Source organism: Micropterus salmoides, unplaced genomic scaffold, assembly GCF_014851395.1.
Source record: "Micropterus salmoides isolate LMB-PRFRI ecotype aquatic unplaced genomic scaffold, ASM1485139v1 Ms_hic_scaffold_1, whole genome shotgun sequence".
Classification (NCBI taxonomy): domain Eukaryota; kingdom Metazoa; phylum Chordata; class Actinopteri; order Centrarchiformes; family Centrarchidae; genus Micropterus; species Micropterus salmoides.
Window position 1 is genome coordinate 8919952 of NW_024040040.1, and position 132259 is coordinate 9052210.

The following is a 132259-nucleotide window of genomic DNA, read 5'->3' on the forward strand; positions in this document are numbered from 1 at the left end:
TGTTGTGAAGAAGATGCACATGGGAAGATCGAAAGTTGAGATGATTCCAATGAATATTTCAGGAACAAAGACTGTGGGGGATATCTTGAATGATCTATCCTCGACCAAAGGTCAGCCAGTGTTTTCCTCAGTTGCAACAGATGCCCTAAAACAAGAGAAATAGAAAAATGTTTCCAGTATGAATGAGAGATTTCTCTGTCTGATGGAGTGCAGTGCAAATTACTCATGACTTCTGAAGACAGTGATGAAACTACACACGACAAACGTCAAGCTCCCATAAACTGTCTGGAAAAGCCCAAACTGGATACTGGACAGATCACATCTTATGCAGCAGATAAGGCCAATGTCAGCTTTGGAAAACACCACTCCGTTTACCAGTTACTGAGCAGTGCCAACAATCGCATTTGGACACCTGCAAGCACACCAGCGATCATCTATCAGTAGAAACTGAGTTAGTGGTTTTAAAGATCTACAGACACTTCTCAGTATCTGTATCTACAATTTGGTGTGCAATTCTGCGTCAAGAAAAAACTGGAGCTGCTGAGATTCTAAAAAAAGCTGAAGGAAACAAAGCCCTGCAAACATAGATGTTTACGAGGAATCCCAGAAGTTCAAAATGAAGACGCTTGTGGAAACGGGACAGCTTTTATGGATACCAAGCATAAAGGTCGAAGCAGCAACGGGACTTTGTGAAGTTCTATAAAATCGTTATGTGAGGAGCTAGCTATGAGGAGCTAACCAGGGGCCTGTACCACGAAGCGAGCTCAACATACCCAGCGTTTCCCAATCCAGCCATGAACGCGTTCACATAAGAGGGGTGCAGGCATGAACAAGTCTACTGGCATCAGAGTGTCATATTTCACAAACGAAGAGCAAACTGTAACAATACAGAAATACGACATGGTGTAACACAGCTGCAGCGGACAATGCCTAAATGAACAGGCGTGGTCTATAATAATGCGTTGATTTGATGTGTTCTTTTGGCGTATAAGGAAATTTTAGCCTTATTCGTTCAGCTCAGCTGTGTGTCGGCGTTTCCACATTAAAAGACTCGGGCACTGAATAAGTGGTTGTTCCACCTCACTTTAAAGAACTTCTCGTCACTTCAAACATGAGATGAATTCTTTTAACACACTCAAGTGTTTCAAACATTGTTCGAAATTAACTTCATAAAGCAACAAAACCAAAAAGCCATTGTAAAATGTGCTCAAATAGTGGTTAAAAGACTGAATCTCAACATTTAGGCTACTAAAAACTCACCTCAAAAGGTGGGGCGGAACATGTGATAGCCTGTAGGAAAGCTACTAACCTAAAATAAACGGCCTACGTTCATCTTAAAATTTATTTAAATATCCCTACCAAGCTGCTCCATAATATTCAGCCTCAAAAAAGAAAAATGAAAAAGTTTCTCCGCATCACCACAGCAAACATGTAAACAGCCTATAAAACAGTCTGCCACCGTCATGATACTGAAAACCCAGGGTTAATTGTTGAAGTTATCTGGATAAGCTCAAATCCTGCTTCGTGGTACTGGCCCCTGGAGCAGGTGGTGGCTTCCCTCACAACGGCAGAGAAAGTCATTATGTACAAACTCTATGAAGAGTTTTGTGCTAGCAAAGAAGAGGGTGTTGCTGTAAAGGTTTACTCACATTACATAATAAAATAGTTTTAGTAGAGCTAAATGGAATATACAATATCTTTGCCTTTCCATTCCATCCAACAAGAACATGAATATACTGTGCACTGTATATTTACACAACACCATACACACAGCGCCGTCGCACTGTCTACTGAACAAAAGGTGGTGCTTTTTGCCCCTTATTTGGAAGTGCTATCCCTACCATAAAATGCTCTCTGTGTTTAGCTACCAGTTTCTTCAGGAAAGCTAGCCAGTCAAATAACTCTAGTCTGAAAATAGGGTATACATAAATTATTAAAGTTTTGTTAATACAAAAAAAGGAACTCTGGGAATAAAATACAAGTCTGAAATAATTAGAGTAAATTATTTTTATCAACTACTGGAGTTGAAGGGAAAGAGCATTTTTACCCGCCGATTGGAGGTTGAGAGAAAAGTATAAAGCTTTACTATTCTCTTTTGTTTTTTATTCCATTTAATAATGTAATTGATTGAAATATTAACAAATGGATTCAGTTATGTTTGACTTTGTTGGCTTCAAGAATCCACAGTTTTTAATGACGCCCTGCCATTAAAATGTTTAGTTACTGGTGCAATAGCAATCAAATTTCACAATGCAGTAAACAACCAGATTCATTATCCTTTTCAAAATGTCCATGTTTGCTTATTGTTTGCTTCTGACTTTGATTTCCCAACAGAATGAATACAATGGGATTTGGCAGTCAGCTGTCAAATATTAGATGTTGATGTGTCCTTGAACACACCGCTAGTTAGTTGAGTTTTAAATTAGCCCCTGCTTCTAAAAGAAAATTGGCCCTGCCTGCACACTCACGGTCCAACCACACAGGTGTTTTCACTTATTTGGCTGATTAGAAGGACTCTGTGAATTGTGTGGATGTGGAGGCTGTTAAGATGGGAAATATTCCACCTCAATTAGCCTTTTTAGTCCATAGAGTCCAAACACCTCAGGTAAGCACTAATTAGCTGAACTGAAAACACCTGTGAGGTGGGCCTTTTTAAAATGCTTAAAATATTAATAAAGATACATAATGTATCTAAAAATAACTGCTGATGGTAAACTGATTTGTACAACAAATCTTGTTGGATTTTAAAATCCTTGGTATATAAACCAATATCCACACCTGCAGAATGTGTGTCATGACTTTTCAGTAGATGCCCATGTTAAGAAACAAACATGTGGCAGTTTATCAGAGCTCACTGATAAATGAGGTCACACACTTTGATGGTTTCATTTGATTTTATTATTTCCACATAAAACGTAAAAAACTGGACCATCTGTACAGCATTACAGTCACGATCAGATGACAGTGACAACCAAACACACATTCTGGAGCTGGCTGGGAGGAGGAATACAATTGATGAAGCAATTAAACAGAATTATTTAGAAACACAGTCTTATGTAAGACACAATTTCATTTTGAATGGTTTCTGTCTAATAAAAATGGGAAGGAAAAGAAATTTGACATTTGGGGGAAATGTACTTATATGCTTTCTTGCTGAGGATTAGATGAGTATGTAACTTAGCTTAAAGACTGGAGGCAGGGGCAAACAGTTGGGCGGGGTCCATCCAACTTCTCACTTGGTTGAGAAAGTTGTGGTTTTACTGGAGTCATGTGCTATAGCGTGTTAAATGGTGAGCTTTAAAGGTGCTAGAAGGCAAAATTCTTTCTTCTTTGGACAAAGCCAGGCTAGCTGGTATGTGTATTATTCGTATCCCTCTCGGCAAGGAGAACAGTGACCACCATCTGTGGAGTCTTTGCCACAACTGCGTTGTGTGTGGGCATGAATAATATTAATGATAATCAGGGTGAATCCATCATGGTATGACATTCAACTCCTTCATGTCTGTTGATTTATTTTTGGTCGTCAAACCAGCTTATAGGCACGTTGCCACTAACCAAAGGAAAGTGGTGAATTGTGGGATGCACTTAGCTCTGCATCAAGTGTGGGTTATGTGTACTCTTTTTGGCAACATTTCCCTGCCACCTGGTGCTTAAGAATGCAAGTGTGGGTACAGGAACAGACCCAGTGTCCAAGAGATAAAAAGTTGTATAAACATAACAGAAAGACAATGCTACCTTAAAATACCATAGAAAACCCTTCTCTACATGACAGGATCCCTAACTAGCAGGTGTAAACTTTGTGATTGAAAGTACAGCATACTTCAGTCCCAGCCTCTCTCGGCATATGGCAGTCAACCCTCCTTACAATCGGTTCTCTTGGCTGCCTTGCTAATTGGCTGCCGTTTCCCTGAGCAGTTAGCTGATTGGTGCTCCTGTGGTAACCAGCTTGTAGTAGGCTCCCTTCAGGGCCATGAGCTGGTTGTGCGTTCCTTTCTCAACCAAAAAGCCCCTGGACATGACAGCGATAATGTCAGACTTCTGAATGGTAGACAGGCGATGGGCGATAACGATGCAGGTCCGGCCCTCTCTGGCTTTGTCCAGGGCCTCTTGCACAGTCTGTCACGGGCATGAAAACACACACGTGAGGCACAGATTCATACACAGGCAGAACCAATCAGCAGGTCTCCCACACAGCAGACACACACGTTGTATAATTATAGCAATTTCACAATCATGCATTGATTACTATCATTAGAATGTTCCAGTGCATCAGTGCACCGCAGAGGCCTCTTTGCTCCTCAGCGTGGTTCAGCCTTTTGAGTTGGGCAAGCTTTTGCATAGGCACGCAGACCATATTAATCTCAAGGAGGATCTACTGGAGGGTTGATATGAACTGTGAGCTGCTAGTGATAATAATAGAGATGATGAATGATAATGATGTTAATGATAATAATAATTAACTGCTTGCTCTTCTTGCTCTCTGCGCCCGAAGAATATCAAGCAGCTGCACTGTACTGGGATATATGGAGTGTGTGGACTCAGCAAACGATGGCGGTGCTGTTCAGAGTTCATCGAAGCGTACCTTCTCGCTCTCAGTGTCCAGGGCAGAGGTGGCCTCGTCCAGGAGCAGGATCTTGGGGTCACGTAGGATCGCCCTGGCGATGGCGATGCGCTGCTTCTGACCGCGAGACAACTGAGAACCCTGGGCACCGACATTCGTGTCGTATTTCTGAGACAGGAAGCAAGAACATTTATATTAAATGAAGACTCAAATCCCCATTTGGACATTATTTGTTTTGAAGCTAAAAATCATGAGTTCTCTCTCAGCCTCAGACCTCTCTCACTTCCCCAGGGCCCTTTCTTAATGGAACTTTTCATAACTTGCCCTCAGACTTTCTGGCCTTTCACCATCACCTGGGACTGTATGCACAACACATCCTAAGGCTAAACATAGTTCCTACCAGGCCAAGTCTCTCCTAAAAATAAAGGTCTGTTAGACCTAACTTTTGTCTGAGATAAGTTGAAGGCAGTCTAGAGGACTCCTAAGTACTGTAGACCTAGACCGACAAATCGACCAAGCTGATATATCATCCCAGCATCAGGTGCTTATTCAAAGGCTACGTTCTGACTGTAGGCCAATGCGACCCATATATGTTTTTTTGCTCATATGTGACTCAGATCTGATCTTTTTATAACGATGTGAACAGGACAAGTCACAATCTGATCTTTTCCTGTTCGGATTTGGGCCACTTTCATATGTGGTGCACAGTGGACAGAGAGAGAGTCGGAGGGAGAGACTTGTGGGGCTGTTGTGTTGTCCAGTGCCAGGAACCGTGATCAAGCGAACAGAAAGTTGTTTACTATAATTAATAAAATAATTTGAGAGAAATGTGACCCGTGAGAGGACAATGAAATACGGGAGTCTCCTGTGAAAATTGTGAGAGATAGCAAATAGGAGCTAACATCTGTGGATCCTTGTACTTCTGTACGACAGTGTGCTGCATGTGACGTCATGATGTTGTTCTGCGCATGCGGGTCATTTTCAGGCCGCGGACAGTACACACTGGAATCTCATTTGGGCCACATTTAAGCAATAATGTGAACTGTCAAACAAAAAAATCAAATCTGGGAACATTGAGCATTAAGGCCTGCAGTCTGAACATAGCCAAAGTTGCTCTCAGCTTTGTGAATAGCTGTTCTTAGCTCTGAAATAGTCTTAGCTAGGAAATTCTTTGCTGGAACAATTAGGAGGGCTCCTTATTACACCTGCTCCTCATTTACACATCAAGCAACGCCTGTGTCCCTCATCAACCTCAGTGCGTGAATATATACCAGCCTCTCTCCCCTCTGCAATTCTCCAAACCATCTATTATGCCCTTGTTCTGTTTATGATCTCTGCCCCTGTTTACCTGTTCCCCTTTCACATTTTGTGAACACGGACAAAGTAAACCCAATTTTAAGTCCACCCCTCACTCACCACAAACATTACACACAATATGTCCACAGTACCTCAGGAAGCGATATGACAAAGTCGTGAAGTTGTGCTTTCTTGGCGGCGGAGATGACCTCATTCATGCCAATTTCCCGTGAGTTGTCCCCGTACTTGATGTTCTCTGCGATGCTGCAGTCAAACAAGATAGGCTCCTGGGACACGATGCCAATCTTGGAGCGCAGGAAGGGTACATTGACACGAGTCGAGTCATGGCCATCAATCAGCTGCAGGAAACGATGGATTTTACCATTAGCAGAAAGCAATAAAATAATCAAAGACAGGAAATACAATCCATTTAATGAGCTATCATAATACCATCTCTATTGTAATTTGTCTTTTAGCTATGCAGAGGCGATACTGTCCTCTTTTAATCTCAGACAGAGAATCAGGAATACAGGTTTGCAGACCACTTCCAACTCAATTAAGGCCATTTGAATCTTGGCAGGAATCCCTTACTGGCACAAAGGCAGACCTCCATCCTGGGTAGAGTGACCCCTCCCTTTTATATTTTAAATAAAGCACAGTCAGCATAAATGTCTGATTGATAAATGAAATGAAGTCATAGAAGAGTCAGAAATACTTCAATCACCAAGTACATTCAATGTCCAGCAATTAGTCTTTGACTTTGAAAAATTACAGTTTTTAACTTTATACAGTGACACTCGAGGTACAACTGAGCCGCACTGTTTATCCTGACATGACTTGATTTTTTTGGCCTAAACACAAAACTGACATATCTTTACCTTTTTATAAAGTTAATATGGCTAACGTGTTAGCAAAGCCATTTGTTTCAGAGTTTTTGTTGTTAAACAGCTCCCTGCTCGGAATGTAAATGATGACACGCTTTTGGGGAGTCCAAAACAATTACTTAAAAGATGCTAAAAGGCTCTGTAGAGGTGAACTGCAGTGTCTGCTGATCATTCTCCTCTGGGTTTATCGTTACCTTTCACATACAAGTACAGCAGTCATGTGTATTCACATAAAAATACTATTTACAGTTGTTTTAAGCAAAAGTTGAAATAACTTGTACTCTGTTTAAAGTAATAGTTCACACCTTGAAGCAGTACTCCAGATTTTAAGTAATGACTTGTGAGAGACGCACAAGAAAAATGTTCAAAACTGAAACAGCACAGGTCGATTTTCTGACTTTTAGCCCTTTAGTATGAGCTTTAGTATAAGTCTTAACTCGAAGCTGAAGACATCAGGGTTAATTTTAGAAAGTATCTTCCAGAACACACAGAAGACTGCACAACTCTCTTTACAGGCTTCATAGTGCTGAATAAATAAAAATAAATAAACTTAATGTGTGAAATCGGTGGAATGCCACTTTAAGTAAAAGTATGCAAGTATTAGTAGAAAACATTACTTAAAGGTCCAATAAAATAAAAGCCCCAAGTTGCTTGTTGTTGTTATTGTATATTATGATATTGGAATAGTTTTTACTAATGCATTCAAATATAAGCCCTAGCTGTACTGTTGGGCAGTTAAATCTATAAAAATAAATTTATCACATATTTTGAATGTATGTAAAATCTTAATTTGACAGGTAACAAGTAACTATAAGCAAAATGTAGTGGAGTAAAAAGTATAAACTCTGCTGTGAAGTACTGTAGAAGGACAACTCATAATAATACTGAAAATTGTACCATTTACAGGATGTCCTGTGAAACTATTCATAATAGACTTTACATCCAATGTACATAGGCAGTATTTTGCTGTGTGTCCTACTCACCACTCTGCCGTGGTCAGGATCATAAAACCTCTCCAGCAGCTGCACGCTGGTGCTCTTCCCGCAGCCGCTGCTGCCCACAAAGGCCAGCGTCTGGCCGGGCTTCACAGACACATTCAGCCCATTCAGGACCTGGATGTCTGGCCTGGTGGGGTAGGTGAACTTACAGTCAATAAATTCAATGTTCCCTTGGAAGTTATCCTGAAAATTAAGTGGAGTGAGGGAGGGAGAATAAACAACAAAAAAGCACAAAGGTTAGTGTAGGTTTTTAGTGTGTTAGGCTGCCACCCGATGTGCGAAAAGCCAGGTTAGACTCTCCTATAAACACAGGTAGTTAAGAGTCTCATTTAATTTAATCTTTAACAGTTGTCTTATGAGGGTTTTTAATTCTTCAAAAAGTCTTCTGAAGGCCTCTGCGTACTGGTATTTTCAGGAAATTGCTATTTTCTTTTGGATGTACAATATCTGATAAAAGGACTAACAATTCTTCCTTGTCTCCTCCTTCCATCTACACATCTTTCTTTCATGACTGATGTAAAATTAATAGGCAAAACAATAAAGGAATAAGAAATCAGATGTTTCATCTGGATTCCCTCCTGAATCTATCATGGCGGCAGCACTAATTTTTTTATACACTCTACATGCAATGTGGCTGCATAGCACATAACATATAGCATAACATTTGCCCTCCTACCCATTTCTCTCCCTTTTCGCTGTAGACGCTGATCTGAGGCACACGGTCCAGCAGCTGGAAGAAACGCGCTGCTGAAATCTTGGCTTTGGCGTAGTCTGGGGTGTAAGAGGAAGCTCTGCCGAGGGCTGTGCCACTGGTGACTATGGCAGAGATGACCCTGCCAAAGAAATCAACATGAAGTAATTTATCAGTCAATACCTTTTTACCTCCAGTGGCTCACCACAGGGTTGTGTTCTCCTTCTCCTGGTAAAATGGATTTATTTTTTAATTAAGTTTCTGATACCATTTATGGACTAGCTTTTTTAGCAATTAGCTGTTGAATTTAGAGCCCGACCGATATGGGTTTTTGGGGGCCGATGCTGATATTAAAGTGAAAAAGAGCCGATTTATGAGCCGATATTTAGATTTAGAGAATGATTTGGATAGTAGAGCCCTTTACTGTATAAACTACACTTAGAACAGGCTGATATTGAAAGCTGGTATGTATGTGGGCTATAAAACATTTCTTAAATGGATTATGTTAATAAAATAGATTACCGTCTCAAAAAGTGAACATGTTGCGCATCAATAAATATTTGTCGCTGGAATGTGCAACTTTTTCAGCCATCTGTAAACAGAGAGAGAATAAGCATGCTATTTCACTTTACACATAATCTGCCATAATTCCAATGTTGCATATTCACATGTAGTTTATCCCTTTACCAGCACGCTTCTGACCAAAGCTACGAGAAACCATTTCTCATCATCTGTCTAAATCATGCCGTCTATGATACAGTGAGCTGCTGTTGAATGCATCTAATACAACATGGCTCTCTACAAGGAGGACTTGTAACTTTGAGATTTCATTTAACTAAGTTATAACTATAACCAGAGCCGTTACGGCTCGGACAGCGTTTCACACATAGACTGTATATATAAAAAGGTTTCACATATACAATGTCACAAAAATAGCCTGAGCTACAGGAAGCAGCTCACGTTTATTTACCCAGCATGGGCTAGCTCAAATAGTGGCATCGGCAGCTACCAGTGGCATTTCCAGTGGCAGCTTGAGATGCCACCATAGACTGTATATGCCACAGATTTTTCCTGAGTTGTCATGGCACCTTTCACCATTTATGTGGTATTTCTGGTAACCCTGAAATGCCAGATTCACCCAGGCACCTGCCGTTGTTTGTGTTGGATTTCTGGTTGCAATCTAATGTTACGATACCATGGCATCAACGTTAGGTCACCACTGATTTACCGTGAGATGCCATGGCATCTGCCGCTGAATCAATCAATAAATAAACCTGGACCGAGAGAAATATGTTAGCAACAGTAGTTTATTATGCAGTGTATATAATATTGTGCATTTCTTCATGTAAACAGCAAGAGTCACGCTTAATGTACGCATTGTTTGGTGCAATACAGTTGGTTAACCTAGGTAATTATTGTGTGTGCAGAGTTGATACTGTTAGCACTATATTTTTAATATTAAATTCATATTTAATGTGGTTTTCATAGTAATAGATCTGTTTTGCCTTTCTACCAGCAGGTGGCAGTATTTAAGTGAATGTCCGGTTTGTGTCTTTGTGTTTTAAATCCAGGTTACTGATACAGATGTATTTATTATTCTTCATTTCATTTGTTTTTTATTATTAGGATTTATTTGTAATCAGTTACCATCTTCATTCACCCACAGCTCAGCGTTAAACCTGCATGCCCTTCTGTTCTAACTTCTTCAGTTCTGACTTAAGAAGTCCTTTGGATGAGGGATGAAACGTCTTCCAGTATCTTCAGCCAAGTCCAGTTGTCCTTGACTTTAACCTTTGTTGGGTAACTATGACCTGGATGACTGAGAATCTTCACAGACATCTCTAAAGAGTCTGGTCTCCACCAATCCGCAGTCAGACTGTGTACAAATGGAGGAACTTGAAGACCACTGCTACCCTGCATAGGAAGGTCACGGAGGAACCCAGACTTGCTTCTAAGCAACAAAATACCTCTCTAACATTAGTTAATGTCAATGTTTAGTAAGTCCAACTTCAGGAGAATACTGAACAATGGTGTGCTTGACAGGGCTGCAAGGAGAAAGCCACTCCTTTCCTAAAGAAACATTCGTGCCTATCTGCAGTTTGCTCAAGATTATGTTTGGCAAAAGGAAAACATTCCAGCGTAATAACCTTATTCCATCTGTGAAACATTGTGATGGTGGTCATGATCTGGACTTGTTGTGTTACATGTGGGCCAGGAGGGCTAGCCATTGTTGATGGAACAATAAATTCTGAATTTTAATACCAAATTCTCAATGAAAAGTTCAGGACATCTGTCCATGAACTGAATAAGAGAACGTGGGTCATACAGCAAGACAACTACCCTTAGCACACAAGTTGCTCTACCAAAAAAGGGTTAAAGAAGAATAAACGTGACTCTTATAATACTGCCACCTGCTGGTAGAAAGGCAAAACAGATCTATTACTATGAAAACCACATTAAATATGAATTTAATATTAAAAATATATTGCAGTAACAACTCTGCACACACAATAATTACCTAGGTTAACCAACTGTATTGCACCAAACAATGCGTACATTAAGCGTGACTCTTGCTGTTTACATGAAGAAATGCACAATATTATATACACTGCATAATAAACTACTGTTGCTAACATATTTCTCTCGGTCCAGGTTTATTTATTGATTGATTCAGCGGCAGATGCCATGGCATCTCACGGTAAATCAGTGGCGACCTAACGTACACAAACAGCGGCAGATGCCGTGGTATCGTAACATTAGATTGCAACCAGAAATCCAACACAAACAACGGCAGGTGCCTGGGTGAATCTGTGGCAATCTGTGGGTGAAAGGTGCCGTGGCACCTCAGGGAAAACCTGTGGCATTTTTAGATTGCCACCGGAAATACCACATAAACAGCGAAAGGTGCCGTGGCATATCAGGAAAAATCTGAGGCATATACGGTCTATGGTGGCATCTCAAGCTGCCACCGGAAATGCCACTGGTAGCTGCCGATGTCACTATTTGAGCTAGCTGTCTCTCTATTCACATGTCCACTCTGGTTTAATAATTTCAGACACACTGACTAACTGCAGACAGGCGGCTCGCAGGTATATTTAGAATAAATAATAACCAGAAACTATAGTTTAACGCTCCTCCACTGATAAACATGGCATTAGCTTTGTGGCTAATTCAGAAACGGACAGCGTTAGCTGCAGTAACGTTCCGTGATTTTAGAAGTGATAACCTAGAGACAAATGTGAACTGCCACACTGTTTGGTTTCTATATTCTGTAGTAAGCTCAGGTAAACTCCAGTCAGCTGATTTTTTTTTTCTTCTGTGGTTTTTGCGGTGAGACAGTGTTGTTAACAGGGGAGCTGCAGCTGGTCGCCCTCTGGTGGGCAACCTATGCAACACCCATGACATCAGTGAAGGATCTGACTGTTTCTTTTTTAATTGTCATATATCTGCCGTTATAAACGGACGATGCCGATTAAACGCAATTAGCTCATATCGGCCGATAATATCAGCCGGCCGATAAATCGGTCGGGCTCTAGTTAAATTATTGTCATTCTGTAATTACATCTCTATATAGTAGTTTTTATTGGTTTTTACATAAGATTCTACACATGTGAGTGATTGACAGCTAACAATGCAGAATGTAATGCAGCATTTCTGTTTGTAATTTGATCTCATTGATATCAGCCTCACTGTTCAGTCTCCAACAGCTGTATTAACCCTGTGTTAAGTTACTGCTAATGCTAGCCCATACTGCTGCTGCTTCACATTCAAGGCATTCAACTGGTGAAACACATGGTGGCGTCTTTGTAAAGCAGTCACAGGAAACACAATGTATTTGTCAGTGAGCTTAGCGTTGACAGACTGTTCAGCAAAAACGCATCTACAAAACAATACACTTTTGACAGCAGATCAGTTAAATATTTTGTGTGCGAAATTCATTTTATTGTGGTTAGTTTGTATGCAAAACCTCTTGCCTGAAAGACCTTGGTCAGATTGCCAGTTTTTTTTGGCATACAGATTGATTTTAGAAAGTGTGGACTAGGGCTGCAGCTAACGATGATTTTAGTATTCGAAGCTTTGATAGATTATTTCAACGATTCATCGATGCGTCGTTTAAGAAGTATTTTTGCTTGGCGGCGTCAGCCTTCAACTCAACAATCAATCATGATTTCAGTTAAATGCTAAAGTTGCTGTTGTCTGCCATTTTTGAATTACAGTAGTTTTCTAATCTTCTCTCATAGGTGAGACAAGTTGGTACACCAGTTCACCATACCCTGGTCAGCTGTGTAGCTGTCATCATCTGGTTGTACAGTTTAAGTTCAGTTCATAATGTCAATTAATGTAAGAATAATTTCTGTTTAAAAACCAAATTTTTATTTGGTAAGTTGAATATAATTAAGAAACATGTAACGCATATTATAGCGGAACAAATATTCTTGTGTGAGAACGCCTGACCGATCCGACTGAGGATGATGGCTATAGCTCTGTTGCTGTTTAGAGATGTGTAGTGATTTTATTAAGTAAGAAGATCAAGCTGGACGGTTCCTTTTTACTCCCCTTAAGTTAATGTGGCCAACGAGGTATGTAGGGTTCTTTGTATAGTTTTACGTTGGGTTTATATTGGTGGATAGGCTAACTACAGCTAATATATTAGCAGAGTTTCACGTGATAATAACGTGATAGCATCATCTGAAGTAAGCTAATTATCTGCAAGCTTAACAGCTTCTAGCCTGCAAAGGGATGGGTTTGTAAGCTATTTTGTGTTTGTGAAAGATTTATTTAATGATTATTCTCTATGAGAATGCTTTGTATTTTATTTGACTCATTTTATGATTTGTGTATTTTATTTTGTCTAGTTCTCACGGCGTGCTTGACGATGTGAATGTCGGAATAATTGCCTGTAACCAAAGGAACGCCTTATGTTCGTGATTTAAACTGGAGGGGAGCTACAAGCTGTCTCTTTGAAAAACGGTTGTTTATTGCTGTCAAATCTGGAATATCCACATTGATGTTAGACTTCCAGGTAAAGTTAAATGATGTGAGAATGAAAAGGAAGCTGACATAACCACCTGAAGTAGTTCCCATTAACCTGCATTGATTTTAAGTGTGAAATCTATTGAGTAACATGCACATGCAGAGGGGGGTGCAATGGGTGCTTGAGTACCTGCCCTTTTGCACTTTGATGCCCAAAGTGCCCTTTTGTCAATGACAAATTTAATTAATTAATTTTTAAATTTGTAAAGGTCCTTTTGTGAAGGCCTGCAGAACACCGGCTGCTTTCTGATAAGGCGCCGTCTTGCTGTTGCCGAGTTTCGTTTTACGGTGGACGGACAGAAACATTACAGAGTTGTTGTTTCTTTAGCTTGAAATAATCCCATACTTTGGACACTTTCTTCTTTGTCGCTCACTATTTTCTCTCTCTTCCTCCATTTAGCAAACAGCACCATCATAATCACGTCGTGTTCACAGCGTAAGCGCGATGTGCGACAGTAATAAATGTCCGTCGTTTCAGCCCTCGTCTGGACAGAAAAAAAACACACAAAATTTTTCCAAATTGGATCCAAGTCACATATAGAGTCTGTTTTAAATGTGATTCCAATGGGATTTCTACAGATGCGTCTTAGTCCAGACGTATTTCAGTGCTTTTTTGCATCACTGACAATGCAACACACAACTACGGTGTCAAATCCAGAGTTACTGAAGTGCATCAGAGCAGAATCCATGCTGCATGCTGTCAAGTCACAGAACTCCTCCGTTGCTGAGTTTTGTCTGGTGCGACGGAGGAGTACGGCACCACAACTTGACAGCTCTATTGTTTGGATGATGCATCTTCATTTCTCATGCTTCTGCGATGGAGAGCCACCTCACCAGCTTACCTCGTTATCGATACCTATATGTCGTTACCACAGCATCCCATACAGATAGGTTGGTCATGTCTGGACACACAAATCTGATTTGATCACTTGCAAATAACAGGAATGTCTGTCTTAAAGATTTGATTTGAGGAACAAATCTGATTTGCCTGCAGTCTGAACAAAGACATATAGCCCCTTGCGGGCCACACAAAGTCTTCTGACTCAAAGTTTAATTGAATACATTTAAAGGTGATTTTCAGCCAGGAGCGCTGGGCAAAAAAAATCACTAAAACAAGACTGATTGAAAGCAGTGTATCGTGGAATGACTTGCGGACTTAAAAAGCAGTAATGACAGGGAAACGCACAGGTATTAGTTGTGACAGCTTTCTCCTCTTACCTGAACACCAAGCTGAAATGGAGCCCCTCATGTCGCACCAAGTAACCTCCAAACCTATAGGAGGCGGAGTTAGTCAAGAAGACGACGCACTGGGCGAAACCATAGCAGGCCCCGTACACATTTGCTTTCTTCAGGGCCGCTTGGTACGGAGCATCTAGCTGAGCCTCGAACACTTCCACAAAAATCCTCTCTTTCCCCAGGCCTGCGATGGTGCGGATGTTGTTTAGTGCCTCGCCAGAAATCTGCAGAATAAAGACTCTGGTTAAAATTCTGAGATCAGATTTAATGGCACAGTAGGAAACTGTGGGGAAAAAAGGCCGATAGTTGAATAGAAGCTGTTCCTAATTCTTATGTGTTTTAATGTGTGAAGGAGAATACGATATAGATAAAGCCTTTGCTCTGTTCTTATCTATATCCTATTTTATGCTGCTGCAGTAAGCCAATTTCCCCCCACAGGGATCATTAAACTTTCATCTAATCCACTTTATTTGGATGGGTGGCGTTTACTGTATCAGGATAATTAAGATAGCGTAAAGGAAGTTCACAGTAAATTGACTTTTTGAATTCTTTGATTGTGAACTTTCTGGCTCTCACTGTATTGGCATGAGGTTTTATCCACTGTGTCTTTCAGTACTATGACTGCATTTTAAGCGTGGGTGGCCCCAGTAGGAATTGAGCCTGACAGTGTACTCTCCATTCCTAACTTGTCAAATTACAGGAGCACCTAATAAAATGCTTATTATACCAAGATCTGAGTTCAGCTGCGGGCTGTAGAGCTTTCCTTCAGTGATGAGGAAAAGCTAAAATAGACACTGCCATTAAGTTCTCTCTTATATGCTGTCGGTAGATAAGTCAGCTGAAGTCATCCTCTAAATTTAGCAGGATTATTAAGACTGAAGGCTGATCAATAACACAAGAGACAGGTAAATATAGATTTTGTGATAGTTGTACAGTATAAACAACAATATCTGACCCGTCCGGCAGCCTCCATGGCCTGCTTGTCCTGTTTTGCAAAGCCTGTTAGCATCTTAGCCTGGAAGCCACCTGACAGAGCGATGAACGGCAGGAAGCACAGGATGAGCAGCGTGAGCTTCCAGCTGAAGCAGAAGGACATGATGATGGCCACGCCGATGTTGGTCAGAGAGTTGACGATCATGCCGATCTGCGAGCCGGTGGCCTTAGGAGATGACAAGTGGAGAAGAAGGGTCCCGTTATTTGATTCAAGATGTCACACAATGTGTTGTCTCTCGTCTTGGATTAAACTCGACCATCCAAGCAGGATTTGATGAGTCAGGATACCAAGAAAAATAAATTAAGTCACCTTTTCAAATACTTCTCATGGTTTATTCTCTAGGTAGGTGGGGTTAATCTCAATACATATTAAGGCCAGAAATTTCATCCAATTACAGTTGCCCTACGAAGGCAAACTGCAGCAACAACATATATGGACCTGAATCTGATATTTGGATATCGGTTTGATCGGTTAAAATACCCTTCCAAAACTAACAAAAATATCTGATATCTGAAAACTCACAGTGCCTCTTATTAGGCAGTGTAGTAAGTGACCCTGCAGGTTGTGAGCGCTGCCTATTATAAAATAATAAAGAATAATTTAAAATTTAAGACATTTGATTTCAAAAAAGTAATAAGGCCATTAATTTTCTTTTTACACTGAGGCAGGAACTCACTCCTTGAACTTGTGAGGCATCAGTCGCCAGACGTGTGGTCAGAGCTCCGGGGCTGTTTCTGTGATCATCAAACCAGCCAATCTCTTGGCCCAGTATGGCCTGAAAGCCAAGTCGCCGTAACCTGCGTGTCAGCAACTCCCCAGACTTGGAGAAGGCATAACCCTGGAGACACACACAAGTATTTCTAACTCCAAAATACCATCGCAATGATCTTCAGTATAGTGTAATATATTGGTAATCTGATAAAATCGTGTCTTCCCTCTCCATCGGAGGAACAAAACTCACAGATCAATTACAGAACAGGATGTAGGAAACTAATTTTTATCCAAAGAAAATATGAATTTGCTAAAATAAAGGAGATCTCTTGTGACTTTTTCCCAGCCTTGAACAGAAACAGGGCAGTAGCACTAAAGCAATCAGTCTTGCTAAAACAGACTGCTACTCTACCTGCAGCATCTGGGTGAAGAAAGAGGCCACGCCGACCATGACAAAGAACAGGCAGATATTATCAATCTCTGTTCTCTGAGCCACAGGATCTGTTATTGAGAATGTCTACACAAACACACAGACATACATACAAAAACATGTTAACATAGACCATAATGCAAATATATATACACAGCATATATTTACACACAGCAGGATGCAGTGTCTGAATATCAAAATATGTATGATAATAATTATCAAACATATATACATAGATGTATAATTCACTTCTTTCATAGGACTACTGGTACTGATAAAGAGTAGAAGTTTTTTTAGAGTTGGTAAGATTAAACAGTATATCTGAGATTTATGTAAATATCATCTTTTTTAGATTATCTGATTATTTTTCTTAATTTGTGTTTGTAAGAAAATTATACATACTATAAAAACGGGTTCGGTTTAAAAAAGCATTTAAAACAGAGACATTTCAGACCAAAGTCAGTTCATTTCAAAGGAATCACTGTAATCGTGGGTCAAAATAAATCCACGCAGTTCAATGTTGGTGAACCTCAAACCACAAACTCACACTATAGACCAACACAAAACCCTTTTGACAGAACTGTGGATGAAGTGAGAGCCAAAGAGTCCAAAATGCAGGAAGCTATCGTAGCTTATTAGCTATGTTGCACCGCTGACTTTTATTTAACCCCATCTGCTGGAGAACAGACTGCCCAACAAAACAAATCCTTAAGACAGTTATGAGACAGACGTCAATCATACAAATACTTCTTTTGATTAAACTGTGTGAACTCATAGTCTGAACCATCCGAGCTAACAAGCTTGCTAGCCAGAAGTTAGTTAGCTAAGTAGCTAAGAGAGTTATAGTGGTTGACCAGAACAAGCTTGTTCGCATCAGCTTGTTTTGGTCCACAATGTCCGCAGCAATAGGAATAACATGAACAACTCCAATTATCTGACTTCGGTGTCTTGTCACACATTATTCTAAGAGGGTTACCTCCCCAGCTTGACACCTTTTCACAAGGCGCATGGTCGAACTTCACTGTGCCACTTTTTGGTGTAACTGGGCCTTACCTGTTATTTTGTAGTGTCCCCAGGTCAGAACAACATAGTGGCTTTGAGATTTTTGAGATTTAGTCTGATTTGTGTTTCTATTTCAGACCATCTGATTTCAACTTGAACCTCACCGCCAAGATTTGACTGAACAGTAGAGAGTAGACGGGGTTGACCCCTCCATTTATGGCAGCCCCAAAGGATCCAAAAAGCATATAAGGCCACTCAGGTATGTTGTACTTCAGGATCCTGGCAACTGGAGCTGGCTCCACAAGTTCGTCGTCGTCCTCCTCTGGGACGGCATTCTGAGCATTCACACAGAAATCAGCAGACATATACAGTAAAAGCTATTAACTGGGCTTACTATCTGAGGATTGATGTAGATAAAACAAATACATTTCCAGGACAATTTCAAACAAGTGGTTTTACTCTCCAACGTTATGTAATCATTGTTGACCTGCTTCAACCACCTACACATAATGTTGGATGCGCGCACACACACCTGGAATTTGTCTGCCTGTGACACAGCGTAGGCTCTGGGGCCAAGCTCTCCAACGATAGGAACAGAAGACTCTGGGATCAGATTGGACAGCTGAGATCGGGACCGCTGGCGGATTGAGGCTCTGCAAAAATAGAAAATGGTTTCTGAACTGCTGTATATGCATGACTTCATGCAGATTAATATTCTAAGGACACAGGAATATATTGTGGCTGTTCGACTGTGTTGTTCTTCTTGCACTCATTACAGGGTGCTTGTAATGGTGGTGATAGAGGACCTCAAGCCTGCTCTGCTGTTGTACCATTTGTAAGTGGCTCTGGGTGATAGTGTCAGCTAAATGCACCAAATGTCGAAGTAAATGTAAGAGGGTAATTACGTAAATGAAGGTACCAGTTTCAGCCATGACACAACTCAATTTCAGCCACTAAATTACTACTGTAATAATCCTATTTAGATGCATAGTCAGGACTGGATATTATACACAAGTGAGCAAATGAGCAAGTGATGAAGGGTGGAGGGTGATTGGGAATGTGTTTGTGTAATACCTCAAACTGGCGCGGTAGCTGCCTGCCCTGTATAGACTCAGCCTGTCTGACTCTTCTTCCTTGTCGGCCACTAATGCAAGAGATCCAATAAAGGGGGGTGATCACAATCAGTAGACCCTTATAGTTTCTATATGTGGATTAATATATTTCTGAGAACAAGGTGGAGTAAAAAACTTGAGATCATGAAAACATCATCCCCCAAAGTGAGGCCTACTTTGTCGAGCCTTCTCATTCAGAGCCTTGTCTCCTTGGCTCTGTAGGGTGACGAGAGTGAAGTAGACTCCTTTCCTCTCTAGCAGTTCATCGTGTTTGCCCCTCTCCACAGCTCTGCCGTGCTCAAAGCCAACAATCACATCAGCGTTCTTTATGGTGGACAGCCGGTGAGCGATAGAGATGGTGGTGCGACCCATGCGTACCTTTGACAAAATCAAACTTAGGCTGGTGCGCATCCTGATTTTTGATTTGGGTTCATCTGATTTTGAATAAACAACACAACTGAGATCTAACTCATCTCTTTACACCCTAAAACAAATTAAGTTTGATCTCAACATTTAGCACTCTTTTCGGGTTTTAAGCTTTTATCTTATTTTACAGTCTTTCCCTTAGCCACTGGTCCTGTTTTAAATGTTTCTCATCCAATTATACGAAATCAAAATGATAATGTATCAAAAGAAAAAAGAGAACGTGACGGCTTATAGACTTGCTGGTGTGATCAGCACATCTGTATCTGTGCTTAGTCATCTTCTCGTTTAAAAAAAAAAAAGAAGTAAAATGTGTCCTACTTGTGCTGAAGAAAGCTTAGCAGGATTTTCACTGTCTTGCCACGGGCTACACAATGAAACCATAAATGATCAAAACCTGACATAAAAAACAGAAGCTAAATCAGCACATAGACCAGTCAGACTTACTTTATCCAAAGCTTCTTGAACTACAGCCTCGCTCTCATTGTCAAGAGCAGAGGTTGCCATGTCCAGCAGCAGGATACGAGGATTCCTGACCAGCGCTCGAGCAATGGCAATACGCTGCTTCTGACCGCCACTCATCTGACCTCCACCCTCCCCCACCAATGTGTCGAATTTCTGACAGATTTTAAATGACATCGTAAGTTATCAGGAGTGTTGGTTGTTAAAACGACTCGGAATCTGTGCGTCTACTTTTTTGGCACATGAGCACTTATCAGTCCTGAAACATCACCTGTGGCAGATCCATGATGAAATTGTAGGCGTTGGCCTCCTTTGCTGCAGTGATGATTTCTTCCATGGAGACACCGGGTCTACCATAGCGTATATTCTCAGCAACGGTGGTGGCAAACAGCACAGGCTCCTGCTCTACAATGCCAATCAGCGAACGCAGCCATTGGATGTTCAGCCCTCTGATGTCATGACCATCCAGGGTCACCTGAAATGAAGGGCACAGAGAGCAGCGGGTTTTGGTAAAATTGATGGATGATACTATTAAGGTGCTTTGCTGCTATAATGTGGTTTTTTTGCAACAATGCTAGTTTCAAATAGTAAGGTCGTTAGTCTTGTGCATAACCTTCATTGTGCTATAAGAAGCTATTTCCTTCTCTAGAAGCTGAAATGAATAAGAAAGTAAGGTGTGCAAAGACCTCTAATTCCAGTAAAAGTGAAAAATGAGGCTGTGAGGACCCATTGGCTGAATAATGAAACAGATTATCATGTACTTCTATTACCCTCGGGGATGGTTATTTTTGAAACGAACAGAATAAAGCTTAAAAGGAAGGAGGCGGCAGCTACAGTGAGTCGAAGGAATCTTCAATCTCAGGAAAAGGGACCACTAATAAATGAATCACAGTACATTATGTGAGTGTTGCATGTTCATTTTGACTTGACACACCTACCATGCCCTCTTTAGGGTCATAGAAGCGCTGGATGAGCTGAATAGCAGTACTCTTCCCAGCTCCACTTGGACCAACAAAGGCTGTGGTCTCCCCGGACTTCACTGCAACACTGAGCTGGTCCAGGATCTGAGTAGAGACACCGTGGCAAAGGTGACACTGAAACTTTTCTGCAACTTTCAATCAAATTCTACCCTCAGTATATACAGTGAGGAAAATAAGTATTTGAACACCCTGCTATTTTGCAAGTTCTCCCACTTAGAAATCATGGAGGGGTCTGAAATTGTCATCGTAGGTGCATGTCCACTGTGAGAGACATAATCAAAAAAAATAATCCAGAAATCACAATGTATGATTTTTTAACTATTTATTTGTATGATACAGCTGCAAATAAGTATTTGAACACCTGTCTATCAGCTAGAATTCTGACTCTCAAAGACCTGTTAGTCTGCCTTCAAAATGTCCACCTCCACTCCATTTATTATCCTAAATTAGATGCACCTGTTTGAGGTTGTTAGCTGCATAAAGACACCTGTCCACCCCATACAATCAGTAAGAATCCAACTACTAACATGGCCAAGACCAAAGAGCTGTCCAAAGACACTAGAGACAAAATTGTACACCTCCGCAAGGCTGGAAAGGGCTACGGGGAAATTGCCAAGCAGCTTGGTGAAAAAAGGTCCACTGTTGGAGCAATCATTAGAAAATGGAAGAAGCTAAACATGACTGTCAATCTCCCTCGGACTGGGGCTCCATGCAAGATCTCACCTCGTGGGGTCTCAATGATCCTAAGAAAGGTGAGAAATCAGCCCAGAACTACACGGGAGGAGCCGGTCAATGACCTGAAAAGAGCTGGGACCACCGTTTCCAAGGTTACTGTTGGTAATACACTAAGACGTCATGGTTTGAAATTACGCATGGCACGGAAGGTTCCCCTGCTTAAACCAGCACATGTCAAGGCCCGTCTTCAGTTTGCCAATGACCATTTGGATGATCCAAAGGAGTCATGGGAGAAAGTCATGTGGTCAGATGAGACCAAAATAGAACTTTTTGTTCATAATTCCACTAACCGTGTTTGGAGGAAGAAGAATGATGAGTACCATCCCAAGAACACCATCCCTACTGTGAAGCATGGGGGTGGTAGCATCATGCTTTGGGGGTGTTTTTCTGCACATGGGACAGGGCGACTGCACTGTATTAAGGAGAGGATGACCGGGGCCATGTATTGCGAGATTTTGGGGAACAACCTCCTTCCCTCAGTTAGAGCATTGAAGATGGGTCGAGGCCGGGTCTTCCAACATGACAATGACCCGAAGCACACAGCCAGGATAACCAAGGAGTGGCTCTGTAAGAAGCATATCAAGGTTCTGGCGTGGCCTAGCCAGTCTCCAGACCTACACCTAATAGAGAATCTTTGGAGGGAGCTCGAACTCCGTGTTTCTCAGCGACAGCCCAGAAACCTGACTGATCTAGAGAAGATCTGTGTGGAGGAGTGGGCCAAAATCCCTCCTGCAGTGTGTGCGAACCTGGTGAAAAACTACGGGAAACGTTTGACCTATGTAATTGCAAACAAAGGCTACTGTACCAAATATTAACATTGATTTTCTCAGGTGTTCAAATACTTATTTGCAGCTGTATCATACAAATAAATAGTTAAAAAATCATACATTGTGATTTCTGGATTTTTTTTCTTTAGATTATGTCTCTCACAGTGGACATGCACCTAGATGACAATTTCAGACCCCTCCATGATTTGTAAGTGGGAGAGCTTGCAAAATAGCAGGGTGTTCAAATACTTATTTTCCTCACTGTATATGTGTATATATGTGTAATATTGAATGTAGAATCCTGCAAGTACCTTGACTTCAGGTCTGGAGGGGTAGTAGAAGGTGACATTGTGAAACTCAATATCTCCTTTGACCCTGTCGAGCTTATATCCAGCCTCAGATAAACAGTCAATCTCTGGCTCCTGACGGTGACATATTTAAGCAATGAGACTTATTTCCTGTGAAAATGCAGTACAATGTAAAGATCAAAATCTTCCAAATTATAACATCAAGCATTCTCACTCTGTCAATAGTCTCAAAGATGAGGGTAGCAGCTCCACGGCCTGCAGCAAATGCCTCCAGACATGGGGAGGCCTGCCCCAAATTCATGGCTCCTACCAAGACACCAAAGAATACCTGGAATGAAGAGATCAGTACATTATAGATGCAAAAAAACACATACATGATCATGTTCATGTTTTGTCTATATGGTAAATGCGATACCTGCAGTAGTGTTCCTGGTGTGTACTCCTCTGTGTCCAACACTAGACTAGAGCCATACCAGAAAGCCAATGCATAGCACAGAAAGATGACCATCCACATAAATCCAGTGAAAAACCCCATAACAAGACCCTTCCTGATGCCCCAGCGCTGCGCTGAGATTAAGTTATTGTCGTACCTGTAGAGGAGGAGAGGAGCTCACATAGGCTGCGTTTATATTGGGGGGGAAAGTCAATCTACAAGTTTAATCTGGCAGATTTTACCTTTTCACCTCTTTTTTCTCACCACCAAAAGCAGCCACAGTCCTAATGGAGGAGAGGACCTCGTCAGCTACAGCTCCAGCTTTGGCGTAGGCCTGCAGTTCCATTCCTGTTAGCTTAGCAACAAACTAGAGGACACAGTGATGCAAAGTTGATAGAGACGAGGCAACAAGTAAAGACAAGTCAAGTAACGAGAAGCTGAGTTAAGAGTCATGTCAGAGAGGTCAGAAGTCCAAAGTCAACAAGTCAGGTCAAGAGAAGTCAGGACATCAAGTCAGGTCTAGAGAAGTCAGGACATCAAGTCAGGTCAGGACATCAAGTCAGGTCAAGAGAAATCAGGACATCAAGTCAGGTCAAGAGAAGTCAGGACAACAAGTCAGGTCAAGAGAAATCAGGACATCAAGTCAGGTCAAGAGAAGTCAGGACAACAAGTCAGGTCAAGAGAAATCAGGACATCAAGTCAGGTCAAGAGAAGTCAGGACATCAAGTCAGGTCAAGAGAAATCAGGACATCAAGTCAGGTCAAGAGAAGTCAGGACAACAAGTCAGGTCAAGAGAAATCAGGACATCAAGTCAGGTCAAGAGAAGTCAGGACATCAAGTCAGGTCAAGAGAAGTCAGGACAACAAGTCAGGTCAAGAGAAATCAGGACAACAAGTCAGGTCAAGAGAAGTCAGGACAACAAGTCAGGTCAAGAGAAGTCAGGACAACAAGTCAGGTCAAGAGAAGTCAGGACATCAAGTCAGGTCAAGAGAAGTCAGGACAACAAGTCAGGTCAAGAGAAGTCAGGACAACAAGTCAGGTCAAGAGAAGTCAGGACAACAAGTCAGGTCAAGAGAAGTCAGGACATCAAGTCAGGTCAAGAGAAGTCAGGACAACAAGTCAGGTCAAGAGAAATCAGGACATCAAGTCAGGTCAAGAGAAGTCAGGACAACAAGTCAGGTCAAGAGAAGTCGAATTAAGAGAAGCCAAGTAAAGAGGTCAGGTCAAAAAATCAAGTCAAGAAAAGTCGAATTGAAATAAGTCAGGGAAAGTTAAGTCATCGTATCAGATCAAGAGAAGTCAAATCAACAAGTCAAGAGAAGCCAAGTCTCACCAGAGCCATAAGACCAGCTCCAATCCCAATCAGTGGACTTGCTGAGACAATGACAAGTGTTAACTTCCATCCTTTGATAAAGCCAATGCAGAAACCACCCACAAAGGTGGTGAAGCGCTGCAAAAAAATGGCAACTTGATCCGCAATGGCATCATTGATCTTGTTGATATCACTGTAATACAGAAATAACTACTGTAACACACACAATACTCCACAATAGTCCATGAGACAGAAATCAAGTCATCATTGTCCCACTCACTCTGACATGCGAGTATTAAGCTCCCCTATAGAGGTGCAGTCGAACCAGCCGATCTCCATCCTCATCACTTTGCTGAAGTACAATTTCCTGATGAGCAGAATCTGCCTTGCAGCTGCCGTCACCCACAGGGAAATCTATCAGTCGTAAAAGAGACGTTATGCTCTCGACTCTTCTCAACTATAAAAGCAAGCAGGGCAGCAGGAAGGTATCAAGACCTCTGAAGAGAAGTTTCACATGTCAAATGTTTATAGAGTGTTTGACATGATGAAGTTTGGCTTATTTGACAACTTACTCACTCAGAAAACAATTGTATATTTTCTTCTGTGGCTCTAAATAGCCCTTGTGTGATAGTGATAGCACCAGGTTTCTGGTTTGGTTGGAGTCTTTTTCAAACCATGTGGATTTTAAAAAATGTGCGCATTTGTGAGGAGAGGTGGGTCTAATCAGGAAACGCTGCTGAGTTGCATTATGGGAAATGTAGGATCCAGTTTTGGAGATTGACACAAACTTGGGACTAAAAGTCAGGATATCTCCGCCTCTCATGCTTTTGATCATTCTTTTTTTAATCTCTCTTGCAAGCCTCCAAACTTAATGAACACGTATTATTAAATCTCTAAACCATTTAGATTTAACTGATTCATAGTAGGTTTGAAATGGGCCTATAGTTCATCATCAGTGAGGTGGCTAGATTGTTAAGAAAGACAGAATAATAGTAGTAGTATAATAACAGTTTTTAGGGGCTGTGTGAGAAATACCCTGAGAGAAGGGAAGAGTAGACTATTTGCAGAAGATCTGATGTCATGCAACATTTGTTTTAAAGCTGGTAATCAAAAGATAAAGGCATCAGGAGGGGGGTTTCAAATGCAGCACAATTTCCTCCATGATTTCATTGTTGAAAGGATCAAATTGTGTCTAATTACATAGTCTCTTTGTATGAAAAAACAATCACAGTTTAAGACCAACCTGAAAGTATCCCAGGATGAATACTGCTGCTCCAATTCCAACATAATAGTAAGCAAAATTGGTCATTTCATATTCAATGTCAAGAAGCCTGAAAGACAGCACAAATACAGTAAATACATCATGAAGACTACAAAACCACATAGGCGCTTTAACACAGATCTAAAACTTTTAATATCACATCTTATATATATTTTTGATGTTGGAAAAAGACCACCTCATGCATTTCTCACAACCCACTTACCCACACGACCTGCCCTTCAGCGGTGTGAGCATTTCCCATGTTGAATTGTTCATGAAGCTCCAGTCTGACTGGTTCAGCTTTGTGATCAGGCTGTTCCCTGCAGTGTAGTTCCTCTTCCACTGGATAGTGTTGTTCACACACTCCTTCCTGTCGTCCCTTAGCTCGTTGAGCTCGATGTCATACTCGACGAAGGTGTCGGTGAGCAAGCCAAACACCAGCAGCACGAGGGGCTGGGCCGAGCCGTGCAGCACTGCACACACGCTACCCATCACCATCATCAGCAAGTCGTTGCATGTGGAAAAACGGAACTGGAAAACACACACTTGCATTGTGTGGACAAATCTCAAGAAGACATGAGGGCAGAGGGCAAGTGTTACACAGTGAAGAATGGAAACTGGAAACGTGTTTTACCAGCTGAAAGAAGCCAACCCTTATCGCTGGTTGCTCTGCCTTTCCTGGACCTCTGTTTGGAATAGAAGGCCAGTCAGTTTTATTATGAGGTGAATGTGACAAAATATCCACAGTCTGATTTTGCTCTCTTCTACTCACTTCTCATTGTCCTTGGAAGTTGTCATGGTCCTGCATGGAAGGAAACAGAACACACTGTGAACTGCTCACACATCCTCTGGGTAACACTTTATAGTAAGATACAAAAGACACGTAAGAAATGCATGAATGTATGAGATGAATTCCTGCTGCTCAGGATTAATCACTATGAATATGTGTCATAATGCTTAATGGATCATTAAAGGGGTGTTGTTACTTAAAAAATACATTATATACTTTTAACTACATTGATGCTTGGGAGCTCAACACACTGCAACTTAGAAAACACATGCAAGTAGAGAGAAGCAGATGAAGAAAACATCCTAAACAATTTGACAACACATGCGCAGCATTTTCAATAAAGAAAACACTGCACGCTCCAAATATAAAAAACCAAAACACAACCAAATACAGAAATGCTGTATTTGGTTGTGTTTTGTGGTGTGTTGAGCTCTCAGGACTACCATAAATAATTAAGCATTAATTTGTCAGATTAATTTATAGGGACTTGATCCAACCCATACATTAGTAAGGCATTACTTAAGCTTATGTTTTGTAGCCTTATTATAAAGGGTACTCTAATGTAGCAGTGCTGCTGAAGACTGCATAGAACTGGAAATTTGTCTTTTGTCTCACTTAAGACATAGCAAACACATTTAAATAGGTCTGCCTGCATACACACCTATATGTAGTAGGGAAGAGCGGGGTGAGTTGAGCCACGTTTTACTTGAGGCATCTTTAAAGTGAGAACATAGCAGTAATGTCTTTGACTAAAATATGTAAATATATTTCAGGCCCATCTCTAGGAATAATCACGTTGGATCTAATATAAACAGTTTTCAAATATGACTTTCCAAAAACCAAGTGGTCTCTTGGCCCCCAGTGGGGGGTAAGTTGAGCGACATGGGAGCCAGAGACATCACTTACCATAGTTCCAACTCAAATACCAATTCAAAACATTTCATTGCACTTAGATAGTGTTGCAGCTACATTTCTGATACGTCTCCTACTTGTTTCATATAATGTATCACTTCAACGTCATCCTGTTGACCTTCATGTCCCGCGCCACGAGACAAATGTGCTTTCCATTCTGTCATTCTCCCACTACTCTGTCCAAATCTGCAAGAGGAGTTGAAGCCCTGTCTTTCTCTGTCTCGCTCTTAGAGAAGCATGGCATGATGGTTTCTGGTCTAAAATTCATGTCATATCACTTCTGTGATAAAATGTAAGAATGCAATGTAGAATTACAGTAAAATCTCTGGCTCAACTTTCCACAGGTTGTTTGGTTCAAATTACCCCATCTAGCAGTTTAGCCTCATATTGTTCACTGATTCTTGAGATAAGGGACAAAACAAGTTTTAGGTCTACTTTTTTTTTTTTTTAATACTACATTAATTTGAAATTTAAATATTTATTTCAGCTAACAAACCATGAAAAACTTTTTCCTGAAAATTGAAATTTATTCACTTCATAACTTAATTTGTGTCAACTCCATCAGACACACCAAAAATCATGTTATTTTAATTTGATTATTTCAATAAGGGTGTAAAGTCCTAAAGTATATAATAATGGGTTTTGGTAACATGGTTGAGTAATAAAATGCATTATTTATATTTCAGATTTCACAATATTTTGAAAAATCAGATTTTGAAATTCCTTAATTTTGTACATTCCTTTTTAATATTGGGCATATTTAATCAATGTTCTTAGGCAAAGAAGACATGCTTGCATGTAGTTCAGCTGGAATTTTAATATATATACACAATAAATTGAACAATTTATTTGTAAATTTCTTTGTAAAAAGAAAAAACCTCCTGTAACAGTGCTGACAATTACTGACGGTGTTGACAAACAATTGATGGAGATAGTGTTTAACTAACAACTGGTTGTGATAACAACAGATTGATTAATGATATTTCATTGTAACTGTGTAATTGTAACTCTAACTGTGTCCAGACTTGGTCTTCCTTCCTCCTTCCAATTGCTCACTGGAAAATCAAAGAAAACTGTCAGAGACTAATAATACATCAATGTCTCAGTAAAGTTTCTAGTTTAAAATCTTCTTTGCAGAAACTTGGAAGGTAATTTCATTTTCATTTTCCCCTGAGAAATAACTTTTCATACTCTCCTTCACATAACATGGGGTAGTTGTGGGATAGTGGACAGTTAGTAGGATGGCTGCCCGGTAACCAAAAGGTTGTCAGTTCAAATCCCACCTGGGAACATCACCACTAGTGTGCCCTCAAGGAAGGCACTTAAACATAAATTACTCTGGGGTTTTCACATCCCTTTCCCTGTTTCATTGAAAGCAGTGCTAGTGTCAGTGATTTGAATAAATGTCAGTAATTGCTGATAAACTTACATATTTGATTAGAAGTCAAAGATCAGTAATACATAGGAATAGGATAGGTTTAGATCTAGAACTTGCAAGGTTGGTTATTCTGCAGTGTAATAAATCCAACTATGTTTTTCCACATGGCTTCAGACAGATAAGTACTAGGATTCACTTAAATTTCTCTCTAAAGGTAAGTTGAATAGGTAAGTATTTTGTCTGCTTTGGAATACATACTTTCTGAACAGGTAAGTGTTGCAGGCACAATAAGTATACTGATATTTGTCTGACATGCATGACTTAGGCATTGGGAAACGGGCGTCGGGCATGCTTGCGCTCGCTGGAGTCCATTACATCAGGGGCTATGCTGTACAGCTCTCTTGTACGGCTTGATTGGAGCGGCGATGCCTTCCCGATTAGTTTAAGGAGAATGTCTTTGACTGGACAGAAACAGACATCGTGTTTTGGGTGAGCATTTGCTGTTGGACCATGAGGGTGCAGAAACTCCACTTTCACATCTTGGTGATCAGTGTCTACATCAATGGCCTTTTCCAGCCACCGGTGGTCATCATACCATACCTTACCACTGCTAACCAGTCTCCATCCTCAATGCTATCAACAGTTATTTTTTGACTATAGTGCCCTCAGGACCTTTCAGCGGATCCTCTTCCATTTCCTCTCCCATAAACTCTTCTATTTGCTCCCTCTCCTCCTCCATCTCCTCGATCAACATAGCCAAAGGACCTTTCTTCCTTGCACTTACATCATTTTGCTGTGCCTCTGTGCAGCTATGTAAACAAAAAGTAGCTGGGGTAAAGTATTGGCAATTCAATGGCTCACTGCAAAACGTTGATAGCTGCGTGTGGCGGACACTATTTAGATGTGGGATGACCTGGTGTATTTTTCTTGTTGCTGGAACCTGTTTGAGTTGTTGCTTGAGAAGTGTGTCATAGTTTTCCATGTCTTCTTCTCCAGTTGGATACAGCTGAACACCATGCAGACGGAGATTCAAAGAACTGCCTTTTCACCCTTGGTGTAATACATTCTAGTATGAAGATTCAACTGTGTCAAATTCTGGCTGAAATGGAAGGCTTGAACTTCAGAGGCATACCTACACTTCCACAACATGTATGATCACTGTGTTCTCACTGCAGGTCTCAATTGAATTTCTGTGTGCTTTTTCTTGATTATGAACCAAGCACACATGTGTTGTGGTCTCACTTCTAAGTTTCTCCTCGTATAGATGGAGCAGACTCCCGCTGTGCAACAAAAGTTTCACGCTGAAGTAGATCACACTAGGTGTTTCTTCTTGAACTCGCTCCCACTGCCTCCATTCAACAATGATTTCACCTTGCTCTGGGGACAGAACTGTGTGTTTGTTTGAGCACCTTAAACAGGTGTGAAGAAGACAGGTTTCACTTGCTGGAGAGCAACAAACTAATTGAGAGTTGTCCTCTAGTTTGTCCGACTTCAAACTGGTTGAACACCTGATGACTTTAGAACCTGAAGCATTAAGCGTGCATTTTCATGATACTTCCTGTCAGATGCCTTTGGTGCTGTAACATAGAAGGGCCGCAGACCACAGAAGGAAGAGTAGCTGAGCTTTGCTGTTGAGAAACTCACTGTGGAGGTTGATCGTGGAGTCAGACAGAATCATTCACTGGCGCTTAAGCTTGTTCCTTGTGATGGTGTCATTTTTATCTGTTGTTATGCGAGAAGAGTACACGAAGAACTCCTGAACAGTCTGTCTGATACCCTGATACTTTGTTTCTTCTCACTGACTAACTCGTAAGTCAAACCAAACTGGCGGATCTTATGAAGAAGGTGACAGTTTTTCAGAGTCTTGCCTGATAATGTCAGTTTGTGACCAGCTGGTTTGTCAGTTTCCCGTCTCTGTGACAAAGGAGTTCGTTTGTTCATGTTAATTCTCGGCAGAGAACATTGTGGAAGATAAGAGCTCTCTTGATGTTAGGATTCCTAAACTGGCTTCCTGAAATCATCCTCTTCGTTTCTGTCTGTGGAGAGTCTATTATTTCTTTCTTGTTTGGGATTGGATTTGTAAATTATTAGAGCCTTCTTTTTGCAGTCAGTTTCACTGTTTCATTATCATCTTAATTTTCTATTTCAAAACTTTCCTTTGAATGCCCTTTTCTAGTTTTTCCTCTCACTTGCATGATTACATCTGCTCGTAGATGGCTCTTCAGTAGTCTGGTCTGGTGGACTTTCTGGGGGGGGGGGGTCTGCTTGCTGCACTGCATTCTGCCACGCCCTGCCCTTTCTAAACCTTTTCTGAGCACCCTTCCAATACCTTCTCTGATGTCTCTCCACAATCTCCTATTTGTCTCACTTTTTCAATCCTCTTCTTCCACCTTTGTCTTTCATTCCTCTCTTCTGCTGTCTGTGCCACTGTTTGCTTTCTCTCTTCTCTTTCTTTGATACTCCCTGTTTCTCTTTCTCTGCTCTTCCACTGACAGTTTCTGTCTAGCCATGCTTGCCAACAAAACAGATCAACGTTTTACATATGAGTTTGTCTTTAGTGTCAGTATCATAAAATTGAAAACTTACCAGACCAATTGTCCTACAGCTGCATCCAACTAGAGCAGGAAGTGGAAAAGGTGTCCTCAGGGTTATAGTTGCGAATGACAAATCCTGATTTTTTTGAAGGATGATAAAAAATCTGACGGAGTTCACGAAAAGTGAGGACGCAACTTTGATGGCCAGTTTTTTATGGAAAACATACTTTAAAGTTAATTTCATTTGATACATGTTTATGCATTTGTAGCATTTTGTAGCAACATTTTTTTGGCAGTTTTGACAACTTGCTGAGGACAGGTTACCTTACATGTACTTTCCAAGTATAGAGCCTGCTTTTTAACAAATTTCAGTTAAATTATTTTTAATAAATGAAATTAATTGAATGAGTGTACACGTGTCCTTTAAATTTAACTTTTGATGTATTTTTATTATTATTAATTTCTTGATTTTTAACACAAATTAGACTTTGATGTAGGACATGTTTTTTTTTCAAACTTGACTGTAATTGTTCAGACACAAGAATCATGACCCCTTAAACATAAAAAGTAACTTTGAACAAGCAAAAAAACAGTTGTAATGTATGACTCTTCAAAAATGTGTGGTCGCATGAACAATTCTGTCTATGGTTAGAGAGAAACGAGGGGTGGCTCAACTTCACCACAGGCTCAAATCACCCCACTCACCCCTACGTACACACAAGTACACATGGCCAAGGTCATTGACCTCTCTCTTTTGAGGAAACACTCATTTTCTACAAATATATTTCTTGAAAAGCCTTTCATTTATAGATCTTAAAACAACATCCAAGATTGTCTTCCAAAAACAAATTGTGAAACATAATATACTCCAAAGAACACTATACTTACATGTAGGAGCCAGCTGGTTCTGCAACCCAAACATAGAATAGGTATTTAACTAAATTTACATCTCAAGCTGAAACTCATAATCATAATTTATTATTCAAATAAAATACACATCCATATTATTTGATTATATGTGGAGAATTTTTATTTAATAAATCTTTACTGTCTAGTGCATTACCTTCATCTGAAAACTCATAGCTGTGGTTTTCCTGTCCCAGTTTTTTAATGCTTTGCAATTTCACTGATCCAGCTGGCATGTTGACTCATCTAGCAAAAGAAAGCGTATTCAGATGTGTAAAACCAGAATAATTAATTTATGACGGTCATGTCAAAATTTAAATCCCTTAGAGTATATTTTGTTTTTAGCAGTGATTCGCTTTTGAGGAAAAATTTAAAAAAGCTTTTGAGTCATGAGATATTATGAGTATGCTTAAAAATGAGAAACTTACCTGCTCGTTTCCTTTTTAAGAGAAAACTATCTTTCTTATTCTTGATTGAAACGAATCATGGGTTCAAGTCAAAGTAAACCAGAATCAACAGCAGCACTCCAGTCCAGTATCAGATGTTACGTTCCCCAGTGAGTTGTAGTTGTGGCAGATTGTCACTTGCATATAGCACGACACACTATGTACCTTGGCAGAGCTTCACGTGCTCTTATTGAACAGAACTAGGGTAGGGTGGAACTTGGGGTCAGAGTATTTTGTTTGAGGTAAGTGTCCTGTCGGTTTATGCAGCCGAAAAGGCCAGTAACCTTGCCGGGCAAACATTTTACCTGCAGAGGCCCTGCACTGTTTCTGCATCATTACAAGCTGAACGTGACAAACTTGTTCACACAGGTGATGGCTTTCAATGAGCATTAAGTAATCCTTAAGACAATGAGATATTTCAAGATTTTTAAGGTGTGAAATTATTAAGTTTAATGTGCTTCTACAGAACAATTAACACCTTAAGTAAGGCTTCAAACATGAAAATCTTGTTCAATTGTTTGTTTACATGGTGCAGACACCAATAATTTAAATTCCTATAAAAATGTACACTGGATTATTACGCTAGCTTGCCTGTCAGCCAGGCAGATAATACTAATAAACTGGATGCAGCAAAAACCTAACTGTGTCAACATTGAGAGTTGGTTGAAGGAGTGTTTGGGCTGTAGAAAGGGCTTATTTCTCCAAGACTGCATAAGGTCCTGATTAGTGCAGGAGTCAGTAGGATTTAAACAAAGACCAGAAGCTTTAGCAAACAATTCTTCAGTTGTTTAGCTGGTGTAATCTGAGAGCTGTCCTTTAAAAACAAGGTTGTGACAGCATCAGTGGACATTTATTCACATTCATTTACATTTGAGATTATTATACAGTGTTTTTATTGCTTTACAAAAGAAATCTCTAAAGCAAGATCTCCCAAGTGAATGATGATGCTCAATAGTGTCAGAAGCCTGGAAAATGTTTTCTGAAATCCGGTGTGAATTATGAAGGAGAAATCTATGGTCTATTATTATGATAGATGTGTCTACTGGACGTAAACCTTAAGTGAGCATCATCGATTATAAATATAAGTACTGTTTTATTTGTTCTTGCAAGTTTCAGGGCTAACATTTAACATCATTATTTAACGCACATTGGACAACAGTTGTCAAACAAAATCTTTGTTAGTAGTTCCTAAATTACTAACCTCATTAACTGAAAGCAGCATAAACCAAACAACACTGACAGCTGGTTGAAGGACTTTTTGGACTTAATAATCACATCTGACGCTATTAACCTTTTAAAAGAAAAACACATAACACATTTTTCTTCATACAAACGACAAGTTTCATTCTTAATCAATGAAACACTACCTCAAATCAGTACACTTCCTTACACTGTTGCTGCTACAGCTTTACTTGGTCTGTTATGAACATTAGTTTATTGTTTAGTAGTTAATTCTATAAAAACAGACATTGCTGACTTAATGGCTCTTCCCTACTAATTCTACTTATATCCCATAATCAGCACACTGTTCTGCAAAAGTTGCATAGAGGTGCTTTAAAGCTACAACAACAACACAGTTTTACTATACATGTGAGCATGAGCTGAAAGTGTGTGTAGATGTTGCCACAAGTTCAAGACCTTCTGCACTAGAGGTTATTGCTCTCTTTCTGCTTGACTTCCTGGTCAGCTGCAGCTTAACATTTTCATACTGCTAAACAAAATACTGCCAGTTTCAAATACACACACACACACAGAAAGGCAAAGTGAAGGTTGAACACCCTCTAAACCTAATAATTACTTAAAATGTCAGCTGACCTTTTGTTGCAACTTATTAACCTTACATTACCCCCAGCCTAAATATAAAACTAAATCTAATACTGAAGTTTTCTGTTGAAGGTTTGTTTATATCATCAATCATCATCAACAACAGGGCTATATCTTAGATTTTAATTATTTAAACTCACACAAAATGCTTAATTTCATCTTTAAATCAGACCCTTTAATTATGTGTGAGAATCTACTCCTTGTGATTTATATTCATAAATGTATGTTGTAAATTTCTATTATACTAAAACATCAATTACAGGCGTTTGCAGCATTTACATGTGCAAGACTTTGCAATTGCACCTTTATTCTTGTAGAGAGCATTCTTCAAAGAGTGCTTGAAGGCAGCATCTGGACAGCAGGGAATGAATTACCAAACAACACTGCTGCCACCTTGTGGTTAAAATGTATAATGCTTCAGATGACCCTTGGCACACACTGAATGAAAAGGTTGAATGTGGGAACAATTTTGTTGACTGTAAAGAAATATGCTGAGGTGTGGGGCAGTTATTTCACACATATACCGAGAATAATAGCTATATAGCCTTCTGGTAGACACAAGGCCCGTCCTGCGTATGGAATTATTTGGGTTTCACATCCTGTTTAGTTCAACAGAGGTAGGATGTTTAAAGATCGATGTGCATAAGCATAAAAAAGAAGGTTTTTGGTGGGTCTGATATCAAAAGCCTAAACAATGGAGATAGTTAAACCTTGACGCCTTGGATGTATGTTGTTGTTTCACAACACAAGTTTTGTGTGAGAGGGCAGTCACAGCTGACCGTAGACAATCTATTGTCTGAAGATTTTCATTCTTACTTACTTACTACAAATAGCAGCATTAACAAGACAGAAAACAGTTTCACATTGCAAAAGTCACAGCAATATTTATGACATCTATTTAGCAAAACAGGAAACACAACCACCAACCAAAAAAGTAGGAACTAAACAGTCATTCTTTATTGCATCAACAATGTCAGTAGCTAACGCTAGAAAATAGGAAGCCGTTTGTTGTCCCGCTGCCATTAGAACTGCTTTTGCTCATGCTAACTCAGTTCCACCAGCCATCCAGGGATTTCATATTTAAGAGGAGTCAGTCAAAGCTGCTGTCACTAATAGAGGAGGCTCAACTTTAACTCTGAAGCTGTGAAGCACCAAAGGAACTGATAATAATGTCACAGAAAAACAAAAGACAGACCAATGTTAGCGGCTAGCTTCTGGAGAAAGTCAAAGGCCTTTTAAATAGCTGATGGGAGACCAAACAAAAGCTACAGGGTAGGTGAATATTGGACTTAAATTCATTAGGTGAATGAAATGTTGCTCTTATCTGCTGAAAGTGTGAGTTGTCAAGTGTTTGTGAGCACCAAGTTAGCAAAAAACAACCTAAGAAGGTGATATACAAGTTGCTGGTCTAGCTTGTCTTGGAGTTATTCTGCTTCCTAGTGGCTAAAAATTGATAAATGCAGAGTCAAATTCATATATCAAGAACCATTTCATTCCAAAATGAGGACATAAAATGCTTACTGGCATAATTAAAAACACAACAGAGTGATGTTGTCATGTTGTAACAAGTGAAGCCTATTTTGCCATTCATGTGACCCTGAAGTTGCTTTAAAAAACTGTTTTTATGACAGCTCAGGATAAGCTGAGAGTGATTTTGAAACTGTTATAATCCCCTTTTCGTGTTCATTATGTGAAGCCCTAAAAAACCTGGGATTAGTGCAGCATTTTTGCTCAGCACTGAAACATTTTTAATTAACATTTCTTCACCTTCCACCTCAGCCTCAAGGGACAGGTGGACAAGAAGTTTCTGCAAGTTTCTTCAACGTAAATGCAAGAAATGTCATTAAATTTTATTAACTTTTCTGTGAAATAATATTATGTTTTGCACTTAAGGGCCAATATGTTTTTACCCTAGTGTATGTCTTGCATGCAACCCTTCTCAAACAACTAATAATGAATTACACAGGCAAGAGAGGTACAGGCACATTACTTTAATATGCTAATTTTGTGTCAGTGAGAAATATTGTACTTATTACTCCAGTATATGTATCTAAAAGATGTAGTTGCTATTAGGTTGCAAATAAATTTTCACATTGAGCAGAACATAAGTTTGCAAACAATGATTCACAGCTAGTTTTAAAACTATCTGACATTCCTTGAACTAGTCTGAATTGGCTCTACTGGACCAAATAAAATTTTACTGTTTAAACAGTTTAATATACACTACATGTAGTAAGAGAGCATATAGTACAGTTAAATGTATTATTTATTATATCAACTCTCAACTGACCAGCTAATTACAAACAGGAGAGACCATGAAAAAGACATGATATTATACTACGTTACATTACATACAGGTACAGGTGAAATAAATACATAAAGAAATGTGGAAATATATAAATAAATCAATAAATACAAAACAGACACTATTCTTTATTTCTATTGATTATTTTTAGGCAAATTATTATTATTAATGATTTATATTTTTAATTATGCTTGTTTATTTTTTGTCACTTTTGCTGAGGTTTCTAACTGAATACTAGGCTGTAATTCTTGCGTGCAGGCTGCTTCACTATAGTCTTTACCTTTTGTCTCTGTTTTGGCCTGTATTTTAGAAAGAAAAGGGGAAACAAGAAAGTCAGACAGTGGAGTTAGGAGGCTCCTTAAGATGATGAGAACTTTAAAGTGATGTTTTATGCAGCCTATACTGTAGGGAGAGCGGGGTACGTTGTCACACTTTTCACACTGTGTAATATTTACTGGGCACCGTGTATCACAATGGTACAAATGTCATACCAAATTAAAGAAGTAACTCTTGGGCAGATATTTTGTATTCATTACATCTTCATATCTCATTATGAAGACTGTTGAATAGAGAGTGTGCACTTCTGACAATTTGCCCCATTGGCAGGTAAGTTGTCACACTGGATCATCAAACAATTACAACACTTAATTGTGAATATTGGTTTCAATTTCAAATTCAAACCAAAAATAAAAATAAAAACAATCAATCCTAGAAAATTTGGAAAATAAATAATTTAATTCAAAACAAAAATGTTGTCAGAGCACACATTAAGTGGCACAACCTCTTTACTTTGAACGCTCTCTGGCGTGCAAATAGATCTACGGTAATTGAATGTAATGCTGCAGATGACTTGCTTGAATGTGTAACTTCTTAACAAAACAGATGTGGTGTGTCGTGTAAAAAATTCAAGACTTAGGCCAGATAAAAAAGCTTGAACTTTTACCAACATTTTTATTCTCAACAGAAATAGACACCAGTTATGTAGTGGCTATCTTAATTGTTCGTAATTGTAAACTTCAACTAAACTTCCTTCTGTTATCATAACCACATTGTATGAACGACGTAAGACAGTTTTACGCGTTGAGTTGGCCCGGAGAGAACCAACGACGGTAAAACAACCGTGTTGCTCAGCCGTCCACACTCGTTTATTGTTTTTCTTCCTTACCGCTTCCTTCAAAACTTCAAAATAAGAGTTCCAATACAGAAGTTGCACCGAAATACCAAAATAATGTTAAATGTTACAACATAAACAAACTTGCTACTAACAAATGGCGCTTACATTCCGGCCCCTAATTGTTAATTCTGCAACATAACAATTACATCTTTGAAATTAAAGCGTCATTTCTCTCAGAATTAAGGATTCATCACTTACACAAACAAAACTTGTACTTAACCTTCTTAACCATAACAGTATATTTCAAATCTACATTCAATGAACTCAAAATGCACTTATAACATGTATTAACATCTTGCCTTATACAAAGGTATACTTATGGCACATATAACCTAAAAAATGCCTTCACTTAGTTTACTCCTCCATCTCAAGCAACACACATAATTTATGTATTGGCCTTTCCAAAATGCTAGATTTAGTTTTGACAAATACACGTCTCACATGTCCCTTTGAGTCAGAAAGTGTCCGTTCAACCTTTCCCATTAACCAGGAACTTCTTGGTGCACTGTCATCAACTATAAGGACAACATCTCCCGATTTCAGATTTCTCCTTGTTACTGTCCACTTCTGCCTCTCTTGCAACAGTGGCAAGTACTCTTTAGTCCATCGCTTCCAAAAGATGTCAGACAGGTACTGCACCTGTTTCCACCTCCTCTTGCCATACAAGTCCTCTCTGTCAAACAGTCCTGGTGGCAGCACAGGCTGGCCTTTAAGGAGAAGCAAATGGTTAGGTGAGAGTGCCTCCAAATCATTTGGGTCACTTGACACTCGTGTTATAGGTCTGCCATTAACAATCGCCTCGACTTCACACATCAATGTATGAAGACATTCGTCGTCGAGAGGCTGCTGTTTCAGAATATGGTTGAGGATTTTCCTCACAGAACGTATCTGTCTCTCCCAGATGCCACCAAAATGTGAACCTGTTGGCGGGTTGAACATCCAGGTAATGCCCTTCTGCATGAACATTTCTGAGATTTTTGAGTGGTTCCATCTTTGAATTGCCTCACGCATTTCTTTCTCTGCTCCCACTAGATTCGTTCCATTGTCTGATCTCACGACAGATACTTGACCTCTCCTAGCAACAAATCTCCTAAATGCGTTGATGCACGAGTCAGTTTCAAGTGTGTTGGCAACTTCGATGTGAATTGCTCTAACAGTGAGACAGGTGAACAATACACCATACCTTTTTACCGTACTTCGCCCACGTTTCACGTCAAAGGGCCCAAAATAGTCTATGCCCACATTAGTGAAGGGTGGCTTGTCAGGCATTAGGCGATCTTGTGGCAAATTTGCCATCCTCTGTTCTCCAGGTTTTGTTGAAATCCTTTTACATGGTACACACTTTGACAATATTTTTCTAACAGCAGAGTTTGCTTGCGGGATCCAGAATCTCTCTCTCAGCCGGGATAGCATGTAATTTCTCCCACAATGTCCTGTTTCTTTGTGGATATGTCTGAGGATCAACGTGGAGACATGATGATCTTTAGGAAGTATCACAGGATGTTTAACATCTGCTGGCAGTGCAGACCAATGCAGTCTTCCACCAACCCGTAAAATCCCGTCTTGGACAACAGGATCAAGCTTAACAATGTGACTGCTTCCTTTAAGTCTGTCACCTTTCTGAAGAGCTTTAAATTCGTCGCTAAAGCATTGATTTTGGCAAAACTTGATAATCTCAACTTCTGCTGTAACAAAATCCTCAGTGGTGAGCAAAGACCCCTTGACAGTTGACTTGAACTGTTGCATTCTGTGTGTAACCATTTCAGTTTTCTTCTCATGACTTAAATGATGACTTAATTGTGATGTGATAAGCTTGCGGTGTGCGCTCAGATTTTGAAGCAGTTTTTTAACCTTCATCATCCATGAAACTGCCCTTTTTAAACAATGCCACTCTGAATAATAACAAATGAGCTTGTTAAGTGGATTCTCATGCATGTTGATGGCAGTTACGAATACTGCTTCTTTCACTTCAGCATCATCTTTCTTTATGTCTTTCATGTCTGGTGAAACTGGCCAGTGTTTCCTGTCCTTTGTCAAAAACTCTGGCCCACCAATCCAGCTCTGACACATTTTGAATGTTTCTGCAGGCATTCCTCGTGACGCGTGGTCAGCGGGATTCAACTCTGAATTAACATACATCCACTGATTTGGCTCTGTGTTGTCTCTAATGAGTGACACTCGGTTTGCAACAAATGTTTTAAATCTCAGATTTTCACTGGCGATGTACTTTAACACTGTTGTACTGTCACACCAAAACACAGATTCTTCAAGCTGCATGTGCAGCTCCTTTCTCATGAGTCGATCCATTTTTACAGCAACAGCAGCCGCTGTCAGCTCCAGCCTCGGAATTGTTGTTTGTTTCAACGGTGCCACTCTGGACTTGCCGATGATGAACGAACAGTGAACTTCTCCGTCTTTATTTGTCATGCGAAGGTAGGAAACAACTCCGTAACCTTTCTCACTCGCGTCTGCGAAATGATGCAACTGTGCAGATGTCACGGTTCCAAAGCCTGTCGGTTTCAGACATCTATTCACGGTAAAACCATGAAGCCTTGTCAGGTCTGAAAGCCACAACAATATCCTTTGAGCCAGTTCTGCAGGGATGTCTTCATCCCAGGAGACTTTCATGCCACACAGCTCCTGCAAGATCATCTTTGCTGGAAGAATGACAGGTGACAGAAACCCTAAAGGATCATACATCGCACTTACAAATGAGAGGATACCTCGTCTTGTCTGTGATGCTGGTTTTGCATTTATCCTGACCTTAAATACGTCTGACTCACTACACCAGGTCACTCCTAGTACTCGCTCCTCAGGTAATGCATCATGACTAAGATCCAAGTCTTTGACCTCTTTAGCCCTTTCTGTGTCAGGAATGGAAGCAAGAACAGCTCTGCTGTTGCTCATCCACTTCGTTAAGTGAAATCCTCCGCTCTCACACAGTGCTGTCAAGTCCCTGACCATAGCACATGCTTGGATTTCATCTGACACTGACAACAGACAATCGTCTACATAAAAATTGTTCAACACTGCTGCAACTGCAGCAGGAGCCATGTTTTCCTTAGCATCTTCAGCTGTCTTCCTCAGCGCGAAGTTTGCACAGCTGGGGGAGGATGTGGCCCCAAACAAGTGAACCACCATTTTGTATTCTTGCAGAGGTCTCGTTAAGTTTCCCTCCGGCCACCAGAGGAAGCGCAGCAGGTCACTATCCTCAGGTGGTACACGTACTTGGTGGTACATAGCTTCTATATCTGACATTAAACTACATAATCTTGCCTGAATCGTGTTAAAACCCCGATTAGTGAGTTAGTTAAATCTGGACCCTGAAGAAGCTCTCTGTTTAGTGACTTGCCTTGATATGATGCTGCACAGTCAAAAACTACACGGAGCTTTCCCTTTTGGGGGTGGTAAACCCCGTGATGAGGTATATACCAGACCCTCCCATTGTCAGACTGGGTCTCTTCATCTGATACCGGGACAGCATAGCCTTTGCTCAACAGGTCAGACATGAAGCTTTGATATTCACTGTGAAAGTCTTTGTTTTTGACAAGTTTCCTTTTCAGGTTTTCTGCTCTCTGAACAACTACATTGCGGTTGTTAGGCATCTTGATGTATCCGTTTCTCAGGGGAAGTCCTATGGTATGGTGACCATCAACCCTTTTTGCTGTTTCACTAACACAGTCCATAAACTGAACGTCTTCTCTTGACATTTCCTGTTTTTCCTCACTGGCCTTTTCAGGAAAATCATGATTAAACTGCTGTACCAACAGGTTCTCCACACTAGCAATAGAAATGCGATTCACAGAAACACTGGGAATACTCTCAGATGCAGTGTTGCAACTGTCTCTCCTGAGAGGACCATTGATGACCCAACCCAGGATTGTTCGAACTGCATATGGACCGTTATCCTCACTGTGAATTACTTCCCATGGTTCCATAGCCTTGTGCACATCACATCCTATTAAAAGTCCAATGTCTGCATCTATGTGTGGAAGCTGGATTCCTTGCAAATGTGGCCAGTTTTCCAAATCCTCAGGCACTGGAATGTTCTCTTTAGACACAGGAATATCTTTGTGGGTGTAGATCTCAGGTATGTCAATGTAAATGTTCTCTTTCAAACCACACACCTCTAGTCCTTTGATATGGTAGCTTGACTCCAACTTTTCCTGCCCCATCGTGCGAAGCAGGATTTGAGTTCTCTTGCCTTCCATGTTGAGCTGTCTCATCAAGCTCTCTGTGCAGAAAGTGGCTTGACTTCCATTATCCATGAATGCATAAGTCTGAATGATCTTATTGCTCTTCTTTGATTTGACACACACAGGTACAATCGACAACACACAACTGTCTTTTCCGGCCCCAGTAGCTCCACAAATTCCACCTGAAATGTGTGCCACTGCACCAGTCTCTGTGTTTTCAGCAGTGTCTTTCTGCCCGCTTTCTGCAGCTACATCATCCTTTTCTCTTGAGAAGTGGAGCATGCTTGGGTGTTTTTTAGAACAATACTCACATGAAGCTCTTTTCTTACAGTCTTTGCTCAGATGTCCTTGTGTCAAGCATGCAAAACACAAACCCTTTCCTTTAAGAAACTCTATCCTTTCTTTGTATGGCTGGTTTCTGATTTTGTGACATTCTGCAAGTATGTGTTGTTTTTCACAATATACACAAGGCTTCTGGAAGGCACTGATGTTGCAACGAAATGAGTTTTTACCATTGTCTGGTGGCCTTTCAATTGCTGTAGTGCAACACTTGTAGCAAATGCACTCCCCTTTGGCCTGAATGATTTTGTCGCTTTCACATTTACATGATATTTTCCCTTATCTTCAGCATCCTTTATGTCACCGAAAACAGGATCCACAGCTATTTTAGCTTGTCTGTTTATGAACATGACTAAATCTGAAAACTTTGCTCTTGTACCACGTTTTTCTTGAATGTCAAATGCAGAAACTCTCCACAGTTCTCTCATTTTGTACGGTAACTTGGAGACAATGTTTCTGAGGTTAGTGGGACTGTCCATTTCTGTAAGTTGGGTAATGTCTTGCATGGCGTTGTTACATCCAGTGAGGAACAAAGAGTAACTCTGAAGGGCCTTGCCGTCATCTGGTTTTATTTGTGGCCAGCTGAATGCTCTACTCATATAGGCAGTTGCGATTTTTAGTTCATTGCCATAGTGATAAGTTAGCAACTTCCTTGCCTCACTATAACCTTGATAGGGACTCATATGCTGGCAACTTCTGACTAAGTCCCTGGGTTCCCCTCTGGTAAACTGCTCTAGGTAATATAACCTGTCACTGTTACTATCAGCTTTGTCATGAATGGTATGATCAAATGCTCTTGTGAAAGCCTTGAACTCAAGTGGATCACCACTGAAAAGAGGCACATCTCTCTGGGGCAAATGTGACAGTCTTTGCTGTTTGACTAACATCTCAGTGATATCATTTTGTTTCAACATTACTTCACACAGATTTACTGGACTTCTGTTGACATAAGATTGTGTGTCAGTTTCTTGTTTCACTTGAAGATCATCTGCCTTTAATTGACCAATGTGCTCATAATTTACCATAGGCTGTTGGTCATGTTGCTGTGGCATTCCTGGTAAGACAGTCTCAGGATGAATACCTACATCACCTTTGCAGTTGTCATACTCACTGTTTTCCAGCACTTGTATTTTTGCTGTAGAAGCAGCAATAGCTATCTCAAGCTCAAGTTGTTCCTTCTTTGCCTTTAATTTGCATTCTTCGATGTCCAACGCCTGCCTCTGGCTTAGTGATGCTGCACGTGCAAGTAAGGCAGCACGTTCTGCTTGTTCCTTCTGTCGCACCGATGATATAGATGAGACTTTGGATGATCTTGAAGAGCGGCAACTAGCTGAGCTCATTGTGCTTTTGTCTGCAGACTTCCTCCCTGCTGGTGTGGCAGCCACAGACACGCTGTCATCCGGACTCACATCCTCCTGATGTTGTTGCCTTGATGTAGCTATCCATGTTTTAACATCAGTTATGAAAATGCTGAACTGTTCCATTTTTGGCTTGAACCAATACATCTGATCAGCATCGTGTTCATCATCGGGTAACAGCAACAGTACATCATCATTTGAATGAGTAAACTCTTCTAGCAGTTTTGAGGATTCATTTAAATGTTCATCAACAATGTCTGGATTTTCATTATCTTTCATTAGTTTTTCAATCTTGTTTCTTTTTGATGTTAACTGTGACAACTTGGATCGTCTTGCACCTATAAGCCTGCTCACTTGTTCTTCCAGACCCTTTTCGGTGTACCTTGGCGCCCTCTTCTGGCTAATCCGGCTGCAGCAGCTCTGAGCTCTTGACTTTACATCGTGTGAATCGTCCGCCATTATGGCTGTAAACACAACTTCTAGTTCGACAAATGTTCACAAATGATGGTCTATGATATAAGCTCACCAGGCTTTCGTAAAGAATATCATCTTCTGAAGACCAAAACATTCTAGTCGTCTTATTCTCACAAGAAGTTGGGCAGCACCCTCATGTTGGCACGCTTCTGCGGCATAACAGCATTCTTTACTTTTTCACAACTCTTGTCCTCATGTTTTCTTTTGACTTCTTTCCTGCAGTTCTTTGGGCACTTATCTGCAGCTTTACTCTTGTCTTGGGCTGTTCTGTTCTTGGTAAGCCGGTGGTGGCTCTCGCGACGCGTTGTCATCGCCGTCGTCGTCGTCTTGCTGTCGAGCCAAGGTTGTTTTACTTAATGTAGTGGCTATCTTAATTGTTCGTAATTGTAAACTTCAACTAAACTTCCTTCTGTTATCATAACCACATTGTATGAACGACGTAAGACAGTTTTACGCGTTGAGTTGGCCCGGAGAGAACCAACGACGGTAAAACAACCGTGTTGCTCAGCCGTCCACACTCGTTTATTGTTTTTCTTCCTTACCGCTTCCTTCAAAACTTCAAAATAAGAGTTCCAATACAGAAGTTGCACCGAAATACCAAAATAATGTTAAATGTTACAACATAAACAAACTTGCTACTAACAAATGGCGCTTACAAGTTATTTTACAAGAGTTTCAACGGGCCCGGCTACACTGCTCCCCCTCTCTGTGTCCTTGGCATGCTTACTGCTGATCATTATATTTCAACCATAACCTGACTTATATATATGACCTATGCTCACCTCAGATAAGAGTGACATTGACCACATGTGAACAAGAAGTTGAACATAGAACAAGAAGTCATACAAAATGGCTATTTGATTTTTGACATAGAGCCTCTAGTTTTGGAGTTAGGAACAGTGTGACTACTTACACATGTGACAACTTACCCCGCTGTCCCCTATGATGGTTTTATTACAGGTCTCATACAGAATTATCACTGACTGCTTTGGCACTTATCTTTGTTTTCGCAAATGTCTTCTAGTTCACGGTGATCCAGTGGAAGCAGCTGTGTAACAGTCTCAGTCAACAGTAAGACGGCTTCAGTACTGAATGTCAACTTGAGAAAATACTTTTACAAACTCAAAGAGTAGAATGCAAGATTGAAAGAGGATTTTCAGAAATCACACTTCTCATTCTCCATGGTCAAAAACAATGCTGCACACACTCAGAAGTCTCATGCTGAAAGATGTCATACCTATGAAACTACAAGAGGCCTTTAGGTTCAAAGTTTCTGAAAGCACAATATCAAACATTCAGAGATCCTGGTTGCCTGTAGACCTATTGGCAAACATATTGCAATCTATTAAGTGGCCAAGTCAGTCCAAACGTTTTCAGGCAACATTTCAAGATATGCAGGTGGCTAATTGACTGTAGGCTACAGAGATATCCAATGAGAGGCCTGCTAACTTGACTGCTAGAGCTCTAACTGGGTCCACTCACAAGCACAATTAAAGCTGCAGGCAAGTCATGAACAGGCCTCTACAGGAATGAAGATGTCTTAGGGCATCAAACGTGTTTTATATGCTACATATTTGAGCATGTAGGCCTACCATCAAGTTACAACAACTTCCCACTGTTCAAAGAAAACTCACAGCATAAATGTTCATCGCATAGGTCTTTTGACAGGACTACAAATGTATTATTAGGCTCTTGTGCAAAATTGCAGACCTCCGGGGGGGGACGTCAGGACCTGATCCAGTGTGCGTTGAAACGTCCAGCTGGGGCGGGATCTGCCTCCGCTTATCTGGCCGGGAGTCGTTCGCTCTGACAGCTCGGGACACAGTCTGCCGAGTGTTTGCAAGGCTATTTCTGTGAGAGGTGAGAGCAGGTTGCCGATTCCCCCTTGCTTACCCGGCCTGAGTCCCATTTCGTCCATGCCAGACACTGGAGCAGCTGGGTCAGTATGGCTTCTATCCCGACTCTCTCTTATTTCCTCTCCTCCTGGGTGGTGTCTGGTCCGGTGGATCTGGCTTGGGGGATCGTCTCCGCTGCTCTTTAATCTAAATCCTTTTCCGATGTTAGGTAATACGTGTTACAGCAATAAAGAAGAAAAAATAAAACTGTAGCATCTGCGTGCGCAGATAGTCATGCATTTAGATGATGTACAGAAGCCTTCGAGGCATCACGAGAAATCCGATGTCTTGTGATACGACTAAAGTTGTTATTCTTTGGAAGATGTCCAATCAGAGTGTAGCCTACCTCTCTTGGTATTGAATACTTTAAAAGGTTTAGTTTACTGTGTAAGGTAGATATGATCTCCCTATTGTAGCCTAAAACATGGGACTGAAAGACAGGTGGGGCTTAGCCACTGCATCTTTTCTTACTGCATTAGAACAACATTTGGGCCTATGTCAACAACCAGTCAAGAAGCTAATATGTTAACAGGTAAAAAGCAACAGATAGGCGATATTCTCTTCTTGCATTTCTCCTCTGTTGAACAAAAGTTACTGTAATGTTAGCTTTACGACACATAAAGCTGCACGGGGGAATTTACTGTGCTCCCTTTTGAGTTCTTCTGTAGGCTATGACTTAAAGTTAAGTACAATATGTAGGCTATTAGGTAAGTTGCAGGTCCAAAGAATGCTATTTAATTACTCTAATTACTGGTACTGCCCTGTAGGTTGGTTCAATCAGAGTGTGATTTTGCTCTGTACTTTGGCTTGCATACAAACATTCAGAATACTTTATCATCAAAGCTGTTGATAAGGATCCTATTTAAAGTGGCTACTGTCTGAATTTAATAACCTGAAAGCAGAAGGGCTAAAACATTTGGAGTAACGATTCCTATATGTTTGTATGCATGATTGCTATTATTTTATTATATTTTCACGTGTGTATATTTGTGGGTATGAGCTCATGCACATTTATGCAACAGCTACATATTTATTTAATTTATTACAGCCAAATGAATGCAGAAAGTTAGGTTGGTCAGAATATAGCAAATGTAATCATGAAATTATTTAGTTTAGGCTCTGCCTTGGTGCCTACAAATCTGCCAACAAATGCCTGGTTTTAGAAGAAAACAAAACCCCAAACATTTCCTGAGACCAGACTACTGACCACAGAATCAGCTGCCCTGCCAATCTCCCGCTTCTCTCTCTCTCCTAAAATATTTTCCAATATCTATCTAGAATCTTGAAATACTATAGAGATAGATCATAGTAATGGTGTTCACGCCGGATAGACTAGTGTTTTCCACAAACAGCAAGCTTCCGCCGGAAGCCTTCCGGTCCACAATACGAAGAGAATGCGGAAGTCCCTGAAACCTGCCCGACTCTTCTGGTTGCAAAAAGAAGTCCGGCTCCATTAGAAATAATGGGGAAATGACCCTACTTCCCAGCTGAGTAATTAACCCATTAAACAATTTCCTGATAGGTTTATGGTCTCAAGTCTCCTTCAACACAAAATTATGTTGATTTAGTAAATTATGGTCCCATTTATTTTAAAATAGACCCCAAAGCAGATTGTTTCAGGGCGAGATTATCAACGATTGACAAGTCGTTACCATGGCGACCTGTCAATCAGGGTAGAGCCGCCTCGTCACTGTGTAAATTTAACCAGCGCCGCTGATAAAGCTTATTAGGAGTCGACTGTTCACTTTCTCTGGTGAGTACATTTAGTTTTAAGACTGTAGTTCGCTAAACAAAGTTATCAGCCCAGTTAAAATGACAGATAACGTGAGTTACAGTTGCAGCTAGCTCCGCAAACAGCCGTTATCTCCGCCGAATCGTCTTTTCCGGGCACAAACTCGACATATCGGCCAAACTCGGGGCTTCAAAACGGCAGTCGACAAAACCAACGGGTGACGTCACGATGACTACGTCCATTTCTTATATACAGTAAACAACAAATATCCCATCTCTTTTACCAAGTAAATATAGCTAAAATTCAGTAACAGTCACTAAAATCAACTTACAGTTTCACCCTGTGTTACTCCCTACACTGAACCATTGTTCATCTGTGTGTAGTCAGGGTAACGTTGCTCAGCAGAGCAGCGATGAAAGGCAGCCTCCCTCGGCGTCCAAACACAATGTGGATTTAAATTGTGAAGCGGAGTAAACAACCAGAACGATTATTTTAAGCCAGTAAACACAAATTATATTTGTATTATTCTGTCATATTTATCAATATTCTTGTTGTTGACAACAACCAATCATTGTTTTGTGTATTATTTCATTATACTGAGTGCTTGCAGACTATTTCTACCACACCTAATGTCTCCAATGTGAAACTGACAAGAACAATATTGGTTTGGCATTTTTATTTATTAAGTAAAAGTGGTAAATAAATATTAATAATTACTCATAATTAATACTTTATAATGGTCTGAGCTTGTCAATGGCAAAAAGAACCACATGAGAGCCACATTTTATTGCCATATACTGCCTCACTCAGCTCGGTGTGGCTCAGCATCTTCAGTGAGTAGAAATAACAGTTTTCACTCTCTGTTCTGACAGTCATGTACCTGTTCCTCCTGGGGCTGGTGGTTTTCTACTACCTGTACCGCTGGGTCAGGGAGCTACCCAGGGTCCCTGACAAGGGCAGCAAGTATGTGTACATCACAGGCTGCGACAGTGGCTTTGGCAACCTCCTGGCCCGCCATCTGGACAAGCAGGGGTTCAGAGTGATCGCCTCGTGTTTCACAGAGAAGGGAGAAGAGGATCTGAAGAAGTCCTGCTCCAGCAACCTGATCACAACACACCTAGATGTTAGGTCTAAGGACAGTGTTGCCAAAGTTGCAGCGATGATTAAGGACAAAGTCGGGGAGTGTGGTGAGTGTGGAGTATTTACCCTTTTTTTTATTTTGGTCCAGACTGAAGTATCTCAACAACTTGGATAGATTGCCATGAAATTTAGTACAAACATTCCAGCTGATTTTGTTGGTCCCGTGACTTTTCCTATAGCACCACCTTGACTTTGACATTTGTAATGTCTCAACAACTGTTGGTTGGATTTCCATGTAATTTGTTACTCCCATTCATGCCCCCCTCAGGATGAATTCAAATTAATTTATAGGCAGCTGAAGGAATATGATTGAAATCCATGCGCTCTGAGGAGCTCCTTGGCTATCAGTCTCTTCTCTCCTCTTTCTCTGCCTCCTTATCTATAGCTAAAAGCTCTTAATTTCAATTAACTGAAAACTCTCGTTCTCTATCTCTTAGCAGGTCAGCGTATTAGATGAAGTTGATGTACCTGCATGATTCATGCTATTTTGGGGTTGTATCCACAAGGCTAGAATGAGGTAGAGCTTAGAAAATTCAGCACATATTGGCATGCTTTGATTTTTCTCTCCTGTGGTGTTGGATTCGGTTGCAACTCTGCTACTTCTGATGGTGAAATTTAGTCTAAAAATGTAAAAAAAGAAAAAAAGAAAAGTACTTATATTGACTGACTGTCCTCTGTGTGATCCTCTTAGGTCTGTGGGCTGTGGTGAACAATGCAGGTGTATCCATTCCCACTGCCCCGTGTGACTGGCTGACCATTGATGACTACAAGCTCATGCTGGACGTGAACCTGAACGGCGTGATCGCAGTGACTCTGAGCGTCCTGCCGCTAATTAAGAAGGCCAGGGGACGGGTGGTCAATGTAGCCAGTGTGTTTGGGAGGATCAGTGCGACGGGAGGCCCCTACACTGTCTCTAAGCATGGTGTAGAGGCTTTCAATGACAGCCTCAGGTAAAACATTAACTCAAACAATTAGTTATTTGTCTGTATGTCAACACAAGCACTGATAAAATTAAATGTCTTGCTTAGGTTAAATATGCAGCCATTTGGTGTCAAAGTCCTCTGCATCGAGCCAGGCTTCTTCAAAACAAACATGATTGACGTTGGTATCCTGGCCAAAAGTGTCAAGATGTTGTGGGACAGACTGCCCCAGGAGGACAAAGATGACTATGGAGCTGAATATGTGCAGAAGGGTAAGTTTGGATCATATTTTTCTTCATTTGTTTTTTAAAAATTCTTTTAATTTATTTACTCCACTTTCTTCCTCTTCCAGCATTAGCGATGATATCAGACAAAGTTCCCAAGGCCTGTGATGGAGATCTGATGAAGGTGGTCAGCTGTATGGAGCACGCTGTATCCGCTGTCCGGCCCCGCACCCGCTACTCTCCCGGGTGGGACGCCAAGCTTTTCTGGCTGCCGCTGTCATACATGCCAACCTGTGTCAGTGATTACATCATAAAGAAACAAGCCATTCCTATTGCCAAGCAGATACAATAAATTGTGCTCTTTTGTATCAACGTGTGCACATTTTATACCACTCAAACAATATAGACTGGAGATGTAATATTTTTTGTTTGTGACTAAAACCTTATTGAAAGAGAATTGTGATGATATGATAGTGATTTTCGTGCACATCTAACTTTTGTAAAACTGCGCAATAATAATATACAGATTGGGAAGTTTTAAAAAAGACAGAGTGGGGATGTGACCTTGAACAGTGGTTCCCAATTTTTTTGTACTGTGACCCTTTAAAGTAAGACATGCATTCTCTTCATGGGTTGCATTATGTGTGAGTACAAGGAAAACCGTAACCTAAGAGTTCATTTTACTTGAAAATCTTGATATAAAACTGAAATCGACGTAAATGCGAATACATTTTTATTTGTGTTTAACATGAAAAATATTCTGTTACAAGTAAATGTCCTGCATCAAAAAAAGTATGTAAGTTTAATTAGGAAAATGTACTTAATGTATTAAAACTCAATGCTGTCATGGCTTTGGATTTGAGTTGTGCTTCCTGTTTGATAGATAGATAGATAGATAGATGTTTCTATTTCTGTATTGCAGAATACACATTCATTAAAGTCAATGTTAAATCTTAGTTGTAAAATTTCTTTGGATATATATCATTCATTGTTTTAAAATGTACTTCTTTAGGTGGTACAGGGAAACTGAGGTATTCACATCTAATTTTCTTAGAGGTCACAGAGATGTATTTCTGCAATATATATTTTCTTTTTAGAGGAGAAAACATTTCTTGTGTTTAGCAGATGGTTAAGTCTGCTTTCTGAAACATGGCCCTGGACTGCCATCATGTGGTCAGACTGGGTGCGAACAGCCATTTCATGAAATTCCCCATAAGGAACAAGAGCCTCAACTACAGCTATTGGAGTGTTTAATTCCATATTTAATTGGAAACATTAAATACATCTTTCTTTGAAGATGACGATGATAATGATTTAAATTTGGACATATTTTACAAACTAAGTGCTCCTAACCACAGGATGCCTCTCCTTTTTTTCTCTTCTTTCTCTGCCTTCAGAGCGAGTTCCTCGGTGAGGCCGACCATGTGGAAGGCTTGCTCGGGCAGAGCATCATACTCACCCTAGAGGGAAACAGGTACAAAAGGCAGTATTAGTACTACAAATATGCAAAGAAGTTGAGGGGCACCAGCACCACCTAGAAAAATGGGATTTAAAAGTACTTTAAGTCACAATCTATTGTTGAAATTATGTTCCTAACTTTCTTTTTATAACCTAAATAGCATCACTCAAAACACATCTACACATGCTGTTCATATTATACTGCATATATCATATCCCCCACCTCATGTAGGCTACATGAAAATACCTGCACAGAAATATTTATTCCAGCATTCTTTGCACTCTGTTCCAATACACTATTGTCTTGCTGTCTATAAATGTTATTATTTTTGTTTGTTTGTGTGTATCTGTCTGGTTTCATTGGGCTTTTTGTCTTGTTTGATTGTGCTTGTTCTGTGTGTGTACAATGAGTCAAATGCCTCCTATGTGGACACACAACTGACCAATAAAAGTGATTCTTATTGATATACATTTATTGCTGCAACCAACTGCATGACATCCCTCATTGTCATACAGGAGATCGGAATACATACATAAATAAAAGTGTAAATAAGTGAAATAAATTGACACTAGTTTAAATATATAAATAAATCAATAAAGGGAAAAACAATAGTCTTTATTTACATTACATTTACTCATTTGGCAGATGCTTTTATCCAAAGCTACTTACATTTAAGGAACAACAGTAAAGAGAGAGATCTAAGAGTGACAATCGATGCTATTAAGAGCTAATTAACACATACTGCATGAATTTGATAAATACTTAAAGGAAGCAATCAAAATCAATCTTTGGATTGTTTTAAGGCAAACTCTTTTATTTATCTGTATATTTTTCTGAATGCTCAATTGCTTATTTAATTTGTTTGCAATGCCACTTTTGACCCCCCAATCGAAAGCTATTACTTTTCATGCCAACAGGTGGCGCCTGTTGTCCTGTCGGAAGCCGGTCGTGCAGATCATAAAAAGGAAGGCGCGGCTATCCTATTGGGGGACAGGGCTGCTTTCCTTTTCAGGACGATATAAATCACAGGCTACGCTCCTCGACTGGTAGGCGCAAGTTACATAATTAACTGTCCTCTAACCAACTGCGACAGTCCGGGAAGACCTCTGCACACCAGGTATGAGATATGATTTCTGTCATTTTAGCACGATGGGCGAGTTCACCGAAATATCTAGACGAGGAGAAAACTTCAAGGGACATTGTTTAATAATAGGTTTCTTAATTTACACGCTGTTAATACCTAATGTCTCCATTATAGTCAGGAATATGTGCGACATAGAATTGGTTTGGCGTTTTTATTTATCAGACTAATGTTTAAGTTGATTCTTAAGTTTTTATTCAATATTTTATACACTTTTTTTTATTGTTTTGTACACAACTTTTAATCTGTTGCTCGGGTAAAGAAACTCTCGTGAACTGTAGCGCCTGCGAGTTCACCAGCGTTTGTGAAGCCAGTTTATTAACGTTAATGAATACTTCGTGAAATTTAGGATATACTTCTTAGCGGTACTTAAATGTAGGTAAAGCAGAAGAAACCCAGAGTGGGGAACAATTGTCTCAGCTATAGCCTCCTTAATAATACACAGTACTACAGTACTGAATGTAGACCTATTGCTCAACTGTTGGGAGAAATGGCATCATGCGGTAGCTGATTGTAGTGTTCTTCTTCTCATTAGACAAGTGCACCCAAAACGCAAGAGTCGACTAGTAGATGAAGTGCAATTTCAAAAATAGCCTAAATATTTTATCCCCATTTCCCTTTGCAGTTGGGACAATCAAGCCAGCTGTACCCACACGCCATTTGTGGTATGGAGATCAGTTTGTCTTGTTATTTGTGTGAACAGATCGGCTATGACTGACTGTGTGTAAATGTATAATCTGGAACATGTCAAGATGGATGTTAAAATCACCACACAGTCAAAGTCAATCCAGATAATACACAGCAGTTTACATTTAGCTGACGCTTTTATCCAAAGCGACTTACAATTAGGGTTAAGTGTCTTGCTCAGTGACATATTGGTGGATGTGTCACAGTGGGGGATTGAACGCCGGTGTCTCACATCAAAGGTATAGTCTTATCCATTGCGCCATCACCACCTCTGTTCAGTAGATATTCTATTCTTGTAGCACATATCAGTTTGAGCTTGCTGTATTTGTACACAAAGTAAGTGGACGTGCTGAGCTTTTATCGGGCTGGGGAGAGACAGAGGGGCAGGGACTGTATAGGTGACAAATGTGAAGAAGAGGTGAGCGGTGGCAGGTTTGGTCCCAGCAGTGACACAAGCTCTCATCTGGTCAGTGAACGTGAATCTGACTGATCAATGTCCACCAGCTCTCCCCCGTGCGGGCGATGGAGCCGGTTCCAAAGTTGAGCCTTTCTGACATCAGTGCTTAAAGATTCTCCAGAAAAGCTGGGATTTTGCTTTAATGATGTACAGTAAAAATCACCAGAAGACACATAATTAATGACAGGTTATTAAAGATTCACTAAAATGGAAGAGCACCTTACTAAGATCTCACACACAGTGAAAAATCTACTTTATCAAAATACTGTTTTTGCCCCCACTAATAGTCTGGTGCATAATTTTTTCATCATCCTCTTCATGGACAGAAGCAATAACCAAATAATGCAAGTTAAAGCCCAAAGCATTTATTTCCATAAAATATACAAAGAATCTGAAGTAAACTGCACTAGTTTTTTAGTTGTACAAGTGTCGTACATGTACATGTCGTCACACTCAAATCTGGCCTTTGACAGACTTTCCACAGCAAAACCTGGTGTTCAGCCCAAAAAAGCAAACTCAATCTGTCACAGTAACATAATAAGCTGCCTTCCCCAGCTGTTATTATGCATATATTATGAATGATATTGAACTGTAGTAGAGTGGGAGTATAGAATGGCATAACATGGAAATAATAAAGAAAAGTACAAGTACCTCAAAACTGAAGTGTAGTACTTGAGAAATGTACTTAACTGCATTTCACCACTGCTTCATGGTGAGCTACAGCAGGTCAAATGAGAGCCACATTGTATCGTCACATAAACTAGAAACAGTTTTCACTCTGTTCTGACAGTCATGTACCTGTTCCTCCTGGGGCTGGTGGTTTTCTACTACCTGTACCGCTGGGTCAGGGAGCTACCCAGGGTCCCTGACAAGAGTAGCAAGTATGTGTACATCACAGGCTGCGACAGTGGCTTTGGCAACCTCCTGGCCCGCCATCTGGACAAGCAGGGGTTCAGAGTGATCGCCTCGTGTTTCACAGAGAAGGGAGAAGAGGATCTGAAGAAGTCCTGCTCCAGCAACCTGATCACAACACACCTAGATGTTAGGTCTAAGGACAGTGTTGCAAAAGTTGCGGCGATGATTAAGGACAAAGTCGGGGAGTGTGGTGAGTGTGGAGTATTTACCCTTTTTTTTATTTTGGTCCAGACTGAAGTATCTCAACAACTTGGATAGATTGCCATGAAATTTAGTACAAACATTCCAGCTGATTTTGTTGGTCCCGTGACTTTTCCTATAGCACCACCTTGACTTTGACATTTGTAATGTCTCAACAACTGTTGGTTGGATTTCCATGTAATTTGTTACTCCCATTCATGCCCCCCTCAGGATGAATTCAAATTAATTTATAGGCAGCTGAAGGAATATGATTGAAATCCAGGCGCTCTGAGGAGCTCCTTGGCTATCAGTCTCTTCTCTCCTCTTTCTCTGCCTCCTTATCTATAGCTAAAAGCTCTTAATTTCAATTAACTGAAAACTCTCGTTCTCTATCTCTTAGCAGGTCAGCGTATTAGATGAAGTTGATGTACCTTCCATTTTCATGCTATTTTGGGGTTGTATCCACAAGGCTAGAATGAGGTAGAGCTTAGAAAATTCAGCACATATTGGCATGCTTTGATTTTTCTCTCCTGTGGTGTTGGATTCGGTTGCAACTCTGCTACTTCTGATGGTGAAATTTAGTCTAAAAAAAAAAAGTACTTATATTGACTGAATGTCCTCTGTGTGATCCTCTTAGGTCTGTGGGCTGTGGTGAACAATGCAGGTGTATCCATTCCCACTGCCCCGTGTGACTGGCTGACCATTGATGACTACAAGCTCATGCTGGACGTGAACCTGAACGGCGTGATCGCAGTGACTCTGAGCGTCCTGCCGCTAATTAAGAAGGCCAGGGGACGGGTGGTCAATGTAGCCAGTGTGTTTGGGAGGATCAGTGCGACGGGAGGCCCCTACACTGTCTCTAAGCATGGTGTAGAGGCTTTCAATGACAGCCTCAGGTAAAACATTAACTCAAACAATTAGTTATTTGCCAGTATGTCAACACTAGCACGGATAAAATGAAATGTCTTGCTTAGGAAAAATATGCATCCATTCGGTGTCAAAGTCCTCTGCATCGAGCCAGGCTTCTTCAAAACAAACACGATTGACGTTGGTATCCTGTCCAAAAGTGTCAAGATGTTGTGGGACAGACTGCCCCAGGAGGACAAAGATGACTATGGAGCTGAATATGTGCAGAAGGGTAAGTTTGGATCATATTTTTCTTCATTTGTTTTTTAAAAATTCTTTTAATTTATTTACTCCACTTTCTTCCTCTTCCAGCATTAGCGATGATATCAGACAAAGTTCCCAATGCCTGTGATGGAGATCTGATGAAGGTGGTCAGCTGTATGGAGCACGCTGTATCCGCTGTCCGGCCCCGCACCCGCTACTCTCCCGGGTGGGACGCCAAACTTTTCTGGCTGCCGCTGTCATACATGCCAACCTGTGTCAGTGATTACATCATAAAGAAACAAGCCATTCCTATTGCCAAGCAGATACAATAAATTGTGCTCTTTTGTATCAACGTGTGCACATTTTATACCACTCAAACAATATAGACTGGAGGTGTAATATTTTTTGTTTGTGACTAAAACCTTATTGAAAGAGAATTGTGATGATATGATAGTGATTTTCGTGCACATCTAACTTTTGTAAAACTGCGCAATAATAATATACAGATTGGGAAGTTTTAAAAAAGACAGAGCGGGGATGTGACCTTGAACAGTGGTTCCCAATGTTTTTGGTCTGTGACCCTTTAAAGTAAGACATGTATTCTCTTCATGGGTTGCGTTATGTGTGAGTACAAGGAAAACCGTAACCTAAGAGTTCGTTTTACTTGAAAATCTTGATATAAAACTGAAATCGACGTAAATGCGAATACATTTTTATTTGTGTTTAACATGAAAAATATTCTGTTACAAGTAAATGTCCTGCATCAAAAAAAGTATGTAAGTTTAATTAGGAAAATGTACTTAATGTATTAAAACTCAATGCTGTCATGGCTTTGGATTTGAGTTGTGCTTCCTGTTTGATAGATAGATAGATAGATAGATGTTTCTATTTCTGTATTGCAGAATACACATTCATTAAAGTCAATGTTAAATCTTAGTTGTAAAATTTCTTTGGATATATATCATTCATTGTTTTAAAATGTACTTCTTTAGGTGGTACAGGGAAACTGAGGTATTCACATCTAATTTTCTTAGAGGTCACAGAGATGTATTTCTGCAATATATATTTTCTTTTTAGAGGAAAAAACATTTCTTGTGTTTAGCAGATGGTTAAGTCTGCTTTCTGAAACATGGCCCTGGACTGCCATCATGTGGTCAGACTGGGTGCGAACAGCCATTTCATGAAATTCCCCATAAGGAACAAGAGCCTCAACTACAGCTATTGGAGTGTTTAATTCCATATTTAATTGGAAACATTAAATACATCTTTCTTTGAAGATGACGATGATAATGATTTAAATTTGGACATATTTTACAAACTAAGTGCTCTTAACCACAGGATGCCTCTCCTTTTTTTCTCTTCTTTCTCTGCCTTCAGAGCGAGTTCCTCGATGAGGCCGACCATGTGGAAGGCTTGTTCGGGCAGAGCATCATACTCACCTAGAGGGAAACAGGTACAAAAGGCAGTATTAGTACTACAAATATGCAAAGAAGTTGAGGGGCACCAGCACCACCTAGAAAAATGGGATTTAAAAGTACTTTAAGTCACAATCTATTGTTGAAATTATGTTCCTAACTTTCTTTTTATAACCTAAATAGCATCACTCAAAACACATCTACACATGCTGTTCATATTATACTGCATATATCATATCCCCCCATCTCATGTAGGCTACATGAAAATACCTGCACAGAAATATTTATTCCAGCATTCTTTGCACTCTGTTCCAATACACTATTGTCTTGCTGTCTATAAATGTTATTATTTTGGTTTGTTTGTGTGTATCTGTCTGGTTTCATTGGGCTTTTTGTCTTGTTTGATTGTGCTTGTTCTGTGTGTGTACAATGAGTCAAATGCCTCCTATGTGGACACACAACTGACCAATAAAAGTGATTCTTATTGATATACATTTATTGCTGCAACCAACTGCATGACATCCCTCATTGTCATACAGGAGATCGGAATACATACATAAATAAAAGTGTAAATAAGTGAAATAAATTGACACTAGTTTAAATATATAAATAAATCAATAAAGGGAAAAACAATAGTCTTTATTTACATTACATTTACTCATTTGGCAGATGCTTTTATCCAAAGCTACTTACATTTAAGGAACAACAGTAAAGAGAGAGATCTAAGAGTGACAATCGATGCTATTAAGAGCTAATTAACACATACTGCATCAATTTGATAAATACTTAAAGGAAGCAATCAAAATCAATCTTTGGATTGTTTTAAGGCAAACTCTTTTATTTATCTGTATATTTTTCTGAATGCTCAATTGCTTATTTAATTTGTTTGCAATGCCACTTTTGACCCCCCAATCGAAAGCTATTACTTTTCATGCCAACAGGTGGCGCCTGTTGTCCTGTCGGAAGCCGGTCGTGCAGATCATAAAAAGGAAGGCGCGGCTATCCTATTGGGGGACAGGGCTGCTTTCCTTTTCAGGACGATATAAATCACAGGCTACGCTCCTCGACTGGTAGGCGCAAGTTACATAATTAACTGTCCTCTAACCAACTGCGACAGTCCGGGAAGACCTCTGCACACCAGGTATGAGATATGATTTCTGTCATTTTAGCACGATGGGCGAGTTCACCGAAATATCTAGACGAGGAGAAAACTTCAACGGACATTGTTTAATAATAGGTTTCTTAATTTACACGCTGTTAATACCTAATGTCTCCATTAACCCCTGCTTGTCCAGATGGTTTAAGTTGATTCTTAAGTTTTTATTCAATATTTTATACACTTTTTTTTTTGTTTTGTACACAACTTTTAATCTGTTGCTCGGGTAAAGAAACTCTCGTGAACTGTAGCGCCTGCGAGTTCACCAGCGTTTGTGAAGCCAGTTTATTAACGTTAATGAATACTTCGTGAAATTTAGGATATACTTCTTTGCGGTACTTAAATGTAGGTAAAGCAGAAGAAACCCAGAGTGGGGAACAATTGTCTCAGCTATAGCCTCCTTAATAATACACAGTACTACAGTACTGAATGTAGACCTATTGCTCAACTGTTGAGAGAAATGGCATCATGCGGTAGCTGATTGTAGTGTTCTTCTTCTCATTAGACAAGTGCACCCAAAACGCAAGAGTCGACTAGTAGATGAAGTGCAATTTCAAAAATAGCCTAAATATTTTATCCCCATTTCCCTTTGCAGTTGGGACAATCAAGCCAGCTGTACCCACACGCCATTTGTGGTATGGAGATCAGTTTGTCTTGTTATTTGTGTGAACAGATCGGCTATGACTGACTGTGTGTAAATGTATAATCTGGAACATGTCAAGATGGATGTTAAAATCACCACACAGTCAAAGTCAATCCAGATAATACACAGCAGTTTACATTTAGCTGACGCTTTTATCCAAAGCGACTTACAATTAGGGTTAAGTGTCTTGCTCAGTGACATATTGGTGGATGTGTCACAGTGGGGGATTGAACGCCGGTGTCTCACATCAAAGGTATAGTCTTATCCATTGCGCCATCACCACCTCTGTTCAGTAGATATTCTATTCTTGTAGCACATATCAGTTTGAGCTTGCTGTATTTGTACACAAAGTAAGTGGACGTGCTGAGCTTTTATCGGGCTGGGGAGAGACAGAGGGGCAGGGTACTGTATAGGTGACAAATGTGAAGAAGAGGTGAGCGGTGGCAGGTTTGGTCCCAGCAGTGACACAAGCTCTCATCTGGTCAGTGAACGTGAATCTGACTGATCAATGTCCACCAGCTCTCCCCCGTGCGGGCGATGGAGCCGGTTCCAAAGTTGAGCCTTTCTGACATCAGTGCTTAAGATTCTCCAGAAAAGCTGGGATTTTGCTTTAATGATGTACAGTAAAAATCACCAGAAGACACATAATTAATGACAGGTTATTAAAGATTCACTAAAATGGAAGAGCACCTTACTAAGATCTCACACACAGTGAAAAATCTACTTTATCAAAATACTGTTTTTGCCCCCACTAATAGTCTGGTGCATAATTTTTTCATCATCCTCTTCATGGACAGAAGCAATAACCAAATAATGCAAGTTAAAGCCCAAAGCATTTATTTCCATAAAATATACAAAGAATCTGAAGTAAACTGCACTAGTTTTTTAGTTGTACAAGTGTCGTACATGTACATGCTGTCACACTCAATCTGGCCTTTGACAGACTTTCCACAGCAAAACCTGGTGTTCAGCCCAAAAAAGCAAACTCAATCTGTCACAGTAACATAATAAGCTGCCTTCCCCAGCTGTTATTATGCATATATTATGAATGATATTGAACTGTAGTAGAGTGGGAGTATAGAATGGCATAACATGGAAATAATAAAGAAAAGTACAGGTACCTCAAAACTGAAGTGTAGTACTTGAGAAATGTACTTAACTGCATTTCACCACTGCTTCATGGTGAGCTACAGCAGGTCAAATGAGAGCCACATTGTATCGTCACATAAACTAGAAACAGTTTTCACTCTGTTCTGACAGTCATGTACCTGTTCCTCCTGGGGCTGGTGGTTTTCTACTACCTGTACCGCTGGGTCAGGGAGCTACCCAGGGTCCCTGACAAGGGCAGCAAGTATGTGTACATCACAGGCTGCGACAGTGGCTTTGGCAACCTCCTGGCCCGCCATCTGGACAAGCAGGGGTTCAGAGTGATCGCCTCGTGTTTCACAGAGAAGGGAGAAGAGGATCTGAAGAAGTCCTGCTCCAGCAACCTGATCACAACACACCTAGATGTTAGGTCTAAGGACAGTGTTGCCAAAGTTGCGGCGATGATCAAGGACAAAGTCGGGGAGCGTGGTGAGTGTAAACTCTTTTTTTTTTATCCAGAACTCTCTATCTATCTATCTCTTATATTTTATTAATGCAGCACTTGAAGCAGTTCAGCATATTAGATGAAGGTGATGAAGATGTATAGCTGCATGATTCTTGCTATCTTTGAGCTGTGTCCACATGGCTGAAATGCACTTACTGTAAGTCCCTTTGGAAAAAGCCAAATTAACCTTTAAATCAGCCAAATTAATGTAATGTAATGTTGTATCAACAGAATGGCTCTAGACTCCTGCAGTTTCTTAATTCTGTAGTCCTGTTTCCATTTAAGGATGAACCAACCAGCTTACTTTAATCAGCCATTATCATTAATTTTGGCTGAATTATAAGAAGGTAGTGTTTGTTTTTCAGTGTTCTTTGCAAAATCTTGCTGTTTGATATCCACAATCCTGAAATCACAGTGTTAAACATCCAACCAGTCCACCCAGTTTCCACCATGCATCTGCCTGCTTTGATTTTTCTCTCCTGCAGTGTTGGATTCTGTCACAGCTCTACTTTTTTAACTGGATGTCCTCTTTGTGATCCTCTTAGGTCTGTGGGCTGTGGTGAATAATGCAGGCGTGTCCGTTCCCTCTGCTCCCTGTGACTGGCTAACCATTGATGACTACAAGCTCATGCTGGACGTGAACCTGAACGGCGTGATCGCAGTGACTCTGAGCGTCCTGCCACTAATTAAGAAGGCCAGGGGACGGGTGGTCAATGTAGCCAGTGTGTTTGGGAGGATCAGTGCGACGGGAGGCCCCTACACTGTCTCCAAATATGGTGTAGAGGCTTTCAATGACAGCCTCAGGTGAAACATTAACTCAAACAATTAGTTATTTGTCTGTATGTCAACACTAGCACTGATAAAATGAAATGTCTTGCTTAGGAAAAATATGCAGCCATTCGGTGTCAAAGTCCTCTGCATCGAGCCAGGCTTCTTCAAAACAAATGTGACTGATCCTGGTATCCTGTCCAAAAGTGTCAAGATGTTGTGGGACAGACTGCCCCAGGAGGACAAAGATGACTATGGAGTTGAATATGTGCAGAAGGGTAAGTTTGGATCATATTTTTCTTCATTTGTTTTTTAAAAATTCATCTCTTAATTCACTCCACTCTCTTTCTTTTTCAGCGTTAGCGATGATATCAGACAAAGTTGCCAAGATCAGTGATGGAGATCTGATGAAGGTGGTCAGCTGTATGGAGCACGCTGTATCAGCTGTCCGGCCCCGCACCCGCTACTCCCCCGGGTGGGACGCCAAGCTTTTCTGGCTGCCGCTGTCATACATGCCGACCTGTGTCAGTGATTACGTCCTCAACAAAGAAGCCATTCCTATTGCCAAGCAGAAGGAATAAATTGTGCTCTTTTTTGTATCAACGTGGGCACATTTTATACGACTCAAAATGCAATCTGTCATTCCTGACTAAAACTGTATTTCCCATGCTCTTTTGTCTAACCAACTGCTGAATGGAAAGCAAGAATACATTACATCTGTGACATAAAGTTTACAAGTGAAAGAAGCACTTTGTCTGTTTGTAATCCCTTCACTGAATATATTCTGTAGACTTGCTTTTCTCAAAGGCAGATACATTGTGGGCACTGTCAGGTCTGCCTTATCTACACGCAGATAGGGGTTTGTTCAGACCAATGTTCATGGCCTTGATGTGTGAAAGGTGACAGTGCAATAAAACAGCAGTCTGGTTCAGACCTGGTTACAAAGTACATATGGAGCATGTGTACGTCGTTTTGTGGTTCTTTGTGGAAATTCACCTTGAAACACAATTTGGTCGATGTGAAAGTGATTTCCTTCTGTAAAACTGCCCAAATATAATGTACAGATTGAGAAGTTTTACAAGAGCAATAGACCTGTGATGCAACCTACAATGTTTTTGGCTTCTGACCCTTTTAAATTATGAGGGATTTCTTCTCTTATGTTGCATATGTCCACGAGTGCCTAGCAATACAGTAACAAGGGTTTTTGTATTCTATAGTATTTGTATCTATGTTTCATAGTTTTTATAAAAACTGTCTACAGTAGGTTCTTATTCAGAGAGACAATTGACAGTCCAGAGTCTGGGTTGTCCCTCCAACAGGAATTTCTTTCCATACCGAGTAACAATTCTTTTCATGCCTGGTTTTGACTGATACACTAGCTCAAGGTCAATATTAAATTGTGGTTTTGAAGCCTTAAAGTCTCAAATTAAATCTTATGAACCCTGCAAAAAACACTGTAATAAAACAGTCATTTGTGGCCCTTGTTAATCATCCAGTGACCCCTCCTAGTGAGCCAATGACCCTTGTGTTGGAAACCTTTAACCTAGCAAACATCCTTGATCTCATCACCTGCAAGTCTGCTGTTCATCTCACTCCTGGGTTAGTGGCTTTTGTGCTACATTTCTTTACTGTTAATATGCAATTTGGGTATAACGGTTTGCTACAAGTGACAAGTTTGTCACCCTTTTAAAGTTTAGACCAGCACTCAGTTATTTGTCCACGGTTTTATTTGGAATATGTAACCAGCTGCACAACAGTTCAGATAGCTTAACAGGGCCTGAGACTACCATCTAGTGGTCCGAGTGGATGAGAACAGCCATTTCATGAAATTCCCCTTCAGGAACAAGATTCTCATCTACAACTATTACAGCCTTTAGGAAATATACAGTTGACAAGCCGTTTTATGTAAAGACAGTGTTTTATTCCATCTTTCACTGGAAACATTAAATAGAACTTTCTTTCAGGATGACAAGACAGGTACATTTGAATTTTGACATGTTTTACAAACCAAGTGCTCCTAACCACAGGACCCCTCTCCATTTGTTTCTCTTCTCCCCACAACAGATTGTTGAGATTTATGAATGCTCCTCAGCCAGCTTCTCTGCCTTCTGAATGACTTCCTCGATGGGGCCGACCATGTAGAAGGCTTGCTCGGGCAGAGCATCATACTCACCTAGAGGGAAACGGGTACAAAAGGCAGCATTAGTAATGCAAAGAAGTTGGGGGGCACAAGCACCACCTAAAAAAGATGGGATGTACTTTAAGTCACATTAGTGACACTTACCACCAAGGATGCTCTTGAAGCCCTTGATGGTTTCCTTGAGGGGCACCAGCTTGCCCATATGGCCAGTAAACACCTCGGCCACCTGGAAGGGCTGGGACAGGAAACGCTGGATCTTGCGGGCGCGGGCCACAGTCAGTTTGTCCTCCTCAGACAACTCATCCATACCCAGAATGGCAATGATATCCTGCAGGGATTTGTAGTCCTACAGGAGGAAAGTAAACTGGTTAGCCTGATAAATACTTTGTTAGTCCCACCAAAAATCAAAAGTACACGTTTCAAAATAGTAAAATATTAAGTCCCAAACCTGAAGGATTTTCTGCACACCACGGGCGACATCGTAGTGCTCAGCTCCGACGATGTTGGGGTCCATGATACGGGAAGTGGAGTCCAGGGGGTCAACAGCGGGGTAGATACCCAGCTCAGCGATGGCACGGGACAATACAGTGGTGGCGTCCAAGTGAGCGAAGGTGGTGGCGGGGGCAGGGTCAGTCAAATCATCAGCGGGCACATAGATGGCCTGGTGGAGAGAACATCATGCATCATAAAACTTCTACTAGCAATGATACATTCATGCAAGATAATTGATCAACCATCTTTTAAAAGGTTGCTTTAGTAAATACAATGATTGATTAACCTACAGCTTAAGTATTATCCTCCTCGTGTTTACCTGCACAGATGTGATTGAACCCTTCTTGGTGGTGGTGATTCTCTCCTGCATGGTACCCATGTCTGTGGCCAGAGTGGGCTGGTAACCCACAGCAGAGGGGATACGACCCAGCAGAGCAGACACCTGAGAAGCAAGACTACCTCAGTCAGTACCAACCTTTTTAACCGCTATTACAAATCATCTTGGGACATTCAGGGAAAACATTTCCTTGCCCTGTGACTTTGACAGACGTGATTTAAGTTTTACAGACCTCAGAGCCAGCCTGTGTGAAGCGGAAGATGTTGTCGATGAAGAGCAGCACATCCTGACCCTCCTGGTCACGGAAGTACTCTGCTACGGTCAGTCCAGTCAGAGCCACTCTGGCACGGGCACCAGGGGGCTCGTTCATCTGTCCATACACCAGCGCCACCTAGCAGGGACAAGGGTACAGTAAGTGGTTTATGTTTGCTACAATGCCAGTTTTTCCCCCCAAAATGATGCAATTTCACGTTTTATTTTCTTGTGGAGGCTTGCCCTCACCTTGGAGGTGGTGTCCTTCAGGTTGATGACACCAGACTCAATCATTTCATGGTACAAGTCATTTCCCTCACGGGTACGCTCGCCCACGCCGGCAAACACAGAGTAACCACCATGGGCCTTGGCTACATTGTTAATCAGCTCCATGATCAATACAGTCTTGCCTACACCAGCGCCACCGAACAGACCTGGGACCATGACAAATGTAGGTTTAGTTTTGTCATGTTACAGTATACAAGTCAGTGTCTATTGTGCCAGTACAACACCAACTGTGAGCAAACATTTATGTTACTGCACATACCGATCTTTCCTCCCTTGGCGTAGGGGGCCAGCAGGTCGACCACCTTAATGCCAGTCACCAGAATCTCCTGTTCCACACTCATGTCAGTGAATTCAGGGGCCTCAGCATGGATGGGTGCAGTCCTTGGGACAGGGGACATCATTTCCAGTTAATTAACAGAGCAGGACACAACATTTACAAGCGCATCATCTTGCTAGTTATGGCAAGCTCCTTAACACCTGGTGATAATAGCCTCTTGTATTTTTTGTGTTGTCCTTCTGTTATGACTACATAGATTTAAAAACATGTCTAGTTATTTTCAAAGTAAACTCACTGCTTGGTGGAGATGGGACCCCTCTCGTCGATGGGCTCGCCAATGACATTCATAATCCTGCCCAGGGTCTCGGGACCCACAGGGATTCTGATGGGGGCACCAGTGTCCAGAACTTTCTGTCCGCGGACCAGACCTTCGGTACCATCCATAGCAATGGTACGCACTGTGCTCTCCCCTAAACACAGAACATGTTTTTTGATTTTAATTTATTGTCTATTCTGTCTGCTCATGTGTTTACAGGACTGAAGGTTATAAGCCAAGTTGCTCACCAAGATGCTGTGCCACCTCCAGGACTAGCCTGGAGTCACGGCCTGCAACTTCCAGGGCGTTGAGGATGGGAGGAAGGCCTTCATCGAACTGGACGTCGACGACGGCACCGATGACAGCCACAATACGCCCGTGAGCTGTGACGGCAGCGGCGGCAGGTGCGACATAATCTCTGCCTGTGAAGTAATGCAGACAGTGTTTGCAATTAGCTCAGCGCCATACATGTGTGCAACAGTCATGACCTTGCTTTGCCAGTGGTAACGTTATTGCATTCGTCTTTAATATACCACCCTGCAGGCTGAGCGGGCAGACAACTGCGTGTCTGGCCGCTCCGTCTCAATGTCAAGGGATTGTTGTAGGCCAAACTGCGAATCAGCTTTTAAAACACTCCTGAATTAATCGGGTGACGCCCTCTAACAAAACATTGAGCGACCTTGTGAGAAATAAAAGTCTATTTTGATCAGTACAGAGTCCAACAAGTCATTTCCCCAACATCATAACGTTTAGGTAGAAAGGCTGACAGATGAATGAAGTGTACTTCAAGCTAAAGCTGCTAGCGTCACTGCAATAACGACAGACGCAGGACACTCAATGGCAAAAAGGTTTGTAGTTTCTCATAATCTTAATATTTCTTCTGTTGCTGGATGAATGCAATGCGTTCGTTGCAGACGACTGTCTAACCTTGTTAACCTGCGAGACCTTGCTAAATCTCAACTTGTAATGCTAACGTCAAGTTAGCAGCCTCTGCACAGCCTCGCACCGCCTCATGTCATTACACAAAGGTCATTACTGCTAACTCAACAGAAACACAGTCCAGTCATTTTCTGATTTATCATATGTGCCAATAGGAGCATATAAGCACGTGTGTACCGTTTTAGAAAGCCCCAACATATTTCATATTTGACATTTTAGCGTTAAGGCCTGCTACGACACAGCGTGTTGCTAGCGATAGCCATGGTTAGCATTGCCGCTGCTCCTCCCTGACAGGCGCATAAATGCGTCTCTCCTTAGCGCGATTTCGCTCCAAAGCAAAGTACATGACTTACGTGAAAGGACGGCTGGCGATCCAACGAGGGCCTTCAGGGGCTGGACCCCAGGCTTAAGAGCCTGCAGAGCCCCGGTGCAGCAGCGTCCCACAGCTCCCAACATGGTCAAAATGGCTGAAGGTGGAAAGAGACGGAGGAACTTTCGGCTTTATAATGAATGACCGCTGGGGCGAAATGCGCATGCGCGCAACGTATAAAGCCTATGTTGAGCATGCGCAGATGTTAAGCCCAGCCGGCTCAGCTGACATTCTGCCCTCCAGAGCAGCAAACGTGTGCTGAATGACAGTCCAAACTAAAGGTTACACTTAATATGTTAGCTTTTAAATCTATTTTTCAATTAATGTGGAATTGCATGAAAACAAATGGTTCAGGCTTCCAAGTGGTGTCACTGTCTCATTTCTACACATTGTCCCAGGTCAAGAGAGGTAAAGTTTTCTGCTGCCATTTGTTGTTCTTCTTGAGTCCCTATTTTGCTTAGGTCACTAACGGTGCCCTTGTTGTCCCCACTTCTTAGTTAAATGTCCTGTCTAAAAAAACTAAAGGACTCTGCTTGTGCTTATAGAACTTGAATTGACTCATAAATACATTATTATCTTAATATTTACCTCGATTTAAGGTGACTAAACAGCTGGGCTGGTGACAGTGGTGGACGGTATCGAGTTCTGTACAATCTATGCTACATTTCAAAAGGAAATATTGTACTATTTGCTCCTGTAGTTAGTAGTTACTTTGCAGATTAAGATTTTACACAACATATAATCACTTTATAAAACACAGCCCCTTGTAAGAATATAAACTAATCAACACAACAAAACAAAATAAGGTAGTTAAACTGCGCTCCACCTCAACCAGCTACCAGCTTGTTGCCTAATGCAACAATAATATTAATTCAACAATACAATATACTGTATAAAATGAAATAACACTCTTTTAGGGGCTATTCTATTTAGTTTTGATACATGTAAAAGTATATATTTCTTATAATCTAGTTCTATAGTTTTACTCAATTCAACATTTTAATGCAAAACTTCCGCCACTGGATGCAATGTGTACAACAGACCTGCTTTTATCACAGTCATGAACCAGTGCTATCCTGATAAGAGAAGGATACAAAATGTGAGCACACTTGAAACCATTAGCCAAAGTGTGCTGTATTTATTAAAAGTGTTAATTAGGCTAATTACGGACTTTATGATAAAACTCTAATTATTTGGTTTTACCTGCTTACTGTGGTGGAAGTATAAAAATACTCAATTATAATTAATAACCTTCAATTCAAGTTAAACGTAAAAGTATTATCAACTAAAATCATCTGATGAAATAAAGCCCTCCCCCTCCATCATCCCCTGTGGAAATTCTGCCCTTGCTACAGTATGTAAGACAAGCTCAGTTGTAGGTTAACATAAGTTTACAGTTAAAAGCTGTAAATTATAAATTTACTGCACATCATGTATGAAAGATTAGCAAATGTGCTTTTCCGGGCCTCCACATTATTAAATTTGCAGAGAAGACCTATAATCCTGCACACTGAAGACAGGATACTATAATATACAATATACCGAAATGTCTAGATAATCCGCAGCTGTCTCCCAAATACATACTACCGTACATACAATTGTTTTTGAGTCAGTAATGTGTTCAAAGTGACAAAATAAAGTATAATTAAAACAGTCTGCCTGCACACTAGAAAAGCCTTGTTTTTTGTGTGCTATTGATACACACTGTTGTCCCACAAAGTAATGCACAAAGGGAATAGATAGAGAACTGTTCACAGCTGGAAAACCTTAAAACAAACTGTGAATGGTGGTGAAACAGCTTCAAGAACCTAAAAAAAAAAAAAACACACAGGAGAACTTTTTATTGCAGAAGCAAGAAAAGAACAGGAGCGATCAATTGCATTAATGATGGCTGTATTCCATTTAGGTGAGCCAGTTCCAGGGTTTGATATGATACATGCATGGCTCACGGTAGAGGCTTCATGGGGCATGTAATGGAACAGAGATGTTGTTAATGTTAGTAGCTCCACCTGTGTTTTGCCTGCTACGTCAAAATGTCTGCTGTAAAACAGGCTTATCTTTTCCTGCTAGTGCAAACAGTAAAGTTGTTTTCTTGTTTACTAACTGAACAGACTGCTATACTGTGAACATTAATATATTGTACACACTGTCTATAATATTAGTATATCTGGTATAGAATTTCGGACACAGCACATAAGCACTGTAAGTCCACTATATTTACACTAGAGGGTACTGCTGCACCAAAAGAGGCAGATTGTGTGGTAGAAGATAGTTTTTTGCAAGTGTGAGAGCCTTTATGACTCATGTTGTGGGGACGTAAATCTGTTTACACAGTCACATTAACAAGGAAGACATGGTTTATGGTAAGGTTAGGTTAGGGTTAGACAAGTAGTGGTTGAGGTAAGGGTAAATCTCCAGGAAACAAATGTAAGTCTGTGTAATTTACTTTGAAGTGATGGAAACTTGACCGTGTGTGTGTTTGCCAAATGTAATGCTTTTCATTTGAGAAGCCTTAAATCATCCATTTGTCTTGGCCTCACTTTAAAGCATAATGTAAAATCTGTTTCCTGAACAAACAATACTCACCAGTAGAATGATCTGCTAAACCTTTTAAAGACAGTTTCATCTGGCTTATAATACATTTATATTTTTTCAGCACAATATTCTGCACAAAAGTCCCCCAAATTCTCACATTAACTAGTCAAATGAGTTTAAGTTTGGCGCAACATGTCAGATATGGCCTTGGTATTACCTCGTTATAAAGCACACCTCCTGATGTTTTTGATATTACCTGAACAAGGCTGGGCATCTCTCCTCCTGCCCACAGATGATTATCTCACTATCTCCATACATCTCTACTAGTCTGTATTTGTCTGTGAAAACACAGCAAATATTTGAGTTAAGCATCCTGTGAATGCCCCAAAGTAAAGTCTGAGGAGTGATGATTGAGAATACTTTACCATTTAAAAAAATATAGTCAAGGGAGCAATGTTGAGATCACTTGGCTTTCCATTTGTTACTTCTCAGTGTTTATAAAGATTGTGCTTGTGTTGCACTTACTGTAGCCACAGTGATGAGGATGAATGAGTTCACAACAGTGTGAGAGGCCAGGTGATGCAAGAATGGACATGTTCCTCCAAAGCGGCAGATGCCAGTATGGTTACCCGCTGATCTGTCATTAGGAACGTTTGACGACCCATATTATAAAGTGATCTGTGGAATCTTCTCTGTATTTGAATTCACAACAATAACCTTTAATAAATAATAAAACCCTTGAAAATGTTTCCCATCCCAAATACCACACCTATGTCAGGTTTTGCCAAGCCCCCTCGTTCATTATACTTGGGATTGTTTGACAGCAGGCGTCCTTTGACCTTCCACAAACATGTTCAGTACTTGTGAGGAAACCTTTTTTGACCAAAAACCTCAAACGTGACGAGAATGCGCTCATAGTGGTCGAGTGAAACATAGTATCTTACAGTGCCACGCAGGTGATTGTAAATGCTTTTCTTTTTTTCTTGTATTTTTAGCCTTTCTAGCGGCGTGGCTCTAGGCAATGTAGCAATGCCGCCCTGTCAGTCAGTCCATCACTTTGGTCCAGTCTGAGCTATCTCAACAATTATTGGGTGGATTGTCATGAATTGTCGAACAGACGTTCATGGTCCCCAGAGGATAAATCCTGCTGACTTTGTTGATCCCCTGATTTTTCCTCTTGTGCCACCATGAAGTTGACATTTGTGGTTCTGAATGAAAAATCTCAACAACTATTGGATGAATTGCCGGGAAATGTGGTTCACAAATTTATGTCTCCCTCAGGATAAATTGTAAAAACTTTGTTGAACCCATTCATTTTTTTTCTGGTGCCATCGTCAGGCCAACAGTTACATTTATCCAGCACTGCAAAACTGATGGCTTTCCCATCAGCCTCAGCTGTACTTTTGTGTTTAATGCTTATTAGCAAATGATGTGTACACACTAAACCAAGAATACGACTGTGTCCTAAATCACTCCCTCATTCACTCCTCCCTATAGAATTAACACTAATTAGTTTACACTAAAGTAAATAGTCATTTGAGATCTCTGACACCTATTAATCATCATCACTTTGCCTCATTACTGACAGGTGTAGACTTGCACGACTGCTAACTTTTGCGTCTATAAAATGTGGTCCATTGCATTGTTAAGCAGTGTACATACCATGGCACTAGTTTTGTCGTTCCACTGTGAGAATCTTTGAGCGTAGGTCCACAGTACAGAAAATGTAGAATTCAAATTTTTAAATAGCAGTAAACATAGTGCTCTATATTGTAAATAAGAAGTGATTACAGACCCAGCGAAAGACCATAGTTTAAACATTTTACCTGCTAAACATCCGTGTTGGTGTTGCCATTGTTAGCACATTAGCATGCTGGTTTTGGTTTTGAGCAAAATTTTCCTGACAACTATTGGATGGCCATGAAACTTTGTGCAAACGTTCATGTTCCCCTCAGATTGAATTGTAACAACTAAATTTAATTTGTACAATACTTTGAACTGAACATGGTAAACATTAAATCTGCAAAAAACACCAGCATGTTAATATTACCACTGTGAGCATGTTAGCATGCTGACATTAGCCTTCAGCTCAAAGCTCCATCCACCCACTAATAATCAACAGCCACTGATGTCACCCGTGTACTCCTCTGCGCTTTTAACTATATGTTGAAGGAACATGCACAATCTTGTGAAAACAGGGGTTAATCGAAATGTCACAGGAAAGATTTACCTGGAGGGGTAGGGAATATCAAAGAGCTAAGTGGTGGCTTCCGCAGTGTGATAAAAGAAAGACTCACTCTTGTTATGTTTCTCTTCCTCTCCTTGTGCCACACACCTTTTCCTAGGAAATCATTTGCTCATTAAAATTCACTTGTGTGGCATTAAATAAAAAACGCCATGCTCTTCTTTTTATTGATGCCCTTTATTATTGTCTGCATCTGCTAATAGCGTCACTGTGGTCTCTTAGATATGACCATCTTTATTAATTTATTCCCATGTACTCATTGAATGAATGTCACGTAATTGCTGGGTAGTTTAGAGACACTGTGGGGTCTGCTTTTAGAGAACCTTTCAGCAAAGTTAATGCACACTTCAGATGCAGCATAGTGAACATGTAGACTTATTATTTCAGATTTCCCGCAGTGAAAGAAATCAGGAAAGTGAGACCTTAACTTGTCGTAACAAGCATGTAGATTTACAGCTTCCCTAGTTTGGTATATTATAACTGGAAGTTTTGTGGTTTAACATGTGTATAAAGACATTTCATATTGAGTATTATGCAACAAAACAAGTGTCTCTATAAAAGTTTTATTCATTCATGTGAAAATAGTCAAAGCAGTCCCTATTAAAACTGTATGGTCAGACATAAGCAATGACAGCTTCTTCCTATTTCTCACTGCAAAGTAGTTCCCAACAGACATAAATAACGACAAAAATAATCCCCATAAATCCTCACTTTGCTTAATCAGCTCTCCACACGAAGGAAAGGCAGCTGAACCAGATTTAAGGAGGTCCATCTTTCAAGGGGAGCATTCTTGAGTGACAGCTCACCTTTCCTTGCTTTCAGTAATACAGTAGGCAATAAAAACACACGCCGTCATCCCTGTTGCAGAGTTATGTGATCACAGGTCCAGCTTTTATGGTTGCAGATGCAGACTGTCTCATGGGATGTTAAGAATCCTCTGATCCAGGACTTATAATAACATTAAAGAGATGTTTCTTAAAAAGGACATGCACCGGGTTTCAATAATGCTGGACTGATTCTGTGCACTGTTGAGGAGACCTCTGAGTTCTATTGTGAATGTACAAAATCTGACATTGGATGTTGTCTTGGGGTGTATAGGGCGCATAAGAAATGAACAAACAATTTGAAGGAAATCTATTTACCAATGTCAAATCTGACTATAGACAAAAAGACAAACTCGTAGAATAAAATATAAATGTAATTTCTACAATGCTACTTCTTCCTGGTCCGTGTTTAAATTAAATCGTGCCAAGTGAAAGACTAACAAATGACTGCTCTGGGTGTTTTCACAGGTGAATCATGGTACGCTGATCTTGCAAGGTGTGATGCCTTAAGGTATAAATCTCCTATCCAAACTTTCCAGCTTTCTGGATTATTCCAAGGGTGAGGCCTCTGGAGGCACAATTAACATAAATAGAATATATTTTAAAGCAGCTATAATGGATATTTGTAGAACAACAATGTATTAAATGACTATATGTAATGTGAAAAGGGTCACTTTTGGTGATGAACTCAATGAGAATTATAACATAACTCTGCTGTTCCCCCAATTTACAACTTGTTTTAGTGCATTGTTTTCTGCAGCTTTATTGTTTTGGTTCAATTCAATTAAATTTTATTATATAGCACCAAATCACAACAACAGTTATCTCTGAGCGCTTTTCATAAAAGAGCAGGTCTAGACCATACTCTGTGATGATATTTACAGAAACCCAACAGTTCCCACCAAGAGCAAGCACTATGCGACAGAGGCAAGGAAAAACTTCCTTTTAAGAGGCAGAAACCTCGAGCAGAACCATGGCTCAGGGTGGGCGGCCATCTGCCTCGACCGGTTGGGGGTGAAGGAAGGAGAGAGAGAGAGAGAGAAGGGGAGGGAGGCAGCCTACACAATATAAACACAGAGGTACAGACAGTAAAGGTAATGATGCTATAGACTGAATGAATAATGGTACAGATATTTACAGTAGTGTTAATGATAATAATCGTAATGTTAATGATTATAATAACAATAGGACTAGTAACCCAGGTGACCCGCAGCCACAGATCCAGAGCCAGAAACACCTGCAGGAAGTGATAGGAGGAGAGAGGAGAGGGACGAGAAAGCACAAGACTACCAGAAAGGGGAGAAGTTGTGTTAGTAACATGCAATAATGGGATGAGGTTGCATACAGAGGGAGAGAAAGTAGAGGAGAGAGGAGCTCAGTGCATCATGGGAAATCCCCCGGCAGTCTAGGCCTATAGCAGCATAACTAAGGGATGGTTCAGGACTCACCTGAGCCAGCCCTAACTATAAGCTTTATCAAAGAGGAAAGTCTTAAGCCTACTCTTAAATGTGGAGATGGTGTCTGCATCCTGAACCCAAACTTTGAACCTGGTTCCACAGGAGAGGAGCTTGATAGCTGAACGCTCTGGCTCCTATTCTACTTTTGTAGACTCTAGGAACCACAAGTAACCGTGCATTCTGGGAGCGCAGTGCTCTGGTGGGGTAGTAAGGTACTATGAGCTCTTTAAGATAAGATGGTGCCTGACCATTAACAGCTTTGTAGGTAAGAAGAATGATTTTAAATTCTATTCTGGATTTTACTGGAAGCCAATGCAGAGAAGCTAAAACAGAAGAAATATGATCTCTTTTCCTGGTTCCTGTCAGAACACGTGCTGCAGCATTCTGGATCAGCTGAAGAGTCTTAACGGACTTTTTCGACCACCCTGATAATAAGGAATTGCAGTAATCCAGCCTAGAAGTAACAAATGCATGGACTAGTTTTTCTGCATCATTTTTAGACAGGATGTTCCTGATTTTTGCAACATTACGTAGGTGAAAAAAGGCGGTCCTTGAAATTTAATACTTAATGTGAGACTTAAACGACATGTCCTGATCAAAGATAACTCCTCACAGTGGTGCTGGAGGCCAGGGCGATGCCATCAAGGGAAACTACATAGAACTGCGCCATTGTGGCCCCAATTGCAGTATAATGGTAAATACTAAATGCAGTGTTCTAGTGAGAGAAGGCATGATTTCCTTTCCTGTTTTTAGAATGATCACACCGCCTCTTGGGTGAAAACAAGCGCTGTAAGTGCCAGCGCCAAATAGAAAAATCTAGTGGCGCAATGTCTGAAAGCTGCTGCATCACATTTTGCATGTTGAACAACAAAAAAAAATTGTGATTTTCTTTATGTCCCCAAAGACCAAAGAGCAATAAAAGAAGAGATCTGTGGATTCAGGCCATCACCAGAGATGGAGAAAACAGTACAGGACTCAATACGTGTACGTTTGTAGCAAACACTTCATCACAAGTTAATAGATGATGTTACTAAAGAAGATGTTACTCAGTAAATGACATGTGCGCCAATGGTGTAAGTAAGGTTTTATGGTTTTAATAATTCACATAAATTGAGCAACATTAACATGCTATTAAATTGGCAAAGACCTTTATTTTATTTTTCAAATAAAAGGGTTTCACCTGCTTTCACCCAAAATCTGCTGCTGTTATCTATTGGTCATACCAGAGCAAGTAAGGCCCTAGTGGCAAAACCGCTGAATGTACTGAATTAGACAAGGGTGTGTTTCCTTGCTTTTGAAACTTTTCATTTGTAAGAGTAAGATTGTCTTATTTATTTTTCAGAAGTAACATAATTATGCTTTAAATTATTATTTTTTGCCTATAAACAGCCAAGTGTTATTAGAAACATTAGAATTAGCCTTCATGTCATTATAAACCCCCTGACTCTCCAGAAATTGTGCTTAATGGTAGTAGTTACCACACAACACACTGACACAAAATTGAAAGGCCTGTTTTGATTCCAACCAGCTGTTTTAGTAAAAAAAAAAAAAAAAAGACAAATTGCTGTCATTCCCAGGGGATTTCCTTTCTGTTCCTATTTTATTTCACATGGCTAACAAAGTAAAAATGGCACTCTATCCAAAAAAAAAAAAGGGGGGGGGGCACTCATTGCTCTGTCTTCCAGCCACACCTCCCACACTCCCCTCAAACTGGGAGTGAGTGAGTTTAAAGAAGGGCAGGACTTCTCTACATTTAGTGACAGCTTAGAATGGCCCGTATTTGAGTCTCATGAGAGCCAGGATACAGTCTAAACTTTTGGCAAACAGACAACACTGCTGCTGCTGCTGCTGCTGCTGCTGCTGCTGCTGGTGTCACTATAAGGTGCCTACCTGACCTGCAGACTCTCAGCCAAGATCCAACAGAGGAGGACATCCAACTTGATGCTCAGGACGTGGACTTAAACTAACACTCAATGAAGAATCTCTCATTTTACTTATTTGCACTTTTTCTGAATTTCTTCACTGCCAGAAGAGCTTTATAGCTCTGAACATACTGGAGACCTAAGTCAGCAACATTGTGAGTTATTCATGCTTGATGCCTGAGTCTCAAACACTTGTTAAAGCTTGTTCTCTGAGCGTGTGCAGTTTTTTTTGGGGGGGGTGGGGGTATTACAACATGAGAATGTGTCTGGGTCTTTTTTATCCATCTCTGTCTTCTCTTTATCTCCCAGGGAGGTCATGGTCCCATCAATGCACTGGTTACTGCTACTGTGGGGACTTCAAGGTCTTTGGGCACAGGACTATGAAGAAGACTATGAAGAAGAGGTGGTGGCCACCAAGAAGAAGAACAAACTATATCCCTCCAATTCCATACCACAAAATGGCAAATGTAAGTCTTTTTTTGTACATTTTTCTAGGGGGCTGTTTGTTGCCTCTTTTCAACTGATGCTCTTACTTGGAAAAGTGGCATGGAATTTGTGCAGGTGGCAAATATTTCACTTTTTTCATCACCGGAAAAAAAAACTGTGCTGCCACAGGTGAAAAAATAGAACATGATACTCAACAAGGACATCGCTGGAGGACGCAATCCACTTGGATTGATCATATCTCTTAGGTTTCTTAGAGCCATCCATCTCCTATGTGACCGTTCAGTGCTCTGTTACCCAAATGTTTTATTCGCTCAGAATCCTGTTTCCCCAGGCACATTCTCTCTGTGACATATTTCCGTGAAGATGAATGTGATTTACCCTCAGCCTATATTAGATCTGTGACCTCATTCCATTGCTGAAGGTTGGTGCAGCAAGTTGAGTTACTTTTATTCCCTCTTCAAAATATGCCACATTCATGAACTTATCACACTTTTCTTGAAAAGGCCTATAGAGCGTAAACAGTCAATAAATCACCCTTACTCCTTCTGAAGAATCCACGGATAAAAATGTCTATCTTGATTGAAAAGGTCTAGACAACCATATTGACAACATAAAACACAGGGAATATAAACGTTGTCACATGTTTGCTATGAAGCCAAAACTGTTATAGTCTAATGATGAAATGCCAAAATGCAATGATATACACTCCTTTTATCAAAGCTTGATCCTCCTTGCTCTGATTGATTATGAGCTAATGTAGTTAAACATATCCTTGTTAGGTTTCTTCCCAAGACTTAGATGAGAAGGTTGATGCTCTCGTGTCTGTACGCTAAATATGCAGCTTCAGCCAAGAGACAGTTAGCTTAGCTTAGCATAAAGACTGGAAACGGGGGGAAACAGATAGCCTGGCTCTGCCTATCAGCAGCTCCAAAGCCTAGTTCACACTACACGATTTTTAGCCCGATTTGCCGCTTGGCGACCGTCAGGCTGTGATCGGGGATATATCAGCGGTCAATCAGCAATCGGCAGTTGTCGTTATGTGTGAGCTACACAACGACGCATCAAGATGGCTCCCCGACACATTTCTGCCACATCGCCGACGTCTGGCAGATATCTATCATGCCAAATATCTGGAGGAGTCGGCCGACTCGACATCCACATCCAGCCATAGAGAGCAGGCAGATGGCAGAGCAGTCAGCTACTTTTTCACAGCAAAACACTTTTTTCTCCCCTCCAGCTCTCTCTGTAGCTCAGACAATCCCTGATACCTGCGTGTGCTGATCCATTCTTTCACCCTTATTCTTTGTCTTTATAATTGCTATCTTTATAATAACAAACAACAGCTGTTTCGTGTGTAGGTTCGCGTTATTTCCTGTTTCACATTTCACATGTGTTTTCTTGACAAAACTTGGTTTGGAGTCCAGCGTCGGGTGACAGAGTGCTTGTCAGCTCGTGTAGTGCGTGACCCGTCTTCAAGACTCCCGTCACAAGACGGCAAGTTGTGTAGTGTGAACAGCACGGCGATCGGCCGACACTGAAAGTCGTGTAGTCTGCACAAGGCATAAGGCTCACTAATTATCATGTTATATCGAGTTTGTTTCATCCATACACTTTCTGGTGTCTCCTGAATACCTCACAGTGATGACAAGACCAGGGCTGGACTGGGACAAAAGAATCACCCCTTGCATTTTTGGCCCAGGCAGCCCACCAAAATCGGTCGGACACCCCCCACCAATACACCATCCTTCCATTTAAGGGCTTAGATTAGTGTGACGAAACACTTAGCCCATGAGACCTAACATTGCACAAGATTGGGGCCATGACAACAAGACAAGAATATATTTTAATAGCACAAGCAGATGTGAAGACATATCAGGGATTCTAGCGAACGAGATTACGAAAAAAATTGCATCATCCCAATTTGGGGGAATATATATTAGCAAGGATCAATTTGGTGCTATGAATGTGTCCTGTGATAATAGCATATCTACCATTAGGGTCTAGGATACTACTGGAAGAGACAAAAGTTACGGATTTGTGAATCAGAATGGCGGCCCCTCTGGCTTTGCTATGAAAGGTGGAATGATAAAGTTGACCAAACCAACCCCTCCTAAGTCGAAAATGGTCAGCGACTTTTAAATGCGTCTCCTGAAGAAATGTGATCTGGACACCCAAGTGGCGGAGATGGTGGAGTACCTTGCTGCGCTTTATTGGGTCGTTCAAACCTTTACAGTTCCAACTGCAGATTCTGAGCATGTCCCCAGCCGGCTGCCCCATTGGACTAGTCTGAATCCTACTTGTAGACAAAGAGAGAAAGAAGGATGACAGGAGTGCGGCACTTTGAGCATTAGAAGACCAGTTGTAATGAACTCTGGATCTGGGGAAGCAGACTTCCTCAAGTCTCTGTTAATAAAGTCGATTGCGAGAGCAGGATCCGTAAATTTGCGGAGAGCTCCACCTGGCAAAGTGATCATCAGCTCAGCCGGATTTGACGCCTGGGCAAGTGTGCAGGTGACGCTTAGCATCCACAAACTCTAAGCGTTTCTTGGCCACGGAGGGGGAGAAATTGGGGGAGATTGATAGTTTCTTGCCATGGTGTAGCAAAGGGGTGGCTTCCCCCGCTCAACGCAGAATCTGGTCTCTGATGTGGAGATAGTGGACTGATGATAGGTCATGGTGGGGCCCCTTCATTGGGCCTCTGTCGAAGAGACCTGTGGGCACAGTCAAAAAGAGGTGCCTCATCCAGATGTAACAGGTCCTGTAGAAGTGTAGAGACGAATTCTCTGGGATGTGGACCTTCCAGACGCATATTGTTTTGTCTTGATCTTCCCTCTAAGTCATCACATTTAGCTTTGAGTATGTTAATTTCAACTTTGAGTAGGCTCACCACTGAGATTGGCTAAATTGTCACTGCAGGTGGTAGCATACAGTTCAAGGTAAATTATGGTAGAGCCATGTGAGTCTACTGTTGTCTGCAGTGTAGCCACGGATGCACGGAGGAGGAGGAGAGGAGGAGGCCTAAAAAGGATGTGAACGTTGCAAGAATTCTTTAAAGTATTATTTATGAGAAGATAATGTCAGACTGTGCCTAAAATTAATAAATAAATGCCATTTCTTGGCGGAGCTACGGGAAATGCAATCTCACTCCATGGCGTCCAGACACGCCCCCCAAGTTTTCTTCTATATTGACATTGCATTGCAAGCTTATTGTGCAAATAAACGTTTTTCATAACATTTTTATTTGTTAATTAACATTTCCTGGTGCAAGCTATTTTTCAGAACATTTTTAACAAATGCTTTCAAAAAGTGATGGCTACGTGTGTCCAGCGTCCCCAGTGTAAATGGCCCTCTCTGCTCCCTCTCTCCAGGTTGAGCTACTCCATACTCACCTCCACTCTCCTGCTTCTTTCTCGTGTCTTAGCCAGTGACAAAGTGTCAGGGCACTCAGCCCTGACACTTTGTCACTGGCTAAGACACGTCTCCTCCTCTGCCTGACAGTGGCTCTCCTTTATTCCTTTAAGTGCCTGTGCCTGCTCTACGTCGGGTACCGCAGCTGATGTTAAAACTACCGCAAACACATCGGTTATTTTCGCGTATTTGGTGGCAACTGTCTGAATAGAATAGAGAGCAGAGGGGGTGGGGTAGATGTGATTGGGCTGGCCCAGTGTCAGTATAGAAAATTACCCAATGGGCCGCTGTCCATGCTTTATGAGCTGGTCGTTGGCCCATTTCTTAAAAGCAGTTATATAAATACTAGGGCTGACCCCAAATAGTCAGCAGATTCAATGCTTCGATAATCTTCGACGGACGGAGCTTGATTCGACTGTCAATCTCACAGTCAAAGCTCTGCAGCGAAACAAGGATCATGCCATTTTGGCGATATGGAGGTGCTCAGCATCTGATTTTACATAGAACAACCAGTTTTTTCGCAATAAGTTTATATGCAGCCAATTACAATACACATTTCAACGTTTAATGCTGTAAATAAAGATGTAAAAAGAATAAAACTTTAACTTTAAAAATTGTAATCCGAACCCTGGGTCGTCGCATGTGTAGTTGTAGCATGTATGGTGTGTAGTGGCAAAAGAGACGGAGCCCCAACTGGTGTTGTGCCGAGTTGTCCGCACCTCGTGGGACTTTTGGATAATTTATCACCATTGATGAACCACACAAAGAATATTATAGCGTTTTTAAACCGCTGGCTACTTGAAATAGACCCGCAAGGTACTGCAACGTGAATGCAGTTTTCGGCAGCACGCAAAGCTCTGCACAAGACGAATGGCGAGAGAGAGAGAGAGAGAGAGAGAGAGAGGGAAAAGGGTCTTCAAAAAGTCTCAGTTTAGCTGGAAATTTACATTGTAAGTTGAATCAAGAGAGACTGCAGCTCTGCAGCTTTTCATGATTAAAGCGGTGCCACCATGTGTCGTCGCTACCCCCCCTGCTGGCAATCGCCGTGCACAAAAACAAACATGATTCAACTATCAGTCGACTATAGGCAGGACCTGGACAGCCCTAATAAATACATAATTTACGTTAAATCAGCCCAAAAGGTGTGTCGGCCCACCGGGCATTTGCCCCATATGCCAGATTACCGGTCCAGCCCTGGACAAGACTCGGGAAGTCATTGCACCCAACCAATTCTCTGTAAAACCATATCTTATCTTGTTAATTTGTAGGATGCAAACAAACAAGAAATAAAGTTTTAGGCCATGCTAAGCTAAGCCATGCTAATTACAGGACTGTCACCTATTGTATCAATTTGTTTTGCCAGTTACTTTGTGGTCAGAAACATAACTGCTGGCCATATTATGTTGTTAGGCCGTTGCCTATAACAAAGAATAGAAAAAAAATTCGAGCAAATTAAACTCTACATTTATTTAGCGCACGTGATTTGTAAGTGATCAAACTAATGAAGTTGAAAAAGTTAATGTGTCAAACTTATGTACTTTAGCATGTTCTAGGAAACAAGGTTGCATATTTAGCGTACTAATTCCTATAATTTCTTTCTCAGCGCTCATTGATGAAGATTGCAGCATGGAGTTGGCCTTCCTGATCGACAGCTCAGAGAGCGCCAAGGACAACCATGCCCAGGAGAAGCGTTTTGCCTCAGACGTGTTGGACCGGTTGCAGGGCCTCCGGCTGCAGACTGGCCGGGGGCTCAGCTCCCGTGCAGCCCTTCTTCAGTACAGCAGCCATGTCATCATAGAGCAGACCTTCAAAGAGTGGAGGGGCACGGATGACTTCAAGGCCAGAATTGCTCCCATTGCGTATATTGGTCACGGCACCTACACCACCTACGCCATCACCAACCTCACCCGTATTTACCTGGAGGAGTCAGATCCGAGGAGCATCAAGGTGGCCATTCTGCTCTTTGACGGAATCTCACACCCCAGGAACCCTGATATATTTTCAGCTGTGGCTGATGCCAAGAACCAGGGCATCCGCTTCTTCACCATAGGCATCACACCTGAAGCCAACGAGCAGGCTAACATAGCTCAGCTGCGGCTAATTGCTAACTCCCCAGCCTCGCGCTACCTGCACAACCTGCAGGATAGAGGCATTGTGGAGAAAGTCATAAAGGAGATTGTGAGTAAAAAATAAACTTGTTTTGATTGGTTTCTGATTGCATGCAAATTTTCAGATGGGAACACTGATCCATTCATTGTTTGCTTTTTAGTTTTGGATTTTATGCATGACTATTATGACTATTTTTGAAACACTACTACAACCCTCCTTGATCTGGTATGACCAGTAGCCTACGGTGGCTAATGTTAGCAAACTTTAAAATACAATTTATATAATGGACAAAGTCAGTTTTGAGCTACTGTTAAACATTTCAGCTTTTAATTTTATGCCCATATTCTCTTCTCATTGTCTTTTTGTTTAACAAAAGTTACATAGTCTTGCTGCGTGACTAAACTACTGCTTATGCAAAGTTTTCTTAAATTGAGCTTTTTTCAGAAAGGAGTTGTAACAGAGATCTGTCCGATTTGCAAGCTTGCTCATTCCTCAAAATCAGCTTTAATTAAACAGGCTTTCATGTAATCCCTTTTCTAGCTCTAACATTTCTACATTTTTTGGCACTTAACAGTTTGCGTGAATGTTTGATAATTGCTTATTCCCAGGGGCCAGTAATTTATGACAGGTGGAAGCTTCAAAAGGCCATTATGCAGATAGACTTTTGCTAGATGAATCAGATGTTAGCATCTTTTACTTCTTGATGCATCCAATGAGCTTCCCCTGTGCTGTCCTTGACACCACCCACTGCTTTCTTGGCTTATTGAATCCCTGATGAACAGCTGCTACCTGCTGCCATAGTAACAGGTCGGCAGTCATCACCTAAGTCATCACTGCAAAATATAACTCACTGACAGCCACTAAAATCAGCACTTGGTTGAAAAAATGGAAAGCTCTGAAATTCTGCTTTGGCCATGCATGTCTTGGGAGTTAGCTAAGACAACATTTGTCTTTATTTCCGATTGTTTATCTTGACTTGGGTGATTGGGGTTACTTTCATAAAGCAATGACACATTTCCAGATAATTACAACATGTGCTGCACAGCAACATCCTGCAGACACAACCAGGCTGTTTGCTGTAACATATGCTCCACATTAAGAACTCTTTGCGGGAAAATCGTAGTAAGAGCTGGAATCCAGCAAGAACATGCATGCACGCTACATCATTCAACCAGCTCCTCAATAACTACTTCAAACTTAGACTTTACTGTTGACACAGGTGGTACACATCCAAATATGATAAGGGAAAACTTTATAGAAAACTTACACTGAGGCTCCTAGAGCATTCAACTCGACGGCCTGCATCCTGCTGGCATGCAAGATCCCAGCAGCAGCCAGTCCACAACCAGACTTTCATTTCATTGCCCTGCATAGGCAGCATCTGTATGCCATAAGCATGTGCTTTTGTCTCAGCCGAGAAACAGTCTTTTATCTTTAGACTGCATCACTCCATCCCATAAGAAGGGACAGACTGTCTGTTTTGTCTTCAGACACCCCTCCTTACTACGGAAACATCCTCTGGATGCTTAGCGAGGCTATTTTTCTGATCAATGCATGTGGTTTGTGTTTAGTTTAGAATTTCGACAACTCCCCCCTTGTGTAGAAAATGTGGTCAGCTTTGAAGAGAGAAGCAACCTGTGGGGTGAAAATCAGGGCTCTGGCCTGAAGTGTCTGTTACAAGAGGAAGTGCAGGATGTGAGTCCATTCTCAGAAACAGGTGGAGAAAGTTGAGGACCATTTGACAAACTGAAACCAGGCCAGCAATGAATGATTTTAATTGGGTAGCAGCAGGTGTTTGTGGCTCCAGTCCATTCCTACAATTCAACTTTAAGACCAGAATTCAAAGCTCAGCTCAGATTTTGATTTAGGCTCACAGAAAATGACTGCTGGATTGCTTTAACTGTAAATGTTTGCTGGTGGGGTATAAATGAACCATATGCAATAAATGTGACCACGTCATGACATTATGTTTCTTGCTCTACAGACGGCACTGGCAGATGAAGGGGTAAGTCTCCAGACCGCGGTCTTTCCTCACATTTCTTTATTCAGATCCCTGTATGGCCTGTCTGACTTGTCTTTCCCTGTGTTTGAAGTGTCCTCTGGCCCAGAGCAAGTGTGCCTGTGACAAGGGTGAGAGGGGACCCAGCGGTCCTGCTGTAAGTATTCCTCCTACCCATTGGCCTATTGAGCGCCAAACTGTTTGAGATTAGTATATTAATATTAGTATTTCTGAATATTAATTAATTATAGGACATTTTATTTCAAAGGTTTGATTTCATGTCTTTTTTTAATTCACTATTTCACTTTTAATTCAATGTTACATTTCAAAATTCCACTTTTCTTATCATAATGTCACTTTTCATGACAGTGGTGTTGTACCCACCTCCACCAAGACCAATTAGCACCAGTTGGCTAGAGAAACAAAGTAAAACAAAATCAAAGTAATTCTGACTCAACCAGCTACTATAAATAAATACGCTACACAGACAGAAACTGATAACATCTCCTTTTATTTATTAGCTTCACAAGGCAGCTCATGCGACCTACCTATCTGGCAAACTAGCAAGGCGGGGTTATGGGCATGGTTTATTACTAAGCAGTTACCTCAGTCCCTCCAGAGAAAGACACAACTCTGTGAAGAGCAAAATTAATTCAGTATTTGTCTTTGCTAGAGCCAACAGGAGCTAAGTAACAATGCTAACCCTATATCTTCACTATGATGCTATAATAATTCAATAATCCGAGATCACAACTGAGCCTAACTTTTTAGCTGGCTAGGTTAGCAGCTTCAGCAGCCTTGGTAAGCTAAACAAAGGGAGGGGTTTATAAAGCCCTGTTATTATGAGAAGACTGAACAAATTACATTTAATAATAATGTAAGTGTTTATTATTTAATCGATTATTTCACAACTTGTTGGTTAATCATTTTACACATAATATATTTGTATGATTATTTCATAATGTTGTTTTCATTAATTCAATATTGAACACTTTGGGTTTCCATATTTGCCCTCCCCTGCTACATACAATAAGATCTCTTTTTGAAAACTACATGTATTGTTCTGCCGCTCCTAAAAGACAGTTACCCAAACTGCCTCCTTTTGAAGAGCAGCATAGAGACAACACAGCTGACAAAGGCACCCTTGATGGTAACAGGCTACATAATTATGGGGGGGGTTAGTAAATCGTATGGTTTGCAAAGCTCTGTTTCCCTGCAGCAGTGAGAGGAAAGCAAATGCTTTACATTCCTCTTGCACTTTATTGAGAACAGGCCTAAACAGATATTTACATGGGAAATCAGTAGAACGATGTCTGTTGAAGGAACCCAGGCACAGGGATTGTCTGAGGACACATGCTCAGTGGATAAGATGTTCCATGCATGACTTTCTTTGCCTGCCAAAGCCATGTCATGATGTGAGCGCTCCTTTTATCACACAGAGGTCAGCCACAATTAGACGTAGTGGTTTTGCTTTGATGTATTTTCACAGGATGGGAACAGAATAATTATCCCCTTAAACCTAATGCTCCGAACAAAAGCTGTTTCACATCACGGGCAGCATTCGCACACTGACGGAAGCAGTGTGTGCAGACAGAGACATACAGACAGGGAGATACTTGAAAGATAAGAACATGCACAGTCCACAACCACATTTATGAAAACAGAGCGAAGAGCCAGACAGTTTTTCGAGTGAGTTCCCTCACACACAGACAACTAGACTCATCTGCTCCCAGACTCAATGATCTTTATCCATGAGGCACTTGCAACATGTTGCTTCCATGAAGCACAGCCTATGTAGGTCAACAAAAAAAGCAACAGAAATTGCATGTCGCAGGACATAAGGCAGCTAATAAGAAGGAAAACTATTATATTGACCATGATTACATGAAATTACACCATTAATGAGCTGCTAAACTATGATTTTCAGCTATTGAACATTTTATCTCCGGAGGACAATTAGCATAAAGACCAGGAAAAGGGGGAAACAGCTAGCTTGCCTCTTTGCAAAGGTAACAAAATCGCCCTGTCAGCACCTCTAAAGCTCACTAATTAACATATATCTTAACTTTTTAATTCATACAAAAAACATAGTGTAAATATGACATGCTGTTATGTGCTTGTGTATTGCTAAGCTAAACTAACTTACTGCTTGTTGTAGCTTCATATTTACGACATAGACTTCTGTGTGGTAAATATGAAGATGGAGCCAGGAGAGTATTTCTTTGATATATATCATTGCAGTTTCTTGTGATCAGTCCCGGATAAGATGCTAACTAGCTGAGGTGACATAACATTTATCCTTTCACCTTGAAACCAAACATAATACTGAGGTAGAGGCATTAGTTTACTTGGACCACTATATTGTTCATTGTATCATTTGCTTTTCTAATCTAGATATTTTTAAGGTCAGGACTGTCTTAATTTCTGATATGCATATATGTATTAGTATTTAGAATGTGTCAGATTGTCAATATGATTTACTTTTCCTATTGTCTAAATATACACTGAGAAAGAAAAAGAAAAATACTTTTTTTAAACTTTAAACATTGCTCAAGTGAACCCTGTTATTGTTTAGCTTGGCTATGGCTTAATACTAAGCTGAAATGTGTCCTACTAAAGTTTACCTTAAAAGATTTTGTATGTATACTGTAAAGGAAAGTAATGATTTAATAAGGGGTACTAAATCATTTGTATGTGTTATTTTTATTTATAACAGACAAATTGATTGGTTACCCTGTAGGCTATAAATACAAGGTTGTCATGCTTTTCCCTCAAATCTCTGGAGAAGGCACACTGTTGCAACACGTCAGTCAATGCTGCATTGCTCTCATTCTAATGTTTTTAGGCTTGTTTTCTGCCTAATGGTGCTGCCATTACTTTCTCTGCAGGGCAAGAAGGGTCGTCCTGGAGAAGACGGAAGACCCGGCCCAAAGGGACAAAAGGTGATGCCTGCTCATTTAACCATCAGTTGTTGTTTTGTTTTATAGCAAATTGCATAATACAAACCTAACACCAGTTCTAGCTGGTACAATATCTTGCCTTTCCTGGTAAAACTAAAATCCCTCTTTCCCTTAGGGTGAGAGTGGGCTCAGTGGATTTCCGGGTCGGGAAGGAGCAGAGGTGAGCTGACGGTCTTAAATCAAGTTAAGATTTGGTTAAGATTGACAAGTAATGTATAAAAATGTGTCAGATTTCTTCATCTTTCACATGAATAATAGCTCTAAAAGGATATGAGACATGTTTTGTTCTGTGTGGGAGTGTTGGTTGCTGTCTGTCTCCTCCTGACTTAACAAGACTGTTTTGTAAACACAGGGAAAACCAGGATACAAAGGAGAGAAGGTATGGATTCTACTATATAGAGTCTTGCAATATTTATCAAAGTGTCAGATTCCCACGCTTGTGGATATTCTATAACAGTGAGAGATATTGTAGAATTATTGTCTGTGACACAATAAACCTGTTTTAGGAAAGCCATGGGATTTGATTGTAAGTCTTAAATTATGCAAAATGACACTATGGACTTCACTGATTTAGTTTTTTCTTCTCTTACAGGGAGAGAGAGGGGAGTGTGGCACACCTGGAATTAAGGGAGACAGAGTATGTAGCCCTTGAATGTTGTAAGAACTTGAAACCAAGATCAAATATAAGTTGCTGTTGCAATTTTATTTTGTTTTGTCATTGATTCAGTGTGCAGTCACGGAAATCCGCTAGAACTCAGTCTCACCCATTTTTATCTGAGTAAAATATAAATGACTGACCTTTCTAAAGCGATATAGTTTTATTTTATTGTAATCACCGGTTGAAGTTCATTCTTTATCCTTTTACCTATATTTATATTTACCACACTATCATTATATGTAACACAATCCCTTTAAGATGGAACTATTGTTTATGATCACCATGGATTATTAATTTTAAGCTACTCCTTTTCTTTTCTAGGGTCCTGAAGGTGCCATTGGCCCAAGAGGAAATCGTGGACTTCAGGTGAAATCTACCTTTCTTTGACCCTGTATTCCAATTGACCTTTCTCCAAGCCTCCTGTCTCTTAGTTATTGTTGCTACACCTGTCAAGCTATCCATTTTAGCATGGCACATTTGCATTTTACAAGGAGTTTGGGTTGAAGTAAGTACATTATGTGACATAAGTCATGTATGTAACGTTATGTAACTTCCACCGATGAGTTTGGGAAACATTATGCTATCTTAGGTAACCAGTAACGTTAGCCTAAACTGTCATGTAGCGCCACTATTATCTTAGCTCCCATGCTGTTGGTGGTCCTGTCCTGTGAAGGGATTTTTCTAACATAACTTGTAACTTCACAAATAGTAAGCTAATGGTGTTCTCTTTGGCCTCAGAGTAATGCCAGTTTACTACTACAAGTAGTAAGCCAGTTAGACCAGCATGCTAGCATTAGCTGTTTGTGCTGTTGTGTTTTTGGTTTGGAAAGGCAAACCCCCCCCCCCCCCCCCCCCCCCAAGGCCATGCCTAGTTACGTTTGCTTAGCTGTGATAGGACAATCACTGTTCTGTTTTCATTTCAACTATGTCATGTTCAGGGTCTGTCCGATCCTTGATAATCTGCTACTTTGCAATACCCAACGTGTAACCATAACACACTTATTTACAATTCAGGGTTTGCCTGGTCCACTTGGCGATATCGGACCTGAAGGTGCAATGGGTAAAAAAGTAAGTATTCCTCATTCTTGATGCTTGTGAAATTGCTTTTTGCTTGACCTCTGAAATCTGGGAAGTGTTTAATTACAAGAGGAAACTAAGAAATAATCGACCCCCCTCCAACTGGTGCTTCCTTTACATTTGGGTGAATTCACTTTGTGCCTTTCTTTTTCTCCAAAACCAGATGCATATCTGAAGGCTTCTGGGTTTTTTGGTTGGAGACTAAACTCTTTTCCAGTCTGGTTTAAATTAAGTCACTTTCATAGTTGTATGAAAGGGGTTTCCATGTCAGCGGATTTATCAGGAACAAAGATAATGAATAGCCTTGGTACCCGTGGAGTGGAGGTGAAAAATTAAATGTCTTGCTGCGTGGGGAAGAATATAAAGTGGGAAAACACATGTGACTTAGTAAAGTGTTCTTTCTGTCCCTGCTAGTTTTTCTCACAATAACATTACACTCACGAAGTTGACATTTAAAATGCATTTAGATTAAATCAATTCATCATGGCCATAAATAACATCACAAATGTTAAGTAGACTTACAACTGAAAACACTGATGGGGTCACCATATATTTGAACACTTATTTGTGAGTTATGATCCATCATCACTGGAAAATTTGAAACTCCTCTGAAGTACCATATCTGTTATTACCTTGTCAGCCTATTAGTCTATTCCTACTTTTGAAGCCCCCTCTCCCGTGTTATAGCTGCCAATTCTGCCATGAGCCTACACTCCCCACCAAGTGCTCCCCCCTTAATTATTTTGAAAGAATGTTCATGCTGATTGTCTGGCTGTCATCCTATATCACCTGAATGGCAGACTAATGTCTGTCTTTAAACATTGTCCCGACTTGCCTGAAAGGGCAAGGGAATGAGGGGAAAAAGTGCCGGTATGCGCTTATCATTTCCACGCCCTCTTCATGCCTCTCATGTGCCCTCCTGCTGCACACCATTATTTACAGCTTCTCTGTGAATAATTGCCTTCTTTACCAAAAAAGTCTTGACTAAAGGAATGAAGGAACACCATAGGACATGTATAAACCCCCTTTAAAAATAGCTAAATATTAGAGGTAGGAAAAGTGGTGTGCCTAAGTTTGGAGTGAGAGAAACTAGATTAGACAAAATTGAACACAGTGAGTTTTTAATTTAGTGTTTTTTGGACATGGGAATACCTGGACAGCTCTACTTATGTCTGATCATGTCAAAATGAGGCCTTGGACCAAGTAATCAGGCTAACAAAGCAGCGGGTTTGTGCATCTGTGTGTGTATTGGCACATATCTGTCTTTTTATAGGGGGAAAGGGGACTTCCTGGGCCACCTGGAATCCAAGGAGAAACAGGGATCGGCCTTCCAGGATCCAAGGTAAAGTCTGCCGCCCTATTATTTTGAAAAATAAAGTCACAAGAACATAATAATCCACCTGTATCTCACCCTGTTCATGTACTCATCTCACTCTCTACAGGGTGATGTCGGTATTCAGGGGCAACCAGGGCCTCCCGGTCCTCCGGGACTTGGCGAGTCTGGACCACCGGTGAGTAAGAAACAGCACACACACCTCACACCAAGGCTGCAGGTGGTGGCAGTGCAACATTAATTGACGCCTCACTACTTCCCAGTTACTGATGCTTCTGTCAAGCTTTATACTCTAACATGGCGCATATGCAGTTTAAAATGATGACGGTGGTAAATTTACCAGCAAAAATGATTGTTGGCCTTTGATTTCATGCAGGAGTAAACAAAAGCAGGTTTCTCAATTCTAGCCAACAACTGTTGCTAGCAGATTCCATCTCCAGCTGACCTTTTTTATGTTTCTGTTTGACTCATTTTAAACAATTACATTGAAAATGGAGATTACAGATTCACATGATGGCCAGGTGCCCAATATGTGTAAAGACTTGAATATTACATATCACCTACAATAAGTCAGCATCCTCACCAGTTGGTGATCCATGTAGAGAGAAAATACTGTAGGAGCAGCATTGTTTTTGTATTGTAGGGTGAACCTAGTTATCCCCTCTCCAGCAGCCATACCAACATTTAAAGATCCCATGACACTTATCTCGAAAGAGCAGGGGGTTCCCCGGTGTCCTGGCAACAAAATACCCAACCCGGCTTTCTCCATCTGGCCGTGACTAAAGGCAGAATTTAGCATTTGCTATAATGTTAATGTTGCTACCAGTAGATAGCTGTGTTTCAGACAGTGTGTTTCAGTAACAAACCTGGTAGCTGCATCTGCATGCTGATATTTCGCCAAAGCGAAAATCTTGGCTAGTGACCAGTTTGTTATTATACAGGTCTACATTCAGAAAGCAATTTGTTTTTTGTCAGTCATTTAGTTCAAGCTGTGGTCAACAGCAATTGACTGGAACAAATTTGATGTTTCTGCGCCCCCAGCTGCATTTGTGCGCAGGGCCGTCGCATCACACCGCATGTCCGATGATGGACTGTGTTTGGCAAACGGAGCACTTGGCTGGAGGTGTTAGAGTATAAATAGAAGCTGGAAGATTTATTTGTCTACCAGTTGTAAAGTGAAATTAAGTTTGTAACTTCCTTCTACTACGTAGCAAACAGTAAACAATAGTACAAAACAATCATAAAATGGTACACAGAAATAAACTATATTCAATGGAACAGTGCTGAGGATGAATTTGAGTTTAAAAGTCTGATAGCTTGGGGCACAAAGCTGATCTGCAGTCTGGTGGTCTTTTCCCAGGCTGTGGCTGGGGTGGCTACTTTCCTTTAATATCCTTTGGGCTCTGCCTAGCACCTCACCCACTGATTTCACTGATACTCCACACATCAGAAGCTAACATTAGCCAAACGTTGATGCAGGAGCATCTTGGCTCCGAACCTGTAATCCCACAAACTAAAGTAGGTAGTAGGCCTAAATGAAGCTCCTTGGCTTTGGCAGTAACGCTATGTTACTGTAAGCTAGTGTTTTAGCTTAGGTTAGAGCAGACAAACTTGCTCTTGTCTTTTAGGTTTTGAAAAGGTTAATAAAACATTTAAAAAATATGCAGAGGATTGCTCTTACTACAGCCCCATGTGGAGAAATCCAAAGACACCTGACTGTGGCTGCTAATCAATGATCAGTCACTGCTCAGGGGACGGGTTTAGCAAACAGTCAAATGTTGGAGGTAATTCTTTCATGTTTCTCCAGTGGTCATTAACATCATTTTGTTTTACTCAGGGGCCTCAAGGACCACAGGGAGTCCAAGGAGAGAGGGGACTGATAGGAGAAGGTCTTCCTGGGCCGAAGGTGCGGTTGTGTCTTTTATGTCTCTCTAGGGGCTCACAATTTTTTACAGGACGCTCACACACTTAAGCCAGTTAAAAGCTTTGAACCCTCTTGACCCCATTTCATGCATTCATCTTCAATTCACCTACCTACCCACTGACCTGGGCAAAGACCCCGTCTGGACTCCAGATTCCAGGGCATGATGACAGGAAATTGACAACGTGTATGGTTACAAGAGATGATAACACAACACAGACGTTTCATCAATTCACATACAGCAGTGCAGTATGGCTTTTATTACCTCATTGTATGAGGTACATAGAAAGGAAAATAGCCAGGACACCTGAAGACATGACAGAGTGATTGACTCAGTAAGATGGGAAAATATGAGTCGGTTCCTCCATCTGTCTCTTTTCAGGATGTACAGACACACACATACAAAAACTCACACACATTGTCTCTCTCTTCCACATGTGGATTCGCACACAGGTGCACACATGCGCAGAATTCAAAGATAAGACATGTTCCTTACCGCAGTTTGCCGAGTTCTCTGCATTTTCCCTAAGAATTTATCCACACACTTTTAGGCCAAAAGGTTACAGTAATGGCATTGAGTATTTCCCCGCCAGAATGTCACTCTCCACATTCTGAAATAGCGTTTAGACCATCAAGCACACAGGTCAAATTTATAAATTGTTAAAAAAATCCAACTAATCTGAGAAATGTACAGATTGTTTTCTTAGTGAATGTTGGGTTATAGTTCATAGATAGATGTGTGTGCATGTGGACCCTGGATTCAATGGGGGCCTTAGGGTCGGTGGAAGGACTTTACACAAGAGTAGGTCTACATGTAGAGAAAAATGAAATAAAATGCTTCTATAGGGTTTTTGGAAATACACACACCTACTATAAACTTGAAAATAAACTAACTGAGTTTTACTTTGATGACTTGTGTCAATAGACTGGGCACACATTCTGAAATTCAAAACCATGACAAATATCACAATGTGAGATCCTCTTTTTATCTAAGGGTCACATTTCCCACAGTTACAATATTCAATTCAATTCAATTTTCAATTTTCAATTCAATTTTATTTATATAGCGCCAAATCACAACAATATAAAAACAGAAACACCAGCTATCAAAATACAGACTGTGATCAAGCATGATAGAAGTTTTTTTTAGTGGCAATATAGCTGAAATTCACTCACTAGTAGTGTCATAATATTTGATGGGTTACAGAATTCCTGTTACACCAGTCCACTGTTATATACTGTGAGGTTAGGGTTCTCATTTATGTGCTGTATTATTTCACTGTAAGTAGTAAGTTGATGTTTTAATTACTGTATTACTGTATTATTCATATGTAGTTACTGAACAAAACAAAAAACAAATATGGTTAATGTCATATACCAGCATAATCATCATAACTGCAACATAATGGTGTGTGGCCAAGGCCTTAGCAGAGAGACTAATTTTTAAATTTCTGGCTTTAAAATGTTCCTTTAGGGGAATGTTTAAATTTCCTCCATGTTTGTAAAATCAGCACCGTCCTAGATTTATACACCAGTTCCTGCTTTTTAATTGTTTTACAGAAATATCTACCAGAGTTCATTTAACACTTGGATATTTAAGTACTTTATAAGTCATTTTTATAATATTTTCCACGTGTGAAGAGCTCATCAAATCAACACTTACATCACATCTTACGTCATTATAATTGCAAAACTTATTATTCACATTGGAAATGTTGCTTTGTAAAATGTGAGTGCTTCCTTTCAAATTGTGGGTGTAAAATCATCATCAATTTTTTGGATAAATCCAGAGAGAGAACTATAATTCAGGTGATAATTTTTCCACTTCTCCCGGACCTTCATTTAATATATCATTTGTTGATTTTCTTCTGAGATGGCAACAGCTAGTTTCCACCACTGAACAGGAGGAGGTGTACGGATTGGCCTCGGGGGTGCTCGTTTTTTTTCCTCAACAGGAGATTTTACCGTGGACTCGCAGATTCTTGTTTTAAAAGAAGCCTTCCTCACATGATGTGCCTCGACAAGCTCCATATTCACTGGTGCTCAGCAGCAATATTACCCTTTTCCCACTTCATTAGCACCTAGACTTGTGTGCCAAAGTGAGACATCATAGAGTTATGACAATTAATCTATACTTTTTGAAGCTGATGTGCAAATGCAGCTTCACTATGCTAACCAACAACCAATATAAAATATTCTGTGTCTGACACTTTATTTCTGTTGTCCTTGGATGACCTTTTCACAAGACAAAGAAGACTTCTCTGCAGAGTCATACACAGCCAGAAATTGTGCTGCACTCTTTTCATTGTACTTACTGTCAACTTGGATTACTGGTCTAATCCCTTTCTGTATTTCCAGTCCTGCTTTTTCTGTTTTTTATTACTTATAGATCCTCTCCAGACACATTTTAAGAGATACTCTTTAAATCATGTTTTAAATGTTTTTTCCTCACAAAATGGTCAGTAACCCTAACCCTACTACTTCTACTGATACAGGGTTAAAAGCACATTTACTGTGTTAACTCTGTACAGAAACTATCAACATGTAAATATGGAGATGCCTCAGGCCTTTGGTTCCATCCACAACCACTACAATATAGTCCAATATAGTGTACAAACATGTCCAGCTTAGTACAAAACACACATTTAAAACACACATTACAAATTAAAAAGCTGAATTCATAAGAAATTAAACACACTGTTAAATAGTTCACTACACTCTGAGGGTTTTGCTGCTACAACCTTATTTGGTCTGGTATCACTAGTAGCGTATGGTTGCTAAAGTTAGCTAATGTTAGCAAACCTTCAAGAAATATTGCTATATAATAACCCAGTCTTCTGCTACTCTCATATTATGTTTTAGTGTGTACCATTAACTTGTATTGGTTCATAGTTACATGCTCACATAGTCCAGCTATAAAAGGAGCCAAGTTGAGTCTAACCATGTGTGTTTTACATGTGTCTGATTTTATAAGCATGCAGCCACTGTCATATAAAACTTTTGCTGAACCTCAATAGGAATAGAACTATCATGTTATCTGGAACAGTAGGCTGAGCTGACGCAAACAAAGTAAGTGTGGCGTCTGAACAGAATTTTTAACCTGACAAGAAGAGGTTGCAACTTTGGACATAAAGACAATATCACAGACTGATTTGAGCTTATCACAGGTTGAAAGATCTCCGTCAGGATTGCCGTGAAATCTTGTACACTGACATTCTTGACATTCATATTCTCCAGAGGGTGAGCCCTAATAACTTTGGTGATCCCCTTTCCCCTTTTTTGATCCACCATAAATCAAAAGTTTTACTTATCCACGGGCATGGATGGATTTTCCTCTAGCACCTCCATGAGGTACGCATTTGTGTTTTTAAGTATGTTTCAACAACTATGTTGAGGAAATTTGCCCCCCCCCCCTCCCCAACCCTCAGAATAAATTTGGCAATCCCTTAACTTTTCCTTTAGTGGCATCATCCAGTACTTTAGTTTAAGACCAGATACTTGCTAAACTGATTAAATTCCCTAGCTATACTGTGACCTTAGTCACACAGCATTTAACAGGTGGAGTCCAAGCATCATCGATGTAAAACACAGAGTCATTACGCAAGTCACAAAGTCACGTGACGAAACATTATTTAACTTAAAACTTTAAATAAGTCAGCTTGTGAAAGTCCCGGATTTACCTGACACATCCATCAACCCACCACCTCTGTACATGGACATTGTGACTTCTTCCACCACTAGAGGTTGCAGCCTAACAAAAAAACGTAAATATGGGTTGTAATAAGCTGCAGCATAATCAACATATACAACCATTTTTTTAGTGAGGAAGAGCTGTGCTTTACATTGTGAGCACGTTAGCATGATGACATTAGCGTTTAGCTCAAAGCACGACTGTGCCTAAATACAGCCTAGCATGACTCTTTGTCCTGTTTCTGTTATGTACTCTGGAGGTCTAAAAGTTCCACACTGCTGTTATGCAATTAACATGTATTTAGTTATTAGGGCATGAAGCAGACACATTTATCATGTCACAAATCACTTACATACATTTCTATTTCTGGGAGGTTCTACCTCCAACATTTTGAGGCAAATGGGTCTTTAACGTCAGATTTGAAAATTGGAATAATTTACTTACTTTGAAGGGCATTGTGTTGGTTTCTGTGGTAACAACATGCAGTGACAGTTTACTCACACTTGGCACCAAAACTATCTGAGAGTAAAATGTCTCTGCAACTGTACTGTCCATCAGCATCCATGTAGACATAAACATAAACAGGAATTAGAAAGGAATGTTTTTGCCCAAACCTCAATCAGAAAGCCCACATTCGGCTCCAGTCTGTTGTATAACAATTTCTACTGGCCGATTCATGTGAACATCAGGTTAAGTGAAAGTAGTGAAAATAGGACTATCCATTTGTCTGACTGCGAAAGGGTGACATTTCTGGCCTTCCCGTTATCCTGCGTATGCGCTTAACATTGTCATTGTTTTCACATACTGTATATTAACTGCTATTTCAAGAGGCAGGAGGCAATAACTTCTCTGTCTGTCTTCACAGGGAGAGCGAGGCTTGGAGGGGCAGCGGGGGCCCAGAGGACAGCCGGGCGCTGGAATCAAAGGAGACAAGGTAGAGTACAGAGAGGCTGTAAATAAGACGCCTGGCTGTAATGCCTTCACACAGGCATGATGATAAAGCCAAAGTCCTGTTGCAAAGAAGGCCAAGACTTGGCAGAGCCACCGGTGAATGCATTCAGCGTGGTGTTATATAGGAGGTCAGAGTTACAGGTGATGATTCGAGGTTAAAGCTTGGTTTGTGTAGGAGGAATGCAGCTTCACAGTTTTGGACTGATGAAAGCTCTGCACTGGCACGGTCATACAATTACATAAAGGTGTTCTCTCTACCTTTCAGGATGTGATTGCAAATCTTTGCAGCCATCTGGCAATCTTTTAGCTCACAGACGTTGATGGGACATGACTAGAAGACTCTGAGTTATTTAAAATGTGTTACATAATTCATCTTATGTCACTTGAATATGATGTTAACGTTTGGGAATGAATGGAACCGGTATCCCCAGAAAACATGGGTCTTTGAAAAACATAAAGCTTTTTACATTTCAGTTCTTGGCACAGATTGTGTTGACAGCTTTACTGTAGCGTTGTGGTGAAGCTGATCACAGATAATTGCAATGTGTTTGTGTGGTAATGACAAACCAGTGCCTGCAGGGTTTTCTGTACATTAACATAATACGTTTATGATGTTAATGTTGCATGCGACATATGAAAAGGCATTGAATATAAAAAAAACAAATCTCATTAAGTTATCTGTATAAAATATTTTAATACATGAATGCACTCATGAAATGCAATTAACCGCATAATCTTCAACAGTTGGGTGCTTTACACATGCAATAAATCATGAAATGCACTGTGTGAAGCAATGTTATGCCATCAACATTTACATGCTGTTATTACCATTAACCTCCATTCTTATCTGAACCTATAGGGGGATTTTGGTCCTCCAGGTCTTCCAGGGCCCCTCGGCCTCCCAGGAGTAGGCATACAGGGTGAGAAGGCAAGTACTTTAATAAAATAACTCCCATTGAGGCTTAAACTGCCATTAAATAAATTTTTTTCATCTGAATCCCATGAATGTAAATGTCTTAACAGCCTTTCTTAGGAACTGTACAAAAATTATTTGGGCAGGGGAGGGGGCAAACCTTATGTTTAAATTTATTTAATATTTTCTTTTATTATTTTTCTAGTGTCTTAAAGGTCCAAGACCTTACATAATGATCAGTTATGTTTTTATTACCTTAGAATGAGCCATTTCATATATACTCATACATCTACATATACCACGGGTCCTCTTGGACATGGACGTCACTATGCTGCACCACCATGTTTCTATGGTAACCCAAACGGAGAAGAAGAAGAAGAAGTAGGAGCAGTAGTAGTAGCCGTCTGGTTTGTTAGAAGTAAGAAGAGACGTGAAATTTGGACAAATGAAGGACCACACGGCACAAGAGCCGAAAGAGCGTGTTGGTCACCGTAGCTTCTTTTACACGCTTGCAAAAGCAGGGCTGAGCGGTGGCTGAGGAGTTGGTTGCAATTCGCAACCCTCACCACTAGATGCCACTAAAACCCACACAGTGAACCTCAGCAGGACAGAGGGGGAACACGGAGTAATGCCCAACCAAATCTGAAGGATACTTATGGCGGGGAGTATTTAACCTTCCCAGACCTACAGAGATTCACTAAGTGTCAAAATAAGGTTATTCTTCACAGCAATATACGTGTGTGAAGATTCTATTGAATATTACCTATTTTTACCCTAAGTCACATTATGTGTCATCCAAGTCACATGCAAAACTTTCTAAAGGGAGCCGGGCAGTCTGTTTGTATAAAACAAAATAAAGCTAATCTTGACCTAGGGTTACCTAGGAGATGGACCACAGAGTTCATCCTTATCAAGGCAGCTGCATCAGTCAGTCAAGCAAACGGACAGAGAGTAGAGTTTTGCTTTTGTAGAGTCACAGGCTGTCACTTTGGCTTTCTTTAGCACAGTAAATGATCCTAACTTGAGCTGGGGAAATCCTGTGTGACGTTACCCTCTGATGAAGTAAAGTTCCTTCACAATTAGCAAACTGTATTTAGGCATAAACACTGTAATGTGCGAGTACAGCCTCAAATAGCTGCTAGCATGGCTACAGATTCTTAGTCTTGTTGAACAAAGAAAATAAATAGTTATTGCTGCTATTTAATGAATAAACTGGGATGAGGCACCGGCTTTGGGGGGCTTTAGCACCATCTTATATTTAACTCCATTCCTGGATTCCAAATAATAGAAATAAAGATGAATTTGATAAAAAGATGAAACCTATGGATAAGGTTGGTCTGATCATAATAAAACCAACATGAAGCATGAGTTGCATTAGTATTTCTGTTTTTCAGTACAGCTGGAGATACAGAGGAGATTGTTTCCTGCTGACAGATGAGCCAAAGATCGCTTCCCTGATATCAAAACACAAGTTAATTAATGTCAGGATGTGGCTATAGTCCACTGCTCACTGATGTGTGGAAGAGAGGTAGACAGGTGTGTGCGCCATGTGCTCTCACACTGCACTGCCTGTAAGCTCTATATTTGTGTGCAGCTGATTGTGTTTAAAGCACAAGTTGATGTGCATAAACAAAACTCTAAAAATTGGTTACAGTTCAGCTATCCGTGGAAGGACCGACGATAAAGAGTTCAGATTGTTTGTGGACTGGAAAAAAAAGTGTGCATTAATGAAGTGATCCAAAATCAGCCTGTAAATGGCTGTTGTTTCATTTCACTTAACTGAAACAAAGTTTGCAGAACAAGTTAGCAGTGTCAACATTTGATGCTGAACTAGTTAGGTTTATGGGGAGTACTCCGACATTATGTAAACGAAGTTGTGTAAGGTCCTTTGTGGTTCGAGAGGGAGCTGTGTGAAATTTAATAAATTGCATCAAGAGATGTCGCTTGAGTCAGTGTCGTTTGGGGAAAATGAATTAAGAACGTCTGTAGCCCGCTTCTCATCTCTGCTTGAGGCTAGAGGCTACATTAGCCACTAGAAGCATAAGACACCCACATCTTCCATCACGAGTCCAACAATGTTATATAGATAAATCGTTGCAATATTGCTGTAACTTTATGACACGTTTAACTTCACTGCAGTGCTGCTTTCTCACCAGAATCCATTCAATGACTAATAACTGTATAGATCCAAGGGCATTCTGTGTTTTTCAAACTTGAACACCACCCAAGAAGTCTCGGATAGTCCCTTAGCCATCACATTTTTAATTAGTGTTCATTTTTAATAAATGGCTCCTCTTTTCATTACTGCATGCATTTATTCCTGCAGGGCATGGAAGGACCAAGGGGGCCACCAGGGAGCAGAGGTCCACAAGGAGAGGGTATGCCTGGACCCAAGGTTTGTACACTAATCACACACATCAAAGTTACACCCCAGCACAAACTGTTAGCAACAGCGTCAAAGAATAAGTTTATGTTGTCATGTTATCTTGTCTCACGCAGGGGGACCAAGGTTTGCCAGGAGAGGTTGGCAACCCAGGAGAGAGAGGGGCTGGAGAACCTGGAGCTAAGGTGAGTCAGCAGCAACCATCTGTATTTTTACAGTGCTTAAATTTTCCAATCCATAAACTGACACACTCCATGAATCTGTCCTCAGGGTGAGCCAGGATCACCGGGAATGTCTGGTTTGCCGGGCCTGCCAGGGGAGGATGGAGCCCCAGGACAGAAGGTAGTTTAGCTCACCAGCTACTGTATCTACATGTGTCTGCTCAAATATCAAGCCCCTATGAGTAATAAAACGTGTTTGTTGGTGTCTTTAGGGTGAACCAGGAGCTGTAGGTCACAGGGGCCTAGAGGGGGCACCTGGAATTGGCATCCAGGGTGAAAAGGTAAAAACATTTTCTGCTCACTTTGTTGCAAGTCTAGCAGAAGGACTTTGCTGACCTGCATATAATAAGTAAAGTCACAGCTGTCAGATTAGTAACTGTATTCCCCAATTTGATCTTTAAGGGCGACCAAGGCCAAAGAGGAATCAGGGGCCTGACAGGTCCACCTGGCATTGCTGGACCCTCAGGACCAAAGGTGAGGTGCTATTAAGCCATGATTAGCTATTAAATAATTCAGTGTTTTTGTTGCATTGAGACCCTGTCCGTGGCCTCTTGGAAGGGCATAAATGCCAAGAATTAATGAGTTAATGATTTTTACCACTCTTCTTTCATTAATCAGGGAGAACCAGGGGCACAAGGCAGGGGGGGTATACCTGGTCCACCAGGCCGTTTCATCGTCGGGCCCAAGGTAACGACTCCCAGTCTACTGTAGCAACATTACTGTGGAAGCGTGTTGCATGTTTCCTGTGCATCTTCATAAAACAAGTAATAACAAATCTGTTTGTTCCCAGTGCTGCTGAAATGTTTCCAGGAGTCTTTTATGATTGCCATACTCCTCATTTCAAGAGATAGACAATTGTTTCCTAAACCTGTTTAAGTGGAATTATCTCATGGCACTAGCGACAGGTTTCACGTGCTACACAGCGACATAATGTCAGCAATGGTGGAAGAAGTGTTCAGATTCTTTACTAAAAGGTGCCGTGTGGAGTTTTCTATCCATTCATTGTTTCTCCTGCGTTACTGCCTCCAGCTGTCGAATAGCTCACGTGTGTTCATGTGTGTCTATGTGCATTTGTAACCAAGCTACTTGTGGTCAAAAACTCCACAGGGAACCTGTAACTAAAAGCAAAAGTACCACAATGTAAAAATAGTCAATTACAAGTAAAAGTCTTGCATTCAAAATGTTAATTATGTTAAAATACTATAAATAATTACAGTAACTATGATCAGCAAAATATATTTATAATATCAAGGAACAGCTTATGCAACATAATGTCTCCAGTTAGTGTCAGTGTCAGTTTACTGTTCACTGACAATGGATGGATGGAAGCAGCATTTTAATCTTGTGGCTTAGTCAAAGGCAGGCTGATTTGAACGACTTTGTATAATGTTGATGACTAGGACCAACTGGGAAAAGTGGGCGAGTGCCCCCAAACCATCACAGGCCCTAGGTTAACTGTGTGGCAGTTACTTTGTGGTGAACTTAATTAATTGCATATTTGTTTATAGGCACAACAAAAAACACAATGCAAAGTAAAATGGTAAGGGGCTTAAAGTGATCCTATGTAAGCTTTGCAGACACTTAACCCCTGGTTGCTCCAGAGGCGTGCGACCTCTGACCTATAAAGTAATTGTAAGTGGCTTTGGATAAAAGCGTCAGCGTAATCTCATCACAGGTTTTGTGTGTAAAATCTTAATCTGCAAATTAACTAGCAAACTGTAGGTGTTAAATAAATGTAGTGGAGTAAAAAAAACCAATGTATACCTCTGTAATGCAGTATGAGTAGATGAGTAGCATAAAGTGAAATCTAATTTGTACTTACTACTACTAATTAAAGTAAATGAATATAGTTACATTCCCTCACTGAATGTCTACTGTTAGGAACCTTTGTAATATAGAGTTAATTAGTGCTAACATGTGTTCTAGGGTGATCTTGGTCCAAGTGGTCCTCCTGGTCCGAGTGGGGAGACTGGCTACGGACTTCCTGGTCCAAAGGTAACACTCAGCATAAACCTCTGTTCTAAAAAACAACAATGTTAACTCATGTCTAACTCTTGGATGTGTGCCGGTCAACTCATACACTTAAAGTCAGATTTTTATTTAACGAGTGCAAACATGTTGTCATAGCTGAACAGTCTATGTTTGGAAAATCAATTACCAAATGAATGTAAAGAGAGCCTGATCTGGCAACATGTGTGCGCACTTTCATCACAAAGACCATGCCCCAGCATCCAGCAAGAATAGAAACAATGTCAAAAAATGTGCATACATCCTGTCCCTCAGTTCATAAAATGCTACAGCATCTTTTGTAATTTTGACCTTCCCCTGTTTTGATGTATCGCACGAATACAGAAGCACGCAAAGGAGCAGAAAGCATATGTAAAGCATTTACATCCACATTCCTTTGAACGTCTACCTATCTGTAAATCACTTAGTGTCCTGTGCCTGAATGGATTATTTACTTTTACATATTTGTCGGTTGTAGGGAGACCGTGGAGACCCAGGACCCGCAGGTCCATTCGGTCCCAAAGGAGACGGCTATCCCGGCCCCACTGTGAGGAACTGATTTACACACTGCCCGCCTGTACACTCATAAATCTGTGCCATCCAGCTACACATTACATTTAGTCGTCCATCCATCTGTCTTTTGTCTTCCTTATTTTACCTTTTCGTTCCAGCCATACATCCACTGAGACATTTATTACCAAAAGTTACAGTAGATGTCCCTTATCTATCCCCCTGAGTGTGTTTTCCTTTATTAAGACCATAGCAAAGGAGACACAGTGGGGGAGTCACTGAAGAAGAGATTCAAAGGAATAGTCGACCTTTTTGGGAAATATGCTTATTTATGTATCACTTTTTTGCAGAAAGTTAGATGATAAAATTGAACCGCTCTCATGGCTGTACACTAAACTTGAAGCCACATCCAGCAGATGGTTAGCTTAGCATAACGACTGGAAACATCAAGCTCGGCACCGTCTAACCATTACAAAATCTCATGCAAAGCTCATTAATTAACACGTTATATCTCATTTGTGTAATCCTTACTGAAACCGCAGCGTAAAGACGGAACAGTTCGCCTTTTTCTTTAAGGGGGGCTGTGTGCCAGATATTTTCTTGGCCCGGGACTAGTAACTTCCTGGAGTCTTCGCCACCTTCCTAGCAAAATGTCAAACTATTCCTTTAAAAATGTCACCATCTCTACCTTAATGGCTTGTGTTGTTTAGGGCCCTCCTGGTCTGCCTGGACTTCCAGGAGAACCCGGCCTGGAAGGAGTGGGCATCCCTGGACCAAAGGTGAGATCTGTCAGACCAAAAATAATGTTTGTCAAGTACTTGCATGTTGGCAGCAAGAAAGAAAGAAAGAAGGAAAGACAGTGATGTTGGAGTAGTGTAAGTGTAGTTTTACTTGTGAGTGTGAGGACATGCATTATGCATTTCTATCCTCAAACATACTCATTTAGTCATCTGACAGTCCCCATTTAGTCTGACACTGAATTATAAAATGTTCTTTTCTTCATCGTTTTACTTGTCTCCAATTAACATCAACATAAATAAATAAATTATATTGCATATCATTACCAATAATTGATAATAATTGGTCTTGGTGTTGCAGTCGTCTGCCTTTATCTGACAGTATTTTACATTGGCTCAGTTTTCACTGCAGAGTTTCAATGTTACATCACAGAATAAAAACAAAGTTTCGAGGTTTAGTGTACGTGTCACTGAATCAACATGCATGCGCAAACATTTCTCCTTATTTTAATAAAACCCTGAGGAGCTGTATTGCAACATCGTTGTTAATTCCTTAAAAAACATGTTAAACATGTAAATATGTAAGGTTTGGTGTCTTGAATAAAAACCAGCGTGGTAGATTACAGAACAGAAAAGGGGAATTGTGAAGACAGACACATAAAGACACCCGACTTCATTATCTATTCTTATTCTGTTCTTACTGTTTTTCTCGATAGCTTTTGCACATTTTTCTATTCTCAGTTTACTTTTTCAAAACAGCTCGCACACAGCCCTGAACAGAAGATGAAATGACAAACACCCATTAAAACCAAACATTTCCATCAAAATTTGTTTTCAACTCATTTATTTAAGAATAGATGACAATGTTTAAACTACAGCTATCAATATCAACCTCTTCAACTTTTGTGCAGCAGCCTCAAAATATTGACTTTGTTTTCCCTTTGACAACCATACTATACTTTGTGAGCACTGTTACGTAGGAAATATTCCGCAATCTAACACCATCATGTCCATAATGTCCATGTCCATCATGTCCATAATAGCAGCTTCATCAGTGTGTTGATGCTGTAAAATAGTGCAAGTATCCACTTTAATCTGTTGACCTCTTTTATATGTTGAGAACTTATTGATGAAGTTCACACAGGTGCTATTTATTCACAACTTAGAGAGTAGACTGCTACTGAGTGTTTGCAAAGTGTTAACATGGTTATTCAATTAGGTTTCGTGTCTCTCTTTGAGAACTGTTTTGAAAAGTGTGTTAATACTCAAAGAAAACTGTGAAAGCAATGAGAAATAGTTAACTCATTCGCCAGTTAAGGCTCTTGCTGTGCAAAGAAGGTGTGAGCATTAGATTTAAGTTGACCCATTATCCGCTGGGTAAGCAGAGAGAAAAACTGTATTTGCATAAATTTAACACTCTTTTCTCACGCTATTTGTATAATAATCTTAAAGAAAAACTCAGTTTTGATAAGGATTAGTTACTGACAGCATTATTTGTTAATGACCATTCTTTTTTAAAAAGCAACACAGATTACAGTTATAAACATACAGTGTTGTGAAACTCTGTGATACAGAGTACAGTTACCTTATATGATACAGACGATTCCTGCATTGTGTGAGGCCAAAAATAGGAGTAAAACATTTTGTGTTAAGACGAACCTCTGTTGTGAAAAATGAGCCAAAGCAATCGTCAAATACTGTAAGATAATTTCAGAGCTAGGCCTGAGTCTGCATTGAAGATAAGTGAAAGTATCTCCGCTGTGAAAGATTTGGTCATTTGTTTAAGGAAACTAATTAAAGGAAACAGGATTCTACTCAGCACAGAAGTTCATTTGTTTGATGGATTGTAAATTGCTGTGTTGTAAGTGTTCATATATATTCACTGTGCTTTCTTCTTTGCAGGGGGATATTGGTTTCCGAGGGTTGCCTGGTTTACCAGGTCCTCCGGGCGAAGGCCTCCAAGGACCTCTGGTACTTAATAACTTAAATTTTTTTTCAGAATTGACACTCCTTCTGACTAAAATGACCTCCATTTTGACTCGTTTTTGACTCGTAAAAAAAGAATCTGTATTCTGTTTCTGCAAACACGAGTCAAGGACAACATTGTAATGAGTTTACTTATGCAGAAAGCCGTAATTTTATTTGACATACAACCAGATGGTCATGATTGAGTCATATTCTCTAAAGAATTACATCTTTGCTGGAGTCCCAAATTGAAAAAAGACTGCTTCATCTTGTGTGTGAACATGCCCACCACAGGGGCCTTATATTCAAAGGCTGCCACTCCATTTGTTCAGGGTATTTATCATGATTTCCCCCACAGCGCGCTGACACATTGGGGCAGAGTGTGAATCTCCACAGACATATGTGTCTGATGAGAAGCATTTGGCCTAAGTGAAGCAACACCCAGCACCCACATGTCCTCAAACATCACATCCAGATTCCCTGCAGGCTTCAGACCAGTGCTTCTGCAGGTCTGAGTGCTGTCACAGTCATGCAGGGGTGGGCAAGATTTAATTGAGGACTCAGCTAAAGCTGTCAAATTATGGGGGGAAAAGTGAGAAAGCAGATCATGTTAGCAGATTTCAGTCCTCATCCATGTTGAGAGAGTGGTGGTGTCAAAAATGCATGAATCAGTATTATAAAACAGGGATAATGCTCACCTTGAAAATGCTATTTCCAAGAAAAATGGCAGGCTGTTTCACATTCATTTTACATCTGTTGAAGATAGATAACTTAATGATTACATTTGTTTGATACATGGCTGGCCTGGCCTGTAACGTGCTCTCCGCGTGCATTTTGACACAAGTCTCCTACTCCTAAAGTCCATTCTCAGTGTTTGTGCTCTGGATGTTTCAAGTGTCCACATCACACTTGTGTACGTTACATATCGGGACATGATTGGCTCCGACTACTTGAAATGTCACAAAAACACGCACATGTCCTAAACTCAGAGAACTTGGAGAAACTTTCCTCCTTCAGCAGATGAATGTGACAACAGCCATATAGTGTCAAACTCTGCACATGCATCATTCTGCAGTGACAAGCTCATACATCCAAGTGAAGGCACAACAAACAAAACACATGTTAGAGCAGAGGGGGACTTTAAATCAAAGAATTGTTAAAAATAAGAACATATTAAGGCTGGCCTACCTGCCTATTTTCAAAATCTAGCTGTGTCTAGCTAGTTCTCCAGTGTTGCCTACCCCAGCTTTAAGAGGTCAACAAAACAGTAGTGAAAACAAAATACAGCAAACCACCCCCTCTCCATTCAATACACTCTGTGTTGTTGCTACAGCTTTACTTTGGTACAGTCCAAACAACACTAATAAAATTATATAACAAAATAAACCTTTTTCGTTGTTTACTTTTGTAAAAGTTGCCTGTAGCGGAACATAAATCAAACTAAAATTTGACAAAATGCGTAATTACAGTGAAGATGTGAGGGTGAGTGGACATGATTTTACATTACACGATGGAGTGGCCATCACTAAGGCTAGGAGGCGTCGATAAAATGCCACACCACTTGTGTGGACACCAGACTGGAATCTATCAAATAAGTTGTCTTCCTCTACAATTTACAAACATTGCTTGCAGATCACTTTTTCAAGGCAACGTTGAGATGGATCTGTAGCTCTAAGGTTCAGGTTTTTTCAGATAGGGTTGCAGAGAGGACAAACTCAGAGGGAAACGGAATAAAGTCCTTTCCAAAGTTATGCTTACTGTATCCTCTGTACGACAGGGTAACCCTGGGCGGCCTGGCCCTCCAGGGCCAACAGGCCCGCAAGGACAAGGAATTCAAGGACCAAAGGTAGGCTTAGATTTGTTGTCCTTGTAGAAATGCATGTATCTGTAATCTCTATCTGAGAAGTCTTTAACTGGCCTGCACATGCAAAGTACTTTCATGTGTTTGATTCAGGGTGAACAGGGGGCCCAGGGCGTGACAGGGCCGAGGGGGCTACCAGGAGAAGGCTTTCCTGGAGCTAAAGTGAGTCACCATGATGTCTGCGACTTTTGAATGTGGGTTTGTGTTGGATGTGTTTTGATAACTGACATTTTGTCACGCAATGTGTGACAGGGTGACCGTGGCTCGGCAGGGGAGAGGGGGCTAAAGGGAGTCAAAGGAGAGCTGGGAGATCCTGGAACCTCCGGGCAACCTGTGAGTGACACTAATGATGCTTTTAAATGTCCATTTATTGTGTGCTGCTTTGTGGTCGGCAAAAATGGGAATTGAACCTCCCTCTGCGATGTGAAAGTGTATTGTGCTCTAATGCTTGTTATTACTCATTTCAGCAAATATTTGTCTGGTAAATGGATTTAAAATGTGTAAAAACCCAACTCTTTTACAATAATATAATTGTTTTTTGTTTCCTTTTTTAATGTTTGTATTCTTATCTTAGGGCCGACCTGGGGTCAAAGGAGAAGCAGGCCTCACTGTGAGTCTTGAGTATTTCCATTTTATGCAACTTTATGCTAATACTCTCCTACATCCTCGAGGCAAATACTGTACTTTTTACTCCCAAAACTTTGTCTGACAGCTTTGGTTTCTAGTTACCTTTCAGATATTTCATACCCTTCCTGTCCATTGAAAACTATGTATTTCCAAATTTTTCCTTCTTCAGCTAAATGCATCAGCTTTTTAGAGATGCCCTACACACGTGATGATGTTGTTGTAGATTAAATTACCCAAGACGATGAAGTAGTTAAAGTGAGCTCAATCTTTTACATATATATCTGTAAAATGCAACATATGTGTTAATGTAGCAGTAATATGAATCCAGAAACATCATATTTAATTATCTACTTTATAAAAGTAGCAGGACTTTTACTTGTTGTGCAGTATTTTAACAGTGTTGCATTTCTACATTAACCTAAATAAAGGATCTGAATACTTCTAGTTACTGCTCATGTTTATTTATATGCTCACACTGTGTTGGTGTATTCATTTCAGAGAGAGGACATCATTCGAATGATCAAAGAGATCTGTGGTAAAGTATCTTGTGATCTTTGCAATATTTATTCACTTCTCAGTATTGACTTAACAGCACAAACGTTAGAAGAGAAGCCACTGCTTCATCCTATCTGTAAATCATTAGATCAGATTCCACAGCGTGAGCCTCGTCAAACTGACATTTCAGCCATGATCTCATATATTGGTGTGATGTGATTCCAGGATGTGGGATCAAGTGTAAGGAGAGGCCAATGGAGCTGGTGTTTGTCATTGACAGCTCAGAGAGCGTGGGCCCAGAGAACTTTGAGATCATCAAGGACTTTGTAAACGCTCTAGTGGACCGAGTCACCGTAGGCCGCAACGCCACCAGGATTGGCCTGGTGCTGTATAGCCTGGAGGTGAAGCTGGTGTTCAACTTGGCCCGCTACGTCACCAAACAGGACATCAAGCAGGCCATCAGGAACATCCCATACATGGGAGAGGGCACCTATACCGGTACAGCCATCCGTAAAGCAACCCAGGAGGCCTTCTACAGTTCCCGCCTGGGAGTCAGCAAAGTGGCCATCGTGATCACTGACGGGCAGACGGACAAGAGAGAGTCAGTGAAGCTGGATATAGCGGTACGAGAAGCACATGCCGCCAATATTGAGATGTTTGCTCTGGGGATTGTGAACACCACAGACCCAACACAGGCTGAGTTCATGAGAGAGCTGAATCTGATCGCCTCTGACCCAGACGCCGAGCACATGTTCCTCATTGATGACTTCAACACCTTACCAGGTTAGTCGGACGATTGTCGGATAAGAAATGTCAGCACAGAAATGCTAAAGATATGTTCGAGGTGTTGCCATTAGGCCTAAATAGTTTGTTTACCACAGAACACTTACAAATACATTTTTCAACTGTAAAATGTCCTGCTCAGTATTTTACCTAGTGGAAATAAAAGGTAGCTGTGGTACAACTAGTATCATGGAAATGTCTCCGTACAAGATCATACCTTTTTGTATGTATTAGACCAACATCATGGATACTTTAAATGACAACTTTCCAAAGCATACCATACATTTGTTTCATTTTCAGTCAGAGCAATCAACTTCCAGACTTGAAACCTGCTTCTGATGGGTAATCCATCACAGTGAACAGTTTGTGTGTTTGTGTACAGACTAAACAAATGAGATATTACTCATAATTTGTGTGCTTTAGAGATTATTGTAGGCAGGTTTCTTTTAACTGTGAACAGAGCTGTTTCCCCCGGCTACCAGCATTTGTGCTAAGCTAAGCCAATCGTGTGCTGTCTCCATGTTTAGCGTGCAGACATGAGAATGGTATCTATGTTCTCATCTAACTCTCAGCAAGATAACAAATAAGCTTAATTCTAAAAATGTCCAACTATACCTTTGATTTTTACATTATTTGATGGTAATTCAGTTGTCAACAGGGACTGTTTTGATTTATGCTATGCTTTAAAAAGTTTGCAGATAATAAACTAAAATATGCAGAAACATGCTATGGTTCTATCAATATCACAAATCTAAGACGTAGTCTAATATATATCTCATCGTTTCCTGAGTTTCCTCAGTTAGCTAGAAACTTTTCAACCTAAGAGTCTACCGTCATGCAAGCAGCTCTGTGAGGCTGTACTTTAGCTTTATAGCCTAAGTACAGCAAAGCTTTGAGCTGAATGCTAACATCAACACATGCTAAACATGCAAACGTTAGCAGGTATGATGTTCACTATCTTAGTTTACCTTGTTAGCATGCTAACATTTGCTAATCTGCACTAAACACAAAGTGCACCTGAGGCTGACGGGAACTGCAAATTAAGTAAAGGGATCACCAAACTCATCCTGAGGGGGACATGAATGTGAGTAACACATTTCATGGCAATCCCTCCAATAGTTTTTGAGACATTTCACTCAGATCCACAATTGTGAGTAGCGACATCACATCCTATATATGTGGCTCTGTCTTTCTCTCTCAGCTCTAGAGTCCAAGTTGGTCAGCCAGTTCTGTGAGGACGAGAACGGAGCCCTGATATATAACAGAATAACTAACGGGTACAACGGCTATGGAAACAATGGCTACAGGAATGGCGTCAATGGGAACTTTGTCATCGGTGGCCATGGCTACCGCCCTGCTACTGAGCAGGAAACACTGAACGGCCGCCAGACCGGCATCAACACTGGCGGCAACACTCACAGCCATGGAGGCCGTGTAGAGACAACACAGCAAGGCTCCAGCACAGGACATGTATAGAACCTATGAGTATAGATTCACATGCTTATTATAAAAAAATTAGAATAAAAAGTGTTTAACACCTTTTGCTGGTTTTGTCTCCATTAGGGAGGAGGAGGGCAGCAGGTGTACACTGAGACCACACGCGGGGACACATTTAACCCTAACCCCTCAGGTGTCAGACCAGTCCCACCTTCCACTCCCTCCAGAGAGGACTCCTCCAGTAGCAAAGAGTCCTCCTCATCTTCATCATCGTCGTCTTCTACAAATATAACGACATCATCCTCAGGTGTATCTGTACACTATGTGCCTGCTCCAAGGCCAGCTCTTCCCAAAGGTACACACAGTCTATTCTGCTCTTATCCGTTTGTATTTGCTTCATTTTTATCAAGTTCAAATTCTCTTTAATAGCCAGGACCTGCAAAAACCCATTCACAAAACAGTTTTATAGCATTTGCAGAGAAAAACTTAACAAAAGAAAATGTGAAGCTATTCCTGTAAATGACTCAGGCACTGCTTAGGCAACGGAAGTAAAATGAAGCAACCTGCAGGTTCCACAGTATTTGCATTTTATTACAGCCTCCACATGAGCATGGTCAGTGTTTTTAAATACAAATGTCAAGAAAATTTGCAAGACAAACATTTGTATTAAAAAATCTGACAATTAACTATTGTCACCCTTTTAAAATTAATGTAATTTTAAAGAAAAAGATTTGTGAAGCAAATTTTAGGTAGACATAGAACTTACAATGTGGTTTGAGTTATATATATATATATATATATATATATGACTGCCTGTAACATGTTACCTCCATGCAACGATCAGTAAAGAAGTTTGAACCGCCAATAGTGACTCTGTGCTCTCTAGCAGGAGCCCTGTAGCGGCTAATATCATTTATCATCCAGCAGTTTACAAGGGGTTAATTTCAACAGAGGTCCTTCGAGCCGGATATATTGGCTACTGCAGAAGATGTCATTAGAGGATGTATCATTGCCCCCCTCACACCCTTGAGGCGACTTCACACCCCCAAACACTTGGAGGATTATGTCCTTGACTAAAGCCATGATCATCCTGCCCTTTCCTCCCACTCCATCGAGGAGAAGACCGAAGAGCAGAGGGGAGCAGCAGCAGCAGTGAGTGGTAGTGAGGCAGACAAACTCTCCAACTGGGGGAATCCTCAACCGCACAAAACCCCACCTCAGCAGATCTTCTAGGTGCAGCTTCATTGAGGAAATTAGTCCGTGTCTGGAAGGGAAAGAAAAGAGGCTGCTGACATAGCTCAGCTTACCAGCAGAGTAGCTCAGTATGAGAAACGTCATCAGGAATTAATGGAGCATATTGCATCATACCTAGCGGAGGAAGACATAGACGAGGCCCCTCAATGTATGAGTGTGACATGCTCACCAGGACCACCACGTATGATGACCAATCCCAACCTAAATTACTCATCCTGTCAATTATTTGTACAGCTCAGATTTATTCATTTCTATGTGTCAAACTAAAATAACTGTGTAAGATGTATTGTGATAACAAATCCCCCTGCAAATTTAAGTATACAGTATATAGAGTAGATAGTTAATATGTAGTTATTGTAAAATGGTCTGGGAATGAAGAAAGCTGAAGGTTTCCGCTGCTGTTCAACTGTGAACCTGTGCTCGTTCTAACACAGCAGTCTGGGGCTGGTTTCACAAAGATAGACTGATGAGATCTGCTGCGATGTCACTTGATAGATGAAGCTCCAGTCCAGTGTGTTTAGAGTTCATGTGGTAGAGGGGACGCAGCATTCCTTGACCTTTCTAGAAAAGCAGTCCGTGTATCTGCAGTGACCATAGTGGAGGAGTGTGAAGCAGGGATGGCCTGGCTCTGGGGTTATGATAAGTTATTTGTAACTGACAGATTCAGTAATGAGGTCATGAAGGTTAGAAGCAGCGAGGCCAATTATTTTTGATGCAGTGTGAATGATTTTCCGGTCCTTCCGATCGGTGTGAAGTAACAGATGTTGCCTCAGAAAAGAGCTGAGGAGGCAACTTTGAGGTGGGATTAGGTGATCTTGCTTTATTTTTCTCATCTTTACCCACAGAGACTGTACCATTGGACCCTCGTTGTGGCTTGATTCTGGACCAGGGCACATGTCGGGACTACAACATCCGCTGGTACTATGACAAGCAGGCCAACGCCTGCGCCCAGTTCTGGTACGGAGGGTGTAACGGCAACGAGAACCGCTTTGACACAGAGGAGGAGTGCAAGAGGACGTGTGTGATCGCCAGATCCACCGGTACACCCCCATGATTCATCCCTGCCATATTAATGTCATTTATGTCATTCACACCTAGCCTGTCCACCAGCAAAACTGTTGCTTTATTTCAATTTTTATGCAGTTTTACTTGAATGAAATGAGGATTTTATTGGTTCCAAATGTTTTAGAGTATTGACTTTTTCATGTTTTCTTTTTTCCAGGGGGCTGAGTGAAGGCATCTGCCATACATCTGCTGTAGATGCTTCAAGGAGGGGCAGCTAATACCAGCCATTTTTCACAGGGTTATGTAACGTTACAGCATAATTCTCAGGCATATACGTATACAGAATATACGTACACTGATGTTCCATATCACTGTCACATTTCACTTCCTGTCTTTGAGCCCCCTCCTGTAGCACTTATTGTAAAATGATCCTGCTCGAATTACAGTGAAAGAGAGCCTAGCTTTGAAAGATACCTCCATTGTTTTGTTGTTGTTTATTATATCATCATCTAACGCAGGAGATACTCCATCACTCCTACTCAGGAATACAGAAGAGCACTCTCACTGTGTGAGCCCGGTGTCCCGGGAGATTACCACACCTATGGAACATGATAATTTCTTTCACACGCTATGAGTGCTGCAAAGATTGTGGAAAACCTGACTGTTTGCTCAACATGACCAGTTATATTGTTGGAGCCTAGTCAATGTTAGAATCATAGATCACGTCAATCGTAGTATTTTCTTTACTCACGCAATCACTGTAGAGTATATTCGTGCATAATCACAGGAGCCAATAACACGCGGCAGAAATGAAGCCTCTTCTTACTTATTTCAGCAAAATATAGTTTCTTTTTTATATATAAAAATGACTTATGCTCTGTAACTAAACAGAATCATTTGTGGATATGAATGTGTTTTTTTTTATTATTATTACTGAATGAAAATGTGATGTTTTGTGTTTACATTGTTTCATTTCTTTCTTACCACTAACTGTCTATATTTGTTCGAGCAGTTTTCTCACAACATAACACTGATGGACGGACACACATGTTCACACACACTGCCCTCTACTGGGTAACACATGCTGATGTAACTGAAGTTGGTAGTAAACATCAAGTTACTATATGAGCAGCATTTTACTTCCATTGTTGAGCAACTGGTCTGTCATTATGTTACCCAGCTGTACTGACTGTATAAATCCATTTTGTACTGCTTATTACACGGTCAACATTTGATGTCAAACTTTTTTAATAAATCTGATCTAAACTAATTTATAGAGGCTGAAAAGAAGGTGTTCTACTTTATAAGGGCTTTATTTTTTTCCCCATAATAATAAAACAAGTAGCAAATAGAACCAAAATGTCCATTTTCAGAAAAAGAATAAAAATGGGTATTAAGAGTGATTGTATCTCTAGCGAAGAGTGCTTCATTTTTTCAATAGCTAATAATCCTGGGATTTCCATTAGCATTATGTTTTTCCTCTTAAATTATTAAAGGTTAAAGGAGATTCAACCCAATACTGATATTAATTTTATGTTATCATTATTTCAAGATGCTGGGAGGGTCCAAAGAAAATAACACCAGGGATGGTCTTGATTTTTAGAAAAGCCCAATCATTTTTCTACAGTCCCTAAATGCTGGACAAAACGTATTTATGTTTAAGAACTTTGCTTTGTTTATCTACTGTGGCTTTAGGGAAGTGGCAGAGCTTCCTTACGCAGGATCTGCTCTCCCCTTCTGCTTAGATTACATGTTAGACACTCCTCGACAAGTGGCGTAGTCTGATCTATCTTTAGTGCTGCCCAGAGGAGAAATGTTACCTAACTCTACACACTCCACACACTTTATCAGGCCACAGAAATAAGACTTAACAATGTTAAGATCCTATTGATCCAGACACGTCGCTGATGGCCTTCTTTAATTGGCAATTTTAACATTTTGCACTAATATGTGTGGCTGTGAGCAAATTGACACCATTTATCTTCAAGAAGAAAGAAAACACAGAGTAAGTATGTTCAGCACTGAAGTAGTCTCAGTGATTGAAGTGTGTTTCAGGTTTTTAACTGCAGAGCAGCACACACAACCAAGCAGCTGGACCATAATACACCCCACAGGGAAAAGGGAGAACCATGCTGATTGGTGGACAGAACAGCTTGTATGTGTCGCTTTCACCTGTTTCTGCACACAGCTGTTTCTGGTCCATTTTTAGCCCAATGTTTTTGCGCTCTTCAATGATGCCATGCTTTGATAAGATAAGATTTTCTAATGACTTCGAGGAATTGTAGCATTTATCTAATTGCATTGTTATGTGGGGAAAACAGTAGAAATAATAAGATGCTATAGACAAACGGTCAATTAGAACATTTATGTATTTCCACATTAGTTTTATACATATATAAACATATATATGGGCAAAGGTCATGGGACATAGACTTTACTTTTATAACTGTCTAAATTAACAAGCATTAATATGGAGTTGGTCCCCCTTTGCAGCTATATCAGCTTCCACTCTTCTGAGAAGGTTTTCTACGCGAGTTTGTCTGTGGGAATTTTTGCCTATTCATCCACAAGGGCATTTGTGAGGTCAGACACTGATGTTGGACAAAAGGGCCCGGGCCTCGCCGTCTCTGTTTTTGTTCATCCCAAAGGTGTTGGATAGGGTCGAGATCAGGGCTCTGTGTGGGTGTGTCAAGTTCTTCCACACCGAACTGGGAAAACCCATTTCTTTATGGAGCTGGCTTTGTGCAAGGGGGTTTTGTCATATTGAAAAAGGAAGAGGCCAAACACAAACTGTTAGAAGAACTTATTGTCTAATATTGAATGCTGTAGCATTAAGATTTCCATTTACAAAGACTGCACCATGAAAAAACAGCCCCTCCCAAATGTATTAGGACGGGGGTGTCCCAGTACGTTTGTATGTACAGTCTATGTCAGAGGTTTTCGAAGTGTGATGTGGGCCTTCCCAGGAGGGCTCCAAACAGTTAAAAACCTGTGAGACAAAATTGTTTTCTCTTATCACAGTCAAATACTAATAATTTATTGAGGACAGACCTTTTTTTTGATATGTCAAGCAGCAATATTAGGCTGTCTTGGCTCAATTGTTGAGTGTCTATGGGATCAAATAACATACTCATGATCATATAGACATCCAGGAATTGAGGGGGGTGGCCTTTTCCTAAGCTTTGTCTGATTGGAGGCCCACAGTTTTAGACTTTGAAAACCCCTGGTGTATATGACAAACTATTACTAAACTACTAAAATTATAAATAATTAGCGGCCCTAGTATCTAAAGTAATAGTGACTATAATTATAGTATATATGTTAAAAAGCCTATTATAGATAATAACTGTCTCTGTATGTCTGTACAGTTGATTTGGCTATAGAAGACTGTCTGAATTAAATGAATGAATGAATCAGAGGGGCAGCTGTGGCTCAGGAGTAGAGCGGGTTGCCTGTTAATTGGAGGGCGGCGGTTCAATCCCCAAGATACTGAACCCCGAATTGCCTGGTGGCTGTTCCGCCAGTGTGTGAATGTTAGTTTCTGTTTGAGCTTAGGCTCAATGTGTGAATGGTAAGTGTGAAAGTGGTTGAAAAGACTAGAGAGGCGCAATATGGAGCATTCAAAGTCAGATACAAACAAAAAGATGATCTGTCTACAGAGTACACCCATTTTTTTAATGTGACAGCAACTGCTCGAAATATCCTCCCAGTCATACGTACAACTTGAGGCAAGCTATTCGAGGACTTTGACAGCATTGTCCCCACGGTTAGTCGGACACATGACCCTTTGGGAGCTGAATCATGGTGGCACATCCCCAGCCTGTGCAGCCAGTTGCTTCTTTCAGTCTGTGACAGCAGCTGCTCAAGCCAAGGCCTGTGTTGCGCTATGATTTGGCCACGTCAGATTCCACTGGAGCTGAAGCAAGCAGGGGGCAGAGGGAGCTATATTTAGAGTGGGGTGGGATTAAATTGCAGGGTCTTCACATTGGGAACCTTTTCTCTGCTCTGCCCTTTCTAGCCAGGACCGAGTGCCAAAAAGACCTGTGGCCACCGTCTCCTTCCTCTCTCCACAGACCGCCTTGTTCACCCGTTGTTTTCTGTCCTGACACGCCATGGACCCCAACGCCATCAAGGAGGAGCTGCGCCTGTTTCAGAGCACCCTGCTCCAGGATGGGCTGAAGGAGCTGCTGAATGAGAACAAGTTTGTGGACTGCACCCTTAAGGTAGGCGACCGCAGCTTCCCCTGCCATCGGCTGATTATGGCCGCCTGCAGCCCTTATTTCAGGGAGATCTTCTTCACAGAGGATGGGAAGGAGGTGGAGAACACCAAGGAGGTGGTCCTGGAGGATGTCAACCCTTCCATCCTGGACATGATCATCCAGTACCTCTATTCGGCTGAGATTGATCTCACCGATGACAATGTACAGGATATAATTGCTGTGGCGAACAGATTCCAGATCCCTTCTGTCTTTACGGTCTGTGTCAACTACCTTCAGAAGAAGCTGTCCCTGGGCAACTGCCTGGCCATTTTCAGGATGGGCCTGGTGCTCAGCTGTCCCAGGCTCGCTGTAGCTGCACGCAACTACATTGCTGACCGTTTCGAGCTCCTCTACAAAAATGAGGAGTTCCTCAAACTCGCAGCCCATGAACTGTTTGCCATCATCGGTGGAGACTCGCTGAATGTGGAGAAGGAGGAGTTGGTGTTTGAGGCGGTCATGGCCTGGGTCCGCCAGGACAAGGAGCGCATTAAGGTCCTGAAAGATGCTTTCAACTGCATTCGCTTCCGCCTGCTACCAGAGAAGTACTTCAAAGACAGAGTGGAGACTGATGAGATCATCAGGGCCGACCCGGAGCTCCAGAAGACGATCCAGGTCATCAGGGATGCCTTCAAGGGGAAGCTTCCAGAGAAACCTAAGAAGAAGGAAGGGGAGGAGGGGGCCGACGAGGAAGGAGGTGAGGAGGACAACCCATTCCCCGGCTTCCTGAATGACAACCGCAGACATGGCATGTATGTGCGTGACTTCATCATGATGATCAATGATACGGCAGCAGTGGCATATGATGTCAGCGAGAACGAGTGCTTCCTGGCGGCCATGTCAGAGCAGGTGCCACGTAACCACGTCAGCCTGGCGTCACAGAGGAACCAGCTCTACATCATTGGAGGACTGTTTGTGGATGAGGAAAACAAAGATGTACCACTGCAATGTTACGTCTACTTGGTAACTATTTGATACTCCTCTATTTTATCGCTCCCTACATTTAAAAGTCTGCATAAAAATGTGGGTAATATTAAAGTGTTTTTTATGGATCAAACAGAAATATAAACAGGGTTAAACAAGATATAACATGTTAATTAGTGAACTTTAGATGTGCCAGCAGGTCATTCTTTGTTTAACTTTCGACAGAGTCAGACTAGCGTGTTTCCTCATGCCGCAATCTTAATCAAATATAATCACCTGTGCACATGAGTGACCTGTAACACAAATCAAATAAGTGCATTTCCCAACATGTCCAACTATTATATAGTTATTATTATATTATAAAAGTTGTGAGTATCTGTGAAAACAATCCACTTAGCATTAGCTCACAAAGTGTCCCTCACCTAAACTCTCTTGTGTACTTGATTTCAATGCCTTAATGGAACTTAATCCACATATAAAGCAGAGAACCGAAATTCAACGCAAGAATGACCGGGAAACAGTTTTTCCTAAACCCTTCTGCAATCACTTGATGGATTTCCCTTCAGGTCTAAGCCCCCAAGCCTGTACTTTACAGCATAATCAATATGTGAATCCCACATAGTACGATGATTCATTCTCTTTTTCATGAGGAGATAAAGATACAGAGCTAATGGGGGCTTTCTCTGCACCATGATTTAATGTACTTTGTTTTTTCCACACAGTTGGATCCACTCACATCTGAATGGGTCGCCCTGCCACCCATGCCTTCTCCAAGATGCCTCTTCAACATCGGAGAGAGCGACAACCTGCTGTTCGCTGTGGCTGGAAAAGACCTCCAGACCAACGAGTCGCTGGATACCGTGATGTGCTACGATGTTGAGTCAGTGCTGTTATTTGCCTCTTTGCCCCCCCCCCGCCCCTTTTTCCTATCCAGTCTGTACAGTTTTTAATTAACAAAATTACTTCCTATATAACATTTAATAATCTGTTTTGTTGTTTTTTCTTGGATTTATACTTAAGATACTTAACTTTTTTTACATTTAACACAAATCCAAATTGATTTGGTTTGAAATCACACATGCGACAAGGAAGCGTTTGAGGTTTTGAACAAAATTGCAGCAACACATTCAGGGGAGCAAAATGACACTGATGGACATCATTTTAACTTAATTTAAACTTAAATATGAATTCTTCAGGAGGATGAAGTGGAGTGAGACCAAAAAGCTTCCTCTGAAGATCCACGGCCACTCTGTCGTCTCCCACAAAGGACTTGTCTACTGCATTGGAGGAAAGACAGATGACAAGTGAGTAAATGCATGTTTGTGTGTGAATATGAGAGAGAGAGAGAGCTTGTGCTGTGAGCTGCAGCTGTTTGGGGTCTGGCAGACTGCAGGGCTACATCATAGACAACAATTACACTGTTACAGTCCAGGACTGTGTAATGCACAACAGTAAAGAAAATACTGATCCTGTGCAAGAGTGAAGCACTGAATACAACAGTGATACATGAACACAAAAGGCGACAAGTCCTCACAACTTAGGATTTTAAATACTGTATCTAATAATAAGCTGATCAGTCGATTTAGTGTTTTCAACACTAAGACAACACTGCTAATCATCAAGAGGAAACAGGTGTGCCTCTCCTGCCCTGAATTCAGGTGGGGCTCTGTCTCAAAAAAAGTAGGTGTGAAAGCCTTAATCAGAGAGTGAATGTCATCATTGAGCTCTCTTTTTAAACGACCCAAGAAATGAAAGAAGAAATTAAACCAAGGTATGAACAAATACATGGATACATGTTATTTATGTTCCCCAGTTAGAATAGAATAGAAACCTGCATACAGACATACACTCATCATAACCTAACTTGTAGACTTAAATATATTTATAATTTAGAGACTGCATCCGTATACTGACAATAAGTTGTACTTGTTAGACCACACCCTTACAATAACAGTGATACTCTTTATTTATAGAGCACTTTTCAAAACCCCTGTTACCAAGGCAGCAAAATAAAATGTCAGGTTAAAACAAGTATTTGATGTATAAAAACCAATACAGTGTAAGCAAAGGTAAGAATAGGAAAAGAAAAACGTCCTTAAAGGAAATAAAAGACAGTTCAAAGAAAATCTGGCTCTCCAATAAAAGTACGTTTTAAGAAGGAGATCTCTAACTGACCTGATCCTCCCAAAGTGTATTACATTTCTTATCATATATTTAGATTGTGCTGTTTTAAAATATCTCATCCTTATCTGCCATGCAACTATTTTTAATATCTAATAAATTGTATCTGTTATGTCCAGGTGAATCCTCTTGTAGATGCCTTCAATACAGACAGTATCCTGAATTTCATTTTCAATCAACTATATCCAGGATTGATCCAGATTAGATTAGCTTTAATCCTGTCCCATTCTATAGTATTTGTTGTCAGATATTTGACGCAACATCAAACTGTATCTGAAGTTGGAGTAAAACTTCAGGATGTTACCTCCAAATTGTAGATTAATTTTGTCCAGGTTGTTCTGTCCCCACCCACTAAAACCAATCTAGTGGGAATAACATATTTTAAATGTATTTAAAGAAACTTAGTGCACTTATCCTTTAGTTTTCTAATTTCTTTCTTTCTTTCTTATTTCTGTTGATTATTCTCGTCTCTCTCTATTGTATTTTGTCCTATAACGCTTTCTTTTCATTGATTTTATATTCTGTTTCCTTCCTAACTTATTTAGTGCTTTTTCATCTTTCATCTTTTTTCATCAAACATCTTTTGACATAAAAAAAATCCCACAGTTGTTGTCTTCCTTTCATCTCCACAGCAAAGCCCTCAACAAGATGTTTGTGTACAACCACAAGCAGTCTGAGTGGAGGGAGCTCGCGGCCTTGAAGACGCCCAGAGCCATGTTCGGCGCTGTCATCCACAACGGCAAGATCGTGGTGGCTGGTGGAGTCAATGAGGAAGGCCTCACTGCTACCTGCGAAGCCTATGACTTTGCAACAAACAAGTACGATTCTGTTTGGGCTTGTTTTACCTTTCAGTTGGGGAATTGTGTTAAAAATCATATACATTTTCTACAATCAGCTTTTTGACATTTAGCATTAATCATATAACTACCACATACTTTCGAGCCCCAAAATGTTGAATAGTATATGAATAAATAACACATCATGAAATGAACACATGAATAAATTGAACACAGAAAAATAAATATATCTCAAAGATATAATTAAACCAATAAATTGTGAAATACATTCCTCATTATGATAAAATATTATCTTGTCATTTTTATTTTCAAATAATAGAAAATCTTTTTGTATGTGTTTTGATATCAATTTCATTTCATGTCACATTTATTTCGTAATGTCGTGTTTCGTTATATCACATGCCCCCAGCCGCCCAAGCAGGCTCACAAACTGCCAGCTAACTATCAAGCTCCAAACAAACTTATATGTTTTTCTCTGAAACAACAAATTTGAATCAAAAGGCTGCCGTTAGCACTGGCTCTCTCAGCTTGAAGATATCAAATAAAAGTGTCAACATGGAGAAAGATAAGCATTTCCTATAATAAAGCGGAAAATAAGGAGTATTTTTATTTTTACATTGCTTATTTCACATTTTCTTATATGTATATATATATATATATATATATATATATATATATATATATATATATATATATATATATATATATAGTATGTATTTAATGTATGTCTTTTGGCCTCCATATACCACATCTCAGTTAACTTAGCTGCTTAAAAAAATGAATTTGGATGAATGTACCAAGATACAACAGGCATCTAAATTGAGAGCTCCATCTTACGTTTGACCTTCTCCTAATGTTGTGTCGCCTCAGGTGGGAGCCCTTCACAGAGTTTCCCCAGGAGAGGAGCTCTGTCAACCTGTTGTGCAGCGGTGGCTCCCTGTACGCTGTGGGCGGCTTCGCAATGGTTGAGATGGAGAACAAGGAGGTGGCTCCCACAGAGGTCACTGACGTCTGGCAGTAAGTCTTCTCAAGTTATGGGATTTGCATTTTTTGGTTGGTTACCATTGTGTTTGTTGCGAGATCTGAACACTCCTCTCGGTCTTGTTAGGTACGAGGACGATAAGAAGCAGTGGAGTGGCATGCTGAGGGAGATGCGTTACGCTGCCGGCTCCTCCTGTGTGTCCATGCGCCTCAATGCTGCAAGGATGCCAAAATTGTAGACAGAATCACTTTCTTTCTTTATTTCTTTCTTTACCCCTCCAACTACACCTCCTGACACCCCCCTCCTCCCCAAGTGAGCTGCCTCCAAGGCGTCTCATCCTCTGCACTCGGATTTCTGTGTGTCAAGTTGATCTTTGACATTAATTTTTCTCAGAACTCAGATGATTTTTATCTGTACTATAAACACTTGGCTCTGCTGCCTCTTCAAAGACTGCATCCTCCCCACAAAAAAAAAAAAAAAGAAGCCACAATTTAGATTGATCTATAAATCTCTGTTTACATCATTTCTAGCTCTTCTTTTGTAAAATAAACATTTGTAAACTCCTGCTTCCTTTACTGTTTTTGAGTGTGTGTGATCTAAAGAAAAGTGACATTAGAGACTGCCTCACCACGTCGAGGGCAGCTTCTGTAGCTTCTTTGTACTTTCAGGTAAACAAGGATGTGGGACTGGGTTAATAGCATGTGAAGTCTTGACATTTAAACACATCATAATGATCTTCAAACATGTGTCACAAGTTCCAGAAATGGAAACAACACAAATGACAAAAAGTTTAGATACATCTCTGCAGTTTACCCTCACGCTGAATGAAATACATTCACGCTAAGTCATAACAGTTTACACTTACATTAACTGGATCATGACACATGAGGATTTTACATCACATTAAAATGAACATGTACACCACTGGAGCTGTAAAGGAAGTGTCAATTTAAGTGTAAGCACCAAGTGAAGTTCAAGTGTCAGTCTACAGAAATCTAACGCACAGAGAGAAGTGAAACTGAGAGAAGTGAAACTGCTGGAAAAAAGCTGTTCATTAAGTTAAACTTCAAGCTGTGGAAGGAGTTGTGGGACTTGGGGGCATAAATGTTGCGTGAAACCAAAGCTGAATATCTGATAATAATAATAATAGCTCTGAAAAAAGGTTTGTGAATCTGATTCATTTGGGAACAATAAAGAAGCAAAAGTGTTCTGCAAAGGCTTGCAATATTCAAGTTACCAAGATTAGTTCTGAAAGCAAAACGACATATATGAGATGGACAGACTTTTGACAGGAAAAGTAAAACATGTCTTGCTTGTCAAGCGCACCCATCAGTCAAATCGCAAATACAGTCTGAAAAAGCATCTTGCTCTCAAGTTCACTGTCAACATACGGAAGTAGGAGTGATTTGTGTTTGTGGAAAATCTCATGCTGTCAGAGTCTCTGTCTCTCTGTTCCTCCTCTTCAGCCACTTTACTGCTTCCCCAGGACCTTTCATTGCCATTTTCCATCCGACGTCCACCAGATGCCCTCAGACTCTTCCTCCTTTCCACATCACCTGATAGCCCCAACCATTTACACACTTACAGTACTTAACCAGTGAATTCCCACTCACTCCTTGCCAGATCTGCCTATGTTATGGTCCTGTGTTCTAATTAGGGATTACCTGCATGTTTTGGACCTTATTGCCTGACTATTGGACTTTTGTTTCTTGCTTGCTCCTTGTAGGATTTGTTCGATTTGTTTGGACTGTATATAAAAAAGGTGTGGACTGCCTTCTCTGGTTTTGCCTCTTGCTGCCTCACCATCCTATAAACCTGTGTTCCTCCATATTGCTATAAATTATTGAACTGCATCAGCTCTCTCTCATATGGATGTGGGGCAGCGGCGCTGGCAAACTACCATACATGCAGGAAAGGCAGTTGCATAGGGGCCCGTGGTAGTTGCGGGGCCTGTAAGTTAAGTTATCTCTCATTAGATCATTAGAAATAACCATTTTCACAAAGTTATCATATCATGCAATTATTCCCTGAGATATTGCAGTAGGTCTGTAAAGTACTCAGTGAGTCAGGCCTCTTTCTCTCTCTTACACTTGTCATTCATATTCAGTAACAATACAATAACATTAAATACTTTTACACACAAACACTCCATTGCCACATAACTCTGAAGTAGGTACGTCTAAATTAAGTTTAAATATGTGAATAAGGATGAATTCATGGGATTTTATGTCAAAGATGTTCATTCTGTGGGCCCGCACAGAATTCTGGGTAATTTTAATAGCAAAATCCGCACAGAAGAGTAGCTAGCTAGTGAAGTGACAGCAAGAGGGAAATTAACTCTATATGGAGTACAAACACAAAAGTCTGGTTCAGCAGCAGCTGAGCAAGAAAATTTTTAATTTTTTTAATTTTTAATTTCCTTAAACAGAAAGACTGATAGCAGCAAACACGAGTTGTGAGCAAGAGGAGCCGAAGGGGACACCTGCTGCTAGCTACAGCATCGCGCCATCCACCGTGAGGACGAGTAACGTTACTGCCCCCCGACACTTTCAGGCCAGCCTGAAACACTTTACTGCTGCAGAGCAACTGAGTTATGCGATATTAAACTCTACTGAAATGACATAACCTCGACATTTCCCACGCAACTCCTGTCAGTCCGCATCTGAAGAGTGAAAACAGCACTAGAACTAAGCAAGATGTTGTTTGTGGACAACAACTGCATCGCTGCAAGCTTTGGGGTAAGTTGACGTTAGTCTGCACCGTTTTACTGCTTTTCATAAAAATCCCAGTGACTGTGGCCTCTGCAGAACGATCTTTTCCCAAACTCACACTTATAAAATCTTACCTGAAGAGCTCACTGGGGCAGACTAATCTGGACACACTGTCACACACTGAGAATGCTCTGAGCTGCAGCTGGATTCAAAGGGTTTAATAAACAACTTTGAAAAAGCTCAGGAGAGTGCGCCTAAAATGTAAGTAAAACTTGTTTATTTGACTAGTAATCAATCCACACACTTGTGTTATGTGTTTATAATGCCTAGGAACAGACAGGAAACATTTTGTCATGTCAGTGTGGTGCACAGTCATTGATCATCATCTTTTCCATATGTAGGTTGAAGTGGTTTGAAGGTGAGCCGTCACCACTCATGTGTTCATATGTTTTGAAGGTGCACCGTCACCACTCATGTGTTCATATGTTTTGAAGGTGCGCCGTCACCACTCATGTGTTCATATGTTTTGAAGGTGCACCGTCACCACTCATGTGTTCATATGTTTTGAAGGTGAGCCGTCACCACTCATGTGTTCATATGTTTTGAAGGTAAGCCGCCACCACTCATGTGTTCATATGTTTTTTGAAGGTGAGCCGTCACCACTCATGTGTTCATATGTTTTGAAGGTGAGCCGTCACCACTCATGTGTTCATGTTTTGAGGTGCGCTGTCACTGGTTAGGCTGTGTTTTAATCTCTTATGGTGCTCTAACACCAATTTCACTGTCTTGGCCTTACTATTATAACTCATATTTTTTGCAGAACGCTGTTTGCTTTCATTTAATGAAGGTGTCAACTGTGCAGTGCATTTCGCTGTGGCTGGTAGTTTTAAAGCTGCAAGCTTTCACCTCTTTAATTTGTTACTGACATTATGCTACTTTGATTGTGATGGGAGGACCCGTTATGACCATCTTGCATCAGGGCCCTGTGCCAACTTGTTACGCCCCTGATGTGGGTCCGACCCCTGTGTTCCTGTTACCCTGCTTGAACCAGCCTTTAGGCCCCAGTTTGAGCAAAGTTAAAAGCTGCTCTAATCTTTATATTTATACTGTATTAACAATGGATCAAATGACTACAGAATGTATAAAGTCAAATGGGTGACTCGTGGTGATCACATGATCACCCACGTGTGCATTTCCCCTCTGCTCTTTGGGGTGTTTTAGTGTCTTTTCGCTCGTTGTTTTGGTTTTACAGAATGAAACTTCATTACTTAGGTTAGTCTCACTGGTCTCATCTCTGTTTCCAGATGCAGTAAGCAGCTTGAAACATTCTGATAAACCCATTGTACCCTACCTGCCCAGCACCAAAAAGCAGACAAAGTTAGGGACTTCAGAAGCTACTGTGTCAGATATTTCCCTCAGGAGTTGGTGTGGACCACAATGGAGCTAAAAGGAAGGTGAATATTGGACTAAGTTGCAGGAGGTAAACACGACTCCAAATGAATGTGGCTCTGTATGTGGTGCATCTGTTAATAAGCAGCTGTTTGATAACGCGCTTGCCATCTCACCATGCAGCACCTTTGTGCTTTGTGTTGCGCTGCCCCCAATTAGCCATCAGTTAATACAAGCTTAACTTTCATTTTACAGAAACATAAGTGCTGCTACTGGGTGATATAAATCTAATTTATTTCCACCACTGTGAACCACTGTGTGAAAGTATGTGGGCAGAATTCACAGGTAAGTTTCAGTTTTAGTAATAATTGATATTTGAAAGTAGGGATATAAAAGTTGCTCATAAAACTAATATAAATCTGTGGCAGCTGTTCAAATAATATGTAAGTCTGAGTTAGTAAAACGGATGGCACTGTTATTTAAGAGTTAATTTAACTTCCTTATTACTTTCTTTACTACCTTACAAAAACCAAGGTCTGTGTCTGTGCCACATTTAGCTCTGCGGTGTCGCACTGAGGTAATCACATGCCTGTTTGAAGAAATGACAAAGACTTTATAGAAATACTCCCAGTTCATTTTTCTGAACAAAAGGTACACTTGGGAGTTTAATTCATCAAGAAGCAATGAATGTGTTGCTGCACTTGCCCTCCCTTTTTTCTCTCCAAATTCACCTGAAACACGATCTGTGCAAATAAAGCGACCATGAGCTTTATCAGCTCAAGCATGACACAAGGAAGTCTGCATGTGCGCATGGCTGAAGGTGAAGCACACAACAGGGCTTTGAAACAAAATATGCTGGAGTTTCCCCCTGGGCGTGAATGTCTGGAAGGGATGAGGAGACAGTAGGAGGAAGAGTGAAGGAGGAATGGATGTGAAAACAGAGATGGGACACTGAAGGCTTGGAGTTAGCGCTGATGAGGACACTGTAAAAGTGAGTAGAAAACTCTATTTCCCCCCCCAAACTACCTTTATGACTCAGTCTCTATGTATGCATTTTAACACTGCTGGATAGAGTTTGTATTTTTATTTTTTTTAAATCAAAATATAATCTATAATTTAATGAGGACAAGTTCCTGTCTTATGAAATCTGAGTGTACATGCAATGTGTAAATGACACCTCACACATCTCCTCACATCCATAATGAGAGCAGATTGCAGTGACAGCATTACAGGAAGCAGCCATCAAGCCAGGGTGCCATAGGCGCTGTCATATCCTGAGAGGCTTTCAGAAACCAGACTGTTGACGAGCAGAGAAGAAGATTTTGTTTGCTTCTTTCCCACTGAGTTTGCTTGATTATTTGTTGCTTTCCTAGTCTGCTCGCCTCTGGGTTTCTTTCCCTGCTCTCTCCATCCTTCCTCAAGCAGTAATTGCCAATGACACTGATATGACAGCTGAGGGAAAGTGGAATGATGATTTGCTCAAATCCCATTTTTTCCTCACCCAAAACTTGTACTGTATATGTATTCATTTGAATTGGGAATTGGACAAATTCCCAGGGATGTACAATTCATTTAGCTCAAATATACAAATATTAATATTAATATATTAAAGCTGCATTAATCAATATGCAGGGCCACAGCTTTACATACCAGTCAAAGCAGTCAGCTAAATCCTGTGAAAATGCTGTAAAAAGTTTACCGGTTGCCAGGAGAACGGTACTTTCCTGACTGCATTGTGCCAAGTGTAAAGTTTGGTGGGGTGCGGTTGTTTTTCAGGGGTTGGGCTTGGCCCCTTACTTCCAGTAAAAGGAACTGTTATTGCTTTAGGATGCCAAGACATTTCGGACAATTTCATGCTCCCAACTTTGACGGACATCTGGACTTTGCTTTGGGCACTCGTGCACATGACGCACCAGTGCCCAGTGCAGAGTCCATAAAGACATGGATGAGCAAGTTTGGCGTGGAGAACTCGACTGGCCTGCACAGAGTCCTGACCCCAACCTGACACCTTTCTTCACACCTTTGGGAGGAATAAGAGCGGAGACTGCGAGCCAGACCTTCTTGTCCAACATCTACACCTGACCTCACAAATGCGCTTCTTCCCATGTTCCCATGAACACACTCAAACCTTGTGGAAAGCCTTCCCAGAAGAGTTGAAGCTGTTATAGCTGCAAAGGGTGGGCCAACTCCATATTAACTGAATAGGATGTCATTAACCTTTGTGTGCATGTAAAGGCAGGTGACCCAAAACTTATAGTGTATAGCAACATAGTGTATATAATCCTAAATGACAGCAGATCTAACCTAAAACCCTTACTGGCTAGATTAAATATATACTGTAGAGAATAATGCAGTTGAATTTTGTCACTTCTGACAAACTGTACCCTTAAACACCACACCACGTCACGTTCTGAAATTTACAGCCGAACCCAATGTTTTTTTCCCCATTTATTTTTATTAATTAATAAAAATTCCATCTGCAACAACGCACTACTGGCTAAGATAATCATGTATATTATATTGTACTCTGCATGGAATAATGGAATTATACATGACTTAACTTTGTTTTGAGATCAGCATTATATATCAGTCATCTGCCGCCATGCTTTCTGAATATCGGCATCAGCGGTCGACCGATATGAAAATCGGTCGCTGCTACTAGCATTGTGTTTGTACGCTGCCTCCAAGTGGCCAAAAAATTGTTTACTGCAGGTTTAAAGTTTAAATCAGTGGTTCTCAAACTTAGACCACGGACCATTTGATAAGAGACAGAAAGTGTATGACCCATGACCAAAATAGTCATACATTAGATCACTGTGCTACTTATTTCTGGGGACCTCCCTCAAGCACCTGGGGGTCCCCGGACCCCACTTTGAGAACCACTGGTTTAAAAAGCTTTTTGTACTGTACTAAAGAGCACATGTAAGATCAGCCGCCATGTTTTTTGGTCGTCAACACACCCTAGGAAGGCAAACCCCACCCCATGAAAATATTGACTACCGACCAGATTTATTTTTTCACACTTTAATTATAAATTATATTATGTATTCAAGTATAAGTATATATGTTCTATTAAAATGTTTATCTCCCCAAATGATTATTTAAATACTGTTTCCAATTCTTCTCACACTCAGCTGACTCTACAAATGTAAATATCTTGAGTCAACAAACATCAATGGAATTTGCTGCAGCTGCAGATTGTAAAATCCCAGAAACGAGGGCATGATCTCGGTGTCCTCAATGCTTGTTACAGCCTTGCCCTTTAGCCACTCTGTTTATTGTTTTATTTTACGTGTGTTACCCAACAGGGCTCAGCCATGGCCAACTGCACTGACGTGGACCAACTGATAAAAAGCTATTACCTGCCTGTTTCCTACACCATCATCTTCATCGTGGGCCTGGTGGGCAACGTAACCTCCATCGTCATATACCTGACAAAGCTGCGACCCTTGAAAAGCAGCAGCATCATTATGGTGAACTTGGCACTGACCGACCTCCTCTACGTTCTCAGCATGCCCTTCCTGGTCTACTACTACAGCAACATGGATGTGTGGACACTCGGCGACTTCATGTGCCGCTTGGTGCGCTTTGGGTTTCATTTTAACCTGTACGGGAGCATCCTCTTCCTGACGTGTCTCGCAGTTTTCCGCTATGTGGTGGTGATCAAGCCTTTGAGGGCTGCACAAGTGCAGCAGAAGTTTTGGGGAATAATTGCGTGCTCAGTCGTCTGGGTTGTTGCCGCGGCTGAAATTACACCCATGTTGACAATGATATCCTTGGGGCCGCATGACAATAATACCTCCTGCCTGGACTTTGCAAGCACCGTGCCCGTTGACAACATTCGGGTGTATGGCTGGCTGCTCACTGCACTCGGATTTCTACTCCCTCTAGCGGTGGTATTCATGTGTTACATTGGAATAGTGAAGGAGTTGGCGAAAGGGCCCTACACAGCCAGTCCATGTCGGATGCGAGCGCGGCGTGTGACCGTGCTAATCCTCGTAGTGTTTGTGGTGTGTTTCCTGCCATATCACATATTGCGTGTGTTGCGGATAGAAACTCGAAAGTACCAACCGACACCATGCATGGTTGAGCACATCGTGCATGCAGCATATATTATCTCCAGGCCTCTGGCTGGATTCAACACGTTTTTTAACTTGGCTCTGTACACTCTTTCAGGTGACAAGTTCAGGACAGCCTTCCTTAGCACTTTTTACTGGAAATGCTGGGTGACGAAGGTGAGGTCGCTGCTCCATCTGGCCGTTATCAGCAAGGCAGGCAGGGACATGCCTGCTGCCTGACTGACAACTGCCCAACACCTTTTTTTTTTTTTTATCTCTCAGGGCTCCTGGATGAAAACATTTAGGAGAACACAAAGAAATTCGGGAGCACACTGAAAAAAGAAGAAAGACAACAAACACAGGGTTTATTAACAACAACATATGTATACTATGTCTTTGCCTCACACTGTAGGAATATTAAATGCTTAATCACTCAGACTCGTGTCAGGAAAGCTACATGACAGCCATGGTTTCTTCATTATAGGGTGCCTACCAGAGACGAAGTTATACCTTTTCCACATATAGGCTGGAATCACATGAGTATTTACCTGATTAAAAATGCAATAGATTCTTTTGTTTGCAGCCATGAAAATAGCAGTTGAAGGGTTCAGTCTGTACTCCTGAAACACAGAAGTTAGTTTGCATTTCTGAGCTGTGGGTCAGATTTCCAGAAGGTTTTTGATTGATGCAGAAAATATGTTCTGTGATTTTCATGAAAAGTTTTACCACATAGCCTACTGTACATGAAACATGTATCTGTCAGTAGCAGTTTCACCAATACTCGTAAGGCACGGCATCTCATCAGCCTCGACTGTGCTTAGTTTGTAGTAATAATTTGCAAATGTTGGCATGCTAACACGCTAAACTAATATTATATAAGCTATATGAGTGGTTTGCATGCTGACACAAGCATTTAGCTCAGAGCCCAGCTGTGTCTAAAGCTGTGTCTCAATTCACAGCCTTTCATACTTACACTTGCTACATTAAGTGCCTAAGAGAATTCACAATGACAAGTACTATGAGTACCGGATGGTGTATTATGCTGATAATGATCTGCCCAGTTACAATTTGTTATTAAAAGAAGAAGAGGAAGAAGAGAAGAAGAGGAGAAGAGGCGGTCATATGTTCCATTGTCGTTTGCGTTAAGTGTGCCACATCCGTGTTCGATTTGACACTACCCTGCCAAATGTATGCACTAAACATTAAGTACATAGTGTACACAGTGTACTGCATGTTAACTGAAGTATATGAAGTAAGACACAGCTTAAGGACAGCTGCCTCACAGAGCTGCTAGCTTGGCTGTAGACTCTTTCCTTGCCAGATATCCAGCTAGTTTTCCCTGTGTGTTTTAACTGATGCAGAAAATAATAAAACAAACCAATTTTTAAATATGTTACACGTGTGAGTATCGGTGTTTTTTTTTCTTCTACTAAACTACACTATTTATTATTCACGAGCAAATTATTTTTGCTTTTATAGGCGGAGACTTGGCAAAGAATTGTAGCTAGCTAGCCCTTTTTAGTCCCTTCACATTATTTTGTGTGGTTCAAAAATCATAAAAAGTGTCATATTGTTTAACTTATATGTAACTTATAGCATTGGTATATGATGAATAGTCTGCTGCATTTGTCTCCCCAACAGTGTGATAAAATAATTTTACAGCCCAACAACACCTCCTGGAGCTACTGATCCGTGAAAGATTGTACAGTATCTGACTACTCAGTTCTCTGTGCAGATGCATTCACTTTCCCCACAAGGTAACAAGGCAGGCAGCACATTCCTCATTTTGAAAGCCCGTATACTGCTCCCTACATTGCTGTATAGAAAGAGCTGACAACAAAAGAACCAAAGGTTTGGAGTTCTTCCAAGAGGTCGTTATTACCACATAACACACAAACTGTTTTAGAGGTAATCTTTGAGAACAGAAGCACCAAACATCCGTGTATCTTCATCTAACCTCCTGGAACAAATTCTCCCCGTCAACAGAGACACATCCTCAATAGATAAAGGAAGCTGTTACATTATTTGTCTATCACTGGCTTCATCCTGGATACCATATGTCATTCTGCTGCAGTACCCTGCATGGTTTATGGTTGAGATCACAATTCAAAACAAT

At 40.8% G+C, this 132259-nt stretch overlaps 8 protein-coding genes across 20 annotated transcripts; 6 read left to right on the forward strand and 2 right to left on the reverse strand.

Annotated features, from left to right (window-relative positions):
• Positions 1 to 2875: 2875 nt before the first annotated feature.
• On the reverse strand, positions 2876 to 32753 carry abcb11b (ATP-binding cassette, sub-family B (MDR/TAP), member 11b). Of its 5 annotated transcripts, XM_038716782.1 has the most exons (29): positions 32579 to 32748; positions 32308 to 32396; positions 32133 to 32151; positions 26403 to 26432; positions 26265 to 26316; positions 25854 to 26161; positions 25613 to 25700; positions 24650 to 24783; positions 24391 to 24562; positions 23300 to 23424; positions 23040 to 23214; positions 22839 to 22952; positions 22628 to 22738; positions 20773 to 20898; positions 20106 to 20309; positions 19820 to 19990; positions 19126 to 19327; positions 18912 to 18981; positions 18370 to 18490; positions 18002 to 18172; positions 16818 to 16922; positions 16371 to 16532; positions 15656 to 15859; positions 14683 to 14924; positions 8416 to 8572; positions 7725 to 7922; positions 6010 to 6216; positions 4583 to 4729; positions 2876 to 4116 (listed from the first exon to the last, which is right to left on the reverse strand). In XM_038716782.1, the coding sequence occupies exons 2-29, from the start codon at positions 32384 to 32386 to the stop codon at positions 3916 to 3918; spliced, it is 4095 nt and encodes a 1364-aa protein (XP_038572710.1). In that variant the 5' UTR covers positions 32387 to 32396; positions 32579 to 32748; the 3' UTR covers positions 2876 to 3915. The 5 variants fall into 5 exon arrangements, with proteins under 5 accessions (XP_038572710.1, XP_038572718.1, XP_038572728.1 ...); XM_038716790.1 differs by lacking the exon at positions 32579 to 32748 and having other exon boundaries at positions 26403 to 26488; XM_038716800.1 differs by lacking the exons at positions 2876 to 4116; positions 4583 to 4729 and having other exon boundaries at positions 6077 to 6216; positions 7725 to 7866; positions 32579 to 32750.
• A 15972-nt stretch (positions 32754 to 48725) lies between these two features.
• Positions 48726 to 51133, forward strand: LOC119901267 (retinol dehydrogenase 7-like). Of its 2 annotated transcripts, none has more exons than XM_038716867.1 (4): positions 48726 to 49080; positions 49725 to 49983; positions 50062 to 50225; positions 50306 to 51133. In XM_038716867.1, exons 1-4 carry the CDS (start codon positions 48768 to 48770, stop codon positions 50527 to 50529), a joined length of 960 nt encoding a protein of 319 aa, XP_038572795.1. In that variant the 5' UTR covers positions 48726 to 48767; the 3' UTR covers positions 50530 to 51133. The 2 variants fall into 2 exon arrangements, with proteins under 2 accessions (XP_038572795.1, XP_038572806.1); XM_038716878.1 differs by having other exon boundaries at positions 50155 to 50225.
• Positions 51134 to 52553: 1420 nt separating this feature from the next.
• On the forward strand, positions 52554 to 58616 carry LOC119901250 (retinol dehydrogenase 7-like). The gene is made up of 7 exons (XM_038716836.1): positions 52554 to 52753; positions 54712 to 55026; positions 55654 to 55912; positions 55991 to 56154; positions 56235 to 56401; positions 57504 to 57579; positions 58483 to 58616. The coding sequence occupies exons 2-6, from the start codon at positions 54714 to 54716 to the stop codon at positions 57567 to 57569; spliced, it is 969 nt and encodes a 322-aa protein (XP_038572764.1). The 5' UTR covers positions 52554 to 52753; positions 54712 to 54713; the 3' UTR covers positions 57570 to 57579; positions 58483 to 58616.
• On the forward strand, positions 58544 to 62647 carry LOC119901255 (retinol dehydrogenase 7-like). Of its 2 annotated transcripts, XM_038716857.1 has the most exons (6): positions 58611 to 58682; positions 59293 to 59332; positions 60601 to 60915; positions 61477 to 61735; positions 61814 to 61977; positions 62057 to 62647. In XM_038716857.1, the coding sequence occupies exons 3-6, from the start codon at positions 60603 to 60605 to the stop codon at positions 62278 to 62280; spliced, it is 960 nt and encodes a 319-aa protein (XP_038572785.1). In that variant the 5' UTR covers positions 58611 to 58682; positions 59293 to 59332; positions 60601 to 60602; the 3' UTR covers positions 62281 to 62647. The 2 variants fall into 2 exon arrangements, with proteins under 2 accessions (XP_038572777.1, XP_038572785.1); XM_038716849.1 differs by lacking the exon at positions 59293 to 59332 and having other exon boundaries at positions 58544 to 58682.
• Positions 62648 to 63598: 951 nt separating this feature from the next.
• Positions 63599 to 67249, reverse strand: atp5f1b (ATP synthase F1 subunit beta). Its single transcript, XM_038716826.1, has 10 exons — positions 67094 to 67249; positions 66050 to 66223; positions 65781 to 65955; positions 65468 to 65589; positions 65170 to 65354; positions 64901 to 65059; positions 64651 to 64773; positions 64288 to 64500; positions 63984 to 64185; positions 63599 to 63872 (listed from the first exon to the last, which is right to left on the reverse strand). Exons 1-10 carry the CDS (start codon positions 67194 to 67196, stop codon positions 63775 to 63777), a joined length of 1554 nt encoding a protein of 517 aa, XP_038572754.1. The 5' UTR covers positions 67197 to 67249; the 3' UTR covers positions 63599 to 63774.
• An 8662-nt stretch (positions 67250 to 75911) lies between these two features.
• On the forward strand, positions 75912 to 114119 carry LOC119901277 (collagen alpha-1(XXVIII) chain-like). 2 transcript variants are annotated; one of them, XM_038716889.1, is made up of 36 exons: positions 75913 to 76248; positions 76403 to 76560; positions 81552 to 82126; positions 84042 to 84062; positions 84151 to 84213; positions 86945 to 86998; positions 87132 to 87176; positions 87369 to 87395; positions 87609 to 87653; positions 87996 to 88040; positions 88689 to 88742; positions 90025 to 90093; positions 90194 to 90262; positions 91922 to 91990; positions 96562 to 96630; positions 97507 to 97575; positions 99887 to 99955; positions 100060 to 100128; positions 100214 to 100285; positions 100377 to 100445; positions 100567 to 100638; positions 100783 to 100851; positions 102091 to 102159; positions 102650 to 102718; positions 103392 to 103460; positions 105321 to 105389; positions 107161 to 107229; positions 107338 to 107406; positions 107497 to 107577; positions 107819 to 107854; positions 108370 to 108406; positions 108592 to 109149; positions 110351 to 110619; positions 110713 to 110941; positions 112686 to 112880; positions 113063 to 114119. In XM_038716889.1, the coding sequence occupies exons 2-36, from the start codon at positions 76410 to 76412 to the stop codon at positions 113068 to 113070; spliced, it is 3672 nt and encodes a 1223-aa protein (XP_038572817.1). In that variant the 5' UTR covers positions 75913 to 76248; positions 76403 to 76409; the 3' UTR covers positions 113071 to 114119. The 2 variants fall into 2 exon arrangements, with proteins under 2 accessions (XP_038572826.1, XP_038572817.1); XM_038716898.1 differs by lacking the exons at positions 110351 to 110619; positions 110713 to 110941; positions 112686 to 112880; positions 113063 to 114119 and adding an exon at positions 110162 to 110344 and having other exon boundaries at positions 75912 to 76248.
• A 2692-nt stretch (positions 114120 to 116811) lies between these two features.
• LOC119901291 (kelch-like protein 41b) lies at positions 116812 to 122551 on the forward strand. The gene is made up of 6 exons (XM_038716906.1): positions 116812 to 118064; positions 118748 to 118905; positions 119222 to 119329; positions 120839 to 121024; positions 121874 to 122020; positions 122112 to 122551. The coding sequence occupies exons 1-6, from the start codon at positions 116958 to 116960 to the stop codon at positions 122221 to 122223; spliced, it is 1818 nt and encodes a 605-aa protein (XP_038572834.1). The 5' UTR covers positions 116812 to 116957; the 3' UTR covers positions 122224 to 122551.
• Positions 122552 to 124305: 1754 nt separating this feature from the next.
• On the forward strand, positions 124306 to 131162 carry LOC119901313 (2-oxoglutarate receptor 1-like). Of its 6 annotated transcripts, none has more exons than XR_005444175.1 (4): positions 124306 to 124723; positions 126001 to 126150; positions 126341 to 126430; positions 130262 to 130322. XR_005444175.1 is itself a non-coding variant. In XM_038716946.1 (3 exons), the coding sequence occupies exons 1-3, from the start codon at positions 124682 to 124684 to the stop codon at positions 130477 to 130479; spliced, it is 1023 nt and encodes a 340-aa protein (XP_038572874.1). In that variant the 5' UTR covers positions 124311 to 124681; the 3' UTR covers positions 130480 to 131162. The 6 variants fall into 6 exon arrangements, 3 of the variants coding, with proteins under 3 accessions (XP_038572874.1, XP_038572864.1, XP_038572882.1); XR_005444170.1 differs by lacking the exon at positions 130262 to 130322 and adding an exon at positions 126643 to 126913; XR_005444172.1 differs by lacking the exon at positions 130262 to 130322 and adding an exon at positions 126843 to 126913 and having other exon boundaries at positions 124307 to 124723.
• The last annotated feature ends 1097 nt before the right edge of the window (positions 131163 to 132259 follow it).

Excerpts from the sequence above, each read along its gene's own strand:
- LOC119901255 (XM_038716849.1), top strand. The coding sequence starts at position 60,603 with ATGTACCTGTTCCTCCTGGGGCTGGTGGTTTTCTACTACCTGTACCGC. Across the intron at positions 61,736-61,813 it reads GCTTTCAATGACAGCCTCAG|GAAAAATATGCAGCCATTCG; the intron begins GTGAAACATTAA and ends TGTCTTGCTTAG. Across the intron at positions 61,978-62,056 it reads AGTTGAATATGTGCAGAAGG|CGTTAGCGATGATATCAGAC; the intron begins GTAAGTTTGGAT and ends TTTCTTTTTCAG.
- LOC119901277 (XM_038716889.1), top strand. The coding sequence starts at position 76,410 with ATGGTCCCATCAATGCACTGGTTACTGCTACTGTGGGGACTTCAAGGT. Across the intron at positions 107,578-107,818 it reads CTGGAACCTCCGGGCAACCT|GGCCGACCTGGGGTCAAAGG; the intron begins GTGAGTGACACT and ends TTCTTATCTTAG. Across the intron at positions 107,855-108,369 it reads AAGGAGAAGCAGGCCTCACT|AGAGAGGACATCATTCGAAT; the intron begins GTGAGTCTTGAG and ends TATTCATTTCAG.
- LOC119901250 (XM_038716836.1), top strand. The coding sequence starts at position 54,714 with ATGTACCTGTTCCTCCTGGGGCTGGTGGTTTTCTACTACCTGTACCGC. Across the intron at positions 55,027-55,653 it reads GGACAAAGTCGGGGAGTGTG|GTCTGTGGGCTGTGGTGAAC; the intron begins GTGAGTGTGGAG and ends TGATCCTCTTAG. Across the intron at positions 56,402-57,503 it reads TGTCATACATGCCAACCTGT|AGCGAGTTCCTCGATGAGGC; the intron begins GTCAGTGATTAC and ends CTCTGCCTTCAG.
- LOC119901291 (XM_038716906.1), top strand. The coding sequence starts at position 116,958 with ATGGACCCCAACGCCATCAAGGAGGAGCTGCGCCTGTTTCAGAGCACC. Across the intron at positions 118,065-118,747 it reads TGCAATGTTACGTCTACTTG|TTGGATCCACTCACATCTGA; the intron begins GTAACTATTTGA and ends TTTTCCACACAG. Across the intron at positions 118,906-119,221 it reads GTGATGTGCTACGATGTTGA|GAGGATGAAGTGGAGTGAGA; the intron begins GTCAGTGCTGTT and ends TGAATTCTTCAG.
- LOC119901267 (XM_038716867.1), top strand. The coding sequence starts at position 48,768 with ATGTACCTGTTCCTCCTGGGGCTGGTGGTTTTCTACTACCTGTACCGC. Across the intron at positions 49,081-49,724 it reads GGACAAAGTCGGGGAGTGTG|GTCTGTGGGCTGTGGTGAAC; the intron begins GTGAGTGTGGAG and ends TGATCCTCTTAG. Across the intron at positions 49,984-50,061 it reads GCTTTCAATGACAGCCTCAG|GTTAAATATGCAGCCATTTG; the intron begins GTAAAACATTAA and ends TGTCTTGCTTAG.
- LOC119901313 (XM_038716936.1), top strand. The coding sequence starts at position 124,682 with ATGTTGTTTGTGGACAACAACTGCATCGCTGCAAGCTTTGGG. Across the intron at positions 124,724-129,393 it reads GCATCGCTGCAAGCTTTGGG|GGCTCAGCCATGGCCAACTG; the intron begins GTAAGTTGACGT and ends GTTACCCAACAG.
- abcb11b (XM_038716782.1), bottom strand. The coding sequence starts at position 32,386 with ATGCCAGCTGGATCAGTGAAATTGCAAAGCATTAAAAAACTGGGACAG. Across the intron at positions 23,215-23,299 it reads GAGAAAAAAGAGGTGAAAAG|GTACGACAATAACTTAATCT; the intron begins GTAAAATCTGCC and ends CCTCCTCTACAG. Across the intron at positions 4,117-4,582 it reads TGGACACTGAGAGCGAGAAG|ACTGTGCAAGAGGCCCTGGA; the intron begins GTACGCTTCGAT and ends TGCCCGTGACAG.
- atp5f1b (XM_038716826.1), bottom strand. The coding sequence starts at position 67,196 with ATGTTGGGAGCTGTGGGACGCTGCTGCACCGGGGCTCTGCAGGCTCTT. Across the intron at positions 64,186-64,287 it reads GTGTGCAGAAAATCCTTCAG|GACTACAAATCCCTGCAGGA; the intron begins GTTTGGGACTTA and ends TTCCTCCTGTAG. Across the intron at positions 63,873-63,983 it reads CTTCAAGAGCATCCTTGGTG|GTGAGTATGATGCTCTGCCC; the intron begins GTAAGTGTCACT and ends GTTTCCCTCTAG.